At 44.3% G+C, this 138,535-nt stretch overlaps 4 protein-coding genes across 10 annotated transcripts; 2 read left to right on the top strand and 2 right to left on the bottom strand.

Annotated features, from left to right (window-relative positions):
• The first annotated feature begins 16,962 nt into the window (after positions 1-16,962).
• On the top strand, positions 16,963-44,506 carry CD80 (CD80 molecule). Of its 4 annotated transcripts, none has more exons than XM_043509899.1 (7): positions 16,963-17,494; positions 18,456-18,562; positions 31,850-32,197; positions 35,661-35,939; positions 37,903-38,031; positions 39,503-39,647; positions 42,042-44,506. In XM_043509899.1, the coding sequence occupies exons 2-6, from the start codon at positions 18,466-18,468 to the stop codon at positions 39,628-39,630; spliced, it is 981 nt and encodes a 326-aa protein (XP_043365834.1). In that variant the 5' UTR covers positions 16,963-17,494; positions 18,456-18,465; the 3' UTR covers positions 39,631-39,647; positions 42,042-44,506. The 4 variants fall into 4 exon arrangements, with proteins under 4 accessions (XP_043365834.1, XP_038243982.1, XP_043365836.1 ...); XM_038388054.2 differs by having other exon boundaries at positions 16,990-17,494; positions 18,453-18,562; XM_043509901.1 differs by having other exon boundaries at positions 17,118-17,494; positions 31,865-32,197.
• Positions 44,507-50,624: 6,118 nt separating this feature from the next.
• Positions 50,625-70,163, bottom strand: TIMMDC1 (translocase of inner mitochondrial membrane domain containing 1). The gene is given in 8 exon segments (XM_038386825.2): positions 50,625-51,557; positions 51,560-51,629; positions 56,151-56,261; positions 57,162-57,240; positions 63,792-63,859; positions 65,662-65,750; positions 67,716-67,881; positions 69,992-70,163. Coding segments are annotated over 8 exon segments (768 nt in total). The 5' UTR covers positions 70,090-70,163; the 3' UTR covers positions 50,625-51,470.
• A 2,964-nt stretch (positions 70,164-73,127) lies between these two features.
• Positions 73,128-92,384, bottom strand: POGLUT1 (protein O-glucosyltransferase 1). 4 transcript variants are annotated; one of them, XM_038368646.2, is made up of 11 exons: positions 92,164-92,384; positions 89,301-89,391; positions 88,419-88,562; positions 86,054-86,189; positions 83,923-84,044; positions 81,457-81,516; positions 79,649-79,748; positions 77,485-77,543; positions 76,584-76,751; positions 75,746-75,802; positions 73,128-75,122 (listed from the first exon to the last, which is right to left on the bottom strand). In XM_038368646.2, exons 1-11 carry the CDS (start codon positions 92,240-92,242, stop codon positions 74,966-74,968), a joined length of 1,173 nt encoding a protein of 390 aa, XP_038224574.1. In that variant the 5' UTR covers positions 92,243-92,384; the 3' UTR covers positions 73,128-74,965. The 4 variants fall into 4 exon arrangements, 3 of the variants coding, with proteins under 3 accessions (XP_038224574.1, XP_038224567.1, XP_038224580.1); XM_038368639.2 differs by having other exon boundaries at positions 77,485-77,561; positions 92,164-92,361; XR_005288501.2 differs by having other exon boundaries at positions 74,998-75,122; positions 76,570-76,751; positions 77,485-77,561; positions 92,164-92,372.
• A 25,009-nt stretch (positions 92,385-117,393) lies between these two features.
• On the top strand, positions 117,394-118,359 carry LOC119853154 (olfactory receptor 2G3-like). Its single transcript, XM_038395841.1, has one exon. The coding sequence runs from the start codon at positions 117,394-117,396 to the stop codon at positions 118,357-118,359; it is 966 nt and encodes a 321-aa protein (XP_038251769.1).
• The last annotated feature ends 20,176 nt before the right edge of the window (positions 118,360-138,535 follow it).

Here is a 138,535-nt window from a genome sequence, read left to right as displayed (position 1 = left end):
CTAAATGGACCTTCCTTTCATACACCAGTTTCTAAACACTTGAGTCAAGAATAATAATGCAATTCCAGGAGGTTACCAGCTTCAAGATACATATCTTACAGATGTCTACAACACTGAGAGAAATAAATTTAAGAACAAAGTGAAAGATAACTACGTCAGTTATATTTGATTAAATGACTGTTGTACTTAACAATTTACTCGCACCACTGGTGAAAGACCTTACTGGGAAGGTCCTCCTATTTTGCTGACACGCAGTTCATGCAGAAAACAAATCACAGCACCGTATCTCAGTCATTCAGACTGTGCAAAGTTATGAAACTGCTTACAACAACATGGTTGTCTTTGACATGGATAATACCGCCTACATGAAAAACACTTTCAAAACTGGACTGTCTGGACTGTTTCCTGATAGCATCCATGCCTTGCTCACATAATCAATCTGGTGGGGAAAAGTTTTCATAAACCATTAGAGGATGTCACTTCATTGGTAAAAGCTTTCTTCCAAATGTTCCACATGGCAGGGGGGTAGGAAGATACGGTACTTAAACTACCTTGGGCAAAAAGTTCCCAGTACAATGATAGCACCAGAACCAGTAGCAACTAGACAGAACAGCTGTTTTGCTGCTGTTCAGTATCATGAAAAGTATTTTAAATATTACCACGGCTTTGTTGAAGAAGAGATGGGTGTGCATGGCTGCTTGGCACTACATTCGTTGCAGGAACTTGCAAGAGTGCTGTCCGATGAAACTCAGAGTTTAACGCTAAAGATTGTGTTGTGTTTTATCAATTAAATGTGCAAGCCAATCATTGACATAATGGCTACATTTGAAAGCCAGAGACTGTGCACTCTCTTTGCTGGTGAGAAAATGGAAGAACTGCTGTTTTCCCTTGGGACATGCTTTCAGTTTTTGGAGCGACCCACTGTAAGGTTTCTCAGGGCTGAAGATGTCAACAATGTAACAACTGATGAGAGTAGCAAGCTGGTGCACCCCTTTTGTCCAGCAGTTGAAAATTCAGCTGAGAAAGTACATCAGTGATACTGAGAGTGGTCAGCCCGCAATTAAGTTCCTGAAATGCATAAGGATTTCCAACCCCAGAAGAGTTCCTGTAATGTCTCATATCAAGGCGGATTACGCTTCAATTCCTGGCTTCAGTGACTTTTCGGCAGAGGAATCGGCGTTGTATACCGGGAAGGTGACACACGAAGTGATCAAGAGCACTCTACAGTCAGGGGAAATTGACATCGCCATGTTTTGGTCATCAACAACCGACCTTCTTCTAAATTTGAAAATATTGGCTTTCAGATATATAAATGCTGTAACAAACACAGCTGATGCTGAGTGCAGCAACTCATTGTATAATCTTGTCCTCTCCAACCAGAGGCATTCTCTTTTGGAAGACAAACTGAAAGAGCTTGTGTTCCTGTATTTCAATCTTGGAATGTAAAAAGACTTTTTGTTAACCAAAAATCCACTGGTTTAATCTGACTGGTGCTTTATTTTATTTTATTTTATTTTATTTTTTACTTACTGTTCTAGTATTTTGGTAAGCAGTATGAAAGAAGAACCCAGTGTAACTGCACAATAAATCTGTTCTATTGCACAGTTCTTGAGATACCGCAAAGGCTCAAAGCAGTCTTTTCTTTAATTGTTCTTTATTTTGCAGTTGGACTTTGAAAAGACATTAGCATCTAGTCTACTGCAGAAAGAGGGTAATTTTGCTGAAAATTAGAAAAACTAACCTCAGTTGAACAAGTCCTTATTTAACAATTGTATTTAGTTTTAAAAATCACACCTACTGGGTTGCTTTTTTTGTTCAAGGAATGATAAAGCACTATAGTAGATTCTGTGATAAAATGTGCTGTATGTGCTATATAAAAACAAAATGCCTGCATATATTTCTAAAGAAGGTTCAAATAGTGTTATATTTCATTTAATATGTAAAAAAAATAAAAATAATTTTGCATAATTTAGATTTTTTTTCTGTGTTGTAACCTGTGTCAAGGGAATGGTTTTTCTGCTGATGTAGTTAATCCACCTCTTGGAGAGGAAGTAGCTAGGTCAATTAAAGAATTCTTTCATCGACCTAGATGCAGCTCCAGTGGGGGTTAAATTGACCGATGTCACACGGTGTGAAATTTTTCACAATCCCGAGCAATGTGGCTAGGTCAGTGTAATTTTTAAGTGTAGACTAGGCGTAAGTCTCTTTTGAAAATGGGATTTGGCGTGAATGGACAGGGGAGGTGGAGCCTTCCCAAAAGTGGGAGGGGCAGGGTCCCCCACCCCCTCTGTAGCCCCACCCCTTCCCTGCCTCTTCCCCCTGAGGCCCCGTCTCCAGCCAAGCAGGGGCCAAGGAGTCCAGGCATCTCCACCTGCCTGGGATGAGGGGGGGCCTGAAAGCAGCCCCTGGCCCATGTTCCAGCCCCCAGAGCCCTAGCCCAGGGCAGGTGGAGGGTCCATGGCTCCCCACAATTGCCCATCCTGCTCTTACCTTGACCTGGCTCCTGTCAGGGGGTGGGGCCCCGTAGCCACAGCCTGGCCATGGTAAGAGCCACCCAGGCAACTGTGGGGAGCCACGGACCATCCATCTGCCCTGGCTGGGGATTTTGGGGGACAAGGACAAGGGCTGGGGGCTGCTCTCAGGCCCCCCCACCCTGGGCAGGTGGAGGGTATGTGGCTCCCCACAGCTGCCCAGGGCCAGGCCCATCCACTTTCAAAAGGTGGGAGGGCTAGGATCCCTTGGTGCGCTCTGTTCCGGCATCACCGACCTAGGAGCCTTTTGAAAATATTACCCAAAGTCAACCAAACAACTTGCATAAATAGTGAGTTGTGGTGTCGTAAAAATTGGGGCAAATAGCATTCAGACAATCCGTAGGCTGAATTAACAGAAAATATGTAAAAACCTGAATCTTATTCACAGATTCTATTCTTACTTAGATTGTAAATTCCTTGGGATAGGGACTGTCTTTTTTGCCAGTGTTTGTACAGCATCTAGCCCAGTGGGGTCCTGGTCAATAATTAGGGCTTGTAGGTACTACAAGGATACAAAGAATAACAGAACAAAAAAGCTAAATGAATCTAATATGTTATGTACTGTGACTAGATCACCCAGTTCTAGGAGTTTTGTTCCAGATTATTGACACGGTGTGTTATATTTACAAGATTTAATAAGCTACATAGAACGGTACATTCTGAAATGCTGTCAGAGAATTCGAACTAAACTACATTTGTCCAAATGAGTGAAGAGAGTGCATTCTGTCTTTCATTATGTTCTATCATTTACTCCCTAATCTGATACATTCAGTAATTCACTATGGCCCTGGTCTTGCTGCCAGCAACATCAAAACTCCCATGGATATCAGCAAGATCAGGATCAAAGGCAGTGGGTCTCACAATGGTTAGTGTGAATTAGCAGGGTGCTAAAGGCCAAAGTCCATTCTCAGCTACCTAAGGGGAAAAAATATTCCCCAAATCCAGTTTTACCACTACAAATAAGCATAGCAGGAATGTATGCATAATATATTCCAAAAGCGTGGCAACGTCTAGAGCCAATGAAAAAACAAAACAGTTTTTGTGAATTTTATTTTCAACAATTTGTCCCTTTTTATTGAAAAGTGTCAAAATAAATTTCTGACCAGCTCTAAAGATGTGTGAAACATCACCAACATTCCCCCTTCTCGGCCTCTGTCCCAACAAACCCTCTCTTCCTCTCCTGCCCCACTGCCACACCCTCTTCCTCTGCCCCCAGCTAGGAGCTTTTTGCCCCTCTCTGCTTCTAAATTACCATAGATGTTAGATCTAGTTTTTGTTCATTTCTCTTGCTGTATACAATGCAGACTTCAGCACACTTAATACTGCTGATTAGTAATTTAAAGTGTTATCAAGTGTGCTGTAAGTTTGCGCACAGATCAGTATATGCAACGGAACACTATTCAGTGGGAGTTGCACCAGCTGTGTATAACATACATTGACTTTGAAAGATTTTGAACTTACTGATACATCCACAGACATGGCTCCCTTTGAAATCAACACGAGTCAAATGTACACATAAGAAAGCAGAATTTGGCCCTTTGCCTTAAGTAACCCTTAGTTATTCAAAGTTGGAGTTTAACTTGAGAAATACCTTGAGCATTATAATAGATCACTGCACCGATGCACAAGGAAATAATTTGTGGGATTCTGCAGACACCACAGAGTGTAGGAGAACCCCAGGGATTTAAGGATTTCATCACAACTAACTGAGTAGTAAAAGGATTGAGTTAAAATAAACTTGCACTTCCCCCTCTCTTGATACTTTGCACCAGACTTGAACCCAACTCCAAACTTTTTGAGGTTGGCCATTTGCTAATCAGAAACCCGAGATTAAATTAATTCCAAGAGTTGGAGGGAGAGTGGACTAGAGAAAGAGAGTCTGTACTTGGGAACCTAACATGGAGATGGGGGGAAAATTCCAACTTTCTCTGGTAAATGATGTGGTGGGCCAAAGTGCGGGAAAGGCTGTAGAAGTAATTAGCACAAGTGAAAAATGTCTTTGTTTTCTGAAACTCCTCTGTTGTCTGGACACACACCAGAATGCAATTCTGCTCTCAGAAACCTGAAACATCAGGAAAATCTGCCAAGTTCCTATTTTGAAGGGGGAGGGTGAATTAGGGGAGGAAAATGAAAGAACTGAAACTGAAAACATTTTAACCTGAACCAGCTAAGTTGCAATGCTGAGCTTTGGTTGTTTTGATCCTTTAAACCTGGGACTTTCCCCTTTCCTTTCATGCCTGTGCTTTGATCTTGGAAACCTTCAAGAGTCATCTCTGATTTGTCTGCCTAAAGTTTATGAAGTCGTCTAACTTCCAAGCAATAGGAACATCTTTACTTGGGCTGTTTCCCTATGCACACTTTGGGAGGCATCACTTACTTTCCAGGAGGGACAGATGAGTCTGTGCTTTTGTATTCAGTTCAGACACCAACACATCTTTTATTCCACAAACAGCATTTGGAGCTGTCAGAGACTGAAAATAGGCCCTGTGAAAATATTACCTTATATCTTATGGGATTGCTTCTGCTTTCCGATTTGGCTAATTTCTATATCAACATGGAGCTTTCAAGCTGATTACACTGGCGAGAATAAATATTTCCTCAAGTATTCATGACACTTTCCCTTTGCCTGAATGGTATTGTGAACAAAATGTTGCTTGTTCTCATAAAACAAATAAAAAAGATCAAAATGAACTAAATACAGTTCCAAGGCTTCACTAATACCTTTTGCAGCATTCACCCAGCTCTGCTCCCTGTAGGCTTTGTCCGCTATTAAGAATTTGCTGAGAAATGAAAAGAGAAGTCATTAAATCCGTGTTTGCAAATTTGTAAGATTTAACCCTGTTTTAAACTGTGTTTGTGCATTGGTTAGCCTGTGGTCTGGAGAAGCTAATGATGTATATATAACAGAATTCTGTTAGAGGTGTATATGAGCAACCATTCTTTGGGCCGCAAAGAATTTCTAATGCTCAGCACAAGTGCTGATCAGTAAAATCTAATTCCTCTGCAAAGTTCATGAGTTTGCCCAAATTGACATGGCTTTTCCATTCTTTTTATTGTTTTATGTAAAAGAAAATAAAGAGGAAAAACTGTGATAAATTTGATGCTTCAGCATCTTCCTCTTTTTATAGGACAATTGGTTTTAATACAATTCCATGTACCCTTTCTTGTTAAATTATAAACTTTCCTTTTCAGATTACAATATTCCTTCTACCCATTTAATCCCTGATTCAGGAATGCACTTAAACTAATGAGATTTTTGCATGTGCTTATAGTTGGGCCTGCACTTAAGTACTTTTTTGAATTTGGGTTTTAATATGTGCACTATAACTTAGTGTATGTCAGGCTTCCTGTGAAGAGCTAAATCACTAGGCTCCAAAGTCATGGTTGTGTGTGTGTTTTTAGGGTATGGCTACACTATGAAATTAGGTCGAATTTATAGAAGTCGGTTTTGTAGAAAGCCTTTTTATAGTCAAGTGTGTGTGTCCCCACACAAATGCTCTAAGTGCATGTAGTCGGCGGACTGTGTCCACAGTACCAAGGCAGCAGTCGACTTCCGGAGCTTTGCACTGTGGGTAGCTATCCCACAGTTCCCGCAGTCTCCACCGCCCATTTGAATTCTGGGTAGAAATCCCACTGCCTGATGGGGCTAAAACATTGTCGCGGGTGGTTCTGGGTACATATCGTCAGGCCCCCGTTCCCTCCCTCCCTCCGTAAAAGCAAGGGCAGACAATCGTTTTGCGCCTTTTTTCTTGAGTTACCTGTGCAGACGCCATACCATGGCAAGCATGGAGCCCGCTCAGCTAACCGTCACCGTATGTCTCCTGGGTGCTGGCAGACATGGTCCTGCATTGCTACACAGCAGCAGTTTATTGCCTTTTGGCAGCAGACAGTGCAGTATGACTGGTAGCTGTCGTTGACGTAGTCCTGTGTGCTCTTTTAACTGGGCACTTGGGCAAACATGGGAGTGACTCAGCCAGGTCATTTCCCTCGTTTCGTCTCATGGTGATTGAGTCCTACCGGCAGTGCACTGTCTTTTAATTTGCAGCCAGTGGAAGACGATGGCCAGTAGTCATACTGCACCATCTTCTGCCAAGCACACAGGAGGTGATGATGGCTAGCGGTCGTACTGCACAGTGTGCTGCCAGCATGATGTATAAAGATAGATAAAGTGGCTCAAAACAAGAAATAGACCAGATTTGTTTTGTATTCATTTTCTCCTCCCTCCCTCTGTGAAATCGATGGCCTGCTAAACCCAGTTTTGAGTTCTATCCTTGAGGTGTTGAGTTCTATCCTTGAGGCGGCCATTCAGTTTCTCGCAAAGCCACCCCCTTTGTTGATTTTAATTCCCTGTAAGCCAACCCTGTAAGCCACGTCGTCAGTCGCCCCTTCCTCCATCAGGGCAAGAGCAGACAATCATTCTGCGCCTTTTTTCTGTTCAGACGCCATACCACAGCAAGCATGGAGCCCGCTCAGATCACTTTGGCAATTAGGAGCACATTAAACACCACACGCATTATCCAGCAGTATATGCAGCACCAGAACCTGGCAAAGCGAAACCGGGCGAGTAGGCGACATCAGCATGGTGACAAGAATGATGAGTACATGGACACAGACTTCTCTCAAAGCACGGGCCCTGCCAATGTGGGCATCGTGGTGCTAATGGGGCAGGTTCATGTGGTGGAACGCCTATTCTGGGCTTGGGAAACAAGCACAGACTGGTGGGATCGCATAGTGTGGCAGGTCTGGGACGATTCCCAGTGGCTGTGAAACTTTTGCATGCGTAAGGGCACTTTCATGGAACTTTGTGACTTGCTTTCCCCTGCCCTGAGGCGCAAGAATACCAAGATGAGCGCAGCCCTCACAGTTGAGAAGCGAGTGGCAATAACCCTGTGGAAGCTTGCAACGTCCGACAGCTACCGGTCAGTCGGGAATCAATTTGGAGTGGGCAAATCTACTGTGGGGGCTGCTGTGATGCAAGTAGCCAACGCAATCAAAGATCTGCTGATATCAAGGGTAGTGACCCTGGGAAATGTGCAGGTCATAGTAGATGGCTTTGCTGCAATGGGATTCCCTAACTGTGGTGGGGCCATAGACGGAACCCATATCTCTATCTTGGCACTGGAGCACCAAGCCAGCGAGTACATAAACCACAAGGGGTACTTTTCAATAGTGCTGGAAGCACTGGTGGATCACAAGGGACGTTTCACCAACATCAATGTGGGATGGCCGGGACAGGTATATGACGCTCGCATCTTCAGGAACTCTGGTCTGTTTCAAAAGCTGCAGGAAGGGACTTTCTTCCCAGACCAGAAAATAAACATTGGGGATGTTGAAATGCCTATAGTTATCCTTGGGGACCCAGCCTACCCCTTAATGCCATGGCTCATGAAGCCATACATAGGCAGCCTGGAGAGTAGTCAGAAGCTGTTCAACTACAGGCTGAGCAAGTGCAGAATGGTGGTAGAATGTGCATTTGGATGTTTAAAAGCACGCTGGTGCAGTTTACTGACTTGGTTAGACCTCAGCGAAACCAATATTCCTACTGTTATTACTGCTTGCTGTGCGCTCCACAATACCTGTGAGAGTAAGGGGGAGACATTTATGGTGGGCTGGGAGGTTGAGGCAAATTGTCTGGCTGCTGGTTACGCACAGCCAGACACCAGGGCAGTTAGAAGAGCACAGGAGGGTGCGGTGCGCATCGGAGAAGCTTTGAAAACCAGTTTCATGACTGGCCAGGCTACGGTGTGAACGTTTTGTTTGTTTCTCCTTGATGAAATCCCCCGCCCCTTGGTTCACTCTACTTCCCTGTAAGCTAACCACCCTCCTCACCTCCCTTCGATCACTGCTTGCAGAGGCAATAAAGTCATTGTTGCTTCACATTCATGCATTCTTTATTAATTCATCACACAAATAGGGGATAATTACCAAGCTAGCCCAGGAGGAGTGGTGGAAGAGGGAAGGACAAGGCCACACAGCACTTTAAAAGTTTAAAACTTATTGAATGCCAGCCTTCTGTTACTTGGGCAATCCTCTGGGGTGGAGTGGCTGGATGGCCGGAGGCCCCCCCACCACGATCTTGGGCGTCTGGGTGAGGAGGCTATGGAACTTGGGGAGGAGGGTGGTTGGTTACACAGGGGCTGTAGCGGCGGTCTGTGCTCCTGCTGCCTTTCCTGCAGCTCAACCATACACTGGAGCATATTAGTTTGATCCTCCAGCAGCCTCAGCATTGCATCCTGCCTCCTCTCATCATGCTGCTGCCACCTTTCAGCTTCAGCCCTCTCTTCAGCCCGCCACCTCTCCTCCCGGTCATTTTGTGCTTTCCTGCACTCTGACATTGTCTGCCTCCATGCATTCGTCTGTGCTCTGTCAGTGTGGGATGACAGCATGAGCTCAGAGAACATTTCATTGCGAGTGCATTTTTTCCGCCTTCTAATCTTCGCTAGCCTCTGGGAAGGAGAAGATCTGGTATTGGGACTGTGCCTTTAAGGGCTGAGCTTCCCAGACAGAGTCTAGACAGGACACTGTGAAACTTATAGCTTATAAGTGAATTAGAATTATGACTCTTGCCTCTAGTTGAAGTGATACACTTGGTGTGCTTTTTCTTTTAAATGCAAGCTCCTTGTGAGCTGCCATTCCAGTATTCTGTAAAAAGGGGCCAAGGCTTAAGGAACTTGCATAGATGTGCTCTATTCTGAGTCTGGTTCCAGTTGACTGTGCAGAACAGGAGTTTCACAGTGTCCTGTCTAGACTCTGTCTGGGAAGCTCAGCCCTTAAAGGCACAGTCCCAATACCATATCTTCCCTTCCCAGCCAAAATGTAATTAAACACTGAAAACCCATTAGTGCCACACATTTACACTTACATCTAAACCAATCATGAAGCTTACTGCCAATGTTCATTTAGTCTTGGAGGTGTGCTATGCTGTCATTTGGCCTGCAGGGCTCCCCTGGAACCTCAGCGCTACTGCTGTCAGGAGGTGAGCAAGTCCACTTGTTCTGGTGGTTTCATATCCTGGCTCTGTTGTCTCAACTTGCTGTGGTTGTTGCCTGTTTGAGTCCTCCAGGCAAAACAGCAGATTCAGTGCCCCTAATTTCCTTCCCTTCTGGGATTTGGAAAAGGTATCACCTATTACTCCATAGTATACGTCTGTCTGGTGTGACAACTTCATATGGCCGCAGAGCTACCTCTTGTGACACCGGTCCTGTTTGTAGTCATTGTTTCCCATCACACAGTGTCATTTCCATTAAGCGGTGGCAGCTCCTGTGACCCCAAGTCCCATTGATTTGTTTTGTTTTGCCTTTTTGTCTCTTTAGCCATTGCAAGCACCCAGGAGCTCCCTCTAACTGAGCAGACATGCTTGTGTTGAGTTTTCAGTTTTACAGAATGCCAGCTGGGGACAACTCATGCTTCATTGATGCATTCTGTAATTTAACAATGCTAAATACAGAACAGAGTCTGACTCCGCAACCTTTTTCAGTAAGTCACTTTGTTGTTTTCATTCTGCTTAAACTCATGCCCACTAAACTCTGGCACATTGTCTGGTATACTACATCCAGCAAAGTAGATGCACTCTGCATAATCTCCTCTTTAGCTGTAGTATCTTATAATAAAGCTGTCTCAGGGAAGTAAAAATACTAAGTCTAGATGTTAATAAATAAATGCCTATTTTGCTTAGGGGGCAGGGGAGAGGGGCAATTTTTCCTATGCAACAAGCATCAGTTCTTTTACTTGACTTGGCCTGAGTTTTTGACATGTACAACATGCACTGATAGCTTCCTTAATGCCACTGTTCATTTGGGACCAGTATAAAATGTCTTTAGTCCGTCTCTTAGATTTTTTTTCAATGCCTAGATGATCTTCATTATCCTTTTAACATACTTTTCTGTAATACCTTAAGACTCACCATCCTGGTGCCTTTAAACAAAATCCCATCTAGTATTTAGAGCTCCCCCTTAAACTGATCATAGGAGCTGGGAATATGCTGTCCCAGACACCCTATGCTAATAGACATAATCACTTTCGGCAAGGTCTCATCCACAGCAGTAACTCTGGCCATCACTGTCCATAGTTCATCTGAGACTGGACAGATATTCTTAATTGTCAGATTGACATGTACAAAATCCAGCTCTGGACTTTGCTTCAGTCCACTTTTGTCAAATGCTCTAGACCACCATGTCTGAGACCACCAAGTGTCTCCCAAGTTTGTATTCAATTTGCAAATCATATAGTAGTATCTGAAAAAAAAATCTCTGTATTCTTGCGGGGCAGGGCTGCCTGGCCCCTTTCAGCAATGGCAATAAACGGCTTCTGGTCAGTTTCAGCTGACACAACCCCTTTCTCCCCCCCCCCATAAAGACATGAAACTGTTTACACAATGGACTAATACCAAAGCCTCCTTCTCTATTTGAGCATATTGACACTCAGTATTCATGATGAATACGCCACAGGTCTCCAGTTGTGTAAGAGGACTGAGCCAATGCCCTCATTAGAGGAGTCAGTGGACAACCTAGTTTTGTACTTACTGTCATAGTACCTCAGGACTGGGGCCTCTTTAACTGTCTCCTTCTGTTTCCCAAACTCTCTATTAAGATGTGCATCACATGTCCACTGCATGTCTTTGCACAGTAGCACTCGCAGGTGGCTGGTTCAGGCAGCTAGATGAGTCACAAATTTCCCAATGTAGCTCACCATTTTAAGGAAACTTTGTAACCCTTCCTTGTCTGGTGGGGCAGGCATGTCAGTGATGGCCTCAGCCTTACTGTAATCTACCTGTACATCTTGCTGTGTTAACTTCTCCCCAGCTATGTTATTTCTGTTACATGGAATTTACATTTGTTTGTTTAGCTTTAGCCCAGTAGCTGGGGATCTTTCCAAAGCAGCTCAGAGCCTCTGATGATGCTTCTCTGCTGTTTTTCCCCAGATCATAATGTAATTTATGCAAACCTTGAGTTAGTACCCTCTATATCAACCACATTTTGTGGTATTTTCAGGTGAAACACCTGGGGGACCAGACCAAAGCCCAAATGGCAGTCTGCAAAAACAAGGTCTCCCAAAGGGGGTGTTGAATGGGCACAAGCATGTGCTCTGTTTTTCTAAGGGCACCTGCCAGAACCCTGCTGATGCATCAGGCCTACTCCCGAGTAATTACTCCGTGTATAGAACATGGAAAATGTTCCCTTTTGACATATTGAATTCTTTGGGTCTATGCACAAATGAAGGGTTCTGTCTGTTTTTCTACAATGACCAAATGCATCCGATGAAGCGAGCTGTAGCTCACGAAAGCTTATGCTCTAATAAATTTGTTACTCTCTAAGGTGCCACAAGTATTCCTTTCCTCTTGGTTGGTTCTTCTGTTCGCTGGATGAGTCCCAGAGTAATGAGCCCATCCAGCTCCTCTTTTAGCCTCTGGCTTAGGGCTAGGGAAACTTTCTTTGGGGCATGAATTGTGGGACAGTTGGGCTCTTTCAGCTCTCTTCTGTGTGCTGTTGTGAGCTTCCCTATCCTGTGGAAGATGTCCTCAAATTGTTCCTTAATTGTTTGGGTCCTTTACACCTCCAAAGAATGCACTCCCTTGATGAGACCAGGGCGTGACATGTTTTTAACCCAATAATGGGTGCTCTTGTCCCTGGCACTATTACAAATTGTATCTTAATTCCAGTTTATTTACCCATATGTTTAGTTCACAACCACCTTTAGTGGGGATAAGCTCACAACTGTAAGCCTGAGTTTTACCCATTGATAGCCAGTGCCTGTGGCTTTTCTTTTAGTATTAATAACATTGTTTGCTTGTGCACTACTGTCCACCTCAAAATTAATGAAAATTAATGCTTTTGGGCTGATAGTCCAATCATCTTCTACTGCAATGTTGTCAGCTGTTCCTAGGAAGAATTCATCTGAGCCAGCTGTCAGCTCTTTGTCCAAACTCTGCCCCCTCTGCTGCTCTTGCATACTCTTCCAAAGGGATGTTATCCATTAAGCTCTTGCATCTTTTTCCCTATGTTGGGCCTTGTCCTGGCTTGTGTTGGTTGCCACAGCATGTGCAGCTCCACGTGCTATTTTTGGTGGACCCCGAGTTTGAGTTCCATATGTCTGTCGGCCTCTCATCTCATTTTCTTATGTTATTTTGGATTCTCAATCTTGTGTACAGTGTCAGTGCACTGTCCACTCTCCGTGAGCTTCATTCTGGACTGGGTGACATCCTGTGCTTGGCAGATTCTAATTGCCTTAGTGAGGGATAATTCTGGCTCTCCCAATAATGTCTCTAACATTTTTGTTCCAGACTCCAGTTACGAGCTGATCTCTTATGAGGGACTCAGCTCTAAAATCTCTGCTATGGTTTCATCTTCTTGTTGTATTCTGAAACAGCTGAGAGATGTTTTAAGCATTTTTAGGTGGAGTGCAGTTACTCCTCAAATGTCTGCAATAGTTTCATAGTTAACCTACTCTGCCTGAGTTAACTAAAAACTTCTAAACACATCAAGTGCTTCAGAACCTGCTATTGGCAAAAATAGGGCTACCTTCCACCCGGGTCTATATTTTCTAGCATTCATTGCTTGTAGATACAGGTAGAAGCCCTGTTTAAATCTTTTCCAGCTGTCTTCCACATTTTTAAAGTTTCATCTCTGATGGATGGGGCTTTTAACTGCTTCATTCTTCCACTCAGGATCTTTTCTCAGTTATTTTTACTCCCGGGATTATGCAGTGTTCAGTGATCACTCAGTGCTCAAGGAAGTTGCAAGTGTCTGGTTCCAGTTGGCTTCACAGTGCCCCACCCAGATTTTCTGTTTGGGAAGCTCAGCCCTTACAGGCACAGCCCCTAATACCACACCTGTTCACTGGGTGAAACTGTCAGGGCTACACTTTTATTGTGACTATATCTCCTATGCACCTAACAATCCTGCCCTCCAGCATACCTGCAGACTGTGACGAGAGGGACATGGCTTCACAAGTACAGTCAGCCTCTCTGGAGCCTGGTGGAGACTGGCCCTGCATTTCTCAGGGTACCCTTGAGTCCTTAATAACTACCGCAGCATCTGCATTCATTGACTGGAATTTCTTCTTAGTTTTAATATAGTAAAAGCAAAACTGTTTTTTAATCATTTAAATATAAAATGAAAGTGAGAAAATATTCTTTACAGCTCAAAAAGGTTTGCCAGTACTATATTACCATACAGGGGGATGTGCTTAGTCTCAGAATCAAATTTTCAAGTGCCTAAGTGATTTAGAGCTTAGGTCTCCCTGAAAATCAATGAGACTTAGGCTTCTATATGTGGTGTATTGAAAACTGTACTAAAATTGTAAACTATCACTTTAAATGGTCAGGTTTCAGAGTAGCAGCCGTGTTAGTCTGTATTCTCAAAAAGAAAAGGAGTACTTGTGGCACCTTAGAGACTAACAAATTTATTAGAGCATAAGCTTTCGTGAGCTACAGCTCACTTCATCGGATGCATTTGGTGGAAAAAACAGAGTAGAGATTTATGAAGTGAGCTGTAGCTCACGAAAGCTTATGCTCTAATAAATTTGTTAGTCTCTAAGGTGCCACAAGTACTCCTTTTCTTTTTTTAAATGGTCAGCGTTTTTTCCTGGCCCTGTTTGCAGGCTAGGGAACTCCCTAGGAAAGGATGTGATCTGGCCTAACACTCTAGCAGCAGTCAGTCTGCAGAGTAAAGTGAGATAATATGTGTGACTCTGTTTCAGGGAGTAGCCTGCTTTGTCTCTCTCTGGTTTTGGATTCTTGTGTGTTATCGTTCTGAATTCCAAGTAGTAAAGTAGTGTTATGTTGCAACCTTCCAGCAAGAGTATTTTATCTTCCTATCTGACTGAGGTTGCCAATTTTGGTTGGATATATTCCTGGAGGTTTTAATCACATGACATAATCTTTAATTAAAGATTAATCTTTAATTCCTAGAGACACCAAGACAATACTGGAAGGTTGGCAACCCTACATCTGTGTATTGTAACAAAGTTCTTCCTCTACCTTGGTGGGTCTTGTGCTTATTGGCAGATTTGCTCGCCTCGGAGATTCACAGCAGCCCTCAGTTTGGCCATTTTCATGAACCCACAGTCCAACTCCTCCTGTGTCTGATCAGGAGTTGAGAGGATTTGGGGGGGAACCCAGGCCCACCCTCTACTCCGGGTTCCAGCCCGGGCCCTGTGGAAAGCAGCTGTCTAGAGTGCCTCCTGGAACAGCTGTGCAACAGCTACAACTCCCTGGGCTACTTCCCCATGGCCTCCTCCCAACACCTTCTTTATCCTCACCATAGGACCATCCTCCTGGTGTCTGATAATGTTTGTACTCCTCAGTCCTCCAACAATACACCTTCTCACTCTCAGCTCCTAGGGCCTCTTGCTCCCAGTTCCTCACACGTGCACCACAAACTGAAGTGAGCTCTTTTTTAAACCCAGGTGCCCTGATTAGCCTGCTTTAATTGATTCTAGCAGCTTCTTGATTGGCTGCAGGTGTTCTAATCAGCCTGTCTGCCTTAATTGTTTCCAGAAAGGTCTTGATTGTTCTGGAACCTTCCCTGTTACCTTACCCAGGGGAAAGGGACCTACTTAACCTGGGGCTAATATATCTGCCTTCTATCACTCTCCTGTACGGCATTCTCTGCTCGGTGTCTCCGTCAGGTTCCCTTCGTTTGACCCTTTGACCACACTCCTATTTCATTAGTTGTCCCCTGTATTTATTTGGTGTCCAGGTCCTGTGGATCCCCCTCTTAGGCTGGGGTGGATCCTTTAGCAGTGGGCGGGCAAAGCCCGCCCACTTCCCAGATCCCAGTAGGATTACTCTCCTGTAGCCATCTGGCCCGACCCTGTCACAGTATGCTGTGACCATAATACTAAGTCACTTTTCAAAATGATACTCTCTCCTGAGCAGCTTAGGCACTTCTGAAAACTGTACCCGAGATGCCTTCAAGCCTTGAGGGCAATAAAACATGAAATGGTGTGTGGTTTTACTGGAGGGCTATAATAGACATTATGATCATACTGGGTACACAAAGGGAAAGAGGGTAGTTTTGTGGTTAGGGCAATAGACTGGGACTCAGAATAGCCAAGCTTTTGGTGATTCTATATTTTTATTTTTTTCCTCTGAAGTGCCATGAATGAATTTCTGTTCTTTAAATCTATTGTTACTAGTAGTCTCTGTATTTATGTACTATGCTGATGATCCATAGATAGAATGTAAATTTACGGGGAAAAAAGAAAAGGAAACTAATCGATGAAACACACGTGCTAGAAATCCACCAACAGTCAGATAAATAGTCCTAATTAATTCTTAGTTTGTGGTTGTTTGCTCTGATGCCAAGCTCCTCCATACCATTTCAGCTACTTGAATCCTTAACAGAATAGTTGTATGTTGTGCCCAGTCGAACGTCTGACTTCCTTATAGAGTTAGCATGTGGCCAGCTATGAGCTACTAAAATAGAACTTTGATTTGTTTACAGTACAGTGGGTCCAGTTCACCGCATCTTACTCCAGTTCTATGGTGCTGTAAGCCCATTGACATCAAAGTGTTACACAGAGTTAAAACTGGAGCAACACAGTGGTGAATCAGGCCTGATGTTCATACTTAATTCATTTGTGTTATAACTATTGTTATTGCAGGTTAATAGATAGGGCATTATTTCCACTGGGATGTAAAGATACAAGCCACTTAATAAAACAAATAAGGAGGGAAGATCCATGCCTTGAAGAAGATCTGATCTTGTGAGGCTCTGAGCATCTCTGCGTGGTGCCCTGAACTGTCACTGGAGCCAACGGCCGTTATCTAGAGCTGGGTGAAAAAATAATGTTGTGGTTTGATGGCAATTCTGGAAAATGAAAAAAAAATCAGTTTCAAGTCAAAACAAAAACAATATTTTTCAAAAATGTTGGCACATTGAAAAGTAAAAAAGTAATAATTTGGGATTGAATGTTTCATTTTGACCAAATCAGAATGTTTTGTTTCAATTTTTTCACTTAATTTTGACCATTACATTTTTTTTAATATATGGAAAGGAAATTTTGAAATGAAAACTCATTTTTAACCAAAAAAATTAAAACATTTCATTAAAAAAAAAAAGTCAAAACAAAACTTTTTTCTGACTTTCCCCCCGCCCCACCCCCGGCTGAAACAATTTGGCAAAATCAACAGGCATTTGCTTGATGTTACTGAATTTGGGCTTTTTTTGCTGAAAAAAGGTTCATACAAAAATCTGCCCAGCCCTAGAGTTGTGTGCTCAGCACCTCACAGGATGGGTCTCTAAAACAGGCAAAATGCAGGGCAGTGTTTCAGGCACGGGAGGCTCATTGATGGGAGACCAGTGTACCAAGCATTCATGGAAGGGCATTGGGAGAGGCAGTGAAAGAATGTTTCAAAAGCAGGAGGAAGCAAAATGGCTGGTGCAAAGCGGAGGGGCAGATAAAAAGGAAGAGAACAGTAGGGTGGGAGGTCTGGGTGGTGCCAGTGGGTGGGAGAGGGAAGAGGGTTTGGGATTGGAGGTGGTGGGATGAGATTAAGCAGGGCCACTGATTACGAGGCAGTGTGAGCATTAACAATGTTTTGGTCCGATTGTAGACCATTATGAACTAATGTTTCCTCTCCTTTGTGGCTGCAGAGAAATGGACGCATGTGGCTGTATCGGGCTGTCGCTCTGTTGGAACCCTCAACGCAGCATGTCGAGTTGTCCCTGGGCCTCTGTAACAACCGTTTTCAAGCAGCGTGGGGACGTCAGGGTGGGGCGGGGTGGAGCATGCAGGGTCAGAAAGGTTTTGATTCTTAATCAGTACAAAAGGGGAAGTTGTGGGGGTGGCAACCCTTTTTGCTCGTATAAAGTTAAGCTCCACACACACACAGTCTGCTCTTTTGTTGTGCATGGCTGACTGAGAATGAGCTGCTTTGAGCTCTGTTACACAGAGGACGTGGCCAGCTAAGGACTACCCAGATCCCACAGCAAGAGGGAGAAGGAGCCCCTGGAATACAAGTGAGTGCTCTTGGTTTTTGCCTTGCTGCGGGTGACTCTGGGGGCCTCTACTGGAGTGGTTTGGCCCTTTGCTTTCCTCTGCTAGCAGTTCACTACTGTCGTTGAATGGCATGTTCTTGGTAATGTTGGGCTCTATGGGGTGCTGACAAGCAAGAATGTGTCATCTTTAAATTGGTCAGAAATCTGCCAGGCTGGAAAGCAAACCTCTGAATACCTTGAGTGGATGATTTTAAAAAGGAGGCTCTTATGAGTTGAGGCAGAATGGGACTTTGAGGACATTGACCCCCTCTTGCTGGGGCCGTGCCTCTTTAATAAACAGCTTTCTCTTGAGCTGCAAATCCAGCAGCTCTCCAGCACTGAATTTACTTCCCAAATGCTGAAAGGCCAAGGCAGCTGGGTGCAGTTTGGGGAAGTCCTGAGGCTATTCTAGGTTCCTGGCCAACTCCAGAACAACAGGGGGAGGTACAAAGGTCGTGTAAAGCCAGCCTCCTGATTTTATGCCAACCAGAGCCTTGGGGCACTGAGAATGGGGCTCAATGTGTTTTGTGTATAGAGCAAAGAATTTAGGAACTGGGACTTCTGGGCTGTATTGCCAAATCTGTCAGTGATGAGTGGCCAGGACCTTGGAAAAGTCACTTAACCGCACCTTCAGAATAACCCCCATAGCACCCAGAACTAACCCTTGAAAAGGCCATTAGACTTTCCCAAGCAAAGCAGATCACCCAGTCCAGAATGAAACTCATGGAGGGTGGACAGCGTGCTGACACTCAGGCTTCATTAACCAATGTTTGTAAAGTGCTATGGGATCCTGCTGGATGATCAACACTATAGACGTGCTACATGGTGTACCACTCGTCCAAAGAGTTAAGATTTCTGGTCAGTGCAAGGGTTCAGCTACTAACTCATCAATTCCTTCTTGTTTCACTCCTTTTCTTTTCTCTGTCTTTTTTTATCCGAGGAGTTCTGAGAAAATGGTGTGTGCGATTGGGGCTGAACTGATGTGGTCTGGACTGGCGCTAAAGAATTGGTTCTGGCAGGGGCTCTTTGTGCTTCACTTCACTAGTCTAGGTAAGTGGACAAGTTCAGTTCCATTTTGTATCCCAGGAGCTTTGTCTCCCTCGTTCCCCACACTAGGCCGATGAGGAGCATTGGGGCAGAAATTTGGGGGGCTGGAACTTCTGCTGCATGTTGTGGGGACAGAGAGAAGACTGCAGCCTCCAAGGTAGTGCCTTTCACTGTTGCTAAAATTTAGTAGAAATATCAGGGTGCTGGGGAGAGCCCGGGTGGCCTGTGGGGGTTAATACTCTACGCAAGAACTGGATTTCTGATCCTGGTCCCACTCCTCTGAACAGAGCCAACTATAACTTGTGTGACCTATGTGCCTATGTTGGACCCTACACTCCCCACACCCATGAGGTGCTGTCTAGAAGGGCATCCTCAATTCCATAGCCACGGCCCCATCGGAGTGGTGCCTGCAGGCCATAGCAGAGAGAGAATTCCCAAGACACCCTTGTCCGCTCTCTGTTTGGAAAGTGGCAGTTCTCCTCCTTCTTGGCTTCCTAGGCCAAGTGGGTCACTAAAGATTGCTGAGTCTCAATAGTGTGAGGGGTGAGGGTTCCCCACGGGCAGAGTGAGCACCAGAGACAGGCAGGAAGGGATGTGGGAAAGTGTCTGGTCTGAGGCTGGGGGCAGTCCATGCAAGTGCTACTTTTCATAGGGCCACACAAAGCTAAGAGCCAGCTGTGCTCCCAAGGATAGGCAGGGTGTTTGTGGGTGGATGGGTGTTCTCTCACTGCTCAGCAGTACCCTTTCCAGTCATTGAAGCACCAGCATTGACAGGCCCTAAAGGGAGCCCTGCTCTGTCTAGACTTCCCTTGACTGCAAGGATAGGGGCTGATTCAGAGCTTCTGTGACAGAAGAGCTTCTAAGCTCCCAAGAGATGCAGAAATGGAAAGAGGTCATTTCTCCTCTGGGAAATTTACAATAAACTGGTCATTGCAAAATCACACAATCAACAATTCCCCTAATGCAGGCTTAGATTACTGGTTTTGGGACTGAGTCATATATCCTGTCCCCTCGCCCTCTCCAAGAGTCTGCTGCAAGGCCCATTACATTCAATAGGCTTTTGAGATTAGTCCTCACAGCTGTGTGAAATGTTAACACCGGAACCTTAAAGCACATACAGTTCTCCTGAGCTTGGATCCCTTACAGATTCGAAGCATTAAGCTTGTTGACAGTTTCCATGTAGTTCATGACACTTTAGAGCAAACTGTGCTGAACTGTGGCTTTGCATAAAAGTTGTTCAAAATTCTGAGTTTTTCCTGGTAGTATTATGAAATGGGGGAAAACTTTGTCATTTTCACAGAGTTTTACTTTAAGATTGAGTTTGTTCAAACCTGAAACTCAAAGCAAAACTTAGGGAATTTCACATGGAATTAAACATGCAGTCCCCTGTAAAGCAAACCTCCACATTTTCAGGGCTCTTTTCTCTCTCCCAGTCTCCTAACCACATATATAAATATGTGTCATAAGCATAATACATGTATTTGTGAGTAATGCATCCATCCACACTCATGCTGTAATGCTATGCCACACTAAACCATCGTGTGTATGTGTATAAGTGTGTGTGTGTACGAGAAGGCCATATTACTGATGAGTAACGTGACATCTTCCCCCAAAATTATACTAAGCCCAGGATAGACAATACGCAGGTCTTCACCGCTGACAGGTTTAAGGTCTAATCAATAGAAACAGGAGCTTTATCCCATTAGAAAGCCAGGAACTGTCCTTTCCAAAGGAACAGTCCTTTTGTTTCTAATCCTGGTAGACTGCAAGATGCTCAATTTGAACACTATGACATTAACAAGCAGAGAAAAGCTTTGGAGATTTCTAAAATGTACTGTTTATAATTTTTTCTCCTCTCTGAGCCGTGGGACTCAGATAGTATCCAGGCACCTTGAAGTGTCTCAAGTTGGATACCCAAAATCAGTGACTATTTTTGAGCCTTAAACGCCTTTGCAAAATAGAAGTTTTGATACATACCCTACTTTGTGATGTATGGACTAAGGGCTAAATGACAGCAGGTAGATACCATAGAAGAACCTGCGGTAGTCATTATTTTACTATGACATGGAACAAAATTGTTTTAAGCCTGTGATGTAAAATTCAGGACCCTTTTAGAGGTTAACTAAAGCTGCATCATGTTTAGGAAACAGAACATTGTATAATAAAACCTAAACCAGCATCACCCCCTGAATACATATGTTTATTGCCCCTTGAGGTGAATAAAATGACCTTCAGTGGACAATAATTCCTGAAGCTATTTTCTTCAACCTGTGGCACAATATTTACTGTATCAACTATAGCCCTTAGTTTGTGTGTGTGTATGTATTATATATACATACACACACACACACACACACACACACACACACACACACACAAGGGCTATAGTGGATACAATGTGTGTGTGTGTATATATATATATATGACATATATATATATGCACACACACAGACACAGTCACTGTTAGTGATTGCTATAGATAGCGTAACCTCAGGGCTTTCGTTCTAACTCTATCTTTCCAAATGCTCATAACTTTCTGAACATTTCTCCTTTGCGGCTGGTGTTTTTCATGCGTGGGTCCCAGTTCTCAGGTCCCAACATGCTGCACTCAGCACAGGACCTGGGATAGGGCAGAGAAGGGATGCAAAGGTGGCTTCAAGCCATCTTTGTGCTTCCCCAATTCCCCAGGGCTTCTGAGATCACTTCAAGTCCTAGTGTAACATAGAGTAGCCTTAGAGCTATTCTAAGTTATGCTGGCTCGTAGCAGCCCCTTAGGATGGGTCTACACTGCAGCTGGGCACTAGCCACCCAAGCCTCCACTGGTGCAGCAACATCCACACTGCTATTTTTAGCACACTAACTCGAGCCAAGGTAGCCTGAGTCTGTCAGTTCAGGCTGGGAGGCTCGCTTTGTGCTGCAGTGTGGACGTACCCTTAGGAACTCTTATACTGGCCAACGGTTGCCGGATCTCATTGTGCTCTTGGCCTACCCCAGGAGTTGGTGAAGACCAGAAGGAGGTGACGTAGACTGAATGGAGCCATCCTTAGGCCAGGTGGCTATTCTCACTTGCTGGGAGAAGCTCCTCCTACCCCTTTAATATGGTTATGCAGCCTCTTTGCCTGCCCGGAGTGGTGCCAAGGATCAGGATCCAGTTCCTGGGCTCTGGCCAGAGGTGAATTTTTTTGGAAAGTTTTGAGGAAAATCCCTGCAACATTTTTGAGTTATTGGAAGGTGGGGAAATACACTTCCTTCAGCAATGAAAGAAAATGTTTGCTCACCAACAACTCAAAAGAGCTGGGAATCCCCTAACGCATGTGACAATAGCCAGCGCAGGGAGGAGATGGTTTCTGTTGGGCGTGGCAGGAGAGATTAAAAATCAAAAAGAGTAGCATGCTTAGTGGCATCAGCAAAGTTTTCATCAGCTGCTAATAACTCTCTGTCCATTTGTGGCCAGTTTCTGTGCAATTCCCAATAGGACTAGGGGCTGTACCAGGGGCAGACTGCAATGAGGAAATTGAAGCAGCCACAGCCCAAGAGGTCAAGCCATGCAAATTCAGTTTCTTTCTTTTTGCTGCTGCTGCCCCTGTCTCTTTTGCTTTTTTGGATGACCTGCTGCCTCCTCAGAACCCAAAGATGGAGAAACAATTTATTCAGCCAAAAATATCTGCAGCAAAAGTTAGAATTGACTCCTTCCAACCTTGCACCCCAAGCTGCCCAGAAATGTAAAGGGCGAGCTAGAAAGTCTAGTAGGGACCATAGTTTATGGATGCTTTCTTTCCTTTCCCCTCTCTTTGTTCTATTTTCTTTCCATAAAAGTAAAAACCCCCAAAGAAATGTACTACATTCAAACTTTGTATTAAGTTGCATATTCAAATGTTCACATCAGGCGCTGTCAGAGTTACTCTGAAGACCTTAGCTCACCTACATTTACCCAGTTAGACTCCTCTATATAAATCCAAACAGATCCAGTGTGCACATGTGTGAATTCATATTACTCTGAGGCCACTAACTTTTGCTGACTCCTCAGCATTTACATTTGTTGTGTTATTGTTGTATTGAATTTATGTAGAGGTGTTTTGCATTTAATGACATGCGGTCTTTGTCTGAGCTGTGCATTCAGTAGGTGTATTTTTATATGTGCTGTGCCTTTAGCCAGGTGAGTGACATTGGTAAACGCCCTCAGGAAGGCTGAAGGCTCTAAAATTCAGTGTTGTACGAAAGAGGCCAGTTGCTGTTTTTAAATGGATCAGAGCTCTAATCTAGCTGTAACAACTCGATTCCCTCCAAGGACTGGATCACTGGGAGATTCAGAAGGTCATTCGAGAATATGCAAATGGTTCCAAATGCGGAACTGCCATGGACTGTGCTTCTGCTTTTCTCTCTTACCTTTTCAAATATCACTTCAGTTCATTGGTCCCAGGGGACTCCCTGACTGAAAATGAAAGTGCTGACTGACTGCTGGCTGGGCAGTGACTAATGATGACATCTTCCTACATACAGGACACAGTACATTTCACTTTCATCTGATTCTGCAGTATTATAACATTGGATAATAGAAATTAAAGGTGGGAAAGATAATCTAGTCAAACCCTGCCACTGCAACTTGCAAACTTGTTCTATGTAGAGCATGTGACCGCCTGTCTACCTTTGACTGTTCTAAGACGTGTTCATCACTTTCGTTGGGAAACTATTCCAGTCTAAAGAGATCTTGCTGTTAGAAAGTGCTTGCAATTGAACATAGATGTTCCTCTCATGGACTCATACTTTTAGCTTTTTTCCCCTTGGGACTGCCCTCTACAATTTCTCTCCATCCTTGATCTTTATACCTTTCAGATAGTTATAGAATGCAATTGTATTCTCCTTTAATTATCACTTAGCCAGTTAGATTAAATATATATATTTTATAAAATATTTCCTCAACCTCACATTTTGGATTATTGCCAAGATTCCCACCTCAGTGCCCTAGTGGATACATGCCCATTAGAGCAGAGGGCTTCGAGTAAGGACTCTGGGTTTCTATTCCCTGCCCTATCACCAATTTGTGCATTTTCAGGAAAGTCACTTAAACCAAAAGTGTTCACTAATTTGGGGTACCCAATCTGAGGCATGTAGTGCTTGATTTTCACAGGTGTTGGGCACTTACAGTATCTATTCACATCAGATGTGGGATGGGTATCTGAAAACTTGAGGCACCCAAAATTAGTAGACACTTTTGAAAATTTGGGCCTTAACCTTTGTGCCTCAGTTTCTCTCGTTATAAAGTGGGGATAATACTCACTGGGGGGGTTTTGTGACGGACGAGCTTTGAGAACCTCCTCAGTTGGAAGGTGCTACAGAATGGCAAAGTATTCTACTAGAAAGTACTATTCAGAACTGGGTTCCAACCAGGGATAGATGAATCTTGAAAAAGCTTAACAAATTCATCCCAATCTCTGTGCTCTACACATCCCCCGAGAATGGTCTTGCACAACTTCTACTTCTGGTCCTGCCCCAAACCAGCAAGCGCAAGAATGCTGAGGAAATGTCGGCGGGGGGGGGAGGAAGAGGGAGTTGTGTTAAAGGAACCGCCATTTTTCTAACTTCAGAGAAGATCCAGGTTTGGATTTGAATTCTGAGTGAATGTTCAACTCAGTCCTTTCTTATCCTAACTTGGTTTGTCTGCTCCTAAGGCTGGAAGAGGGTTTCAATGGGGCTTTCACTTCCTCTCCCCTTGCTTCCCACAACAAAAACCCCTCTCCTTCCATCCTATACCCCAGCTCTGCTGATATGCATTACAGAAAACCACCCTCCCCCCTGCCCAGCACACATATTCCATTTGTCTCAGAATAACCCGAGGGGGAGGGGGCACAATAAAAGTCAAGGCAAATAGACCTTTAAAAAAATCATTCATCCAGTCTGAATGTCTTCACTTGGATCCCAGCAGCTAAGAAAGCGGAATCCATCAGAGTTTTGTCCCTCACAGCTCCTTGTTTGGATGTAACATATTGGCTAGTGGCAATACAATCTTGCTACCATGAGTTGTGATCTTTCTTATCTTGTAAACTAGGTAGAGTTGGGACTTGAATTACCCCAATGGGTGGCTTGCACAGGGAAGTGGAGTTCAGAAGACAGTGTTCATGTGCCCCCATTATGGTAATGCTGATGTGGGGGATGTCACTGTGTTGCTAGAGATGGTGCCAAGGTGACACCCTCTTGACTACGTGGTTATTAAAGCTTCCCTGGCACATCTTAGGAGTTACTAATTAAAGATCAAGGCACTTCTAATGCTGAATTGTTTTTCTTATCAGCAAAGTTACTGTCACATCAGCGACTCAGTAAAAATGCCCCCTTCTTACTCAGTGTATCTGCTCCCTGGCTGCAAGTCTTTGGGCTGTGTCTGCTCACTGTAGTGACACAAACAAGTTTAGGCAAAATGGGGATGACTGTAGTCCAATTCTTGCTGAGTAAGAATTACAACAATGGACAGCATGCTGATTAGCACCCCATGTGCTCTGCTTTGAACTGCCTGCGACAGGCTTGGGTTAAATTGGGTGGGAGGGAAGTTGTGGTGCTGGATATGCTTTGATCATCAGTAACGTAGTTAACAATGTTGATATTGAGGTTGATATTACCATCATTAGGCTTCAGAGCTAACTTGCCACTGAGATGAATAGGGGTAATACACACTTCCCAGATCTATGACTTCATGCTGTTTTGCAGGCTCAGCATTGGTGTATCGCTTTACACATGGTTCATGTTTTCCAGGCTTTCTTCATAATCATAAGGGCTAGAGGCCTCTTTTAAACCAAAAAAAAAATAAAATAAAAACAAAAATGTTAAAATGGTGTTAAGATTGAGAGTATGTATCAGTACCTTAAGGATAAAAGAAATTGTAGAGATGTTGTAATTGTCTTCAGACAATTAAATCCAGGCAACTGAGGGTCAAGGTTATGCTTAAAAGAAATACAAACATAAGGCATAACACACAGTTTGCGGCTTCTAACCCACCTTAACTCTGCCTTATAGAGATGACATGACACAGCTATGTGATTACGTTAAAGGCATTAAGGAGATGTTCAAGTATTTTAGGGACAAAAAGAATCCTAACAATGATATGGTCCTTTACTAGATGGAAGTGGTAGAATTGTCAGTGACAATTCAGAAAAGGCAGAAGTGTTCAATGAAAAAGCTAGACGATGTAGTGATGTGATGGTGGTGTTGATGATGAAATATTTTCCATTCCACTAGTATCTCTGGAGATGTTAAACAGGAGCTACTAAAGTTAGACATTTTAAAATCAGCAGGTCCAAATATTTTCATTCAAGAGTTTTAAAAGAGTTGCAGAGGAGCACTCTAGACTGTTATTGCTGATTGTCAATAAGTCTTGGAACAGTGGTGAACTTCTAGAGGATTTAAAGAAAGCTAATTAGTGCCACTATTTAAAAAGAATAAATGGAATGGCCTGGGTAATCACAGGCCTGTCAGCCTGACATCAGTCCTGGGAAAAATAGTGGAATGTCTGATATGGGACGTGATTAGTAAAGAATTAAAGTAGGGTAATATAATTAATGCTAATCAACATAGTTTTTGGAAAATAGATCTTGTCAAACACAATGGATAATTTTTTTAATGAGACTAGAAGTTTGGTTGATAAAGGTAATAGTGTTGATGTACTATACTTACAGTTCTGTAAGGTATTTGTCTTGATACCACATGGCATTAAGAAACTAGAACCAAACAAAATCAACATTGGCACGCTTTAAATGGATTAAAACTGGCTAACCAATTGATCTAAAAATGTAACTGTACACAGGAAATCATCATCAAGTGGATGAGTTTTTAGTGGGGTTCCATAGGGATCTGTTCTTGTCCCTGTACTATTTAACATTTTTATCAATGACCTGGAAGAAAGCATAAAACATCAATGATAAAATTTGCAGATGACACAAGGATTGTGGAAGTGGTAAATAATGAAGAGGACAGGTTACTGATACAGATTAGTCTGGGTCACTTGGTAAACTGGGTGAAAGTAAACTATGTGTTTTAATATGGTCAAGTGTACAGTTATACCTCTAGGAACAAAGAATATAGGCCATACTTACAGGCTGGAGCCCTCTATTCTGGGAAGCAGTGACTCTGAAAAGGATTTGGGGGTCATGGTTGATAATCAGCTGAACATGAGCTACCAGTGCAATGCTGTGGCCAAAAGGGCTAATGAAAGCCTTGGAATTCCAGGGGAATATTGAGAAGGAGTAGAGAGGTCATTTTAGCTCTATATTTGGAATTGGTGAGACTGCTACTCGAATACCGCATCCAGTTCTGGTGCCCACAATTCAGGAAGGACGTTGAGATCAATTGGAGAAAGTTTGGAGATGAGCCCCGAGAATGATTAGATTGGAAAACATGTCCTACAGTGATATTCAGTTACCTCAATCTGTTTATCTGAACAAAGAGACGGTTAAGGTGACTTGATCATAGTCTACAAACATCTGTGTCCGGTATGGAAATTTGATAATAAAGGACACTTCTAGTAGACAAAAGTTGTAAGAAGATTCAGTGGCTGGAAGTAGACAAATTCAGACTAGAAACAAAGCGTGCATTTTTTTTTTTATAACAGTGAGAGTAATTAACCATTGGAACAATTTACCAAGGGTCAAGGTGGATTCCCCACCATCGCCAATTTTTAAATCAAGATTGTATATTTTTCTAAAGATGTGCTTTCATTCAAACAGGAATTAAATCAGGGAAGTTCTGTGTCCTGTGCTATACAGGAGGTCAGACTAGATGATCATGGTCCCTTCTGGCCTTAGAATCCATGAATTTGCATGTACAGTCCCAGCCTAGAGGAAATTCAGTTTTAAAAACAAATTTGATTTCTTTCATACCTTTCCCTCCTCCTCATAGAATCAGTACAGAGTAGAATTAAGGTTGCTTTGGGCACAGTTGACACACACTGAAAACCTATAAGGAAATGGGACTGAATACAACTCCTGGTGAAATAAAAACCTATCTATTTTTTAAAAAGCTACTCTATTTCTGTCTTCCTTCTCCCCACCACATCTGTGGTAAGAAGATATCCTGGCCCACCAAGGAGTACCTGGTCACTAAGAGCTGGATTTACAGCGGCTTTGCATTGTCAGAGCGTGCAGCACAAAGCTGCTGAAGCATACTGGTGAACCGGACCCTTAATTTGCAATTGACTCATTGGTGTGCAGGGCTCTGTTACTGATTCCAGCACTTGGGAAGGGGTTCAGGGAGAGCCCATTGCTGAGTCCAGTATCTCTGTGCTCCTGCCTCATTTTCCCAGTACAGCACTGCCTCTGTGCACAGTAGAACCGAAATAGAAGTGCCATAGGAATCCTGTCAAGTACTCATGCCCAAGCTAATGTGCAGCCACCTACTATACAGCTACATAATCTTTAAAGCGTACTACCAGTTGGGCCAAATCTACCGAAGACTACTCTCAGCACATGTGCCCAGGCTTCCTCATACCACTGAGGCATTACAACCAACAGAATTGTTGCATGCAAATTAGCTTCAGAGGAAGGATGATGATTTGTTGAGCTACCTCTGATGTCATACCAGCCCCACTTATGAGTTACCTGAGCTGTTGACAGGAGCCTGTCCTTAGCAAATATACTCATAACAATTAGAGACAACAGTAATTCATCTTAAATACAACCACATTGCCTGAAATATAGCCTATGCCCAATATGAACTATATGGAAATTTTAAAATATCTGTTATCCCATTGCTAAGATCATTTGGGACAGGAAAATAATGAAGCAGGTGCAAATTTCTTTAAAGACCTACTTAATTCATTTTAATTTATAACCCAATTATTGAAATTATTTGTAAATTCTTGGAAAAATCACTTTGTATTTAAGGAGTAAGTACTAGAATTTTGGGGAGAATGTGCCATAGTTTTCCTACAAAATGAAGAGGTTGAATCCCTGCTTTAAGTTAAAAACAAAGCTTAACCTTAACAGTGGAGTAGCAACCAGCAGATGCATAATGCAAATTGAAATTCTGGAATCAAGATGCAGAAACCAGGGGAAAGCAATGGTTCATTGAGACATCTTTAGCTAGCCCAATCTGATCCCTGATTACTAAATTTGGAAGGATTAGATTTTGTTTTGTATATGTCGTAAATGTCTATTTCGCCATACACACTTAAACCGCTGAAAAAATATTCCAAAGATGATAACTGAAATTTACAGATAGGCAAAAGTAAGAAAAATGGTACTTGAGAAATCCAGTGATTTAGATTTTGAGTTAGACTCATTACAAATGCATTAGCAAATGAAAAGTAAAAAACAGGGTATGACTTGTTGATTTAAGGATATATGTATTGTGTATTTTGATATCTGATGTTGACAGTTTGTGTTTTAATGGTTATAAAGCTTTAATTTTTTGAACCTCAGTATCTGCTGTCATTAAATAATTTCCTGACCCCGCAACTGTTAAAAAAATACATAAAAAGAAAAAATAAATGCTTAAAACCCATAATTTTGCACAATGGAGAAACTTTAAATTGAAAAAAAAATTAAAATGCTTAAAAATAACCATTGATATTATCCACTGAAATTATATATATAAATTCTGCCACCCTTATTGCTAACGCTTCCTTATTGCCTTGTTATGCTCAGAGCACCTTTCCTGATCAGCACTCTACTCCTTCTGCCTGACCCATGCAGAGATCTAATCATAACAGTGTCTCTGATCAAGTAGGTAGTAGAGTGGGAATCACCAAGCAAATGGAGCTGGAGTTCCTGTGTCCTTTGTAGGAAGCAAATAAAGAAATGCATGCGTCTTGCTTTTTTCTGTGGGAGGAGTGAGAGCACTGAAATTCCTTCCTCTATCCCTGACTCCTTCATCCATGGGGTCACAATGAAGTATCCATTCTGGGAACAGAGAGCAAGAACCAAGAGGATTTCATTGGCGGGTTGGGAAGAGAGGGGAATTTTTGTCTAGATGATTCATTAAAATATTTTTTCCATAGTGGATGCCTTCTACAGACTGTGGTTATGGGGAACATTAGGTACATAAATCTGGACTGGCTTCAGTTTTCATGTTTGCTTTGCAATTCACCTTTAAAGTAAACTCATATGAACTGGGGACTTTTGTGGAGCTGCATGACTCTCCCTGGACTGTGGTTGCTTCAGGCTTAAAGTGTTCGGGTTGCAGTTTCATGGGTGCAGTGCCTTTTAAGGGTGGATGTGACATCAGCAGGAGTTTCCAGCCTCTGCATATGTACTGCCAAGGAGGTTTTTGTTCTCCTTTTGGTTGCAGAGGAGACTCTTGGTGGCAAATGTGGAGAACCTCATGCGACTCATGATGCGATGTCTCATTGACATTTACAGGTACGCCCACTCTTCTCTATAATAAAAAAAAGCAAAAAACCCAGCTCCATTGGGTGGTGATATCAGGCCAAAATCCCAAAGTTTCAATTGCTGTTATCGGAAGTCTAGCAATGATAGTAACTGAGCTGGAAGAAGAAACAAGCAGGAAGAAGACAGACACACTCAAAGAGGAGGAGCAACAAGACATGCAGCTTAAGGTGGGCTGCGTTACACAGAGTAGCACACCTGATTGATAAAAATGAGCTCTCCTTGGGATCTGTCACTAGTGAGGGGGCAATGAAGTGCCTGAGTCAAAGAAGAGCTCCCCAATTAAATGAAAAACACAATTTTGTATTTGCTGGATCTGGCATTTTTCTGTACATTTCCTACTGATTTACCATAAGGCAGGTGGGTGGAGCAGGGGCATATGCTCTGGCAATGGATTCCCTGTGCATTTCATGCTGGAATCATGAAATCTCATGTTTTTGGTTTGGTTTGGTGTCTGAATTCTGAACTCTAGTTAATTGCAGGCACGCCTCCTGCAAATCAGGGAGCACCAGGGCAGGCTAAGATTTTTTTCTTTATCTAGCACCTTCCAGGGAGGATCTCAGAGAGCTTTACAAGCAATGAGTTAACCCTTTAGGGTTGGTAAGTATCGTTATCCCCACTTTGGGAAACTTGGCCACAGAGAGGTTAAGTGACTTGCCCAAAGCTACTCGGCAACTTATGGCAGAGGTCCGAATAGAACTGCCCACATTTTGATTGAACCACAAGATCATTCTTTCTCTCCAGACACTGCTCTGTCATCACTCTGGGCCAATCAGTCCTCAGCTAGCCTCTGCTCTGCTATCACGGGTCCTCTCAAGCCTTCCAGCTTGCCATCGCCTCTGATGTCCTACCTCCACTGTGTGGTCAGATGGAGTGGGGGGAAGCTACTGTAGTGCTGCATTTCAGGACTAAGCATGGGAGCAGAGTGCAAAGGGGATACTGCAAAGCAGGGGAACCACTGCAGGACAGGGCTGGGTTGTTTCCATACTGATCTTTTCTTTTTCCCCCTTCATAAGTGTGCTGGCCTATTGTCACAAGGATGCTCATGAGCACCAAGCTGTGACATTGGTTTGTTATCATAGGGGATGCTCATGAGCAGTGAGCTGCCAGTTTTGGTTTAGTGAGGCTCCTCATAAGCACCAGGGTATGTATCCAGATTTGTTGTAGGGATGCTGATGAACTATAGGCTGTGTGTCTTGGTTTGTTATTGTAGAGATGCTTGTGAATGTTGGGCTATGATGCTGGCTTGTTGTTGTAGGGTTGCTCATGCTTGCTGGCATGTTGGGTTGGTTCTCCCTCCCTTCCCTTTACAAAAAAGATGCATTGCTGCATTTGCTTGGGGTTGGGGAAACACACAGGAAAATGACAGGGATTTTGCAAACAAACAGCTCTAGGAAGAGAGAGAAGAGGAGATGTTTTGGTCCCTAACAGCTTTGACAACATACATCATCCCTTTAATGACAATAGTGATGATTACTTACTCTGAGTTTTGAAAGTTGTGACCTATCCTGCTTTCCATGCAGATGCTGCTGCTCTATTCATTTTTGCTAATTTACAGGTTTAGCAACCATTTTTTATTACTTAGATCTAGGGTGACCAGATAGCAACTGTGAAAAAACGGGACAGGGGGTGGGGGGTAATAGGCACCTATATAAGAAAAAGTCCCTAAAAATGGGACTGACCCTTTAAAAACGGGACATCTGGTCACCCTACTTAAATCCATACATGAGATTGGAGCATCACAAGAATACATCACCGAGACAGATTCCTTCCAGGAGAATATTTCAGAGTAAACTGGACAATGGAAAGCTGGGGCATGTCAGTGGGAGTAGACTGAGTTGTGATCAAGGGTGATGAAGTTGTATGCAGAATGGGCATTACGGATATATGACTGTCTCATGACATATGTTGTTATTTCCAGTTTGTTTCCCTGCAGTCTTTGCACAGGAAAAGATGCACAAAGCCAAAGTGGGAGACAGCATCCTCCTGCCCTGCTGCCATGAACTACCCAACTCAAACTACCTGATTAATTATCGCGTTTACTGGCAAACAAAAAGCTCAGACGTAGTGATGGCTTACTCAGAAGGGAAGCTGGTCATGACCAATGCGATGTATATGAACCGGACCAAGATGGACCCAAAGACCCTCACAATGTCAATCTTCCCAGTGAAACTATCAGACGACAACAAATATGAATGCATAGTTCAAGAGCTAGAGAATGGAGCTTACAAGCGCGCATGTGATGTGACTGTGGTTTTGGTGGTTGTAGGTAAGTGGTGTGACCCAAATCATCAGAAGCCTTTAATTAATACACAAAGACCAAGGGGTTAAGATGGATGACTAGATGCATCATTGACTGTGGCAACAGAACAGATAGGCCATAGCATACTTGAGAAGTGTAAGCATGGCTAGACTCACCATTAGGATTCTAATTCCAATAGGATTACCTGCCGTCCCCCTTCTTTAGCTCTGTCCTCCTACATGGCAGTCCACTCTCAGGCCAGATTTACACTTTATGCACCCCTAGGCACAGCATCTTCAGTGCCCCCCCACCTACTGACTCCCCACTGCCCAGCGCCCCCTGCACACACCCCCTCCACAACTGCCCAGTGCCCCACATAGACCCCCCACTGCCCAGCGCCCCAACACACATAGACTTCCTGCACCCGCCATGACCTAGCACTCCTCACCTCCCCACCGCCCAGAGCCCCCCCACAAACCCTCCTACAGATCCACTCTCCTGTGCCCTGGCCACACTCACTGGTCCCGCTGGGAGGTGACTGTGTCCACCAGGCTGAGCTGGCAGCACAACCAGGGCCAGTCGGGGATTGCTCTGGCCCCTCAGGAGAGCTGTGATCAGCCAGGCTGGAGCAGGAGTGGGGCCTGCCCACTTGGGCCCTCTGCATTGCATTCCTGAAGCCTTCCCCTGCCACCAGGGGATGCTTTGCCTTCCCCGCTGGTAGGAACTCTCCAGCACGGCTGCTTGGCGCCATCTCCCCCTCTGCCGGTCCCCCCCCCCCCCGCCAGGACTGGAGTGGCAAACTGAATTTTTTTTAGCACACAACTGGGCCATCCGCAGATGTGTGCTAATTGGGCTGTATGCAGCCCACGGGCTGCCAGTTGAGAATCACTGGCATACGTTTTAACTTTTAACTCATTTTTAACTTTTAGGCACCCCTAGAATGCCGATGTCCCCTAGGCATGTGCCTACCATGCCTAATTGGAAATCTGGTCCTGTCCATACTACTTCAAGCATTGAAAGCAGGTCTCCCCTCCCTCCCTGCGTTCCCTTGCCTGCTAGTAGTCTCTTTGGCATGGAGTTTATTCTGGGAGCTACTCCAGAAAGTGCCATCAATGGTCTGTGTTCTGAGCTATTTGGCCCCATGCTGCTTTCTAGAGTGAGGCACAGAGAAGTCAGGTCTCTCTAGTAGGGCAGGAGGAAGTGTTCCCTGCAAGGGAAGGCATGGTATGGTGGGAACACTGCTTTCTGGCCAGGCCCCACCTCTCAGTAGCCATAGACCCTTCCTGGTTTTGCCCCATCACTCTTGGAGAGCCCCACAGCATTCTAGGGGACTGGCCAGTGCTCTAGGGATGAGACGCTTCCGTGCCCTAAGGGTTAAATGAGCCTTAGCTCAGCTCTGTGCTTAAATGGCACCTGGTTGAAAGGGGTTCCAGACCCAGCCAATAAAAGTTCTACAATTCGAGCTGTCGTTGAGGTGTGCGCATGTCAGCCCCACATGGGGGGGGAACCCCCTCTGGTTGGCTACTTTGCCACCCGCTGGGGTATAAGCAGCCAATCAGAGCTAATGCAGGGACCAAGCAAAGCTCTTCCTCTGCCCCGCCTTCCCCCCATCCCAGGACTCTATTCTTCCAGGAGGGGAGTGGGGAGCGGGGAGCAGGAAGAGCCCAGCAGCTCAGGATGGCCCTGCTCCTTCTCCCCATCCCTCCTGTGAGCAATGGGGACAGGCTGGTGCCTGTGGTATATCCTTTGCCCGCAACACCAGCATGGGAAGGGGGACAGGGGATGCCACTGCAGCCACTCTTGGCCTGGGGAGTGAAGAGGGGAGTGAAGAACCCCAGGAGCTGTAGGAAGAGCAGACATGAAGCTGGGAAAAGGCAGAATTGATGGGGAACTGGGGGGGGGGGGTTAGAACAGATGTGGGAGCAGAATTAATGGGGCGGGTGGGGGACACAGGCAGATGTTGATGATGTCACTTTCATTTCTGTAGAAAATGATCTTTCCCCTCGTGCACACTTTTTCAGACCAATGTAAGCACTGCCCCAGAGAAATGGTTTAGTGGAGGAACAGGAGTGCTGTTGCTCAAAACGAATCTGAACCTTTGGTGGAAGTTAGAAGAAATTCTATTCGCATCATCATTTTCCATTTGCACGGCTGCCTCTGCGGTAGTTGGTTTCAACTGAGAGTAGAGACAATGATTTCTTTTTGACCCGTATGACAGCAGAAAGTCCCAGAGATCTTGCAGGGAAGCCTCTATCTAGGCCCATGAATAAGCATTGGAATCTTCCACATTTTGAATGTGCATCTCTCCTGAGGTTTTCCCATCACTAGTCCTCAGCCTGCCTTGCAGCAGCATGTATATAACGCCCCCTGGTGTGCAGGAACCCCTGAAGGAACTGTTTCCCTATCAGCAAGTGAGAACTGAGGTGAAAAAAGAGATTTGTGCAGTTTCTTGTCTCCTATATTTCCAGAACACTCCACTCCCCCTCTTGTGGGGTGCATCTCCTGTGGAGAAGAATATTCCTAGGGCTGACAAATCACTAGGACAACAGTGACTGAAAGTTGTTACCATGTGATGACTGTTCAATGCTCCTGTGTGAAATGAACTAGTGGTTTCAGTCCAGTTTCTGGTTTAGAAGTGACTGTCTCTAAAACAATCCTTTGTGCTAACTAAGGCAGTGGGGCCCAGTGGATGGGGTGCTGGGATAGAACTGAGAAGGCCTGGGATCTTTCTCTTTCTGCCACTGATCTGCTGTGTGACCTTTGGAAAATCACTTCATCCCTCCGTGCCTCAGTTTCCTCTTCCATGCTTTGATTCTTGTCTACTTAGGTTGCAAGCTCTTTGGGACAAGGACTGTCTCTTACTATGCATCTGTACAGTGCCCAGCATGATTTCAGTTGGTGGGTGGGGGATCCCTAGACATGACCGTAATACAAATCATTAATTAATTGGCTCCCTTGCTGGATGACTCAGAAGAGAGGCCAATGTATGAATATTCCATAGAGATTCAACTCCCTTTGCACAATCTAGAGATGGAGCCTCTTATGCAGGGTTGAAGTACATTGGTGGGGAAAATGGGGACATTTGCACTCCAATGCAAGAAATATTTTTATTTTGCCCTTCTCACACCGTGTGTTATCTTTTCTACACATTTGTGCAATAGACTATTAATAACCACAAACCCTATATTTCTATAGCACTTTTAGTTAAGAAGGACACCTTACAAATGACCGTATGTCTAGAGAGACCGCACGCCACCACTGAATGTGGCAGCTGGTGAAACAGTGCACTGCAATACTAGAAAATAGTTTAGGACAAGAAGTGAAGGTGAATACCAGAATTCCCTATCCACCTGGAACTTTAGAAGGAATTTGAAGGCACTAGAATGCAAAGTGCCATGGGCTCTTTAATGACAAGGGGTCAGGAAGCCTGCAATTTTGTGCCTCATCTGACAAAATGGTAATTAAATCTCTCTCACTACCTTTGCTCCAGCTGACTTCAGCAAGCCGGTCATATCAGCGGATGTACCCAAAGATGCTTGTGGCTCAACTGAGGTGATGGTGAACTGTTCTTCTCATGGGGGCTTTCCAGAGCCCAGAGTCTCCGGGATCCTCAATAATATGTCTGTGGATTGGCAAACCAAGCCACCTGGCTCAGAAAACAGTCTCTATAATGTCACCGCCAAATTGCAGCTCAATCTGACTGAAGACATTTTCCTCACGTGTACCATTGAGTATGATGACTTCAAAGTGTCCTCTAACTACTCTCTGAGTAAGTTTCTGCCAATTGTACGCAGTGTGTAATGAACTTGTGGAACTCGCTGAGGTACATAGCTCAGAAAGAAGGGTGCATTTACTCATGTCAGAATAGTGTCCACAGTTACACTAACATAAAACTTGCAAGCCCTCTCATTCCTGTCTCAAGGTCTGTTACTGGCTGCAATAATCAGGAAGAAATTCCATCTTCCCACACTCAGTAGTATTCCTAACGTATGTATGTAGTAATGTGCCATGACTGTATACAGTGCAGTGCAAAATAGAGAATCATACAATAAATAGGCCTGTGCCAGGAAAGGGGCAAGTGATAACAGACAGGGAGGGTGATGAAAGGCAGTACACTGAATGTGAGGTAACTGTTACAGTCTAAATGCTTCACAGTACAAAGGAGCTTGCAAGAAGATGCTTAAAGCCAGAGATTTAAAATAATGTTCTTTTATTAAAAACAACATTTAAAACATGTTTCTATGCCCAATGTTCTGACTGCATGGATCCAGGCATTTCCAAGGGAAGCTAAGGAGAGATACTGCTGCCCTTACCCATGGTAAATAGTGCCTTTTTCATCTTAGTCCTGCTGAACTCTGTGGGACCTGTGAAGGTACCATTCAGCTTGAGCGAGGAGCTCAGAACCTGGCCCTCAGAGAATATTGCTAATAGCCGGACATAATGTCTAAATTCCCAGGAGGAAACAAGTATGAAGAAAAGGGCTCAACAGTATACTGCGTGGAATAGAAGAGAAGGAAGAAAAATCCCAGCAAAATAATGATAATAAAAAAATAGCTTGAGGTAATGACTGATTCTTTGAAGGCAGGGAGGGGAAACAACAGTGACAACAACAAAAAACACCTTTTGATTTTTAAAGTCGGTGGCCACTTTCACTTCAGTTTGTTGGGAACAGTCCTTAAAGCAACAAATGCTTGGGAGTCCCAGCTCCGGGCTAGCAGGGCTCACACGTGCAGCTGACAAGATTATGGGGAAAATAAAGCCAATGTCCAGGAAACTGAATTCTGCTTAATTTAGCCCAATCTTAGAATCATAGTCATTAGCGAGAGTAAAGCCCTATGAGATGAAGCATACATTTAGACCATCTTCCTGCCAATGCAGGAAAGCTCCTTACTGTAGAAGTGGTAGTATGTGTCTAGTCTTTTAAATGTTCTAAATGACAGGTCTTCCACCATCTGATGAGAATGGCAAGAGCATCTGAATCCATTGAAATAAAATTCCAGACCTTGACTTTCTTTGCCCCCTATCATAGATCAAATATGCCTTTTGCATTCATAAGTCTCTTTTATGTATCAACTTGGAGGTATACATACTGCCCTGGCTTAGATGTAAATGTACCTGAAACAAGAGAACCTGAGTAGTGCCTCTATGACTGGAAGTTTAATGCAGACTGTTCCTTAAAGGGAAAGAGCTTTGTTACTTCCCCACATAAACACCCATGGCCAACAGAGGCTTCTCAGGGCAGGCAGTGTCTGCTCTGTTAATCAGATAGGTTATGATCCTTAGTTCCTACTGTGTATTACCTCTGAGTGCACCTTTTTATGTCAAATTTGCCTATCTGCTTTTAGATATTCCCAGCCTTGCAGAACTCATGTAAAACACAGTTCATCCATGCCCAATTCTGGAAGAAAATCCAGCACTTAAAACTACACAGATATCATAAAAACCTTAAACCCAGAAAAATACTCTTGGGGAATGGGAGGCTTCCTCACAGCTTGAGTTCTAGCTTTGTCACTTTTGTGTACCAGGGAGCATACCCTGCCTGGAACTCCATACAGTTCAGAGACTATAAGGAGTGGCTGGATAATATATTGCAAATAAGCATGTTACTGGCAAAAATAGCATTACTTGGCATTAGAATTTGGACAGAACAGGATTCTCATACCCACTCTTGTATGAAAGTGGCACTATGGTGAAAGGCCCTTCAGTTATATTTATCAATCCTTTCTTCTCAGAAAAACTAAAGGAATGTTCTCCTTCTCCAAGACTTCTGCCCCAGGGGGTCATTATTGCCTCAAGTTTGGTTCTCATCTGCATCTTCCTTGTGGCCATTGCCTTGCTTTTAAAATATTTCTGGTGTCATGGTAAGTACAGTTCCTTTAATGAGAGTCACATTCATGGGCTGCTTTCTGATGCCTCATAGGAAACTTGGTAAAATGTACTATTTGGAAACATTTCTGTTGATAGACTTGGGAGGGAAGTGCAGAATATCCAATGCTTTATTTGTACTAATTGTAACTGCCAATGTCACAGAGTATAGATTCATTTCAGGGCTTTCCTAAAGGTTGGCAGCTATGTGGGTCCAGGGTTTTGGTTTGATCCATTATAGGCAGGGAGCAACTGAGCCACTAGGGTTGGGATCAGAAATTGTGCAAAGTTGAATGATGTTTAGATCTAGGCCAATTTGGTTCAGACCTGTTTTTATGTACTGAAGCATATAAAGGGAGAAGGGAGATGCGAAGTGCTTCAGGCCAGGGCTCCTCCAGGGAAAAAATGCTGCTTCCCCCTGCAGCTGGCCCTCAGAGCTCAGCAAATGCTTCAGAAGTGCAATGTTATGGTGGAAACCTGGACCGGGAGCTGGTTCAGTTTCTTAGCTTAAAAGCTTTGCTTCAAGGAGCTTAAGCGAGAGCTAGGGTGGAAATAAGCAGCAAAAGGAAGGAGAGGGGAGGATTGGGCTGGACTGGGTGGTTGAGGATTTTAGTTGTGTGTTTGTGGTAGTGTTCACAATTTGCCAGGCACTCTCCAGACATCTGAGAAGAGACCTCCCTGCCCTGAGGAGCTCACGATCCTACCCAGCCTGGGCAACCTTTGCACCTAGCTATATGTTAACAGTGCATGATCTCTAACCCTGTTCTGGAAAATGGGCTTAGGAAAAAAAGGATGTGGGGAAAGATAGCAAAATATTTTTCCTCCACTTTCTTTAATCCACTTAACAGAATGGGCCAAATTCAGAGGTAACTTAAATGACAGCATCAGATTTATGCTGAGACGTTGGTGTGATCCTGATTTAGTGTGACATGCCAAGGGGACACTGATTGGACTCTAGGAGGAAAACCAACTAATAGGGTGTAAAACTATGGGGAATCTTGCTCCTGCTACACTCTTAAAAGAAGCTGTGTTACTAAGACCCCACCTTTCTGCCTACTTGCTGTGTAACTGAGGCTCATTTATGGGCCTGTAACTTACAATAAATGGTGTGTATGTCCTCTGAATTTGTCTCAGGGTATGTAGGGTTTTTGGGGTTTTTTTGCATGTCCTGAAGTCCTAGTTCTGCACCAATGGGATTTGGTGTATATCTGTGACATCACCTAAAAGGCCCAAACCAGCCAATGAGAATATGGTTATAGACAATCACTCTAACATGCTGAAGGGAACAATCCTGCCAAGTGAATGATGGCACTAGAATGAAGAACTCTTCTCCATCTGATTTCCTTGATTATACTCTGATATTCCACTTGAAGGGATCAAAATGTGGCTGAAGGAAGCATTTGGATCCAGTACTGTTGAGTGCACTGGAATTCTGAGCACTTAAGAGGGATTGTCTTCTTTCCATAGGCTGCGAACAACTGCGGTGCTCTCACTCCCCTGTCCCTCAAGATCCAGGAGTGGGAACTGAAATAAAAGGGGTTGTAAGAGATGACATTCCCTCCCCTGAAGCAACCTTGGAAGAAGTAACTTTCTGATTAGACCATATTTACAGGTAACTTTCTCCCCCGTTGGTTGATGGCAAAATAGATGCTCATATGCTATGCGCTGGTAACGTTATCACACAAATTGTTCTGTTGTTTTCTGGGGTCAAGGCTGTAGGGCTTTGTGGCTACTCACATTTGGATAGATGACATGATCTTCTGGAGCAAAAGTGTCTCCCAGCTGGATAACTGCTGAGATTTTGTTTATATTTAAAGTGAACGTAGTAATGGTGAAAGATGCCAGGAGTCTTCAGTTTCTCTAGGTCTCTTGATCCTTCTCGCAATATAATGGGCACTGCATTAGTGTAAGTTCCCCTCCTGCCACCCCTCCAATTTGCCCCAGCTCCATAGTTTACACCAGCAAGGGAGAAAGAGGAGCTCTTGAGAAATCCAGCTCTTGGTTGCTCTGCAGACCAGGAGGCTGGTTATTGTCTTAGATGTGGGTTTGTTCATTTCATAAACAGGCCAACAAACAACTCTCAAGGCCAATGTCTTTCAGTCGCTACTAAATTGAATCCAATTTGACCTGTTCACCAGCCATCAACCTCTCACCAGTCTGATGTGCTACCCTGGCCCCTTTGCAACTATTTCTGGTGAACTGCACATCGACCATGTGCCTCTCCTGCTATGTATAATAGCCACAAGGATGATGAGGGGAAGGCTGAAGGAGCAGTGGCCAGAGGTGTTGAGAGAGGGCACAACTGTGAGTGAATAACTCAATTTTTCATAATCTGCTCCTAAGGTCTATCTACACAGCCGCCAGCAGTGAGCTTCCCAGCCCAGGTCAACAGACTCAGGCTCCAGGGGTTCACACAACCACGCTGGAACTAGCTGTGCAGACTGCCCACTGTCCCACCCCAGACTTCAGACCCCGAGCTGCAACATCTACCTGGCTATTTTTAGCATGGTTGCATGAACCCTGCAAGCCTGAGTCTGTTGACCTAAATGCTCGTCCATCTCTGAGGCACTTCCCTCCAAACCCTCCTCTTCAGCAGCTTGAGGAGAGTTTTCTCCCTCTCAGGATTCCCAATGTGAGCAGTGAGGTGGGCGGCAGGGTGTGAGGTATCAAACAGCTTCATTGGGAGCCCCAGAAGGAGGAGATGGCTTGAAAATGCTGTTTATTTTTGATAGATCAAGTGAAAGATGCTGGGGAGGTTTCTGGGGAATGGTCAACATGGAAATGGGGGTGTTAGAAAAGGGAAGCACAAGTGGGTCACTGTCCTGTAATTACAGAGTGAGGAAAAACTCTGGTTACACTTCTACAATGACTTTGGCAGGGGGGAACCCCTTTCCTTACTTCTGATACATGACTTGATTTACAGCTGACTCTTCCTCTTGAGGACCCAGGCTGATAAACAGGAATCAAAGCAAAGGAAAAAAGAAATGCTATTGAGTAAGGCCCAGAATTAAAGATCTTTGAGATGATGCTTCCGAATGCCTGAGGGTTGGGGTTGGAATTGGAACTGCTCAACTGTGTCTTAAGCCCTGTTCTCCTAACAAAGGTTTTCCTTTAGGTGAGGGGAAGGAACGGGAGGAGAGTGGATCTGAGCAATAAGAGCTAATAATTATTAATAAATAATTATTTGGGGGGAAATGTCCTGGGTTCTCTCTCTGCTGTCCCAGTGGCCAGTGTGTGCAGCAGGTGACAGGTGTGAAGTCCTAGGGGGTCATGCTTGTTTGTTTTTCTGTTCTGAGAATGGATGGGCTCAGAACTTGACATGCTGTGAGAATGAAGGAAGGGGAAATCATCATAGTTAGTTTTTCTCATTTCCAAACCCAGCCACCCACTCTCACTGTCCTACGGGGAAGGCCCCATCTGGAACAGATACTAAATCTTGGTTTGCAAGTAGTCGGAGGGAGTTTATCAGCACAGATTCTATGGTAGGAGTTTCCCTACTGAATAAATTCATTCCACTGCATTCCTCTTTCTCAAAACCTCCTGGCTTTTCTGTAAATGTTTGGTTGTTCCCAGTCCTGATGCTTGAAATAGCTGCTGTCTAGTGGGCAGACCTGGAGATCAGGTGTCAGAACTGCTGAGATCTGTTGCTGATCTTGGGACAGTCCCTTACACTAAAATGCAGAGTTTATCTAAGTACCAACCATAGCCCATTGTAAGTCAGATAGTCTGGTTTGCTGCTGATTCATTCTTACTGCCCAAAGTAAACCCTATCCCCAGACAACCTGCAGACTTTCACAAGGACCAAAGACTGGCCCAGATTCCAAAGTGTGGTGCCCTAGTGATGCATGGCTTGCAGTGCCTGTCCTCACCCGGGCAAAGCACCCCATCTGCTACTGCTTTTTAGATTAGATGCTGTCATGAAGTCTGCAGATGGTTCTGTTGTCTCTGACAGTCATTTTCGTGGATGTTTTAGGATTAAAAAAATCTAACCTTTCTGTCCCCTCAGATCTTGTATCCTGTGTGCCCTGCACTGCAGTCCCTATTGTCCTCCATGGCCAAGGCTTATTCCATAGACTGTTTGGCTCTTCCAGAAGAGGATGACGGAGCAGGCAGGAAATCTGCTCAAGCGGACTGGGAAGATGGTGTTTTGTGAATAAACACCATCACCACAGAAGCGTTCGGACAGTAACACACCAGAGCCCTGTGTCTGCAATGCCACCTCAAAGGAAGCTCCATTTTCCTGATTAGCTGCAAGAAGAAATATTGCCAGCATCCTGATGCTCCAGGACACCACCTGCCTCCTCAGAGTTTGGGATGTTTGGCTTTGACACTGCCACTAAGGCAAGGGTGGCCTGTGGTGCTTTACAAGGTAGCCCATCTTTAGTAAGGAGGGGCTGGCCCTTGGGAGATGACAGGTCCCAATGTGCAGTCTTGAGCCAAGCACAGACTGCACCACCTTTTTAGAGCTGAGGGCAGCTGTAATCTGTTCCATTCTGTGTATGGTCCTTGGGCTTGGACATGTTGCCAGTACAGTTCTCGGAGTAGAGTTTGGATTAAGAATGTATTTGAGGACCTGACAATCACAGATGTCTCCTGTCTTGGGCCCCTTCTCCAGTAAGGATGCAAGGTTCAGCCACTCCTTAAGGAAGAACTGAACAGAGACGGGGAAATACGTCTTATGCTTATTTCAGCAGCCATAACATTTAGTGTAGTCTGGCATGACATTAATATACTGACACCCTGGCCATTTGCTAACTAATGTGTGTACAGCTATCTGCCTCATTTGCAGCCCTAATGCTAGTACTCGTGACCTGTTGTCCCAAAAACCTCTCCACCTAGTGAATCAAAGATACAGCTCTGCTAGTTCACCCCAGAGAGGAAGCTGATGTGCCAAAGCTCATCTGCACATTCCAGCCAACTAACAGCATGCAGACACCCCACTGGTACTTTTTATATGTATTTCCCCTGGTCAACCTTCATATGTGGTCAGATTGCTCAGCAGCTTACTTACATGAATGTAACATGAAATAGAAAATTTGTGTCTAGCTCCAAAAACACAGGTCTTCTCCTCTCAAGGGTGTGTGGGGATGTGTGACGACAACACCCTTGTTACCACTGCTTCTCCACAAGGCTTGAGAGGGGCTGAGTCTTTAGTTTCTTGCAGGAAACTTGGCAGTATGGGACTACCCTGGCCAAGGATGCTGCTGTTCAGTCTATGGCTGCTGTTCTCAGAGTCTGTCCCCTGTATCCATTCAGAAGCTGAAGCATGGAAGAGCCCAGCTTGGGCTCTAGCATTGGATAGGACCTATCCAGATCTTGCCTGAATGGTTTTATTGCCTACTGTGTAGGAAAGAGTGATTTCTCATTTTGAGGGGAAAACCAAAACCCAACAGGCTGCTTGCACAATGGGATTTACTAACATAACTCCGCCCCAGTTTGCTTATCATATTCTATTCTACCCCTTCTGCTTTGTCTTTAAAGCTAACTGGTTATAGGCTCTGTGAGTTACAGCTTCATCCAGCCTGTTCTGCAGCCATTGTTCGGGGGGAAACCAGTAACCGCATAGCAGCAGTACAGAGTGGATATTCACTGTGGAGACTGGTTGTGCATCACAGCGTTCTCATTGGTCACTTTTCTGACGTTGCTGCAACCATGCTCTGACCCCCACCAATGAGTGCCCGGCTGGGAGGCAGCACTGGGACACCCCAATCCTACACTTGGGAAACCAAGCCAATAAAGGCAGCTTAGGGAAGCTCAGGCTCTGGGTGAGACGCCTGTGCAAGTTAGGATGGTGGTGGGAATGGTGTCACATTTTTCTTTTCTTTTCATTCCTACTACCCAGCAACCAGTCTGTACCCTTGCTACTGCCAGCTTTAACTACTGCATTCTCCTACTGGGCCACGGTCCACTATGCCACTCTGTACTTACTTGCCCATTCTCAGCTTTGTGCCTTCTTTCATACTGCTCTGTAACTTCCCCCTCTCCTCCGAAGACTCCTAGAAATGCATCTGTACCACAATGCTTTCCTGTTCAAAATAAAAACAAAACCAAAAAGCACCAGGCTTACTCCCAACCCTCTTCCTCCAGCTGTTCCATACTTAATATGCGATCCTGACTGAAGCCTGTAAGCTCTCTGGGGCAGGTTTTTTCTTTTGAGCATATGCTTTTGTAAATCACCAGATACCCTTACGACATTGTAAATAATTCCTTCTAGCTGAGCTAAGGGATTTCACACTGACAGAAATACAGGAAATGTAGGGTTTGATTTTTCCCACACCATAAAACATGTTTTATGTTTTCTACTGTCTCACAGTGTTTTCAGTGAAATGCACATGGTTTCCATGAGACCTTTCAGCTTATTTAATGTCTGAACCAATGTAACAGGTGAACTGCTTTCAGTTTAACATCTTCATTTTGGCTAAGATATTCTATGGGGTTCCCCCCCTTAATTGTATTAAAAGGTAAACTCTGCATTTCGTTTCCTTTTCTTAATAATAAACATATCCACTCTATGTGCTGAGAAACTACAGGAGCTCATTAGCTTCTACACTGGCTAAAAGCTATATAGTCACAGAGTAAGCAGCAGGATGTAGCTCTACAATGGGGAATCAGGGTCAACCGTGCACCACCTAACATTTAAAGAATAGGAGTACTTGTGGCACCTTAGAGACTAACAAATATATTAGAGCATAAGCTTTCATGGGCTACAGCCCACTTCATCGAGTGCATAGAATGGAATGAACGAACGAACACACACACACACACACACACACACGTACGTTGGAAGTTACCATACAAACTGTGAGAGGCTAATTAATTAAGATGAGCTATTATCAGTAAGAGAAAAAAACTTCTGTACTGATAATCAAGATGGCCCATTTAGACAGCTGACAAGAAGGTGTGAGGATACTTAAGGAAATAGATTCAATATGTGTAATGACCCAGCCACTCCCAGTCTCTATTCAAACCCAAGTTAATGGTATCTAGTTTGCATATTAATTCAAACTCAGCTGTTTCTCGTTGGAATCTGTTTTTGAAGCTTTTCTATTGCAAAATTGCCACCCTTAAATCTTTTACGAGTGGCCAAAGAGGTTGAAGTGTTCTCTTACCAGTTTTTGAATGTTATGATTCCTGATGTCAGATTTGTGTCCATTTATTCTTTTGCATAGAGACTGTCCGGTTTGGCCAATGCACATGGTAGAGGGGCATTTCTGGCACATGATTGCATATATCACATTGGTAGATGTGCAGGTGAATGAGCCCCTGATGGCGTGGCTAATGTGATTAGGTCCTATGATGGTGGCACGTGAATAAATATGTGGACAGAGTTGGCATCCGGCTTTGTTGCAAGGATAGGTTTCTGGGTTAGTGTTTTTGTTGTGTGGTTGCTGGTGAGTATTTGCTTTAGGATGGGGGGGCTGTCTGTAAGCCAGGACTGGTCTGTCTCCCAAGATCTGTGAGAGTGAGGGATCATTTTTCAGGATAGGTTGAACATCCTTGATGATGCGTTGGAGAGGTTTTAGTTGGCGGCTGAAGGTGATGGCTAGTGGCGTTCTGTTATTTTCTTTGTTGGGCCTGTCCTGTAGTAGGTGACTTCTGGGTACTCTTCTGGCGCTGTCAATCCGTTTCTTTACTTCAGCAGAAGGGCACTGTAGTTGTAAGAATGCATGATAGAGATCTTGTAGATGTTTGTCTCTGTCTGAGGGATTGGAGCAAATGCGGTTGTATCTTTGAGCTTGGCTGTAGACAATGGATCGTGTGGTGTGTCCTGGATGGAAGCTGGAAGCATGTAGGTAAGTATAGTCGTCAGTAGGTTTCCAGTATAGGGTAGTGTTTATGTGACCATCGCTTATTAGCACCATAGTGTCCAGGAAGTGGATCTCTTGTGTGGACTGGTCTAGGCTGAGGTTGATGGTGGGATGGAAATTGTTGAAATCAAGGTGGAATTCCTTAAGGGCTTCTTTTCCATGGGTCCAGATGATGATGTCATCAATGTAGTGCAAGTAGAGTAGGGGTGTTAGGGGACGAGAGCTAAGGAAGCGTTGTTCTAAGTCAGCCATAAAAATGTTAGCACATTGTGGAGCCATGAGGGTACCCATAGCAGTGCCACTGACTTGAAGGTATATATTGTCCCCAAATGTGAAATAGTTGTGGGTGAGGACAAAATCACAAAGGTCAGCCACAAGGTTTGCCGTGACATTATCAGGGATACTGTTCCTGAGGGCTTGTAGCCCATCTTTGTGTGGAATGTTGATATAGAGGGCTTCTACATCCATAGTGCCCAGGAGGGTGTTTTCTGGAAGATCACTGATGGATTGTAAAAAGAAAAGGAGTACTTGTGGCACCTTAGAGACTAACAAATTTATTAGAGCATAAGCTTTCGTGAGCTACAGCTCACTTAGTTTCCTCAGAAAGTCAGTGGTGTCTCAAAGATAGCTGGGACTGCCAGTAGTGTAGGGCCTGAGGAGAGAGTCCACATAGCCAGACAATCCTGCTGTCAAGGTGCCAATGCCTGAGATGATGGGGCGTCCAAGATTTCCAGGTTTATGGATCTTGGGAAGCAGACAGAATATCCCTGGTCGGGGTTCTAGGCATGGGTCTGCACAGATCTGTTCCTGTGCTTTTTCACGGAGTTTCTTGAGCAGATGGTGTAGTGTCTTTTGGTAATCCTCAGTGGGATCACAGGATATATATATTGCATCTATTTCCTTAAGTTAAGTATCCTCACACCTTCTTGTCAGCTGTCTAAATGGGCCATCTTGATTATCACTACAAAAGTTTTTTTCTCCTGCTGATAATAGCTCATCTTAACTAATTAGCCTCTCACAGTTTGTATGGTAACTTCCAACTTATCTGAGATATATACATACATACTGACAGGTTTCAGAGTAGCAGCCGTGTTAGTCTGTATTCGCAAAAAGAAAAGGAGTACTTGTGGCACCTTAGAGACTAACAAATTTATTTGAGCATAAGCTTTCGTGAGCTACAGCTCACTTCATCGGATGCATTTGGTGGAAAAAACAGAGGAGAGATTTATATACACACACAGAGAACATGAAACAATGGGTTTATCATACACACTGTAAGGAGAGTGATCACTTAAGATAAGCCATCACCAGCAGCAGGGGGGGGAAAGGAGGAAAACCTTTCATGGTGACAAGCAAGGTAGGCTAATTCCAGCAGTTAACAAGAATATCAGAGGAACAGTGGGGGGTGGGGAGGGGGGGAGAAATACCATGGGGAAATAGTTTTACTTTGTGTAATGACTCATCCATTCCCAGTCTCTATTCAAGCCTAAATTAATTGTATCCAGTTTGCAAATTAATTCCAATTCAGCAGTCTCTCGTTGGAGTCTGTTTTTGAGGCTTTTTTGTTGAAGGATAGCCACTCTTAGGTCTGTAATCGAGTGACCAGAGAGATTGAAGTGTTCTCAATCTCTCCTCTGTTTTTGCCACCAAATGCATCCGATGAAGTGAGCTGTAGCTCACGAAAGCTTATGCTCTAATAAATTTGTTAGTCTCTAAGGTGCCACAAGTACTCCTTTTTCTTTTTGCGAATACATACATACTATATGTTCCATTCTATGCATCCGATGAAGTGGGCTGTAGCCCATGAAAGCATATGCTCTAATAAATGTGTTAGTCTCTAAGGTGCCACAAGTACTCCTGTTCTTTTTGCGGATACAGACTAACACGGCTGCTACTCTGAAACCTAACATTTAGGTGCCTTGCTGCCTAGTAAAATCCACAGCTCTGTGTTAGGTACCCAGGCTCCCTATACACTGCATGGGGAGAAAGAAAAGGAGTACCCGTGGCACCTTAGAGACTAACAAATTTATTAGAGCATAAGCTTTCGTGAGCTACAGCTCACTTCATCGGATGCTCACGAAAGCTTATGCTCTAATAAATTTGTTAGTCTCTAAGGTGCCACGGGTACTCCTTTTCTTTTTGCGAATACAGACTAACACGGCTGCTACTCTGAAACCTGCATGGGGAGAGTTAGGCACCTAAGAATGGGCTCCACAAAATCCAGCCTGCTGAGCAGAGGAAGTTATTTATGCTAGTAAATAAGAAATAATTGCAAGAGGTGAGGCCTGAGCCACCTGGGTGAGAGGTAGGTGCTGCCTTACACCTGGGATTCACAGCTGTGAACAGTGTCCCAAACCTAGAGTTAGGCAATTATACCAAGTTAAACCTTTCCTGCAAAACATGGTTGTGGTGGTGCCATTACCCTTACCCTCCTCCCCCTGTTATTCCCACTAGCCCAGTGGTTAGAGCTAGTGTGAGGAGCTTGCCAGGGCTTAGGCACCAAGCCATGTGGTGGCATCAAGACTGGCAGAAACATTGGTGCCCATGAAATTTAGGCACCAAGTGGCAGCTGAGTGAGCATTCTGAGGCTCTAACAGTTGGACTTGATTTAAAGTGGCAGTTAGGTGCTGTAGCCTTCAGTGGCGCTAGCCCAAGGGTGACCAACCTGAGCCTGAGAAGGAGCCAGAATTTACCAATGTACATTGCCAAAGAACCACAGTAATAGTCAGCAGCACCTCAGCCCCCAGCAGCCCTGCTGATCAGCAACTCTCCCTCCCTCCACCCGCCTGCCACGTTCAGCTGTTTTGCAGTGTACAAGAGGCTCTGGGATGGAGGGGGGAGGAGCAAAGATGCTGCAGGCTCAGAGAAGGGGTGGGGATTTGGGGGTAAGGAGTGCAGTGGGGACAGGGCCTGGGGCCGAGTAGTGGAAAGTCAGCACCTATGCAAAGAGCCGCATATTAAGTTCTGAAGAGCCACATGCAGCTCTGCAGTCTCAGGTTGGCCACCCCTGCTCTAGCCAGTTGGCTGCCACAGTACAGAGTATGTGCAAGGTTGGTGAATTACACCAATGCAATCCTCAACCAAAGGGGCCTGAGGTAGAAAGGGGGCCTGCACCTTAAAGTCCAGTCCTGCAAGGTGTGTAGTGCTAATGCCAGTGAGAGCCCAGGGTACTTGGCACGTGCACAGGTCAGCACCCACTGTCACCAGGCAAGAGCCAGCGTGCATGTGTTAACCCCCATTTTGTCAGTATTCCAGGCCGTAAAGGAGCAGGAGGGTCACGCTGTTAGGCACAGACTCCATCAGCAGTAATTGATACCTCTTTGCGCAGTCTCGGCAGCAGCCTAAAGGGCTCATCCCCAATCCCCCTTCAACTCCAAGCCCAGGAGCCCTCCACTATAGCATTGACACAACATAGGTATGCTCAGCACACACACCTCCACCATGAACCTAGCTCATAACTAAAGGCTTGCAGTCTTTGTGCAACATGCCACTTCTTACCACTAGTAAAAATGCTTTTTAAAAGATACGGTTCAGAACCAACGCCTCATTCCCCATTCTGAGCCGTGACTGGGATTATACAAAATAAGGAAGTACAGGGAAACACAGACTGGGCAGGAAACGCATCAAGGAGGGTATTTCAATTCTGACTTTTGAAAGAGCAAGTGAATCAACTTCTAATGCTAAGGCACAGCATTTGACCCTCACTGAGTGAAAAAGCTCTATAAAACTAGCTTTGCTCTGATGTTTTTTCTAGCACGCATTCCACTGTGCACAAGAAATTGTCTCGTTAATCATCGCTCCCAGAACAGCCATTAAAAGAGGAAGAGAGAGCAATGAGCCATATCAGCATATAGGTCATAATTAAAGTTGTGAAGGTGTGGGGTGCTTACAAGGAATGGGGAAGCAAGAAAGTATGAGAGCATGAAAATTAGGCAACTGGGCAAGGCTGAAAAGCAATGGAGCATAACTAGAGTGGCAAAAACATGTGTTTGTTGGGGGCGGTGGAGGTCGTGGCAGCATTGTTGATGACATGTACATAGGTGTGGAGGAAAGGTGAGGCCAACAATGAAGCAGAGCCATGGCTATACACATTCCTCCCCTTGAAGGAACAAGACAAGCCCACCCCAAAAATGCATTTTTTTCCTTCTATGGAAAAACTAGAGTATAGCTAATACAGAATATGCTCATTTCTGAAAACCAGAGCCTTATTTAAACAAGTTGTGTGAGGAACCGGGTTTGGGTGGGTGGGAGGGACATGCTCTGCTGACTGAGCTGTGCAGATGTTAACAGCAACCTGGAAGTGGAGGGATAAACACATTTAGGCAGAATTTAATTACATGGACCTGGCTGAACCCTGGGGAGGGAAGCTACATACTAGTTCCTGATCCTATTATGGCTTGTCAACAGGTTCCCATCTTTACCTTGTTGGGAGCTTTCTTCCATTATACGGAGCAGGGACATGCAGCTATGACCTCACAGTTACAGGGAGTAAAACTACTAGCATTTCTAAAAACTGGCTTCAGCCGAGCATGAAGTGGTGAAGGGACACAGAGCCATTTCAACCACAGGCTGTTATAATTCAAAGCCAGCCCTAGACTTTCATGACAAAGTTGTTTGCTCTTGCTATGAGAACTGCAGTTGTCAGTCTCAAGAGCCTGAATGGGGTTACGAGACTTAACTCACCTCATTCCTGGCAGCAGTCTTGCTGGTGAGCTCAATTACAATATTGTATGACCAGAGTAAGAGGAGCTTCTAGCAGACAAAACAGTCTAGAAACCTTAAGTGGTTATGTCTGTTAAATAGCATTTCCAATAGTTTTCCTCCAAGAGGATCCTGTGATTTGTAACTTAACACAATCACATTTTTTTGTTAAAATGTGTCCGTAACGCTAAGCTCTCCTGCCAACGCGCAGTCATCCTTGTTGTAGCCCCCTTCCCCGTCAAGGGAGGGCACCCTGCTTTAGAGGAAACCAAGGTATGTCCTTGTCAGGCACTTTCTTTGTGATCCTGACACTATCGCAAGCCTCATTTGTAAAACTGAGAACCATTTATTTCCACAAAATGCCTAAAGCCTGAGTAGGCCACAGTCACCAAACTCTTCCAACCCGTAGCACTGTTCCTACCAGAGCACCGTTGAGGTACGCTGAAGAAATAGAGTGGAGGGAACTAGCATGGGCATTGCCCATGCTGCACCTGAGCAGTGGATAGGCAGGACTGCAGCACTGTCAGTGCACCCAGTTTCACCAAAACTGAATTGTTTTCGAATAAGGACAAAAATGTTATTACAGGCTTCTTTGGGAGAGTGGCAGCTCCTAGACTCAGCTATCATGCCACTCACTACAGTGGCATAAGGATATGCATTCTTGCAGCACTAATGAACCCCCATTTCTGTGTATATTGCATTAAGATGTGGCCCTGGGGCATTCAAGTGTGAAGTAGCCACTAAGAGTTCTGTTGCTGCCCTCACACAAAACACATCTCACTGGTCATTACTACAGTTGAAGATCTCAAATCCTCCCTCCGTCTTGATGCATATCCATAACAACATTGTCCTCAAACTGCTGCTGCCAAAAACAATGGATACAGAAACAGATTTCATGCCAGTCTTCCAAGATGCCTTGACTGAAGTCAGAGCTCAGTCTCGTTCCTATCTTCCGATGGCAGAGGGTTCTTGGGAAGATTTAACAACTCTTGGATCTTCTCGATCTCTCTCTCTCCATGGTTCCTTCCTGAGTGCTACTGATAATTTCTTCCAAGTCAGTCTCAGTAACATTAAGCCTAGCTTTCCTAAAAGGGGAGAGGGAAGATTGAAATTATTTCAGTTTCTGAACTCTAAGCGTATAATTTGCCACCCTGGAGTCTAGTTATCTCCTCCTGCTCATTGGTAAAACAAACACCAGCAACCTGAAAGCCCAAATCTTTAGGCTCTGTCTAGTTTTGTCACTATTTGTAAGTTTTTACGAGTCACACAAACAGTGTCATTGACAAGAACCAGACTTATCCCTTTGAACACACTTGTTTCCCAAGCTGCCAGTCAAATGAATGCTCAAACTGAAAATGAACAAAGAATGGTTACTTACCTTAGAGTAACCGTCATTCTTCGAGATGTTCCACACATGTGGATCCCACTGATGGTGTCCATTGGGCTCCAGCACGGGAGTGTAGAATATTTTCCCTACCAGGGTCAGACATGCGCTGTTCATGGCCTCAATCCCCCATCCTCCCCAAAGCAGATAAAGGGCAGAGTGACCTCAACTACCACTAACTTCCTTTGCAGCCTAGTAACCTTATTTATAAGCTTCTGAGCTGCAGGAACAGAGGACAGGTCATGGGGTCCAGATGTGCAGAACATCTCAACGAACCATAGTTTCTTATAAGGTAAGTAACCATCTTTCTTCTTTGAGTTACTGCGCATGTTGATCCCATTTGTGATGATCAGCTGGCAGTCATCTTTCTAGATGGTGAGCTCTAGGAGTTATCTGAAAAGAGACTGCAAAACTGCTCTTCCAAAATTGGCATCAGATCTTGAAGCAGTGAGTAATGAATAATGTTTTGTAAGCGTATGAGCTGAAGACAGAGTAGGAGCTCTATGTCCAGTGTTGGAACCTGACTTGGGCATGTTATGATGCAACTTGTTTGCCAGTACCTATATGGCAAACAAATATTTACTGATGGGCTCTTCAATCTAGCAGAGAAAGATATAACATGATCCAATGGCTGGATTGACAAATTCAGACTAGAAATAAGGTGTAAATTTTTGATGGTTAGAGTAATTAAAAATTGGAACAATTTACCAAGGGTTGTGATGGATTGTCCATCACTGATCGTTTTAAAATCAAGATTAGATATTTTTCTAAAAGCTCTAGGAATTATTTTGGGGCAGCCTGGGCTATACAGGAGTCCGATCAGATGATCACAATGTCCTTTCTGGCCTTAGAATCTATGAATTTATTAACTATCAAAATTTCAGACACAATTTAGAAGTGCAAATGGAATTCCCAAACATACATTTCCATCTTTCATCCTCCATTACATCAAGGATAAAATCTGATCTGGAATCAGCACCTTCAGTGACATATTGTGGATTGCTGATCTGTAAACGGACTTAATCCATGCTTCAAATGGTCTGAAATGTAATCTGGCGAATGGGGTTACAAATGACCATGAAGCCATATAGCCTAGACATTTGAGGCACATTCTTATGGTTGTTCGAGGGTAAAGCTGGAAGTGGATAATCAGATTTATTATCTAAAAACTGTCCAATGAGAGGAATGCTCTTGTTGTTATTGAGTCTAAGAGAACTCTGTAGACTGGGACAGAATCAGATTTGACTTTTTCAACTTGATCCTCAAACTCAGAGATGAAAATAAATGAATCTATTTCTTTGCTGCCATCATGACCAGTACTTATGACTTCCCCCTACAAGCCAGTCATCTATGTAAGGGTAAATGTTCAATCCTTGTTTGCGCAGATGGGCTGCTACTATTGAGAGGCACTTTGTAAAAACCCTGATGGCTGCTGAAATTCTGAAAGAGAGTACTCTGAATTAGTAATGACTCTTCGGAGCCATAAAGGTATAGGGCAGTAGTATTCAAATGCATTTTCTGGTGGACTGGATAAGGCAATGTCCAAAACTTGGCAGGCCAAAAAGTGCCACTACTTCACCTGGACAGCAGGGATTGGCAACCTATGGCATTTGTGCCAAAGATGGCACACTGGCTGATTCTGAATGGCATGCAGACTGCTAGTCCAATCAGCATTCTGCGATGCACATTAGTTTATTTTCCCCTCTGTTTACTGTTATGCCATGTACAGGTGAAGTCCGTTTAGCCAAATTTGAACTCACCAAAAATCCTGAATGTCCAAATGAGCAATGCGTCTGACGAGCTCATTTTGGGTAATCCTTGCAGATTAGTCCAAGATCTTTGACAATTGCATCAAATCTGATGTCTCTGTGCCTGACCCACTGATTAATTATAGAAGATGATACTGGAACTGACTTTTTTTTTTCTGATATTTGAATCTCTTTCTGAATGGTTTGGAAGGCCTCAGGTGGTGAGAATATGGAGACAACGACTAGGTATCTAAAGAATGATGACTGGGGGTGAAATTGCTGTTTTTTTAAACACTTGAGTGTATAAACACAATGATCTGAGCATGGAACTCAAATCTTTTAATGCATGCAGAGACTCGTCAATCTTTGTACTAAATAGAGTCTTGCCTTCAAATGGTAAATCTTCAACTGTTGCTTGTAACTCTCTTGGTAAACCTGAAGATAACCAAGAGGAATGCCCCATCACAATACCTGTAGTCAACAAACATCAGAATCAGCAGCATGTAATGCAGCTTGAAGAGAGGCTTTAGCAATCAGTTAACCCTTTTCACAAATAGCCTTGAATTAGTCTCTAAACTCTGTCCTTTAAATCTGGCCATCTAGCCCATTACAGGTAATCATATCTGGATAGCATGGCTTGACAATTTGCTATGCTGACCTGTATGGCGGCTGAAGAGTAGACTTTCTTCCCAAAGAGATCCAGTCTCCTTCTCCTCAGGAGTAATCTTTCCTGATTGTTAAATCCCTTACTGGCAGCAGCAATAACCAATGTGATTGAGTTGGATGAATATAAGTATACCCAAAACCCTTGGATGGTACCTGGTATCTAAGACCAGTGCATTCTGAAGTAGCTGAAATCGAAGCAGGGGTAGCATAAAGATCTTTTGCCACATCCAGCATCTTTTCAGGGGATAGGGAGACAGGGCTCAGTGCCAGAAAACTAATTTACAGTCAGAGCCACTCAGCCTTCAAGACCGTAGGATCCCCAACTGCTCCAATAGATAATTTCTGAGTTCCTTTTGTCTTCTTAACTGCTCCTGTATTAGGTGTTGTATCTCTGGTGACAGGAGCGCTGGAGGGATGAGTTATGAAAGAAGCCGCCTCTGTACCAGATCCGTGATTGAGTCCAATATGGTTCTTATGGACCTTTCCATAAGAAAAAGCATCAGTCTGCTTGCCTCTCCCGTGTTTGTTTCTTGAAGAACTTGCAAATTGCACACTTAGCAACAGTATGTTCCTCGCCCAGGCAGTAAAAGGGTCTGTTGTGGGTGTCAGTCAGAGGAATAATCCCTCACAGGAGGGCATAGCTTGAAACGAGGAGATCTGGGCTCTGCCATAAACTACAGTGTTTACTCTCTCCCCCGCCGCATCAAAGCTAAATGAAACAGTAACAAGAACACTAACTACTAATTATAAACAAATTAAGCAGATGGTTAATTACTAAGTAACAGGATCACTACAGAGGGACCCTATACTGTTCTGACTCACTACCCGAGGCCGTTGGAAAGAGCTGAGTGGAAGTTGTGGTCACACTGCTCTTTACGCCCGCTGGAATGCAGAGGGGAGGGCAGCGCGGGCATGCGAGACTCCTGTGGGACACTGCAAGGGATAACGTTCCAAACTCCTGTGCTGAGGCATGATGGGACACTGTAAGTGGGATTTGCATGTGCTGTGATTCTAAGAAGAAAGGACAATGTAGGAAATAGAGTGAGACAGCTACTGTTTTCCAGCTACTCGAGGAATGGAGTGGTGAAAGCACATTGGCTTCAAGCATTTAAAATGGATAAGGACAAAGCAGTGGAAAATGTATTATAGGGAACAATCCTGCACAAGTTACTGGAGGCAGATGGAATACAAGACCTAATAGCTCTCTTCCATCTTTAGGGGTATTTTTTAATATAATAAATATATACACTGTTCAGTTTTCAAGAGATTAATAGTTTTAGGGGAGGCCTTCCTTCCCAAAGACTTCTGGCATCCCTTTTCCAGTAAAGGGAAATGTAAAGCTACATGAGAATAATTTTGACCCTGTTTGACTCCCCTCGACCCCAGTCTGCAAATTGTAATAAAATACTCAGTAAAGTCCAAACATTCTTTAAAATACATTAAAATCTGCTGTTTATTTTCCCAGCCACATAAGAAGTGAAAATGTTGAGAGAGTTTTGAGGGGAGGCAAGCTACAAATTCAAACTACTGTACTACAAAATAAGCAAATTGTAGCGTTGACTGGAATGACTTCCACTGGACAATAAATGGTGCAATCTGAGGCTAGGAAGACCAGATCAGTGGTTCTTAGACTGATCCCTGAAACAACCTGAGAATCAAACAGTGAGGAACTGGGGCTGGAAGCAGAAATGGACCATCCAATGATCTCTTTTACAAATTGGTTTGCCAAATGAAAAAGTTGAAACTACACCCATCTCTGATCAATGATACAGATTCACTAATTTAGATAGTGCAACACTGTTTCTTACCACTCTGCTAACTTCTGTTCATGCAGCAATCTTCTCTCACGTGTTCTTTTCTCCTGTATGGTCTCACCAGCGAGCTTCTGCACTGCCATCAATAGCCCTCCTGCAGGGATGCTAAGAGGTGGAGGAGGAAGTTACAGATAAGCCACTAGAAGACACAAATAGTGATAGTTTACTGGCAATAAGGAAGGAGTATGTGGGAGGGAGGGCAACCACGTGGTCAGTGATGCATAACCTCCTCCAATATTCAGACCCGCCTTTTCACTAAGCTGGGACAATCACTGCATGAAGCTCAACACCTCATACAGCTATTCAGGAAATACAATATCCCTGCTACAACTGTCTGATGTGCTTTGTAAGCACTCATTCAGCCTCTTATCAGACAAGGTGGGTCAGTATTATTAAAATTTTACAGCTGGGAAAACAGGAACAGAGAAGCTAAGTGATTTGCCCAAGGGCATACAGGAAGTCAGTGGTGAAGCTGGGAAGGAAATCCAGGAGTCCTTCCTCCTAGTCTCCTGCTCTCACCAGTATACAACACAGCTCCTCAAGAGGATGCTTCATCCTCTTTACTTTTGGCTAATTGTTCTGAGAAGTCAACTGAATAGCTGGTTAGTACATACATTAAACATGGGGAGAAGATGCAGGAGAAGAGAGGATCATAACACTATTGTTACTTTTCTGTTTTAATGGTAATCAGCATCTTCAATGGCCATATAAGGAGCGGGCACTGATCAACTCTAAGGAGAGAGGGAAATCTCCATGTATCCAGCCATCACTGGAAGAACAATGAAGTGCAAAGTACGGAAAAACTGGATGGGGACTTTTGGAGAGAGAAATCATCATGGACCACAAAGGGATGCAGAAAATCCAGCAGGATGCTGAGGGTATGGGAAGTCTGTTGTAGCCCCTCCTCAGATTCAAGGCTTGACTTGGGAGGTCCTTATCCAACATACACTAGCTAAAGAATGTAATTGTGACCCTGGTTATTGATTTGGTATGTGTGCAGCTTACCCAAATGCTGCTCCAAAGACACTGCCAGCTGCCATTCTGCTCAGGCCCAAATGCACTCTGAACAGGCCTCCTGTAAAGGCTAAAACAACAAGCCACAGACATGAGCCTCTAAAGCAGAGGTGGGCAAACTACGGCCCACGGGATCATCCTGCCCAGCCCCTGAGCTCTTGGCTGGGGCGGCTAGCCCCCGGCCCCTCCCCCACATCCTCAGCACACCGCCAGCGCTCTGGCCCATCGCTCCTGCCGGGCAGCTGGATGGCCTGGCTGGCTCTGGCCAGGCGGTGGGGCTGCGAGCTCCTGCCGCTCTGAGCGGCTTGGTAAGGGGGCGGGGGGGTTGGATCAGGGGCAGGGGGTTCCGGGGATCAGTCAGGAACAGGGGAGGTTGGATAGGCATGGGAGACCCGGGGGGCCTATCAGGGGGCGGGGGTATAGATAGGGGTTGGAGCAGTCAGGGGTCAGAGAGAGGTTGGATGGGGTAGAGGTTCTGGGGGGGAAGGTTGGATAGGCATGGGAGTCCCAGGGGGGCCTGTCTGGGGGCAGGGGTGTGGATAGGGGGCAGGGCAGTCAGGGGACAGGGAGCAAGGGGGGTTGGATAGGGGGTGGGGTTCTGGGGGGCAGTCAGGGGACAAGGAATGGAGGGGTTAGATGGGTTGGGGGTTCTGAGGGGGGAAGAAGTGGGAGGGGGCGGATGGGGGCAGGAGGACAAGCCATTTGGGGAGGCACAGCCTTCCCTACCCAGCCCTCCATAGCGTTTCACAACCCCGATGTGGCCCTCAGGCTATAAACTTTGCCTACCCCTGCTCTAAGGAATCCTAGCACCACACACAGACTGAGGGAATTGCTCTGTCATTTCCACCTCCGACCCCCTGAATGACAAAAGCCAGTCTCAAGAGAGCAGAAATCAAATACTGAGCCAGCAGTGGTTCAGCCAATCTCTGAGGGGCCTGAACATGTGCGAAAGTCTGTACCCTATGTTCACCACTTTTAGGACAATGTCACAATATGGTGTCACATGACTCAGTAAAGCTGCTTCACTCCCAACAATCACATTTTGGCCCCGGTTGCCATATTTCCGATTCAGATTGGAAGGGAAGATGGGAGTGGCAACCTAATAGGTCTTTTTTTTAATCTGTATCTTCTCTGGCACTAAACACAGCACAAAATTTCTTCCAAAAGATTCCCAAAGAGCTGTAAGGACTAAATGTTTGGGGAGGACTACCAGCCCACCCACTACTGAAATGGAGCTACCTCTGACTGACGGAGCAAAGCAGTTGTTCAACAACAACCAGTAATACTACCTAACAGTTTAAAACAGGAAGTGAGGGAAAATATATCCAATTGGAACCACACTATATGCCTGGATAAAGATAACATAGAGAAAAGACCCTGTTTTGTATCTAGAGCAAACTTAAAAATGATCTTTCCCATGGACACATTTGGAAGCAGCAGCATTAAGCTGTTATGAAGAGAAAGAAGAAATATGCATACCCCCTCACTGATGGATTTCTAATGCTCATTTCTCATTTTTTGAGAATGAGATGATATACACTGTTCGGCTGCACTTATACTACCCAAGCACCTTTCACTCAAGAAGGGCAACAAACTTTCAAACATTAACTAAGCCTTGCAACTCTCTGGTGTATTAGGAAAGTTTTATCACCCCTGTATTAGGAATGGGAAACAGGCACACATGGTTAAATAATTAACCAAGGTCATAAAGTGAGTCAGTGGCAGCAGAGGAAATACAAGCCAGGAGTCCTGACTCCCACTGACTCAAATCAAAGACAGTATCTCCTCATTCATAGATTCATAGATACTAAGGTCAGAAGGGACCACTCTGATCATCTAGTCCGACCTCCTGCACAGCGCAGGCCACAGAATGTCACCCACCACTCCTATGAAAAACCTCACCCATGTCTGAGCTATTGAAGTCCTCAAATCATGGTTCAAAACTTCAAGGAGCAGAGAAGCCTCCCTCCAGTCAACCATGCCCCATGCTACAGAGGAAGGCAAAAAAACCTCCAGGGCCCCTCCAATCCGCCCTGGAGGAAAACTCCCCCCCGACCCCAAACATGGCAATCAGCCAAACCCTGAGCACATGGGCAAGATTCACCAGCCAGATACCCAGGAAAGAATTTTCTATAGTAAATCAGATCCCATCCATCTAATATCCCATCTCAGGGGATTTGGCCTATTTACCCTGAATATTTAAAGATCAATTACTTACCAAAATCCCATTATCCCATCATACCATCTCCTCCATAAACTTATCGAGTAGAATCTTAAAACTAGATAGATCTTTTGCCCCCACTGCTTCCCTTGGAAGGTTATTCCAAAACTTCACTCCTCTGATGGTTAAAAACCTTCGTCTGATTTCAAGTCTAAACTTCCTGGTGGCCAGTTTATACCCATTTGTTCTTGTGTCCACATTGGTGCTGAGCTTAAATAATTCCTCTCCCTCTCCTATATTTATCCCTCTGATATATTTATAGAGAGCAATCATATCTCCCCTCAACCTTCTTTTAGTTAGGCTAAACAAGCCAAGCTCCTTAAGTCTCCTTTCATAAGACAAGTTTTCCATTCCTCGGATCATCCTAGTAGCCCTTCTCTGTACCTGCTCCAGTTTGAATTCATCCTTTTTAAACATGGGAGACCAGAACTGCACACAGTATTCTAGGTGAGGTCTCACCAGTGCCTTGTATAACGGTACTAAAACCTCCTTATCCCTACTGGAAATGCCTCTCCTGATGCATCCCAAAACCGCATTAGCTTTTTTCACAGCCATATCACATTGGCAGCTCATAGTCATCCTATGATCAACCAATACTCCAAGGTCCTTCTCCTCTTCCGTTACTTCTAATTGATGCGTCCCCAACTTATAACTAAAATTCTTGTTATTAATCCCTAAATGCATAACCTTACACTTCTCACTATTAAATTTCATCCTATTACTATTACTCCAGTTTACAAGGTCATCCAGATCCTCCTGTATAATATCCCGATCCTTCTCCGAATTGGCAATACCTCCCAGCTTTGTATCATCTGCAAACTTTATTAGCACACTCCCACTTTTTGTGCCAAGGTCAGTAACAAAAAGATTAAATAAGATTGGTCCCAAAACCGATCCCTGAGGAACTCCACTGGTAACCTCCCTCCAACCTGACAGTTCGCCTTTCAGTAGGACCCGTTGCAGTCTCCCCTTTAACCAATTCCTTATCCACCTTCTGATGTTCATATTGATCCCCATCTTCTCCAATTTAATTAATAATTCCCCATGTGGCACGGTATCAAATGCCTTACTGAAATCTAGGTAAATTAGATCCACTGCATTTCCTTTATCTAAAAAATCTGTTACTTTTTCAAAAAAGGAGATTAGGTTGGTTTGGCACGATCTACCTTTTGTAAAACCATGTTGTATTTTGTCCCATTTACCATTGACTTCAATGTCCTTAACTAATTTCTCCTTCAAAATTTTTTCCAGGACCTTGCATACTACAGATGTCAAACTAACTGGCCTGTAGTTACCTGGATCACTTTTTTTTCCTTTCTTAAAAATAGGAACTATATTAGCAATTCTCCAATCATTCGGTACTATTCCTGAGTTTACAGATTCATTAAAAATTCTTGCTAATGGGCTTGCAATTTCAGGTGCCAATTCCTTTAATATTCTTGGATGAAGATTATCTGGGCCCCCCGATTTAGTCCCATTAACCTGTTTCAGTTTCGCTTCTACCTCTGATATGGTAATATCTACCTCCATATCCTCCTTCCCATTTGTCATGCTACCATTATCCCCAAGATCCTCTTTAGCCTTATTAAAGACTGAGGCAAAGTATTTGTTTAGATATTGGGCCATGCCTAGATTATCTTTAACCTCCGCTCCATCCTCAGTGTTAAGCGGCCCCACTTCTTCCTTCTTAGTTTTCTTCTTATTTATATGGCTATAGAACCTTTTACTATTGGTTTTAATTCCCTTTGCAAGGTCCAACTCTACTCGACTTTTAGCCTCTCTGACTTTATCCCTACATCTTCTGACCTCAATTAGGTAGCTTTCCTTGCTGATCCCTCCCTTCTTCCACTCCCTGTATGCTTTCTGCTTCTTCATAATCACCTCTCTAAGATGCTTGCTCATCCAGCTTGGTCTACAACTCCTTCCTATGAATTTTTTCCCCTTTCTTGGGATACAGGCTTCCGATAGCTTCTGCAGTTTTGATTTAAAGTAATCCCAGGCCTCAACTGCCTTTAGATCCATAAGTTCTTCAGTCCAATCCACTTCCCTAACTAATTGCCTTAATTTTTGAAAGTCAGCCCTTTTGAAATCAAAAACCCTAGCTGCAGATTTATTTTTGTTAATCCTTCCATTTAGTTTGAACTGAATTAGCTCATGATCACTTGAGCCAAGATTGTCCCCTACAACCATTTCTTCTATGAGGTCCTCGCTACTCACCAAAATTAAATCTAAAATGGCATCCCCTCTAGTCGGTTCAGCAACTACTTGATGAAGGAATCCATCAGCTATCGCATCTAGGAAAATCTGAGCCCTATTATTATTACTAGCACTGGTCCTCCAGTCTATATCTGGGAAGTTAAAGTCTCCCATGATCACGCAGTTTCCATTAGTATTTACTTTATTAAAGACATTAAAAAGGGCTCTATCCATAACCAAATTAGATCCCGGAGGTCTATAGCACACCCCAAGCACTATCGCAGGAGAGGCTTTACTAGTTTTCTTCCCCAATGTAATTTTTGCCCAGACAGACTCTGTCTTATCCATTGCATCGCTTCTTATTTCTTTACATTCTAACTCATCGTTGATATACAATGCTACTCCACCCCCTTTACCTTTGTTTCTGTCTTTCCTAAACAGCACATACCCTTCAATACCTGTAGTCCAGTCATGACTACTATTCCACCATGTTTCTGTTATCCCTATAATATCTGGTTTCACTTCCTGCACCAGTAGCTCTAGTTCCTCCATTTTGTTACCTAGACTCCTCGCATTGGTGTATAAACATCTTAATTTTTGCTGTTTGGCCTCGCTCACATTTTGTACCCTATTAGGCACAGTCATTCTACAGCCAGTATAACCTATTAGACTAGTATCCACACCGCCCTCGCTCCTTATATACATTCTCCTACCCATGGCTGTATCCTTTCTTACTTCATCTTCTTCCCTCTCAATGCTAAAATCTGGCGTGGAGATTTTCTGGACATCTCCCATCCATCTCCCCCCAATTCCTAGTTTAAAGCTCTCTTTATCAGTTGTGCCAGCCTCGATCCTAGAAGTCTATTTCCTTCCCTACTCAGATGAAGTCCATCCCGAGAGAACTGACCTCTGTCCGTGAATGCCTCCCAGTGGCCATACATCCCAAAGTCCTCCTTATAGCACCACTGCCTAAGCCATCTGTTGACAGTCATAATCTTGTCACACCTTTGTTGCCCTTCTCTAGGAACAGGAAGGATCCCGCTAAAGATCACCTGAGCCTCAATTTCCTTGAGCGTCTTCCCCAGCCTAGCATAGTCTCCCTTGATACTTTCCAGCGAGAATCTGGCTGTATCATTTGTTCCCACATGAAGGATAATTAGGGGATTCTTTCCCGCTCCCTTTAGGATCCTTTTCAACCTCAGGTCTACATCCCGTATCTTAGCACCCGGAAGACAGCACACCCTTCTATTCTCAGGATCAGCTCTAGTTACAGGCCTGTCTATTCTTCTCAATAAAGAGTCCCCAATCACATAGACCTGCCTTTTCCTGGTGACAGTGCTATTCTCCAGTCTCTCCCCTGTTCCCTCTGGCTGCAAGTTCTTTCCATTCCTATTTTCCCTTACAATTCTCTTCAACCCATCCTGTATCCTCCTAGGGCTCATATTTGGTGTAGTCTCCCTTGACTCTTCCCCTTTTTCTATAGGGCTAGCCTCTCTTCTCTTCTTCCTTACCCTTCCACCTTCAGCGACTACCTGCTGAGCCCCTTCATTTTCCAACTCTGCAAACCTGTTCCTAAGCTCTATTTCTCCTTCACTAGCCCGTCTTTTTCTCTGCCTGGTTCTACGAGTCACATGTTTCCACTGACCACTTTCCTCATCCAGGCTCTCCTCAAAATTCCCCAGCCCTGGTTCCATCTGTGAGTCTGAGCTTTTCCCTTCAGATACCTCATATCTTTGCTCCATCATCTGCTCAAACCCCTTCCTAAACTCAACCAGACTTTCCACCTGCATCTCCAAACCTCGGATCTTTTCCTCCATCAGCTCTATCAGACGGCATTTCATGCAGACAAAACTCTTACCGGTTCCCCCCTCCAGGATCATGTACATACCACAGCTTCCACATCCAGTCATCCTCAATGTGTCTTTCACTGCAGGAGTCACTCCCACAGCTGCCTCTGTATCTGTCATCTCCTTCCCACCTAAATCCTGCTAATCTGGGAAACACAAGCCACACCAAAAAGACCACCCCCCCCAGCAAAAGCAAACCCCAAACAAGCACCACAATCCAAACTCCCTTTACAAACTCCCACTCAAACTCCCCTGTTTAGAGCTCTGTTTGATAGCTCCTTTGATAGGTAGGGTGTGCTACCTAGCTACCTCCTAGGTAATTCAAATAGAGCAGAATATAAAATAAAGTAGTCTCACCTCCTGCGGCAGCAAAGTGACTGAAGGCGGTTTTATTGCGGTACACGGACAGACCAGTGCTCACTGTGCTGCAAGCGTGGGGCACAAAAAGAGTCAGAAGGCAGACATGAACAAAGAGCACACTTGACAATACAGCCGTATGGAACCCAAATCAGAGAAGATTTCACTAAAAAATGGGGAGCTAAGCAGTCAGCCCACACGATCCTCCCTACAGCCCATCTGTCTGGGACACACCCAGCTGCCACTAATGCATTGACTTCAATCACCTGATCTCTTGCTGCAGTGCAGCAGGATGTGGGGGAGCAAGAACTCCCAGGTTTTTTATGTAATTTTTTTAAAGCAACATTTCCAAGCATAAATTAAAACCATATGAAGTCTGCAAGCAGGTTAGACCCAAAAGTGAACCTACCAATCATGACAGCATACCATGAACATTTTGTGGGAACCACAAGTGTGGCTGGTCAACTCCTAAAGCACAGCCTATGTCTCAAACTATTGAGTGAGGATAAAACCATCAACTGTAGGTTGTTGGTTTCTTGTTTGTTTGGGGTTTTTTTGGGGGGGGGTGGGGGGAGGTTAGGGAATTGCTGGTCAAGCTTAAGATTAGTGGGAAGGAGGAATGCAGCAGAAATTCTGTATTTGGATTTTAGGAAGGCATTTGATTATCTCAAAAACTTACTCCCAAAATGTCTATAAAATGGTTTACACATGGACACTGTCATATAGGTTGAATACTGACTATAGAATAAAAATCCAAGGGGGTAATGAAAAAGAGCAATGTCTCAAGCTGTGCAGAAGATGTCTGGAGACAGCTGTGGGGAAACCACAAGGTTGCGTGCTAGGCCCAGTATAGTTTAACATAATTAAAGTTCCAGAAGAAGGCGTAAACAGTACACCAATTAAATCTGAAAAGGGTACTAAACTGTGAGGAATTGCAAACACCAGTGAGTTGGGTCTTTCAATCTTTCCTGATGAAACTGTTCCACTTTGTATAAAATAATTAAATATTCACAGGACTGAAGAATGACTCTATAGGCCAATGGTTAGGGCACTCACCTGGGATGGGGGACAGTCAAGTTCAAGTTCCTGCTCCAATGAATATTGCAGTATTTCATGCTAAATGGAATAGCTTCATCAGAAACAAGGTTCAAATCCCCCCTCTGCCTGCGAGGAGCAGGAACTTACTGCAGATCTCCCACCTCCCAGGTGAGTGCCCTAAGCATGAGGCTTCAGGGCTAAAGGGAATGACAACACCACCACTACCACCTCCTCCATTTTTTGAGACAAAGCATTGACCTGGCTGAAGCACCTAAATCCAGGAAAGGGTCTACAGTTGTGAACCCCGAGTAGAGAAAGACCTCTTCCTCCAGTCCAAAGTCAGATGCCTCAGCCCCTGAGAGGGGTGGGACTTAGGCCACACCTCTCTCCTCAGCATTTCCTATTGGCTAGCTTAGGCAACAACCCATTCAGCTTGCTGGCTTTTGTGGTTATCTTTTTTAGGCACCTAACTCTCCCCATGCATTGGGCAAAGAGCTTGGGGGCCTAACTTGAAGTTGTGGATTCCACTAGGTGGCAGAACATCTAAATTTAGGCACTGCAATCCTGAACCCATGTCTCCTTTGTGGATTTAGCCCCAAAAGTGAAACCAACCACTCTGTTTTTATCTTCCACGCTCAGTGAAAAGTCAAAAGAAAACTAAGAGTATTAATGTTGAAAAATAAATTACATTTGTTTTAAAAAGCTTTTTTAAAATATGCTTTTCAACCTGACAAAGTCCTTTTAATACTTATAGCTATTATTTTCACCTAAACAGATCTCTGCAGGTTCTTATCCTGATGTTTCCCTATAAACACAGGTATGAAAAACTTACTTGAATATTGCCACAAAAGTAGCAATTCTCCAGCTCCAGCGCCAGCCGTAACGGATGAATCCCCTGATTGCAGCACGATGTGCAGATTGCTATGGGGAGAATGAGAGACAGTCACAGGTCTTAAACTCACCGTCATTTCACTGCACACTTGCGGTAGTTTCAGACAATGATACTTGAGACGCTGGCTATTCCATTAAGATTACCCATCTTGATAGTATTCAAACTGATGGAATTGATACACTGGTTCCATCTTAAAGGGAAACAGCCCTCATTTATCTCAGCCATTCAACAGGAAAACTGAGAATTAATGTAAATGTGTAATTCCAATTGGTATTTCCAATCCTAGAACTGAAGGCAGCCATCTTTCAGAAAAGTAATGTTTTTTTATGACACTGGCAGTGCAGAAACCTATTGGGACAGAAACTTTAAACTAGTTTCTAACTGATTTTAACTATGGGTAAATAGTCATTAAATAACTAAATAATAACCATTTGGTTTAAACATTAAGAAGGACCATTAAGCACTGTAGTTTAGGCCTAACATTTAAGCTTTGAAAATAAATAAGGTTTTACAAGATGTAATATTAATAGAAATCTCATGAAATATTAAAACATTTCAATTAAGACTGCTTAAATCCAACACCTTCTTTTGCAGTGCTTCCAACCCAAATGCCGTAGCACTGGTGCAAACATGTAACAGCCTGAAACAGACTAGAAAGAGAGAGAAACTGGATGCTCTAGTTTTTTTGTGGAAGCTCAGCAAAATGCCAAAACTAAATAAATACTATAAATGATTAAAAGTATGTTTAAAGTCATTTCTATTTTAATATCCAAGTTACTAACATAGGTAAGATTTTTTAAAAAAAGACTCCTTTTAAAGACATGATTCAGTGAAATATAAAATATTCTTTTTTGTAGCTGGATGTAATAACAGAATAAAATTACAATTATTCAAGTTTTAAATAAAACAAAAAATGCTGACAAGCAAAGAAGAAGCTACCAATCTGACCGCCTCATGATGCAGATTCGGAGAGAACATGGTTGCCATTAAAACACACTGGAAATTAGAGACTCAACATTTTTGAAAGCCATTTTTTGAAATAATAGATTTTGCCTAATTTAATAGCTTAAATATAACTTTGAGTACATTAGTATGCAGAATATGAGCATAACTCAGCACTTAATTGAGGTACATAATTATCACAGATGGTTACACAAATTATATATTTATGAATATAAATCAAAGAGTTTGGTAGTTTTCAAATGCAATCACAGTAACTGTGCATGAAAATTACACAGGTAATTACACTCACATTTTGCGCACTTACCTGTAATAAAAATATCTTGCCCTTTAAGTTTGACTGCCAATGGGAACTGAATTCTCTGTTGTACACTAGACCTCCAAATGAGAAGGTATAACTCTACAGTGGCAGCAACCAGTAAGTGACAGAGCAGCCCAATTTGTTATATTTGCAACCATAAGCAGTGCCAATCTAAAAATTCGTATTTAAGTAAGGATATTTTTCTTTAAAGTCTTAACATTTTGGTCGAGCATAATAGGTCAACCTGTCTCCTAAAAAAGTTGGCCTGATTAACAGCCAGCATCTACAGCAGGGGTGGGCAAACTACGGCCCACGGGCCACATCTGGCCCCTCAGGGTTTTGGATCTGGCTCATGGGATTGCCACCCCCATGGTGCTGCTGGGCTAAGGCAGGCTTCCTGCCTGCCCTGCCGCCTTGCCACTCCTGGAAGCGGACGGCACCACGTCCTTGCAGCCCGGGGGGGGGGGGGGGGGGGGAAGGTGGGAAGAGGGCTCTGTGTGCTGCCCTCACCTGCAGGCACCGACCCCGCAGCTCCGATATTTAAAGTAAGTCTCAACCAGCTCCACCTTAAAGTTCATTAACCTTAGATGTAAGTTCTGCACATAAGCCTCTCTTGACTCAACCATTGGCCAGATATGGGAGATGCAGTTCATTACAGGCTCTTTGCTGCAGAAAACAGGCTCTACAAAAAGGGAGCAGTTTTGGTGCCAATATGCATGATTTTGGTCCATACCACAGCATCCAGACGGTTCTGAAAAATCTCTGCTTGGCTCCGCTCAATATATTGCTTCTTCGCATGGTGAAAAGCTGGCAAACCTCCATACACCCAGCCAATGACAGCCCCTGAAAACGTAGCTTTGATAATGTTGAGAGTTTCTTCTGGGTACTGCTGTAGTTCACTAGCACAAAGAAACAATGTTACTGGGAGATTTAGCATTTGGGAGCACTGCTAACCTAACAAGAGTCATTCCTTCTAAATCGTATCACACATAGGATTATTTCAGACACTACTCTTCAAATTATTGCATTTACAGATTAAACTCATTATCTGTCATCAATATTAAGCAAGCAGGTAACATTATATTTTTTTAAATCCTTCTTGGACAGGGCTGAACAGCTAAAGTGAATGGGACACAGAGTCTTTCACCTTTTGTTCACAGGTTCTGATGTAGTCAAGATCAGTAGTGCCCAAAAATGGCTGTTTGGAGGTCTATGTAAAATGAATTGGTGGGTCTTAGGGTATTTAAAAAACCCACACCCCTAACAAACATCACTCAAGGGAAGTCTCAGCAAAAAGGCCAAGGACTGAATGAACCCTGGAGACTGTGCTTTCTCACACCTAGAAGTGATCCCTTCTAGGCAGGGTTTAGACATTTTGGCAGGACTGAGTGGAATGAATTTATTTGTCATTTTTCAGTTGGGGGAGCAAAAAAATAAACAAATCTGGCATTTAAAAAAATTACTCCCCAATATTCTTGCATGCTCAACCAAACAATAACCAAAGAAACTTTGCTTAAACTTAAGAAAGCCCCAAACCCAAATCTTTGGGCTGAGACCAAGACTGGATGGATTTATCCTAAATGAAAATGTGTTACATTATGTGAATCTGAAAACATGATATCACCTTTACAACCATTTTGCAGCCTTCTCTCTGGTGGCCACCTATCTGAATACTTCCATAATACATTAATTCATTAATTTTGGGAAACGTTTTGAGATAGTTGAGTGAAATGTATTATAAACTACAATTATATTATAATCACAAACAAAGGTCTCAGTTCTGTAAAACTGCTCCATGTGGGCAAATCTGTGCACTTGCTAGAACTCCACTGAAATGAACAAGACCTGGGGTAGGGTCTTGCCTGCACAGACCTATTTGCAGGACAAACAAAACGGCAACACAGAATATCACAAAGGTAGTGTTGCCAGCTATCACGATTTTATTGTGAGTCTTGTGATATTGGGTGTTATTCTTAAAGCCCCAGTTCCTGGAATCAGGTGACCACAGGAGAATCTCAGTTTTTGTTTTTAAAAGGCATGTTTCTAATCCTCCAGGTTGTGGAGAAAAGGTCAAAAACATGACTCAAATGCTCCCCAAGAGCTCAGAATCCAGAGCAAATTAAATGGTTTTTAAATCAGTCTCATGACTTTCCAGTGCTTGCGGTTGGCATAGCAGTATAGGCCATGCTCACCCCAGAGAGGAACATAATCAGTACTAACAGGTTGCTAGTGTTGTTTCCCCGCCTGATGGAAACAGTGCTATTTTCCCTTATAACTGTGTTACATTATGTACTAGGTGTGAATTTCTGTGTGTGCAGGTCAGCCTGGGTGCACATCCACGTGGCTGTGAATGATTCACCAACGGGTGTTGCACCAGGAAAAGGTGTGAATGACTGTACAGGACGAGCGCTGGGATGAGGAGGCCACATAACCATGTGATGGATAGATTGATAGATAATCACAGCAAAATACAGGTGTGTGTGTGGGGGGGGGGGGAATAAAGAGAGAGAACAGACAGATGAATAGAACAGATAATCTGATGGGACTGTGTAGGTGTCAAGGGGGGGAAAATGGACAGACACGTGCAGGATGGAGAGATAGGAGGGGCGCATGTACGAATAGACAGACGTGCGTGTGTGGTGGGGGACGGGTGGAATGAATGGAAAACCATAGCTGTGGGGGGCAGGGGGGGCATGTAGGGATGGATAGACGGATGTGGATGGGAGGGAATGGACGGAAGAATGGACAGATAACCACAGCGGCGTGCGCATGTGTGTGGGAGGGACAGACAGACACAGACAATCTCAGCAAGGTGTGTGTGTGTGTGTGTGTGTGTGTGTTAGGGGGACGCAGACAACCACAGCAGTGTGTGGGTGCAGAGCGACAAGAGGAGGGGACAGATAACCACAGTGTGGGGCGGGGACACACACACACACACACACACACACAAGCACAGCGAGGCGGGCTGCCCTGGCCGTGTCCTTGCAGGCCCAGCCCGGCGTTACTCACTCGCAGTGCCAGAGCTCCTGCAGCCGCTCCCAGCCCGTGCCCGGGGGCTGCGCGGTGCCCACGTGCCGGGGCGCCGGGCCGCTCTCGGGGGCCCCCATCGGTCCGGCTGCTGCCGCGGGAACCAGCCTCCGCTCCCGGACGCCTGGGTCCCCCCTCCCGGCCCCGCCTCCCCGGCGGCAAGAGCGGCCCCGGGCTCGGCCTCGTCCCCGTCCCGCCCCCTGCCGCCCGGGAGGGGCAGCGCAAGCCTCGGCCCTCAGCGCCCTGGCCCGGCCCCGCCGGGCTTCAGGGACAGCCCGCCCCGCACCTCTGCCGCCCCCCAGGGCGCCGCCCTGTCTGCCCGCTCATGGGCGCTGCGGGGCCGTGGGGCGGGAGCGGGGCTTTGCCGCCAACGCGCCGCACCGGAGTCCCCCCCCCCCCGGGGCTTTCCAAAGTCACGGGCCGCGCCCTGGCCAGGAGAGGGGCAATCTACGCCCCAGGCAGCGATCTGCTGAATTGTAATTTGGGGTGGTTTTCAAATGGGCCCAGGCCAGACAGATTTCTACGGGTCTGTTCATTATTCAAAAAGCATTGAACAGGTTAGGCCACAGTATGTCCCCTTATAGGCTAACTGTGAACGGTTCACTTCTGCAGTTCATGGTGTCTGACTGCTCACCTCACTTGTACCGTCTTGTCTCAGCTTTTTGAGTGCCCGACTGTGAATTTTATAAGGGAGGAAGAAAAACAAAAATATTTCACGGAAACACATTAGGGTGACCAGATAGGAAGTGTGAAAAATCAGGGGGGGGGGGGAGAAGAGGCACCTATGTAAGGAAAAGTCCCAAATATCGGGATTGTCCCTCTAAAATCAGGACAGTCCCTATAAAATCAGGACATCTGGTCACCCTAAAACACATGCACAAGTGTTCCTAGGACTTACACTTTCTGCCAACATTCATGTACAAATATTTGTGGAAAACTAATAAAAAGGGTCACCAAGAACATTGGAGCAGAGTTGTAGCTTTTATTTGAACAAACATTTGTGAAGAAATTTTGGCAATACTGGCCCACTTCTATTACATATGTAACACCACTGAAATACAAGCACCTCCAAAGTGGAATATAGCAGCCAGCACCCAGTACAACAGCCCAGAAATGGGATATTCCAACCCTCACTTTATGAAAAATGACTAGGGAATCTTTAATGTCCACACAAAGTACAAAAAGGATCTTGGTTCGTAAGATTTCATTGACCTCCCTTTCCCAGTAAAGGGCAAGGAGCTTCATTTATCTACTTCCAAAAGAGATCAGACAGATTTAGCCCTATTGTGATTTGAATGTATGGTTGGAGGAAGTTGCGTTTCAATCGTGATGCTTAGTGCCTCTGCTTATGGTTCCTTACATTAGTTTTCTGTATGGTTCAGTAGGATAAAAAGATATTTAAAAAAATACAAGAAATGAAACCAAAGCTATATTCCTTTTTGAAAATGCAAAAGTATAGTCCAGGGAAACCTTAACCATACTGTACCCAGAATTGAAGAAATACAAGAGCGAGTAGTACTTCCCCTCATACCTCACGATCTACAATCCTGAGCTGGTCCTTGTGTACTTTAGAGTTCATACTTTTTTTGTCTTTTTAAATTCTGACTGGAAAATTAGTGCTGATGCTCTAGAGACTGATGTCTTGCTGCTTATACCCATTCAAAATGCAGCTGGAAAAGATAATTTGCCTGGCTCATTGCTTTGACTGCATCATCCTTTTCTGTCCCTCCATTGGCTCACTCTTCTCCATCTCACCGAGCACAAACTACATACCTTAACTTTCAGAGCCCTTCCCAGCCTATCCTCACCCTACCTATCATATATGCTGTTGAGTTGCTCTTGCCTCTGCATTGCTAATGATGGCCGCCTTCATCACCCACTTGTTGGTTTTAAAAAAATGCACCTTCATGTTCTCTCCCATGCTGTCCCTCAAGCTTGGGAGGAGCTCCCCTTAAACACCTGTAAAGTTATCTCCTTGTTCTCCTTCAAATCCCTCCTAAAGCTCCCCTTTGCCATGATGCCCACAACCACCTTGACAAGTTAGCCAGCTGGTGTGTTGAGACCTCTGCCTATCATACTTACCAGTATTGGCTGTTTCCTTGGGCTCCCCCGTCTCTGTCTTATTCACCGGTTGTCTCGTCTTAGGTTGTAAGCTCTCTGGGGAAGACATTGTCTTTTTGTTGCATTTGTACACCGCCAATCACAGTAAGATCCTGGTCCTTAACTAGGGCTCCTAAACTACAGCTGCATTACAAATGATATACTCACAGAACAGGGCAGTTTTAACACACTGCCCCAAGAACATGTTACTCTGGAGGGAGAAACCACCCCTAGAGTGGAGACGGGACTCCAGTCACCTGTCAATGCAATCTTTGGCTTTTCTGCTGAGATGGGCAGCAAGGGGGCCAATTAGTCACACCTGGTTTAGTGATACGTCTGCCAGCCTACAAGGAAATTAACTCAGTTCCCTAAATTATTTCACATGGGCCACTGAACAGCTAGCGGGTGGCAACAATTCTTAATCTCTACCTATTTTGGACAAGATTTGAATTAGTGATGCAAGGTACATCCACACTTATGGTGATGTGTAGAATACAGACACTGTACGCCCAACTTACACGGGTATAAATAGCAGTGCAGACGGTGAGACATGGCTTAGATGAGCAGAGTGCCCTCCATGCCTGAACTCCCAGGGTATATACCCTACACGGTTCTCTACACACCCAAACAGTGCCTTCCATGTCCACACCATTTTTACCAATGTAATGCCCTGCTGCCTTCCTGCTCTCTGAGCCTTTTCCAGTCATGGATAGCTACACACCACAATGACAAACGTGGACACAGCCTGTCTTTCACTGTAGCATTCAGCAACCCATGTAGTGAGTGTACTCTACATGCTCCCTTAAGTATAGATATAGCTTTAGATGTGAAAGGCTCCACTTCTCAATCCCATTCCCATGAGCTATCCAATTCCTCTAAAAAGTCTCCCTAAAGAGAACAAATGGTAAGGAATGTATATATTGCTACATCCTGTTGGGTAGAACAGCTGTTGACTGTCCAGTTCTTTTATTATGAAAGAATCATTCTTTTGAAAAAATAATTCAGCCAATAAAAAGGGTTGTTGACTTTGTTTTTAATCCAAAAGCACTTCATTAAAAACAAAAAGGGTTTAAAGATACAGTAGGTAAATCTGTTTTATCATTTCAGATAATTCCATCTCCTCATTAAAACCTGTCACTCGAGCTTTTATTAAAAAGTCTTCCAATATTACACAGTTCTGACTCTAAGTTATTCATTTCCTAATTTAACTCTTTTACATACTGGGTCGCCCAGCCAGTGGTCCTGTAATTGGTGCTCTGCACTAGAAATTGATGTTTGCCTGTCATGTCTAGTCCTTCTTGCTCTGTATTGGGGCCTGATGTTGGGGTGTGTTTGTGTGTGAGAACTCTGCAGCACCCTAATCTGCCAGAAGTCAGAAAAATCAGGTCATGGCTTTTTCTACTCCTCTGATTCAGTTGACAAAGGAGGAATGGGGGTAAGTAGTTGCCTCCATCTCCCCTCTGTTCCCTCTCCCCACCCCACCAGTTATCTAAGTAGCACATGGCCAGCTGAGTTGCAGTACTTACATAAGATGCAAGAACCTCAAAAAAGAGTGAGACTCCAAGCAGATGCTTACGCTGTTGTGCTTTCAGACAGTCTTAGCACTTTACTTCATTCTGCAGTGAGCCCACCACACAACTAAGGAGCCATGTTGAAAGGCTGCAAAAAGAAGTGCTCCAGTGACATCCAACCTTTCATATTCAAAGCCAACGTGCTGAGAATCAGGCAAGCTGGTACTGTTAACACAGCCACATGGTCTAGAAGACAGAGTCTCAACTCACAGAGACGGACAGTTCACAGCTTACATGGAGAAGACATCCAATTTTTAAAACATAAGGTAAAAGTGCCAAAGGAATGCACAGACTAAAACCTCCATCCAGCTATCCTTGGTCAAAAGACAGGTGGTTATGCAAGGCCTTGAGATTATTTAGGGCAAATGCAAGGGATGGGAAGCGTACCCCTTCGGGTGGCACAGGCAGAGAACACTGTGCATTATGATTACACCTCTCATCTCAGGATCACAGAGCACTTTAAAAACATTCATTCATCATCAAAACCCCTCTGTGAGGTAGGTAGTTTCGCTGTTCAAAGATATTTTTTAGTGTCCAACATGGTGTTAACATCTGGGTGCTTTACAGACTTAAAAAAACAACAACCCTAAGCTACCCATAAAGGTAACCTAAAACCCCAACCACGGCTGCTGACAGGAAACACCTGTACCTAAACAGCCATCACACAATCACAATAACATTGCCAATTTGCCCCAAATAGGAGTATACCTACATGGAGGGAGGCACAGAGGGTTTAAATGACTTGTCTGAGGTCACATAGGGCCAGGGGCATGATCCAAAGGCCACTGACAACTCCCAATTACCGCAATGGACTTTGGATCAGGCTCATAGTGAGTTAGAGATTGGGGTGGTAACAGAACCCAGGAGTCTTGATTGGCAGTTCCCTGCTCTAAGCACTAGACTCAACTGCCTCATTGATTATATACGTTCTCCAAAAGTTTTGGGTCTAGCTAATGTGATTCAGTCTCATTGCACAGGAACTGTTTTAAAGTAACAATAATGCTGCTTGCTGTTTTCAACCTTTTTTGGAAATTTCGAATGGAGGTGTGGACCCCTTTGGAAATATATTGTCTGTATATATAGTTGAATTCTGTTCTGTCAGTTTTCAGTCTAAGTCTTTCACGAACCCTTTAGACATAGTCCACGGACCCTGGTTGAGAACCACTGCTTTAGAGTGTGAGATAATAAATCTAAGGGACAAAGAGTAACAGAAGATACTGAAAATCCAAAGACTGGTGTGACCACCAGTCCCAAGCCTTGAATTGGAAAGAGAACCACATTGGTTTTAAAGTTCTGTTTTCAAGTGTTTGGAGACAATCTCATCATAGTTTTTCCTCCTCTTAACTTTGTAAGTCAGGGCTTTAGAGTATTCAGTCAGCAAAGTCTCCCAGTAACAAGAGACATCCTTCATCTGCAAGTGGTCCATGATGAACTGGTGCCCCCTGGAGGCAAACAAAAATAAAGTGACAGCCCAAAGTCAGACTTTGTTCTTGTAAAATGAAAAATCCTTGGATTTAGTTTTTTTTATATCAATTTTCCAAGATTTTTTTTAAAATGGGGAAATATGAGAATTTGGATGTACAGTGAAATATACTGTTTATTATTAATGTTAATGTGATACCTTTCATTACCACTAGCAGCTCTGATAACTAATTATTCACAAGACAGGTACAGCCTAGGGAGTGGCACTGCACGCTTCCCCTGCATTGCCTCACCAATCAGCTCTGTTTGACATTTACTCCCAGTGGTGGTGGCAGCATTTTTGTGAAATGGACATTTGTTCACTGGGGCTAACTCATTTCGTACCATGAACAAAAGTTAGTACCTCTCTGGGAGACTACTGACATGGATCAGATTTGAACTAGAGGCCTAGAGGTGAAGAGTTCTGTTATCCGGGTATGACTACCCTGAGCTTGCCACTCTCCCTGCTTTAACTGCTGAAGATAGAGACATTGTGCGCTGTTATCACCAGGCTGTCCTTGATAGGTCTCTCTTTTGAATGCTGTACAGTACAAAGAATATTGAAGGACGGGTGTTTGACAATCAGGAAGAATACACAATTTACCTCTCTGAAATTTCTTGTGCTACATCATCATTTTCCTTCACAAACTGCAACAGCTCCCTAAAAGGAAAAAGAAAAATTGCAACTAAGAATTGGCTCAGTGTAGAATACCACACACCCAGCTAGTGTGTGTGGCAGAACTAGATTTGGGGATTCTAAAGCCAAACATGTGATTGGTGCTGCTACTTTCATAACCAAACTTTCATATCAGTCTTGAGGGAGAGTGGGCGGGGGGAAGTCCTGAATTCCGGCAGCTGACAAACATTTGGAACCATTAACGACTAAGATGACTGCTCTCCTTTTTACTCTGTAGGTCAGAAATGCTGAGGGCTTGTCTCAATTTTCACTTCTAACCTTTTGGTTCAAGGTGTGCTGAACATCGGACACACCAGATCTGGCCCAGATCTCAGAATAGATATTATTACTAAAAAAGTAAGACATAATCAAAAATACCTTCAATAATCAAACTTGCGTTAGAAAAATGTCAACATTTATTGTGTGTCTCTAATGAGCCTAATAATATATTCTCCCTCTACATGTCTATGGCTCTAAACTATTTCCTGTATGACTAATATGCACTGAGAATTTTGTATGTTTCTTTTACAAAAAAAGGAGAATGAAATGTATACATCCTCTCTCTCTATGGGGCAAATGTCACATGATGTTTTTTCTACCTTTGGTGCACTGAATACGAGACAGAGCGTAGATATTTGTCAGTATAACCCAAGCCTGATCATACGTTGCATAGCATGGGTAGCATACAGCCCACTGCATGAAATACTCTACATAACACACTTGGGATCATTGAGTCATTCCAAAAAAATCACCTGTAGTCTCCTACCTGACATCAGAGAGGTCTGGTTTGACTGGGATGTAATGTACCCAAGGCTTCAGCTGTGGGTAGAAGAACTCCAGCCACTCTTCCCCTACGTGAAAGACTAATGAGCCACACAAGAAGAGGTGTTTGAAACGGAAACTGGCTGCTACCCCCCGGAAATTAAACAGGTATCTGTAAAAAGAGAAGCAAAGACATTTGATTTTGTATTGGTATTCCCCATCCACTAACTCAGGATTTTTTTTAAATCAATTTTTTGAAACTTTGACTGCTTTTTAAAATCTGAAATGCTAAGTGCCCTCACCTCAAATGAAAAATGTGTGTGGAGAGACTAGGCTCTGGCTAACAAGTCTGCATATTGCATCCCCCCCGCCTCTGATGTAAAAACTAGTGAGAAAGCGAGAACAGAGACACTTCACCTGCCAAGGTCAGATTTCAAGTTCCTTATTTCCCTGTTTACATTTTATAGCATCACTGAGTCCCATACCAGACCAAGAGCTACATTTCTTATGCCATGGTGGTTAGCGATATAAACAACTGTAGAGAACCCTGAACTCAGGGTTTGGTAGGGAAGTAAAAAGGGCACGCTTAATTTTAAGCGTTTTGGTTTAAGGGAGGCTTTTGTAGTTAGTTTCCACAGAGCCCTTCAGTTCTCCTTTACATTCCAGACTTGGTAGTCTCCTGACACTGGCATTTAAAGAGGTCAAACTAAGCTCTCCCAAACCTTCAACTGACTCCATGTAGGTGCAGAGATCTGACTGCCTCCATGGATTCAGTTCCAGGACTGGGTCCTTAAAAAAAAAAAAAATAAAAATAAATAATGCATTAAAACAAACAAGCCTAGCAACACTAACAATCAAATAAGATTTCAGCAGCTCCTAAACATATTTATTGAGCAAAACCTCACTTGTATTTGCAGTGATCGACCAGAGGAATTTCCTTCGCAGGTGGTTTCCCAAGAGTGTCCTTCAAGAAAAAAAGAGACTTAAAAAAATTAATTAAATACAGTTTATTTTCTGATCTCATTTTGTATGAGGCTTCTTTTTCAACAAACCACAAATAAGGCTGAAGTCTCAAAAGTTTCCCTGCTCATAGGAAAACCCACCCAGTCTGGCTTCTAACTGTATTAGCATCTTTGGGGGCCTCTCTCGTCTTTACCCAAGATATATTCTCCATAAGGTTACAAACATTCTAAGAACAAGTCTCTTACTTAATGACTATAAAGAGGATTAGGCTTTAGCAATTCATCTTCCTCATCTCTGTGTGCACTGGAACTTTCAAGTTAACAGTGCTGGGGAAAGCGTTGTTGGTTAATGCCAGGAACTGTCAAAAAGCCTCCAACTTGTCCACAGAAGAGTTAACAGTCGGCCGCAGTGAGAGCTTCCCCCATCACAGAGGAAGGGTTGAAACCTCCTGAGCAGATGCAGATAGCACAAAGCTATGTTGGTCACTGACACCCAGACCCTCATCCTCAGCAGACTGGCAGCAGACACAAACCCTCAATCACGAAGGCCAAAATAATCTTTGCTACTGTCTCTGGTTGCTTCTCCCACAGGTCTAAAACTTCAATGAACAACAATGGCTTAAACCGTCCCCTAAAGAGTCTGCTCTGCTACCACAGTCTGAATCTAAGTGACTGTCTTTGCAAATTGACAAGAATTTTCCTCACTGATAATGAAATACCTCAGTCCAGCTTCCTAGAAGCTGCAGGGGCAAAATGCCCTTAGTGGGTCAGATCTTTCTTCTCAGAACCGCAGAAGGTTGTTATGGGCAACAGTTCCTCCACAGCCCTCATGTGTGGAGTCCCACGAGGCTCTATCCCCCCTCCCAACTATTGTTCCCCCCTCCCAACATATATGAAGCCTTTTGGGGAACAGGTCAGGCAACCTGGGCTGAAGTGCCAGCCATTTCCAGATGACAGCACCCAACTCTGTATCAAACGTGAGCAGCACAGTCTTCCAGATTTCTCAATGCCTAGCCAAAAGCAGCACCTGAAAAAGGATAGCTGGCTAAAGCCAAACCCAGGGAAGAATGAGCTAATGCTGGTAGAAGAAGGAAGCACTTCAAAGAACTTGCTTCCCCATTACTGAGGGCATTTGCCCTCAGTTTGTTCAGTCAGTCTCTAGCTTTGGGGTCCACTTGGACAGGTTAAGGTTACTAGATGCTCAAATAACCACAAGGGCAAAAGATAAAAAGAAGATTGTGCTCTAGTCCATCAAACACAGACTGGGCTACAGCAATCCATGAATTCATGACTTCCTGGCTTGGTTATTGCAACTCTAGGACTGAAGCCACCCACCCTGGGAAAGCTCTAACTGGGATAAAATACTGTAGCATCACAGGTCACCCCAACCACATCTCTCCAGTGCTCCACTCTCTATATTCAGTAGGGAGTTCATGCAGAATTCATTCAAGGTCCTTTCCTGGCTATTCAAAGTCCTCTGTTGGATTGACCATAGCTACCTGTGAGAGCCTCTCTCCCTCTTTGACTCTGAGCTCCCACAACAACTTCGATCCATCACAACAATGAAACTATCGACCAGCAGGGGGAGGTTCATAAGTGCTGGAAACAGAACTTCATAGGACTTGTGTTACACTATGGGAGTCACACCTGAAAGAGATAGGAATGACCCTGGCTCTCATTGCATTCAGCTCTACATGGAAAACTCATCTCTGTGATGCCACTTTCCCTTAAGAACCTCTCTCTCTCTCTCTCACACACACACACACACACACACACACACACACACACAGAAACTCCTTGAGTTACTTATCCTGGGGGGAGAAGGAGGGGCTTGCTACTTATTTTTAAATACTTGTGAGCTGCTCAGAGACTGCAGTGATGGGGCCATGCAAGTACCAGTACCTACATTAGACAGATACAGCCATCAGATGGCAATAATTTGAACGCCTGACTTAGAAGTGGCTTAACTAGTGACACAGCCTCCCCCACCCCCACCATTATTATCACCAGTCTCATAAGAAGCAACATTTACATAAAGCACTTGAAATTGCCCTTTTTAAACTATTGCTTCCTAAGCTGCTTATGCGGTTGGCTCGTAAGTGGTTACTTTTTCAGATTTCCAGGCCTGGTTTTTAGTGTACTCAGCATCGAAGAGTTCTGGGTTCTCTCGAGACAGAACAATGAGGGGATCCCTCTCAGGACTTGTTCTGCAACAGAAACAACATTCAAATCAGTCAGTGCCATTCTGCAGGTCTCCAAAGCTACGTCTGCATGACAACCAACAAACAATGGGATTCAAGACAGAAATGCCTCCTGGACTCTATCAGACTGGTTCTTATGTGGCCTGAAGGCAATATTGATAAATGCTGCTCACAATATCTGTAGGAGGACATAACTGGGGGAAAGGGGACAAGGGGTTCATGCAATGGAATAACTAAGTGATATTCCCGTATCCCATTTAGTTTTAAGTGGTATATTCTTTAGACATTATTCAGAACACACCAGCAAAAGAGCTATATTCTCTTTGTGCCTGATCCTGAGAGGTGCTACTTACTCTCAATTTATATCTAAATCATGAAGTTAAGAGATGATTAGCATCTTTTAGGATTAGGCCCTTTGTTAGGAGAAAAATTAACATGGGTGTGACAATAATGAAATCTTCAGTCTCTTTGCCTCCAGAATACACTATTGATAGTCGCACATTTTAAAAGTCTGTTTTCTTAAATGCACAACCTATAAACAATAAGAAAAAAAAATAAATAGTCTTCTCCTTCCTTACTCCCCACATCCAGGTATCATTGCTGTAAGGATACCCGATGATTCACTGAAATGCACTGCTGCAGAGAATTACAAAATAAAGCATTTAGATGCCCACAAAGGAGCTATGATGATACCAGACAAACCTCCCAATGCATATCAAAGTAGCTGAAGGTCCCATTGCAAGGGAAGCGAAATACAGAACAAAAAGAGTCCCTATTCAAACCATTTATTAATTAAGAACTAAAACAGCTGAACTCTTCATAGCACACCCATCGCCGCTATTGTTATAAGTATATCTTATTACACTAAATTAGTTGCAAATGGCAGCTAATGCTTAGCAAATGAGCCGAGAGGATGTTGTACAAAGGGGTGCACCCTATTTGCTTTTTAGAAACATATTTTGGTTACATTTTGTGGTTAGTACTTAGAGAGAGAAAATTTCCCAAGTCCAAACAGCTGACACCGTAAGGCACTGCAGCTGGGAGCAAGCCACCCAGCCCAGGTCGACGGATGCAGGCTAGCGGGGTTTGTGCCAGCACTCTAAAAAGTAGCTGTGTGGATGCTGCGGCAATGGTTGAGGCTCACACTCGCCACCCGAACTTGGATCCAGGGAGTAGGGTGGGTCTGAGCTTGGGTGGCTAGCCCAAGCCTCCACTAGGGCCACAATGTCCACCACTGCTATTTTTTAGCATGCTAGGGCAAATCGCTTCTAGCTGCAGTGCTGACCTACCCCTAAATGCACCCCCATGCAGCTCCACCACTGCTCCTCAAGCCAAACTTATTGTGCTTTCTTGCTGACTGAAACAGAAACTAGTGATTGGACCAAACTCTGTCAGGTACTTTTCTGCACGAAGTGGACAGAAATAGCCACGGCCACGTGGTGGGGTGAGGGTGGAACAAAGCATTAGTGCTGCACAGCAAATATTTCCCTTTGGCATGGTCTTTGCAATATCGCCTACATTTAGCACAGGAAATGTCATAGCACTGCACATACTGCTTTTTAAATGGCAACTGCTGTGTCAAGTAGTACTTAAAGATCCTCAGAAATAAAAAGCTAGTGCATATTTTCCTCAGCCTTATTTTGTACTTCATTAAACTAGCACCTGTTGGCAGCCTATATTGCCAGAATATCCTGGAGTTGGAAAATGCACTCACCTGGATCCTCGAAAATATCCTTTGGAGATTTTTTTCTTCCATGGCCATTTTTCTGCAGATCTAAAAACATTTTTAATATGTGGTAATAAATAATTTAACACAAGCAGGAAAAAGTGTCGTCAGTTTCTGCAGTATAGTCACATTTCATTATTCTTGAGGTTTGATGGGAACCAATTATTTCATTAGAGCAGAAAACATCTCAGCTAAGTCCAACAAGATAAGCCTTTCCCACAGATGGTAGCTCTTTAGCCAAGATATCAATCTATACACACAAAAACAAACTCTTTCCTGTGTTATCAGTAACACTGTGAATTATTGAAATTTAAATCATTTAAAAACTCCAGTTCACATTTCACTACTTATGCTGCTGCTTTACTTTTTTTGCATTTCACTGAGCATAGATCATGCATATCAAATGGGCAGTTTCTAGGCAATTTCACTTTCTACTTCTCTTGTACATGCAGAACACTGTTAAGTGCCTAACTTTGCAGGCTAATGTTTGCACAAACAACTTTCACTTTAAATATAAACAAATAATTGAACCATTAGAAAACAAAATAAAAAGAAAGTTTAAATACAATGTGTGTATCTCTTATGTGTACGTTCACACATCCACCAACACACGTGTATGTCAGAATTGTTATCCCACAGGATTAGTTTTTGTAACCCTTATCCTTTCTTCCCCAATCCTTTCTACACTGTTTGTTACTCTCACTTGTGTCTTGTCTAAAACACAGGTCCCACTCCTGCAATCAGCTCTGTGCAGGTAGACCTTTGCACGTGCATGGAGCCCCAGTGAAGTCACTGGAGCTCCATATGGGTCAGAGGATCTGCCTGCATGGATCTGATTGTATATTTTTTTAAGGTGGAGAGTTATTTTTAAGAAATCATACAATTTGGTGCCTGGTGTAGTTCTGTGCTCAAGAAAGAATGATTTTTTTTTTTTTTAATGCTCCTCCACAATTTTTTTTATACCTGTATTTTGGGCCTCAATTATTGCCTTAGGAATTCAAGCAGGAAAACATTTAACCTTGGGGTCTGTTGCTAGCAGATCTTTGCTTCAAAATGCTTTGCTTTCCATAGCATTCCTATATTTGCTCACCTTCCTCTATATTTGCTTCACCTACACTACAAAATTAAGTTGATCTAGGTTATGTCTACATACAGCCACTGCAGCACTTTTGCAGGTCCACATTGCGCTCCTTGCGTCATTGGTATGTGTCCTCACCAGGAGTGCTTGCACCAATGTAACTGCCAGTGTGGGGCATTGTGGGATAGCTTCTGAAAGGCAGCAACAGTTGATGTAAACAACACAGCGTCTACACTGACACTGAGTCGACCTGACTACATCGACCTAAGCATTACACCTCTTGCAGAGGTGCAGTTAAGTCGGTGTAGTGGGCAAGTTACATCGGTGGGACTGACATTTTAGTGTGGATGTTTACAGAGTTAGGTCGATGTAAGCTGTCTTACGTTGACCTAACTCTGTACTGTAAACCAGTCTTAACAGCTGCTCTCTGAGGGAGACCAACCCTTAGACTGACAAAAGAATATACTGGCCAAATGAAAAATACTCTCTCACAAACTTCTCCTGTCTTACTAGTCAGTGATTCTGGTCCCCTAGGGTATGTCTACACTACAATCAAACACCCACAGCTGGCCCATGCCAGCTGACTCAGGCTCACGGGGCTGGCGCCGTGGGGCTGTTTAACTGTGGTGTACATATTCTGGCTCAGGCTGCAGTCTGAATGCTGGGAACCTCACAGGGATGTCTACTTTGCAATTAAACTGCAAGCCTGGACATCTACACTGCAATTAAACAGCCCTACAACCCGAGTCCCACAAGCCCGAGTCAGCTAGCACAGGCCAGCCATGGGTTTTTAATTGCAGTTCAGACATACCCTTAGATCAGTGGTTCTCAATTAGGGGTACATGTACCCTTGGGGGTATACAGAGGTCTTTCAGGGGGGTACATCAACTCATCTAGATATTTTCCTAGTTTTACAACAGGCTACATAAAAAGCATTAGCAAAGTCAGTACAAGCTAAAATTTCATACAGACTATTTATTTATACTGCTCTATATACCGTACACTGAAATGTAAGTACAATATTTATATTCCAATTGATTTATTTTATAATTATATGGTAAAAATGAGAAAGTAAACAATTTATAAGCAAACAGTTTTTAAGAGAGGTGAAACTTGGGGGTATTCAAGACAAATCAGACTCCTGAAGGGGTACAGTAATCTGGAAAGTTTGAGAGCTACTGCCTTAGAGAAGTCCTGTCTCTTCTCCTGTGTAAAAACAGTCCTCTGAGCACAAGGTGATTTGGCTTCAGGAATATAGACCTAAGAGGCTTAGAAGTTATTGTCACCATGTTGCATCAATGCTAGGAGGTTCTCTTGCATAGTTATGCTGAGTTGTTTCTTTTCTACGTAAAAAACTCCTCTCTCCTGAAACATACCTTCGGAGGTCCTCTCTCATTAAGTCCCAGCGCCCAAGACCTGTCGGGTAAATTGGCCAAACAGCTGGCCCCCCTTCCCAAAACGTCCAGGCAGGATACATGATATCATGGTACTCAGAAGTCTTAAAAACAAGAAAATCAGCAGGTACACAAGTGGCCATGCATTTAACCAAGTTTCACCCTCACTGTTAAGAAGAGGAGCAGTTGAGTTTTGTTTAAGAAAACAAAATAAACACACAAAAGGTATTTAGCCAGTACACATGACAAGGACGATTCTTCGTGACTAGCCTGAACATAAGCTTCCTGCCCAGCTGGTGTTAAACAAGCCATTCTTGTGACTTGCCTGGCCTTCTTCTGGTTTCCAACAATCTGTAACATTTTACTTGGGGAAAATGTTTCAATCAGTCAATCAAATGCCCTCACAGATGTGGAGCATGGATTGCAGGTTTATCCAGGGGAGCAGAACCAAGCTTAGATTCTGTTTCTCAGTGTATTGCCCTCACCTACCGCCCACCCTACTGGCAACATAGCAATGCCGTCCTTGTAGTACTGGGAGGCCACATGCCCAACAAAAAAAAAAAAAAAAAAAAAAAAAAGAGGCTGGTTTTGTGTGTGTATATGTATGTGAAGGGGAAAGAGGTGCTATGATTTGCTGGACTATCAAACCCAGTATCCTGCCTCTTGCCATGTCTAAAACCAGATGCTACAGAGGAAGGGGAAGAGAAACCCATAATGCACCAGATTAGTTGTGCAATGTTCTACATGGAGAAAAAATATTCTTTCTGACCACTAGCATGATCAGCGAATACCCTGAAGCATGGCTTTGATTACCTTTTTAAAAAGATATGTATTATGTATAGCTACAAATGTTATTATTGGTCATAAAATAGGCAGTACTGTTATGATCATTTCCTGCACCACTTTGCCATCTAGGCTGCTCACGGCTTCTCTTTAATCCACTTCAGACTTCCTAGGGATCATCCTACGCATAGACACCGATTCGGTCGGTGCTCCGGGGCTGGAGCACCCAGGGGGAAAAATTGGTGGGTGCTCTGCACCCATCAGCAGCTCCCTGCCCTGCCCCCTCACCCAGCTCACCTCCGCCTCCTCCCCTGAGCACACCGCCACGTCCTGCTTCTCCCCCCTCCCTCCCACCACTTGCGCCGCGTAACAGCTGTTTCGCGCAGCAAGCACTGGAAGGGAGGGGGGAGGAGGAACAGGGCGTGCTTGGGGAAGAGGCGGGGCTGAAGCACAAGCACCCATCAGCGCCAAGGAAAGTTGGTGCCTGTGACTATAAGTCACCATTAGGACATAATCCCTTAAGTGATGCCACTTAATTTCACTGGTCAAATGGCCTTTATCGGAATTGAGCATCCAACAGTTTATCAGCACTTCCCCAATGGCTCTGTAGAGGCATTTGTACTGCACCCCCAAATGGTATCTGAGCAGCTGGTTCCATTGGCCACATTCCGCTTGAAATAAAGAAGGAACTTCAATAAACTCCCATAATTTTTCACAGCTGTGATGTAATCCTGAGGCTACAGTTCACTGGTGTCACCTCGTAGCTATGAGAAAAAGCTACCATTACTTTTCTGGACCATTAACCAAGAGGATTATAATATGCAAATTAACTCAAAGCAACTGAATTTTTGGTGAGGCCACAAGCCCACTCCTTTAACAGTGATCTTAAAATCAAATTATAACTTTATCAAAGATCTAAAGAGAATAATGAACCATAGGGATAATGGCACTAAATCCAGTGGTGGTATGCATCACCCCATTGTTTGACAGATGAGACACTTATCTAGAGCATGAGCTTGTTTGGGAGTCATTCCCTTCAACAAATTTCTAATTCTTTGCACTGGAGAGCTAGAAAGAGAAAGTGTATAAATATAAAGAGCAAACAACTCTGGGTTTTGTATCTGAAAGAAAAGGGTAATTTTAACTCAGAGCCTTTGGGCACTGGAAAAAGAAAATACATTGTGGCAGAACCCTCAACTCCCTTAAAAATTCCTGTGTCCCATTAGGCAAGGAATGCATAGCTTCTTACTCTTGTGGCTGCAATGAACTAGAGGATGAAATGCAGGTCACAGTGTCCCCCACTACCACAAAGGTGCCTGCAGTCTCTCACCTTGCTGAAAGAGAATACTGGAATGACTGGCTTCATCCACTTGGGGACCTGGGGGTAATCTCGCACATTGATCACCATCTCCATGTCTGGGAGGCGGCCAATGATCTCCAGAATGAAATGTTCGACCCCATTACATCTGCAGAGAATTGACAAACAAAAAGCCATGAGCAAAAGGCTTAGTGTCACCAGGCCTTCGCTTCCCCCACCAGTTATTGTTCTGAAGGGGCAGAGCTGAAGAAGGTGGAAAAAAAAAAAAAAAGCTAAAAGGGAGAACAAAGCTGGAGGACACAAACGCTGAAGTATGAGATGGCCAGGTTTGGGGCTAGTTAGAAACAAAGACAGTGTCAAAAAATTGCAGCTGAGTTGTGGACAAGCCATGGAAAATTGCAGAAAAGTAAAATTATTTTTCTGCAATTTTCCACTGTCAGCCACCTGGGGCTGAGAGCAGGGGCTCCCACTGTCAGCCCCACATACGGTGTAGCTCCCACTGTCAAAACTGTGGTGGAAGCGTACTACTGTAGAATTTGCAATTTCCGCAATATCGCAAGTTAAGTAGGGCCTTAATAACAAACATTTACATAGTATCTTTCATCCAAAATCCCCAGAAGCACTCAACAAAACATACAATCTGTAGACAATAGACACCGCAATCACTCCACCCACCATTGAAACTCAGGGAGGCAACAAATAACGGTTTCAGAGTGCACACCAGTACTCAGCTGCTTAGGACAGGAAATCAAGACTACCGCATCCAAATGAAACTGACTGGGGAATGTAGAGAGGCAGAATGTAATTATAATCACGCAAGGTAAACATTCGTACCCTGGCAGAAAAAACTGCCCTGGGATTGTTTATGATAAGTGGTCAAAATCTTAGTTTTATGTCTCATTTGAAAGAGTCCATTTCAAGCAAGACATCAGGCTGGAGCTGGTTCTATGGTGACTCAAAAGTGGCATGGCACCAACCAAATCATCAATACCACTTGCTGAAGAACCTGGGTGTTTACTAGAATCTCCCATCCACGGACTGACCTAACCCAACCATAGGAAATGTAATGGGATAGCCCTTATTTAGCATTTGCATCCATCACAGAAGAGTTTTTCACCTAACAAGTGACTGAGGAAGCCACAAACATAATGCAACAGATCAGAAGAGAAAAAGATAACTCTGTTAAAGTGATTTCTTCCCAAGTGGGAAGATTCGGTCAGTAGGCTGTGCACTACCAGAAGACACTGCAGTTCAATTCCTAAGTCAATCCTTTACTCTCAAGCACATAAGCAGGGAAGGACCCCTCATCTGTTGCTTTCTAGGTTGGCAAGGGCCAAGAGCAGGCATCTCAGGTCACTTTGTAGCAGGGTGAAGTGATTTAAATTAAGACAATGTAATTAACTGATTTAAATCATATGCATTTTATTTTTTAAAACAAACTTTCTTTAAATCACGTCAAGATTCTGTAAAACTAATTTGAAAATTTGTGCTATTGAAACTTTATATTAATACGTACAATGAACTAGATAATAAATGCTGGGTTTTAAAAAATGTTGTTGCTGCTAGGGGATTTTCATTGTACAAAATTGCTATATAGAAAAAACCTCAAAATATTGAAAATGAAGGCTCTTCGCCTGCAAAAACTTGGGCACAGAACTTTAGAAACTTTAGTCACACAAATAGTCCCACTGACTTCCATTACTCATATGCTTGAAGTTAAGCACATGCATAGAAGTCTGCAGTCTCAGAAGCTAAAACTATTTCCATTAAAAACTTTTCTCTTAGAAAATTTTTTTAAAAAAAATCATGATTTAAAACAAAAAATACATTTATGAATTTTTTTAACCAAGATTTTCACCCACCCTGCTTTGCAGTGAACCCTCCTGGTTAACTGAGAGCAGCACTGATGGACCGTGAAGGCATCTGCATCCAACTCTTTCCACTAAAGGAGCACCACTATGATAGAGGGTACAAATGCAGGGGAAATGGATGAGAATCTTTCCTCTGGATCCTCTCACTCCATTGAACAAAAGAGCACTAAATTATCCTCCCACACTATAAAGGTAGCTTGGGTACAGTCACTAGCCCTCTCTGACCCTCAACCCAACCTTGATCCAGGCAACAATGAAATTTATCCCCTTCAGCCAGCAAAATTTAAGCCAGCCTTCTCTGGGACTCTAACCTCTTCTAACCCCTGTTCCAACTAATCGCAGTGTGGAGATTTCAATCCAGTGTCTGCTTCATCAAGATCTTTCCTCACACAGTGGGATGGAGACCTGTCAAACACACTTCCACTCAGTAAGTGGTCACATGGCTCGTTCTGAAGTAATTTTTTATTTTCCTGTGGAATGGATGAGATTTTCTGCACTGCTCTCACCTAGCAGGGAACATGCAGTCATGCTCACGATATAACTTGTTCTTGATGATCTGGTAGTGTGTCCCAAGCTTCCGGCTAACCACATCGGACAGTAGTTCCTTGGAGATGCCTCCCTGAAAGGGAGCCAAGTCCTGCTCCCTAATACTGAGAAAGAAGAAACACCACCTTTCATTAGACACATTAGGGAAGATATTACATTCCCAGTTCTCATGTTTCCTAACTTTACTCTAATGGCTTTCTTGTCTTCCAAGTACTCCACAGTGTAGGCTGCACATTTTGACTCTTCCTGCTCTTCTCACCGCTGTCTTCATTTAAACACGTGGTGCTGTTTTGAGGTATCAGATAAACATGGGCAGAGACTAAAGCCCTTTTCCACAGGATTGTTAAAGCACAGAAAGCCAGTGATGCAATCCTGCTCTGGAGGGGCCATCAGCTGGAGGGCAAACGGAGAGTTTAGAGAAGACTATGGTCCAGTTAGTCACCTGCTTTACTGCTGATGCTGCCAGCAAGGAGAACAATTAGGAGGGTAGCTTTTGTGTGTGGACATCCCTCCTCTAGGAAACAGCATGAACAGCATAATTTTTTGGAAAAAGAAAAGAAGTACTTGTGGCACCTTAGGAGACTAACAAATTTAAATGTGCCACAAGTACTCTTTTTCTTTTTACGGATACAGACTAACATGGCTGCTTCTTTGAAACCTAATTTTTTGGGAAGGACATCAATAGTGTTTCCTTTAAAACTAGTTTTCCCTCCTTGGTTGAAGGTCTAATAGCTTAACCTTCAGCCATTTCACAGCTACACTCCACCTATCTATGCATGGCAAGAGTATTTTCCCTCTAGTGCCAGAGGGCTCCTCAAGCAACCAGGAAAGCATGCCCTCACCTTTGGTAGCAGCTGCAATTCTCCCTTATACATGGTCTGTAGCCCTCCACTGCTCTGTCAGTCTGGTCGATGAAATGTTTCCATTTTGCACCTGAAAGGAAGAAAGAAGAAAAAGACTTAATATAATACATCCATTATATTATCACAGCAGCTACCAGGAGACGAATGAGTCTTCCAGTCCATGAAAGCCAGCTGGTCTGATGACAGCAATGGTGTATGTCAAACACCACAGACCACTTCTGTACTACTCTTATCCATGTGTCTAACACATTATATGGTAGTGCCGCCTCCAGGTGTGAGAGGGAGTTGAATGTCCATGTCCATTCAATTCATGACTTCTCCATTGAAACTGTCAGCAAGGGGGTGCAAGAGGTGACAGTGGTTCTTTTAATGTGGATTCCTCAATCCACCCTGAAAGAACAGACTCAATTAACATAAGCCACTGAACAGGCATTAGGTAGCAATGACTCTGGTCACTGCTAGAGAGAGCTGGATTTGAACCTGTGGCTTAAAGGAAAGTATTTTTACTTGCACATGCTACTTAGTTATAACATGATCCAATGGCTAGAAATTGAAGATAGACAAATTCAGACTGGAAATAAGACATCAATTTTTAAGGGTCAGAGAAAATAACCACTGGAACAATTTACCAAGGGTTATGGTGGATTCTCCATCACTGACAATTTTTAAATCAAAATTGGATGTTGTTCTAAAAGATCTGCTCTAGGAATTATTTTGGGGAAGTTCTATAGCCTGTGCTGTATAGGAGGTCAGACTAGATGATCACAATGGTCCCTTCTGGCCTTGGAATCTATGAATCACTCTCCTTTGATTTTTACCTTCTTCTGAGAGGGGGCAGAGAGAAAGCTCAGTAACGTCTGCCCCTTATTCTTCTAGGTACCAGAGACCAAATCTTGGATTCTTGTCAAGGCATTGTCCTTACTCAACCAAACATCTAGATAAAGGGACATGTGTGATGTAGGTGCTGTACATTACTAGTACTACTTCTAAGTAACTGGTAAACATGCACAGAGCCATCTCAAGAAGCAGCACTCTGCCCTAGCTGGGCTACTCTCCTTTTATAACTGTAAAATACCTCTGCCACAAGGTGGACTAGCCTTTTAAGGGGAGTGAGGCTCATCCCGACCCTTGCCTAGTTTTCCACCTCCCAGGTGATGGGTATGGATTTGGCTGGTGGTTGGGTCATGTGGTCATGCATCACAGGATGGTAGCCTGGGGTGAGGCTTCATATAAGAGGGAACCTGCTTTCTCAGGAATGAGACATCAGGAGTCAGGGTAGGTCTTTCCAGAGATGCCTAAAGTGGGTTGGCTGGCAGACGTACCCTGCTTAGAGAAGTCTGGGGAGCTAAGGCCTGATATAAGGGTAAAGAGTAGACACAGACCTACCAGGAGGCTCCTGTGGGGGGATCCAGAGTAAACCCATGGTCAGAGAAGAAGCTCTTCACACCAGCTGGTTGGAGCTACTTGCAATATAGGACACCAGCAAAACTTTTAAGAGGGAAATAGGAGTCCAGGAGAGGCATCATGAAGTGGTGAGCCTGGAAAAATCTCTGGCTTTGAGTTAAACTACTTGATACTAATAAATCAGACCCCAGAGTGGAGAGTAGCTTCATTTGGATATAGTAGCATTCACTTCCTGTCCTTAATGCTCCTTTAGTGGTATTGCATGCTGCTGAACAACTGCCATATTCCACTTCAGATGAGCAGTGAGTGAAGTGATTGATTTCTATATAGTTTGCAAAAGTATTCTGGGAGACTTCTGGTGCTGTGCAGAGGCTCTATACATAATACTTTTTTGTATTATAGAAAGACCCAGAGACAGATTCATGATGGGTGCCATACATAACACAGGTTTCAGAGTAGCAGCCGTGTTAGTCTGTATTCGCAAAAAGAGAAGGAGTACTTGTGACACCTTAGAGACTAACACATTTATTAGAGCATAAGCTTTCGTGAGCTACCGCTCACTTCATCGGATGCATTTGCATCCGATGAAGTGAGCGGTAGCTCACGAAAGCTTATGCTCTAATAAATTTGTTAATACATAACACAGTAAACGACAGTCCATGTCCCAAAGGCCATTACATTCTAATTAAGTAACGCAGGCAACCAGACCCCTCTTTCCACCAGCAAAAGAACCGCTTCTAGAAACCCTGGTTTGAACTCTTCTTTTGTGACAAGCTGGTTTAAGAGCAACAAGATTGTGATTTTACATGATCAGGAAGTACTTAACAGGATCTCTGAAAAAGCCCAGAGAGGTGCAAGAAAACTAGGGATGCGGCGCCTGACTATCAGCGAGCGTACAGAAACAAGGCTGTCTTTGGGGTACCCCTTCCACTGCCTCATGGGCGCCTCTGTTCTGAAACGTATCTTGAGACTAGCTAAGTGGCACCCTTGGGACACGGGCCCCCTCTCGCAGCCCTCTGCCTGCCGGTGCTGTACACACCGCATACACCAACCTATCCTCACCCAACCCACGGCCCCATCTCGGGACAGGCAAGACCTGGCCCACGGGGGGTAATCGGTACAGCCCGAGCCAGGGACACACGCTACAAGAAGCAGGAGTTGGCAGCACGTTTCCTACCCCAGAAGGAAGTTCCCCGTGCTAGGGGCAGGGCCGGGGCGCCGAGCAGGGTCGGGGGGGGGGCACGGCGGGCTGCGAGGAGACGGAGGGAGCGGGCACAGTGACCAGCCGGAGCCTGATCCAAACGGAAGGGGCAGCCTCAAAGGCGGCAGCTAGGCGGGACCCGCCTGCAGGAGGGGACCGGGGGCAGAGAAGCCGAGGCGGGGGGGGGGGGGGGTTGGTGCTGCTGGGAGGGACCCCGCCCCGATCGCAGCCTCTCACCTGCGGCGCCGCTGCCCGGGCTGAGGACGAACTGGGACACGGCAGCCGCCCGCAGCGCCCACGCCACCAGCGGCCCCATGGTGCAGCCCGGCGGGCAGTCGCCGCCCGCTCACTGCGCCTGCGCGCCCCCAGCCGGCCCCAGGTTCCATCGGGCCGCCGGCTTCTTCAGGGGGGGGAAAAAAAGAGGTCGCGGGAGCGGAGGGCGGAAAGCGCCCCGCACAAAGATGGCCGCCGCCGCCGCAGCGGGGGGGGGGCGCGCCCCGCACAAAGATGGCCGCGCTCGTCAAGTCCACAGCGGGCCCTATCGCGGCTGCGCATCCGGGACGCGCTCGCTTTGCCTGCTGGGAGTTGTAGTGCCGGACGTTTGGCCGTGAACTCTCCGAGAGAGGGCTTTGCGTGCCGCTCTCAGCCCTGGGCAGGGGGCGCAGCCAGACCTCAGCCCCTCCCTGCCCAGGGGTGACTGCGCTGTGGTCGCAGCCCTGGAGCCCCTCACCAACTCTGCGGGGTTGGGTGTGTGCAGGGAGCATGTGAACGCCGCCTGTGGGGTGGGTGGGAATTGCCCGGCCCCAGGGGTACGGTTTGCCTAGTGGGGGTGCTGAGAGCCATCAAACCAAACTGTAAACCCTGTGCACGATGGGAACCACTTCAAGCCGGGGCTGTGGCAGCACCCCTCGATCCAGCACCTATGCCTTATCCCCCCATTAGGGTGACCAAATATCCCAATTTTATAGGGACAATCCCAATATTTGGGACTTTATCTTATATAGGTGCTATTCTTCCCCACCCCCCGTTGTATTGGGATCCAGGAAGTGGGCGGGCAAAGCCCGTCCACTGCTAAAGGATTCCCCCCACCAGCCTAAGAGGGGGGTCCAAAGGACCTGGAAAGCCAAATAATTACGGGGGACAACTAATGAATAACAGGGACAGGGGTGCCGTCAAAGGGTCAAACGAAGGGAACCGGACGGGGATACCGAGCAGAGAACCCCGGACAGAGCCCACTGCTCCTCGAAGGTGTCAAGGGAGTCAGAGGACGCCGCCCAGAGGAACTCTGCCCGGATACGTGAACGGACCGAGGATCGGAAATAGGCCCTACCGTCACAGGAGACTCCGTCAGCCAACCTCCTCACCCTGGTTTTATAGATGGCCACTTTAGCCAGGGCCAGGAGGAGGTTGACCAGGAGGTCCCGTGGCTTGGTGGGGCCACGGACAGGGAGTGCATAGATAAGAAGGTGAGGGGAAAAGTGCAACCAAAATCTTAACAAAATATTCGTGAGGAGCCGGAATAGGGGCTGCAGCCTGGCGCACTCCAGGTAGACATGCGCCAGGGTTTCCCTCGCCGCAAAAGGGGCAGGTGTCCGGGATTGGGGTGAACCGCGCCACGTACACACCTATGCTCACGGCCCCGTGAAAGAGCCGCCAACTGATATCCCCGGTGGGCCTCGGAACCAAGGTGGAATAGGGTGGCAGGAGGTCCCACCACTTTGTGTCAGGGCAGGACACGAGGGTGAGGACGTAAAGGGTGTGGAGCACGAGCGTGGTATAGATGTTTCCTTGGCGTGGTCTGGAAACGGACCGGCTGCAGCTCATGTAGCCGGCTCACGGTGAAGGGGTGGGGGAGCGGTCGGGTCCACGGAGCAGGGGCGAGTAAACCCGAGCAGCGGGCGGCAAAGCGGCCCTCACCTCCTGAAGTACGTGCAGTGGAGTACGAGGTCTGGAGAGCCCCATGTGCTGAGCGAGCATCAGGGGATCCAGCCAGTCTCCCCGATCGTAGTCCAGGAGGTCTCCGACTCTTGTGACTTCTGCCAGGACCAACCTCCGGCGCACCACTGGGGACTCCGCCACCTGCACACGGAGCTGGGGGTTGTATAGCAGGGGCTCCACGAGGAGATCTTCCCCCACAGAGGCCGCCATGGACCTGGTCACTGTGAACAGTTTCCAGGTCTGGAGGAGGTCCTGGTAGAAGACCGGCAGTTCGCGGAAGACCTCTCGGATGGAGATAAAGGAGCTGCTGGTTATATCGGAGCCCCCGCAGGCGGCGCAAGAAGGCGCGTGCCAATACGCTCCACGCCGGACTACCTGCACAAAAAAGGAGCCTCTGCAGGGCCTGGAGGCCGAAGACACGGACCTGAGTGCGGAGACACTTTAGGTCCTGCCCTCCCTCCTCCAGGGGTAGATGGAGGGCCCCTGCAGAGACCCAGTGCAGTCCTGACCAGAAGAACTCCAGAATCAACGTCCGGAGGTTGGCCAGGAAATCCGGGGCCGGGACCAGGGTGTTGAGCCGGTACCAGAGCATGGACAGGAATAGTTGATTAAGCACCAGTGCCCTCCCTCGAAGGGAGAGACCCCCGTCCCAATTTTTCACACTTGCTATTTGGTCACTCTACCCCCCATAGGTCAGTGCACAGGGGAACCAAAGGGGGTGAGAGCCAGGATTAAGGGATTCATTTGCTTGAAGCTAGGTCACAGCAGTGCCTGGACAGTCTGCTGGAAGTCTGTGTCAATTTCTGGTGTCAGCCAAGAAGGAAATTGATAAATTGGAAAGAGTTCAGAGAAGAGCATCAAGAATGAGTAAAGGATTAGCAAACATGTCTTACAGTGAGAGACTCCAGAAGCTCAATCCATTTACCTTAACAAAGAGAAGGTAAATAAGTGACTTGATCAGTCTATAAGTACCTACATGAGGAACGCAAACTTGATAATGGGCTCTTCAATCTAGCAAACAAACGTTTAACAAAATCCAGTGGCCAGAAGCTGAAGCTGACAAATTAAGACTTGAATTAAGGCACACATTTATAATAGTGAGGGTAATTAATTATTGGAAAAACTTAACAAGAGTCGCAGTGGATTCCCCATCACAGGCTGTTTTTTAAATCAAGATTTGATCTTTTTCTAGGTCAAACAGGAATAAATTCAGGGATGTTCTCTTGCTTGTGTTATGCAGGAGGTCAGACTAGATGATCACAGTGATTCCTTCTGGTCTTGGGGCTTGTCTTCATGTACAGTGCTGCAGTGGCACAGCTGCAGCGCTTTACTGACGATGCTACTATGTTAACAGGAACGCTTCTCCCCTTGATGTAGTTAATCCACCTACCTGAGAGGCAGTAGCTATGGCCACAGGAGAAGCTTTCCCATCAACATAGTGTTGTTTGTATTCAGGGTTAGGTCAGTATAACTATGTCACACAAGTTCTATGGATTTTTCACACCCTGAGCAACGTAGTTATAGCAATAAAAGTCTGTTGTGTAGAGCTGGCTTTATAACCTATGTATCTGTGAACTTGCTACCTATTTTTAAAAGTGCCAACCAATTTGAGAAGGCTGCATTACTGTTTTGAAAGCCACTTTTTTTATTGGAAACCATTACAGATAAAAATATTTTGAGAATGATGCCTTGTCCACAGTGTCTAGCACTGGCCTATGTAACTATGTTATCTGAAACCATTTTGAAGTATTCTGTTAATTATGGTGCAACTTGAATACATAAGGAAAGCAATGCATCTTCCTCGAAGGATGTTACAATCTGGATAAAAAGTTTCAGAAAATAGTCAATTTCTGAGAGTAACACTGGCCACTCCCTCTCCTTTTTTTCCTCCCCCAACCATCCCTTATGTGTGCTTCTGACCCTGTATGTAAAAAAATATGGGAAACTCGAGATAGACAAGTCAGTCTCAAAGCAGCTAGGGACTACCTTCTTTTTTGAGATTCGAGAGAGTGGGATTGCTGGAAAATGTAGTGATGTTGTAGTCCTAGCTTGGGGCAAAACAAGCTAGGAGGTCAGGGAAGTATATGAATCCTGTCCTCTCCTAAGAGCACGTCTACATTGCAGGTGCTACTGCGGTGCAGCACCATCGTATAAATGCTTCCTACAGTGACAGAAGGGTTTTTCTATCGGTGTAGTTAATCCACCTCTCTGAGCTGCAGAAACTTATGTTGACAGAAGAATTCTGCCATCAATCTAGCTGTGTTTATACTGGGGGTTAAATAAGCTTCACTAGGTGCTCAGGGGTGTGAATTTTTCACACTTCTGAGCACTGTAGCTATGTTGCCCTAACTTTTAGGACCAAACAAGTCCGAAGTACAGAAACCTGGAAGGAGGTAAGTTGTACTGAGGGACTTGCCTGAAAATTATAAGGAAGTACAACAAGGTTTTTCATTGTTTTTCCTTTTGCTTTGGAATTTTTTTTCTTAAATGCAGGTATCTCTGACACTGGTCTCATCTGATTTCTAAGAAACTACAGACGAGCTGAGAGAGAAGGCAGCAAGGAAGCATCAGGAGTGGTCCTGAACAAGTACTTAGTGTGTGGTCCTGGAAAAGCATAGAGAGAGAGATTTTGGGCCAGTTGCTGGCTAACGGAAGTATGGGACTGTCAGGTTTGTGTCTGTGAGCAAGGAAACGATCTCCAGTTGTTTAGCTCCTCCCATGTTCAGGGAAACAGAACATTGTACTTTCTCTCTACATGAACAAGATTGCATTAAAGGTATTTGAACCCATCATAGATTTCTCCTCCTAACTGGAACAACCTGCAGGGCCCCAAACTGTGACTAGCCACTTAGGTCAAAAGTGGTAACACTAACTACAGTAAAAAGAAAAGGAGTACTTGTGGCACCTTAGAGACTAACAAATTTATTTGAGCATAAGCTTTCGTGAGCTACAGCTCACTTCATCGGATGCAAATAAATTTGTTAGTCTCTAAGGTGCATCAAGTACTCCTTTTCTTTTTGCGAATACAGACTAACACGGTTGCTACTCTGAAAACTAACTACAGTGAGAAACTGGAAAATCTAAGGCATTCCTCATATGCTGATCCCAAACTCTTCTTGGCATATAAGCCTCTCCCCAGAAATCCATCAGATCAGGAAAATAATCAACTCCTCTCAAATGTTGTCAAGAGCAATCTTCTTGCTTTCTGCTTAAACAGAATCAATCTTTCAGTTCCTCTTCTAAGGTGTTATTGTTGTCTCTTATCACCTACTTGTGACATCCATGTTCTGTGTCAATGTTCTCATTGTGGTTGCCTCTCATAGGTTGCGTGCCAACCTGTCACATAGCCAGTAGGACCATAGTAAATGGCTCTGAAGGAGAAGGTTGTCATTTGCAGTGCTCTCTTTTAGGCAGACAGCAGAAGCTGTAGCTAGCAGAGATAGTCAATAGCCACTAAGTCTTTCCAGGGCTCAACTCATTTGAGGTAATCTACCTTCATGGGCAAGTTTAAGACGAAACTCCTGTGAAGCTACAGATACACACTTCCCCCGACCCTCCAGCTTTATGTAATGAAAGTGCCTCAGGCCATTGGTGTTTGCTTTTGGAATATGCAGCTTTTCTTAAGCTTGGAGCCTTCCCAAAGTGACTTGGCTGTGAGCTTAATTGGAAACCCTTAATTCTCATTTCAAATACCTTGCCTCACCTTCCCTCCTCTCCCCAATTTCCCTCTAAGCCTGGAGCTTTGTGGAAGGAACATCTGGCTGTGATCCTCAATGCCTTGTTTCGAACATCATTAGTCCCTCAATTTTTCTGCCAGGACAAGTACCAGCAGAAACCCATTTTCATTATGCTCCATCTGCTTGGAGCAGAAAAGCTGTTGGCTGTAAACCTGCAGTGTGCAATGTCCTTGCCCAGATAGTCATTATGGAACAAAAATGGGTGCTTGCAGAAGAATTCTGAGACCTCAGGACCCAATAGAGGAAAAAACTATAGATAGTGCCCTGCTGCCAAATCCAGATCTTCAGTCTCTTCCAAATTCTGGGATCCTGGATTCACTCCTCATTCCTGGCATCTGCTGTGCAACGAAGATTCCCTCTCTCTTTGTCCCTTAACATGTCAGGCTATATTGAATAGCAAGTCCTAGGTATGTTGTTTGGTTCCTCAAAGAGTGGACAGGCTTTTTCTTCAGCCCTTGACCTTCACTTATTGTCATGGCCTTTTGGTGTTACCCAGTACTGCCACCCCCAAAGTTCAAAACTCATGATTCAAATGCCCCCCAAAATGAGATTTTTTTAAAAAAGAAAACCACTGTGATTCTTGGTTAGCTTTCAGACTCTTGTATGTATGTGGGGGCGGGGGGGTGGAGGAGGGTGACACCTACTGTTGTCATCTCTCAGTATACCGTAAGTAAAGTGACTTATTTTGGGGGGTGGGAAGGAGGCCACTGCAGGATCTCTGGATAGAAGATGCAATTGAGATAAAATTATAAACTTGCCTCAGATACTGCCCGATAGTGTAGAGGGCTTCAAACCCCAAATTTCCAATTCTCTGCACTCCCAGCCCTAGATCTGCCCCTTGGTCTCTGTGCACCTTGTCTCCTCCTGTAGCTATGGAGGCTCTTAACCTCCCTACCTCATCCTGAGGTGGCATGAGGGGTATCTCCAGAAATTCTTCACCCCTCACTCCTAAGCCTGGAGTTGTCTAGCTAGAGAAGAGCTGCCTGCCTCCCTTTTTTTCCTTTTTTCCATAAGGGAGGAGGAAGCAAGCTTCCCTGAACTGCTGGGTTCTCTCAGCTTCCTCCCCTCTTGGGACAATGGTATTGGCTGCTCCTTCCCCTACCCAGAAACTTCTGTGGGTCTTGGGGAGAGAGCTCTGCCTGCCAAAGGCAGCAGCTATGATTAGCTGTGCTTCGCCAGGAGCCAGGGAAGTAAGGAAGGCACCCAATAGGAGGCCCTTCCATCTTGGTAGATCTGAAAAGTCTACATGAGCAAAGAACTTCTTTCTCTTTCTCTCACCGAGACTGTCTGCAGCAATGGCCAAAATCCTGGCAACAAACTGTGAAAGTTGATAACACCTGTTGTACCTAACCTTTGAGGACATTAACAAGTGACCTTCATCTGTTACTGGCACTGTTTGTTGGCCTGAATGATGCCCTGTTTGGAACGTCCAGTTGTCCACTGGGTTTTCCTGAATTACCAGCATTTGTCTATGACTGGTTCTTCTTGTAGCTTCAGATGGCTGCCAGTGCCTGATTATCTGTCTCTGGCCAGCTGACAACACGTTCCTAGGAAATCTTCTGAAACATCGTTGATGAGAAAGGAGTTGTTAGCAGACAATGCTGAAGAAGAAGCTGATACCATTTAAAAGAGCAGGCAAATGAGCTCTCTGATGCATGCAGTGCTATTTCCACTTGTAAACATCTTCTGGCAAACTTGATCTTTGGTCAACAGACCAGTGGTCCAGTTGGACTATTAACATACAGAGGTAAAGGTTTATCATCACAAATATCTGTGCCATGGTAAGGATTCTAAACTATGTGTGATCCCATTAACTAGTTAGACTAGGCAAGATGTCATCATACAATCACCCACGTGGTAAATTATTTGATATGTTTTATCTGCTTGATAAATGGCATATCTGTATGGTCTGATTTGTCTTGACAGTCACTTCTATTTCAGCATTTTAAAAGTGTTTTTGTATGTTTTATCTGTATAATGTATAGGATGTGATGGGATCCCTGGGCTACAACCTTGAACTGAGGTACCATTATGGCCCCTTAACTCTCAAGCCTGGACTGTCTTTCACAAGGGTTTTCTAGTGACAACAGCAAACCCCTCCAGGCGCTGTTATCACTCAGTACAATAGCATGTGGAGCCCGACACCCAGCTAAATTGCATGAATGCTCCCTGAGATGCTCACAAATCACACAGAGAAAAGCACCAGCAAATCTCCCAAGCCCCCAGGCTTGCACCCCAGGACTGTATTGTCTTGCCCTGGTCAGAAGGCTGACCAGTGTAAGTTCATTACTGAGTCTGTCCCTCCCTCAGTGTGGTGAGGACACTCACTGGCCTTTGTAAACTGAGCTGAGATTTCCCAAGCACTTCAACCAAATCACACACTGTTTTAGGTAAAACACATAAGACAGATTTATTAACTACAGAAGGCAAAATATTTGAAGTCATTATAAGTCATAGGCACAAGAGGTCAGACATAGTTACCAAAGAAAATAAAATGTAAGAGTAAGCTTGCAGTCTAAATCCTGAACCTTATTAGACTATCAGTATTTGGATTAAGCAGTTTTTCTCACCCCACTGGCTGTTACAGGAAGGTTACTATCCTTAATATACAGGTTTCCCCTTTAAACCTGGGACCAGTCTCCTCAGTCCAAGTCATTGTCTTCCCCAATATTCTTGTTGCTTCCAGCGAAGGTGGGGGAGGAGAAAGGTAAAAGCATGATGCCACCATCCTCTATTTTATATCCTTAGTCCATGTGCCTGAAAAACACTAGCCCAGACACATCCTGGTGGGCTTTGCTGAGTCACATTTACTGAGCAATCCCCCATCATGTGCTACTTGAGCAGCTGTCTTACCGCATTGTAAATCCCTTGTTTACAACTCCCATGCTGATTAATGATCATTTAACACCCTCTTGGGAGTGAATCACCTTGGTGGACGCCCCTCAAATATACAACATATTTCAGTAACAATCATACAACAAAATCTCAAAATATGTATGTCAAGGCTGATTCCCCACTCTGGCACTTCAAGTGCAGAAGGTGGGGGCCTGCAAGGATTTTAAAAAATAATACTGGCCACTCCAGGCTGGTATTAAACTCCGAAGGTCACACCTTCTCTCTGACCTTGGATGGGTAGATGCTACCACCACCCAAGTGCAGTCCCCGTCCCCATTTTGATAATCCAGGAAGGAACACTTGGGAATTCCTTCCTGTGGGGTACCATCAAGCCCTTTCACGCCCCTTCCTGGGAAGAGCTGAGGGGAAAAAAAGGAAATCAGCTGTTGCCACCAGCTAATTAAACAATATATGCACAAATCTCTTAGGACACAAAAACCCAATCCTGTTCTTAAAAAACGTAAATTTTATTAAAACTAGAAAGAAAGAAAATACATCTGGAACTTAGGCTTTTGCCAGATTTAAAAAACCTCACTTACAAAATTTAAACATCAAGAATAACCTTCTTGAGATCCAATTTAAAGGTTATAAGGAAAACAAAAAGCATTTGGGGTTAGCACAGAGGATCCACAAGCCTTACAGAAAATAAAAGAAATAAACCTAATCACATCTTTCTAGACATTTCCTAATCTGCTTACATATTTGGGTAGTTCTAGGTATAATCTGATGATTTCCATACCTGGCAAAAGCTTTTTACAGCATAGTCATAGCCCTGACTTTGCTCTGTTCCCTCTCTCCAGAAAACAACCACAAAACACAAAGGGAAAGCTTTTTTCCCAATTTTAAAAAGTTCTAGCCCTCCCATTAGCTCTTTTGGTCAGATGCCCACTCCTTTGCTTTTAGCTGTGGGCTTGTTAACCCTTTACAGGTAAAGCAAGTACAGAACAAACACCAAAAGGAATTCCATAGCCAACTGGGTGGCTGGATGTCCACAAAAGGGAGCTATCCCCACTCTCATTTATCAAAATGTATATCGTTAGTGTGTACGAAATTAACAGAACAATGCGTTCCAGCAGATCATGACCTTTCATATGATATCTTACATGGCATGCTTTGTATGAAATATATCATATTTATGTGATGGGGTAAATATGGGGGTTCCAGGGTGCTGCTTTGAGGTACAGAGTGCCACATGGGTACCTTTTCAAATTTCTGGAAAAGGACAAGAAGGTTATAATGCTGGATTGTTCCAAAGATCTCTTAATTTCCCTGTAGTTTCTAAACTTTATTATTTTATTGTAATTTGAAACTTCACTGACCCAACCTTGGAGCACCAGTGGGTTTGGGGTATTCTATAATCCTGTATTGCAAATCTTCAGGCCAGAGATCACCTGCGGCTCACTTCTCAATTGCAATCAGGGAGTCAGCCCTGCAGCACAATTCTAACTAGTACAAGTGCAGTGTGAACTTGTTCACTTTCTGTTATGGAGATGATAATCCTAATTATGGCCTCATATTGGTATGAACAACTGCACGGCCAATATCTCTTTCCCTATGTGCCATCTGCATTTATTTGATTTTCTTTCACTCTTACAGATGTAAGACCACAATGTATCCATGGGACATTTTGTACATGGTATTAATTTTTTATGTTGAAACACCTGCCTCCATTCAGTACTCTTCAAGGAAGGCACCCTAATATCTCTGATAGGATGGCAGACTCTTGGCCTCTGCTCAGGCATGCAGGGCTCTTCTGCTGAGACTTCCTGATACTCGGGGATTAAACTCTGCATAGAGTATGCAGAGGTATTTTTTTGTTGAGTCAGTCTGGAGTTCCAAGCAGGTGTATCCATCTAGCTCCATTCTAGACATGTAAGAGGGGTTGAGGTTTCACTCTAAAGTTGTGGTCTCTCAAGGAAACTATGGGAACATCTGAATGTGGGGCAAAAGCTTAACACAACATTTATGGGGTTTTTTAAAGTTAAGTTTGGGCCATGCCCTGTGTGTATATAGCCTCTATTCAGAACTAGGAGCAACTCCAACTGTTCAGTCAGACTTCTACTATAGGAAGTGCTGTTTTTGCTGTGTAGCATGTGTGCTAATAAAATTATCAGTTTCTTAAAAACTGTGCATACTTTCTCATTAGTAGAAATCTGTTCTGAAGTTTGAGACACAGAAGATAGTACAGCAAAAGTTGTGTTATCTGGCACTTTACCACCCAGAAAGCTCTATAAATTGGCATTTCTGATCTTCATTGAAAGTCTGGTTTATCGTCCAGTTGGTGCGGGGCCAGCAGGCTCCCTACCTGGCTCCGCGTGGCTCTCTGGAAGTGGCAAAATGTCCCTGCTGCTCCTAGGTGGAGGAACAGCCATGAAGGGTTTGGAGTACGAGCTGTTCCTAGGCAGAGGCATGGCAGGCATCTCCACCCACAGGCGCTGCCCCCGCAGCGCCCATTGACCAGGAACCAGCCAATGGGAGCTGCAGAGCCAGCGCTTGGGGCGGGGCAGCGGCAGCACGCAGAGCTGCCTAGATACGCCTCTGCCTAGGAGTAGCAGGGACATGTCGCTGCTTGTGGGGAGCTGCCCAAGGTGAGTGCCGGCCAGATCTGGCACCCTGCACCCCCGCAACCCAACCCCCTGTCCCATGCTCCGTCCTGCACCCAAACTCCCTCCCCGAGCCTGCGCCCCGCACCCCCTCATGCGCCCTGGCGTGAGTCCCCTCTCACACCCAAACTCCCTCCCTCTTAGTTAACTGGAATTTTTTACTTATCGGCACCTCCCATTCCCACAACATGCCGGATACCAAAGCTTTTACTGCACAAAGAAAAGTTTCAGACTTGTTCCTGAAATCTGTGTGCATATTCTCGGACTCCACTCTCTCCCATTGCACATCAGTTGCAATGCTCCAGTGCTAGGCTTCAGTCTGAAGAAATGTCATCTTGCATAGCACACTTAGCATGCTTATGGAAGTAGGAAGTAACACAATTAAATGGGCTGTTTGTTATAACCTAAACATCTCTATTAGCCAACTCTGCCAGTAAAATGGAAGCACTGTAATCCTTAATATGAATCATTCTTTATGTGGCAGAGCGCTGACTTCATTCAGAGACTGATCTGAGATGTCAAGTTACAGAAACACATCATTTACTTTATTTGAAGCGCTCACTTTCCTTACAACCAAGCTGACAACATACACAGACACATAGTACAATTTTCCAGCCAGCTTACAGTATCAGTCTCTGAAATAAACATGCCAGTTCAGTGTTGCATTTTCCAGTTTTTCAGGCTGAAACCATTATCATTTAAAACTTAAAACTACAATACCCACCTGGTGAAATGAAGAAACACATTGACAGAGCCAGAAGGGTACCCAGAAGTCGCCTACTACAAGACAGGCCCAACAAAGAAAGTAACAGAACGCCACTAACCTACTGCCCCCAACTAAAACCTCTCCAGAGCATCATCAAGTATCTACAACCTATCCTGAAGGACGATCCCTCACTCTCACAGACCTTGTGAGACAGGCCAGTCCTCGCTTACAGACAGTCCCCCAACCAGAAGCAAATACTCACCAGCAACTGCACACAACACAACAAAAACACCAACCCAAGAACCAAACCCTGCAACAAACCCCGGTGCCAACTCTGTCCACATACCTATTCAAGGGACACCATCATAGGATCTAACCACATCAGCCACCCCATCAGGGGCTCATTCACCTGCACATCTACCAGTGTGATACATGCCATGTACATGTATATGGCATGTATCACATTGGTAGATGTGCAGGTGAACATGTACATTAGCCAAACCGGACAGTCTCTACGCAAAAGAATAAATGGACACAAATCTGACATCAGGAATTATAACATTCAATAACCAGTAGAGAACACTTCAGTCTCCCTGGTGACTCAATAACACACCTAAAAGTCGCAATTCTTCAACAAAAAATCTTCAGAAACTGACTCCAACGTGAAACTGCAAAACTGGAATTAATTTGCAAACTGGACACCATCAAATTAGGCCTGAATAAAGATTGGGAGTGGTTGGGTCATTACAAAACCTAATTTCCCCTATATTAATTTCCCCTCTACTGTTACTCACACCTTCTTGTCAACTGTTTGAAACGGGCCACTCTCATTACCACTACAAAAGTGATTTTTCCTCTCTGGGTATCCTACTGTTAATTGAATTGTCTCATTAGCAGTGACTTCCCATTTGGTGAGGCAACTTCCATCTTTTCATGTGCTGTGTATGTATACCTGCTACTGTATTTTCCACTCCATGCATCTGATGAAGTGGGTTCTAGCCAACAAAAGCTTATGCCCAAATACATTTGTTAGTCTCTAAGGTGCCACAAGGACTCCTCGGTTTTTTTGCTGATCCAGACTAACATGGCTACCACTCTGAAACCATTATCATTTAGTTGTTCAGTACTAGAACTCTCCTTGCTTTCTGAAATCATGGAACTCTTTAAACCAAGAGAAATAGCTAAAATGTGGGGAATGCCTGGACATTGATAGGCAGGTGGGAAGCTTTAAATTTGGAGTAAGTGCTGAATTTTAGTCACAAATAAGGCATTCTACTACTGTGTGGAATCCATGGTGAAAGTGTCAACATGGAAACAGAATGTAGAGAACACAGTCCTCCAGGAGTCACTGTATTGATTCCTGAGACGTATTTGTTATCTCACTTGAGTAAATCTCAAGACTTAGCTATTTTACTTGGCATACACTCCCGACCCAGGTGGGAGCACTATAGAGTCTGCCTATGCATGACATGGAAGCAGCATAGCTCAGGGAATAGTACACTGGACTGCGCTCCTGGAGATATGTGTTCTATTTCTAGCCCTCTCTCTAGCCTGTTGTGTGATCTCGGGAGAGTTGCTTCACCTCTGTTAACTTCTACCCTTACTCTTATCTATTCAGAATGAAACTTGTCAGGGCAGGGCCTGTCACTTGTGCACAATGGGGCCCAATCTCAGTTGGGCCCTCTATGTGGTACTGTAATACAAGTGACTTTTTAGAACTCCATTAATACTAGCAGGTTGACTTCTATCACCTCCAGCAACAATTTTGCCCAAAGCGTCTGCTGCTGGATCCTGTATGTAAATAATTACCTCAGCTCCTTAGTTCACTATCCCATAGACTAACAAATGTCTCTGAAAGCCGTTCTCCTCTGAATTCTCGAGCTTCCTTACTCCAGTTTAGAGATTTTAAACAGGCTTCCTGTCAAAAGAAAAATGACAGGGAAACTATTTAGTCCAGCAATTTTATTTTGCCCACAGACTCACGGGACTGTCTTTCATCTGCCTCATTTAATAAAACACTTTAGTCCCCAAAAGGACTGTTAGTATGTTGAGGATGAAGAATAAATGGTTGCCTCATCAACAGGAAATACTCAACACATGGCTTTGCTTACCCTGTGACTTTGTTTCCCACTTTCACAGCACCAGTGCCAATGTGGTGCCAGCTCCAGCTATTTTGATATGATACAAAGGGTCTGGGCAGTGTGGGGCAGATGCCTCAGCACAATTCCTCTCTGTTGGAATGAGGAATTCTCTGCTGGAGCCTGCTCCTACCACAGCCATCTCAGCACTGGGTTTGGGGCAGAGCACAACTCCACTCAACCAGTCTACAACTGATATGTGCTCACCTAAAGAGGAAGAATGGTTCAGTGCTCTAGGGCACTAGCCTGGACTAACTGGTTTAATTCTCTTCTCTGCCATAGACTCCCTGTATGACCTTGGGCAAGTCCCTTTGCCTTTGTATATCATTTCTCCATCTGAGAAATGAGGATAATAGCACTGCCTTACCTCACAGGGGTATTGTAAAAATTGTGAGATGCTCAGATACTATAGCAATGGAAACCCTGTGAGTACCAGGGATAGATAGCCTTGTGTTAGAGCTGAGGGTGGGGAAGCCATCTTGTTTTGTGCAGATCTCATTGACCCAGATTTTCTCCTGACTATCTTCAAGTAACTAAGCAGGTTTACCAACGTTAAAATATCATCCTTTTTATTTTTCAAAAACTTCAAAGCAGTGCTTACTTTCCCTAAGTCCTACCAAATAAACTGCTTTTCAGGAAGCATTCTATTTGAAAAACTTGTCATAACTCTGATTGTTAGGCTGAAATATCACAAAAGGGTTGGGGCTCCATTTAGCTCCGCTAAAAAATTCTTAGTTTCTGAGCATGCTTCATGGACTTTTCAATTGCTGTACTTTTGATTTCTCCTTTCCTCAAACTAATGGTTAATTACACCTCAAAGACTGTCCAAGCTGTATTACAAGTTTCAAACATCAGTCACCTTCATTGAAGCACTGTTCAAAAAATGGGGATAAACTTTTTAGTCTTTTATTATATAATAAAAGTGTCTGTCTTTTATTTTCCCATAGCTCTGAAGTGCCTGAAAAAGATTCTGCTCAAATCAAACATAAAAACAAGTTGCACCTTCAACCAGCTAAAATTTCAGCCACAAGGATGAATGTTACAGAAAGTTATAAAAACAGGGGGATATAATAGAAGCTGTTTTACAACCTTAATAATAGCAAGTACCACCTACCCCATGGCTATCTGGGAAAACTACTGTATATATAGAGAGTTACATGATTCTGTTATATTGAAAGTGCAAAAAATAAAAAGATTTGTTATTTAAAACTGCAAGAGATAGTGTATCTCACCAAAAGGTTCTTATTACGGAGATGACAAACAAGATGTTTGTGACTTCATGGCACTTCCCATTAAATTTATCCAATCAGAAGTTACAACGTAATTCCAAAGGTATTATGTTCCAACTTTTTCTTGTATATAAGAGTTGAAAAGCAGTTCGGCTTTCCTGTTTTTAACTAGCTTGTATATGGTACAATTTCCTTTTTTAATGAAGCCTCAGGACTCCTAGTTTCTAATTTAGGGATGGAACACAATGAGTTATGCTGTGACTTTCAGTCATTGGAGAGCTCTTCTAATGTGTACTCACACCTACTGTTTGTCTTAGGAACACACTGGTTCCTTAACAATGCCCATCGCAACTAATTTGCAACTACAAAGTGTAAACATTGACTTCTAAAGTTTTTTAATAGAGCCCCATGCAACTTAATTATCCATTATTGGCACTTGTTTTCTAAGGTGATGAATCTGAGGAAATTAAACTTTGCAGGAGCAAGGTCTCTGGTGGCAACAAGATGGACAATTTCTTATTTCAAAGTAGAATGAAAGGGACTTCCGTGGGTCATGCAGCTCATCCCTCCTTTCCTTTCCATTAAAACGTCTCTTATTTAAACATCTTCTAGAATGTTCTCTCTAGTTCAGTTCAAACTTAAACTTCAAGTTTACCTTAGTAATGGATGAACCACTCAGAAACCCTGAACTGGATCAGAACTTCTTCAGAGTTTGAAAAAGTTCCCCCACTGCTTCTCTCCAGTGGGTCGCATGCTTTCACTGAAATCCATCTGGTAGCTTAGCAAGTCTTCTGATCTTTGAGCTAGCCGGTGTCCTCAGGTTCTTGAGTCCCAAGGTCTCCATGTGGTTTGAGGATAATGCAACCTGGATTCTGAGACTAATTTACCCTGGCCCAAGTGAAAGTACTTGAGCTCGATAAATCCCTACCACAACTCCATTGAGTTCAATGGGGTCACACCAAGGATGAATTTGGTAGATCTAGATTCTCCTCTAAATGTTTCCACCCACTTTGCACAGATGTAAATGACTACTTGTGACACATGGCCAGAAAGGGTTAAGCAACTTGTAGGTTAATTGACCCAGATTCAACCTTTAGGGATATATTGGTAGATAATATTTGTGTTTTTGTGTGTTTGTTAGAGGTTAATGTAATGTCTATGCTGTATTCTGTTAATTCAGAGATCAAAAGGATATCTTAACATTTAAATGCACTGTAAAATAGTGATATCACTGTATTCATCCCTCTTTGAAATGTACAGCAAATCACCAGCGGATGGTGGAAAACAGGCAATTGCCTTATGTTATTTCCTTTAGCTAATAACTAGTGATGCTTAGGAAATAGGCCTACTTCAAAGTCTCTATGATTGCCTATTGTTTGCCTATGGACTCTGAGCAGTCAAGAGAAGGCCTGGAACTGTTTAAAAACCCTTAGGTCCTGATCCCTTTTTATCTCAGATCTGCTTGATGCTTCATGCAGGGGAAGCTTAAGTTGTAAGACTGAGATCTCCAGTCCTATCTGGATCACCCTGAATATTGACATTGGAATATAACCTATGGACTAATTCTGAAAGAACTCTTTGCAACTGCAAAGCTCACCATCTCTACTATGAATCTGATCTCAGAACTGTACTCATGTCTGTCTGTATATTGATCTTTTAACCAATACTCTCTCTCTCTTTTCCTTTTAAATATATTTTAGTTTAGTTAATAAGAATTGGCTGTAAGCATGTATTTGAATAAGATCTAAAATAGTCATTAACCTGGGAGACAATGTGTCTGATCCTTTGGGATTGGTAGAAATTTCTTATATGATGAATACGATTTTCTGTAATTCCTCATCATATTTGACTTGGGTGTCTGGGTGGAAGCCTAAGTCCTAAGTGTTGCTTTAAGGGAACTGTACTGTTTTCTTCTGGGTAACCAGTAAAATATTATAGAAGGTGGTTTGGTAAATCTAATTATTGGAATATCCACCAGCTTTGAGGATTGTCTGCCCCATTCTTTGCAGCTCACCCTAATTGAGTAACTACAGTGTGGCTCCCTGGGACCCTGGTCACATTACTTCAAGGACTCTCATACACCAAGGACCTGATCAGATCACAGCAGAGAGCAGAACACGTGGGAAAGGGTAATGGTCCTCAGTGAAATACTGAAAGGGAGAAAGTATGTGGGGATAAGTGGTGGGGAGTGTCATGGAAGTGTTTTGATATTTGGAAGAGTAAGCAGTGAGGTAACCAGAAAAGGGAAGGACTAGGAAAGAGAAGGGCAAGGTGAATAACGTGAAGTGAAAAAGGGAGAGCATAAGAATGGCCATACTGGGTCAGACCAAAGGTACTTCTAGCTCAGTATCCTGTTTTCCGACAGTGGCCAATGCCAGGTGCCCCAGAGGGAATGAACAGAACAGGTAAAGATCAAGTGATCCATCTATGCCCTGTCGCCATTCCCAGCTTCTGGCAAACATAGGCTAAGGACACCATCCCTGCCCATCCTAGCTAATAGCCATTGATGGACCTATCCTCCATAAATTTAACTAGTTCTTTTTTGGATCCTGTTGTAGTCTTGGCCTTCACAATATCCTCTGGCAAAGAGTTCCACAAGTTGACTGTGTGTTGTGTGAAGACACAAAAAAGTTGGTGTTTGTTCAAACCTAAGGCGGGAAGCTCAACATCACTCAGTTGTATTGAAGACAATATACCCTTATTGGTTTTTATTGGTAAAGTTTTGCACAATAGTTTATCACAGGTGTGCATTCCCTGTGGATATCAAAAGCCACATATCCAGAGCCTTCATCCTAACTCATAAATGTCAGGATGGGGAGTAGAGCTAGAATATTGGAGGCAACCTATTGCTCCTTTGGGGCCTAATCCAAATCTCTTTGAAGCAAATGGGGGTGTTTCCATTAACTTTAATTAACTGTGTATCAGGCCCTTAGCTGGCAACATAGTGTACTCATGCTGATAAAACTTCTACTGCACCCCCACTTGCTATACAAAACTGACGCAGGTACTCTTATAGTTTATAAAGGGTTTATACATGATAGAAATGTTAATAAATGATATAAGGAGTAGGTGTTAGAGATTATTATTAACACATCCATAAAAAGTGTTTGATAATCAACCTATCTAGAGTCCACCTGGCTGCTTACCATCTATAAAAGTTACCGTGATCCATATAACATGATCATAACACCTATTAATCACTTATTAATGCTTCAAAAATGTATCCTTAATGTACAGTGTGATTAAAAACTCTTAAATGCTCAAGATTTTAATACTTCACGGGGACTATTATCCTCTGTCTGTGAAACCAGCTGCCTTAGTTCCAAGGAGTCCAGCTGTACAAAGCACGGAGAGGAAAATTTAGAAAAAATTCAAATGATCTAAAGTCTTTCTTTTAGACATAAAAAAACTCGCAGCATCAAGCTGTGATATTGGGACCTTCCAGGGCTGGAAGCAAGTCTTGGACCCCAGTGATACTGGATTTCCCCACTAAGAAATCTCCCAGTTTTAGACATGATGGGTCATGGATATCTGACCTTCAATTTGTCACGGGTTCAATACTAATAGTATCTGTCCTGGGTCTCAGGCCAGGGTAATTCTGAGGGGAAATTTACCCCTGAGGAGAATGTGGAAAACATTCCTCAGGCATACTGCTGAGGCATACTGCTGGTTTGACTTTGTCAAGTTTGAAACTGCTCTGGGTTCCAGAAAGTTTGAAGGTTCTTGAGAGGATGGAGATAGCTCGGTAGGCAGAATGCAGATGAGGTGCATGATAAATGCAATTGCTCATATTGTTCCACTGTCAGGTTTTGGAGTGCAATCCAGACCAGTGAGAGGTCGTGTCACTGTCTGCCCTGTAACCATAGGGGCCAACTTCTCATGGTGCCGGTGGGTACTCGCGCCCCGGCCCCGCCTCAACTCCACCCCTGCCCCGCCCCCATCCAAACCCCTTCCCCAAAGTCCCCACCCCAACTCTGCCCCCTCCATGTCCCTATTGGGCCCCTTCCCCAAATTCCTGCCCCAGCCCCACCTCTTCCCCACCTCCTCCCCTGAGTGTGCTGCATTCCTGCTCTTCCCCACTCCCTCCCACAGCGCAGGGAACTAGGGGGAGAAGCAGGGAAGGCATGCTCAGAAGAGGAGGCAGAGGCAGAGGTGAACTTGGATGGTGGGGCGAGGCGGGGAACTGCCAGTGGATGCAGGGCACCCACCCATTTTTCCCTGTGGGTGCTCCAGCCCCGGAGCATCCACAGAGTTGGCGCCTATGCCTGTAACCCTATGTGCCTTAAAATGTGCTGCTGCTGCTGTAGCTCCCTGGCCTGGATGCTCCCAGCCAGCAGACAAGCATGCATTGAGTATCTGTGTGATAAACAGCCTGGATCAGCAACTCTGACTCCAACAGCCTGCTTGTTACACCACAGCCACACTCTGGTCTCCACCAACCTTGGTTATTACTAGCCAAGTGACCCCAATGCATGCCTACTCCCGAATTTCCCCAAAACCATCTGCCCTGAAATATCCAGCCCTCTCCTGGATCACTCAGAGCAAAAATGAAGTTCTTTTGCTCCTCTAAAGAAGGGATACCGAGCAGCTTGCCACTTTAACTGGAGTTAACAATCACTTCCATTCAAATACAGTACTGGACTGGTTTAGACTAAAATAAAACAAGATTATTAACAAAAGGGCATAGGTTAAGTGATGCCAAGTAAAAGAAATAAAAGTAGAGATGGTTAAAACAAACACAAGTGAAAAGCATGCATCTAAAAGTCTAAAACTTAATCTAGCAAGACACAGTCTTTGTGTAAGATGGCTTCTCTCACCAATCATTGTCCAGCATGGCTGACTGTCTTTGGACCTGTCACAGAAGTACAGGGTGCTAGTTCCCCTCATCTTCCTGGGTGAAAGATAACTTGGGGTTCTTTGCTCCTCTTTCTTATAGTTCTGTGAACCTTTGAAATGGATTCTTCTGAAGGCTCCCCCTCCAAAAAAAGTTCACTCAAGCTGTGAGGAAGGAGACATTGAATCTGGTGGTGAAGGAAGCTCCATACTGGTTTCTTTCCCTGCTGGTGTTTGTTGTAATGCAAATTGGTCTGTTCCTGTCCTCTCCAATGCAAATGAATGGCCACTTGGCATATAATTGCCAATTGATTCTGATGATACCTGGCTGGAGACATTGGCTTGTCCTTTGTCTGGGAGAAACCTGTTTACCCCCTATCCAGACTTGTCTAATAAACACATTTTAGTTCCACATTTTCTTCACATTTGTATGGTCCCTTGGGTGTTTAGCATACACTTCCCACACAGGAATATTAATAATCAGTGTATTATTAGTTTTTCAGTGATACCTTACATGATACATATCAGATATGACATTAATGAACTGGGCTTCACTGAACTGATCAGGCCAGCTGAAACTCACTACCAGATACCAGTGAGCCCCTTGCCCTCTTGCATTGGGATGCTGATAGGGACTCATCCACTGTCTACATCACATACTTGGAGATGTCAATTCCATAGTTGCATGATACTTATTTGTCATGTACCTTTCACTGCATCACCTGCCCACTAATCCACCTGCCCCACTTCACATCCATGGATGTGATAAATTGCAGAAACATATGACAAGCTGGATTTAAGATGCGGATGAAACTAATTTGAAAATGAATATCTGTGGATAACTCTTGTGAGTAAAGGGCTTTAATCCTTAGTGATGAACATGCTGAATATGTCCAACCTGAAATTTCAGCTTTTTGAGCCTTGAATAACAAAGCATTTTAACTATTTTTAAAATTCAGTATGTCTTTTCTTCACCCTCACTGTAGCTTAAATATTAGTAATGGGATCTTGTTCAAATTTTCACCAGTGTGCAGAATTTGAGGGGGTCAGAGAAGTTGAGACTGATTAGGGGCACTGAAAAATTCCTGTGGAGATACTGAAATGACTGGGATTGTTTATCTTGAAAAGGAGACCCACATAGGGAACATGCTGATAAAAGTATATTAAAAATGAATGGTCTAGAGAGTGTAGATCAGGAAGGTCTGTTCTCTTTCTCCTGTAACCCAGGAACAATGGAAAATTCAGTGATGCCAAAAGGTTGTAAGTTCAAAACTGACAAAAGAATCTTTCTTCCCCACTCACTGTGTCATTAGATTGCAGAACTCACAGCCACAGGTTCAAAGAGGGATTGGATTTATATATGGATAACAAGAATATCTAGAGCAATAGGCAATGATAAAAGTTTTGGAATCTGTACAAAGTCTCATGCTTCAGGTCTCCCAATTAGTAGGGATTAGAATAATAACTTCATTTGAGGGTGGGCAGCTTATTCCAACTCTTCCCACTATGGAGTTTCTTCTTGCACCTTCCTCTGAAGCATCTGGTGCTGGCCAGTGTCAGAGCCAGGATACTTGGCTAGAAGGACCACTAGCCTGTTCCAGAGTGACAATTCCTGTGGCAGTCCAAAAGGGAAATTTCTGTCATGACTTGAGAAACTGAAAGCAGGGGACTGACTTCACAGCTTCCTTGCACTTTGTAGAGTCAGTTATACCTGAGTAAAATGGTACCAACCCAGGGTAATAGTATTTTACACCCACTTCACCCTTTGTGGAGATGACTACACAAAAGCGCAAGTTGTGAAGCTGGCCCCAAATGCTTTAAGGAGAGTCCCGTATATGGGCATAGATCTGACCCAGGTGTCCTGGAAGAATAGTTATGGACCTCCACCCAAAGACAAATCTTCAGACATAGATCCAGGGACATAAGCCATCATATACTTTGCTTCTCTTATGGCATGCACAGATTTGCTAAAAGTTTCCTGGTAGGTGCTTTTTCTCTAAATGAATAGAACTTTTCATTTTATATATTCCTCACTGTTTATCACAACATGAAAAATAATACTAAAATTGTCTAGTCACTGCATACATCCCTGAGATATTTCTGTGAACAGAATATGTCCCAGAGGTCCCAGACACATGGTTAAATACTTCTTTCGGAGGGAAACCATAGGAGTTCAAGAAGAAAGGATTCTTTTGTTCACTGGTAAGTCATGCAGCGTTAGATGTTGGTAAAAGCTAGAATTTCTCTCATTTACTGTATGGTGTGCAAATGATAGTATTTTGGGTTGTGCTCTTGTTTGGTCCTGGACTTGTTCTTTGCCAGAGCTGCTTATATTACCATAGAATACTCCTTATTTGGGGGACAGGAGAACGGCAATGCAAGGCAAACATCAGAAATGGTGGTTTGATCTGTAAGTGAAGCCTGGTAAGTATTTCCATGCTACTTTTCTTTCTAGTGTCTCTCTATACAAAACAGTGTACAAGCTGGCCTCTGCCACCATTACTCACATCTAATAACAGAATCCTTGACTAGCCTGATTGGAAATCAATGTGAACACACGAGGAGCAAATTGTCACTCCATGTGAATAAGGGTAGCAGAATCTGGCATTCTGTCAGTAAATGTGAAGCCAGTTTAAACTGAATTGATGTCAAATGCTGACCTGGATAATAAGAGAATACTAATCCTGACTATCGGCTACTCCCATCTCATTCCTGTGCAAAATGAGTCCCTAGTTTCAGTCCAGTTCTGTGTGGAGAAATGTCCACAGCACAAACGCCATCACACTTGGTACTAACCGGCTGTTCCCTGGCACTTCAAGCACCAAGATAGTGCGTTGTTGACTCCTGGTGGCACCCAGCATGGGTTATGCACTTGACAAATAGTCCAGGCTTGCAATGCTTCCTGATCTCTCAACCCTAGATCTGGCAAAACCCACACGAAACAGTTAAAACAAAGTCTTTTGAGATCTGTGGTCAGGCACACTGCTAATGGGATGCTAATGTGATTCCTGCTATACCAGATCGGAGACTGAATTGAGGAGTTCTGTTTCCAAGGATGTCAGTCTGGCTCTTTGCACCAGCCCTAATTGCAAGCAAATTTTTCTCAAGTTTCTTTAACCTAACAAGAGTACCTTGGAATATATCCTTCTTTCAGAGGACAGTTATGTATGTTAGGCCTTCATGCACTGACAGAAGAGACTTCTATAGCTACAGGTTAACTCAGGGCAGGTCGACACTTAAAACACTTCAGCTGTGGTGCTTCAGTGAAAACGCTACTGCACCGACAGGACAGCGGAGTTAATCCATCTCCCCGAAAAGCAGTAGCTATGTCAATGGAAGAAGCCCTGCCGTTAACGTAGGGCTGTCTGTACCTAGGTTAGGTTGGTATAACTGCGTCACTCAGGGATGGGGATTTTTCATGTAAGTTTATAATGTAGACCTGGCCTATTTTTGCTTCCAGGTATTGTAATATAACACAGAACAAAACATGCCAGATCTCCTTTTATAAGCCGAAGGAGCAGGTATTTCCCATTTATTCCCTGCTCTCCCACTTTAAAACTGTAAAGTGCAGCAGGATTGCAATGTTGAAGCAGTAGGCTTGTGCAAGGCTTGTACTTCTATTGCCTGCTTTCCCCTATCCTCCACCTCTCATTCTCTTCCTCACAAGAGAAGCTATCCTTCCCTTACTCATCCTGCACCTGTTCAAGTCAATGCAGGGTTTTTTTGCCATTGACTTCAATGGAAGTAGAATTAAGCCCATAATGCTAAAGTATCCCCAACTCCGTCTCTGATTAGATGATTCTCCCTTTATGCAAAAAGAAAAGAAGTACTTGTGGCACCTTAGAGACTAACAAATTTATTAGAGCATAAGCTTTCATGAGCTACAGCTCACTTCATCGGATGCATTTGGTGGAACAAAAAAACCCTTTATGGAAGTGTAAATCTCTGCTAGCTATTTTAATTGCCCTTCTCACTGTACTTGAAAACCACTTTTTTTCTATAGTCAGGCTGATATGTGAAAGCATTGGAGGGTGAAAATAGTACACTAACTGCTGCCTAATGTAATATTTCCATAGTAATTCCTCTAAAAAATCTTACTCACTTGATTGCTATTGTTGTGAATTGGATAATGTATCACTTACTGCTGACTAAAACTCATAAAGCTTCAGTTCTTATTTACAGTAACTTTGCAATCAAACTGAAATGTCAGATCCTGAATGTTGTTTATGTGTATACAAACTCTCAGAAAAGGAAGAAGGAAAGAAAGATAGGTAGGGATATCCTACAGAATAGAGCTAATTTGCATGGTTTAACTTTAACTGAAATTCTCTCTCATGGAAATGTCCAAAGGGATCTTATTAGGACAGGTTGGGACCAATAAAATGTAGATATGACTTAGCAGAAGTCACATTATATGAAAAATACCCCTTAAAGGACATACACACAAAAATGAAATAAAGGAACAATTTCTTAACTATATAAGTGAAGACTGAAACAATAACAAACAGTGGGAACACATTGTGGTAGATAGAAGTAGCCTATTTATAGAGTAAAAAAGGAAATTTAAAAAAATTTGAGTTAAGGTTTAACTTAAAGAAACCCAACCATGTACAAGTCTGGAAACACAGTTAGGGCACCTTAATACCCTTAACTCTGCCCTGTAGGATCATCATGGCAGGGGAGGATAAAACCTAGATGTATTTTTTTAAAATGTTCATTTAGCATTGGACTTCAAACACTAAAAGACATTGATCACATGGTTATTGCATGATGTCACTACAGGGCAGAGTTAAAGTTGTTTGGGTGCCCTAACTGCATCTCTAGACCTATGCATGTCTGGATTTAAGTTTAATCTTAATTCTGAATTTTGTGGGTTTATAATGGCTGCTTTTGGGATAAGTACACATCTCTCTAATATACCTTACCCGAAATTTACTGATATGGGCTGTCAACTATAACTCCTTCTTCTTGTAGTTTTCTCTTTTGCCTGGGAAATAAGAAGCAAGTATTACTAACCATGGCAACCACACTTCTCTTCCCCTCGCTCTCCTATTGTCTGTCTTAATTTGTTATATTTTGCCCATGCTTAGACTGTAAGCTCTAGGGCACTGGGATCACGTCTCTTATACATTCTATACACTCTAGTTAACGTATTAATAAAATAACAATAGCTCAATGGGGCCAGATCCTCAGCTGATGTAAATTTATGTAGCTTCATTGATTTTAACAGAGCAAATGCTAGTTTGCACCAGCAGATGCTCTGGCCTCCTATCTGGAAGGTTCTTTAGAAAGGCAAAGTGGTATTCGTTGACTATTCTCATTGTTTGCACACTGACTATTTTCCCACATCCTTTTCCTTGACAGATTTTTTAAAAAGCTACTGTGTAAATGGGAAATCAAACACACATAATGGAATTCATTTTCCTGGGCTTTTCAAACCACCCCAACCTTCAGATTTTATTCTTCTTGGTGTTCTTAGTCATCTACACTGTAACCCTCCTGGGGAACATGCTGATCTTAACCCTGACCAGGGCTGATCCAACCCTTCACACACCCATGTATTTTTTTCTTAGTAATCTGTCCTTCTTAGATATCTGCTACACATCTGCCACAGTGCCAGTCATTCTGATCAACTTCTTCCGGTACAGGAAAACCATTTCATATGCCGGGTGCATGGCCCAACTGTTTTTCCTCATTACCTGCGCTGGCACAGAGTGTATCCTGTTGGCTGTCATGGCTTATGACCGATGTGTGGCTATCTGCAAGCCCTTGAGATACCCAAGCATTATGAGCAAGAGGCTTTGTGTGCAACTGGCGGGGTTTTCGTGGCTGTGTGGCTTGGTGAATTCCCTAGTGCACACTCTCCTCACATCAGCCGTAGTTATATGCAAGTCCGATCAACTCAGCCACTTCTTTTGTGATGTCCCGTTGCTGCTGAAGCTCTCTTGCTCAGAGACCTCTGTCAATGAAGCTGTGCTTCATTTGGCTAGTGCCTTGATTGGACTGAGCCCTTGTCTGTTCACCGTGGTCTCCTATGGCCACATCATCAGCACCATCCTGAAGATTCGTTCAGCCAAGGGCCGATTCAAAGCTTTCTCCACCTGCACCTCCCATCTGATTGTGGTCGTCATCTTCTACGGCACCTCCAACTTCAATTATAATCGGCCCAGCTCAGGCTACTCTCTGGACATAGACACCATGGTTTCGTCATTATATTGCATTGTGACCCCCATGTTAAACCCGGTTATCTATAGTTTCAGGAATAAAGAGGTGAAGGGTGCATTGAAAAAAATGGGCAGAAAATATTTCACGGCAGTGGCCAGGCCCAGAGGAAGGAAGGGGGCACGTCAATGACATGAACTTTGCTTTAGCACAGTAGAAAAGGAGCCCCTGTCTAAAACAAGTAGCAGGGCATCTTAATCCAGGTTTGCTGACCTCCGTGGAACTCAAGGGTTTGGTGACTCTTCAACCACTTTGTGGGGCCTGGGTCAACAATCAGACAGATTTGAGTTTACTACTAATTCTTATTACCCCTGGAGCCCTTGACTGAGATCAGAGCCCCAGGGTGCTTGCACAGTGGATAGCAGGGAGTGAGATACAGTCTCCGTCTCAAAGAGTTTACAATCTAAGGCCACAGTCCTACAAATTACTCCATCTGGAGACCTGTGCACTTGCAGGGGAGCTACATGTGTGCAAAGAGGCATGACTCTGCAAAATAACTTGTGGGATTGGGGCATCAGATCAGACAAAGGGAAGAGAAGGAAGGAAGTATTATCCCCATTTCACAGGTGGGGAACTGAGACACAGAGATCAATTGATTTGCCCAAAGTCACCCACGAAACGTGTGGCAGAACCTGATCTCCTGAGTCCCAGTCCCCTGTCCTATCCTTCTCTTCAATGTCTTCCTTAATCTTGTTGGAAGCTACTGTATAGAGGCAGGTCTCTTTGAGGAGCCCAGTCCTTTGTGAAAAACAAACAGGGATAACCTCCGAAAGCCAGCAGTGTCTGCTGCAAAGGCATCAAAGAGCATATGGTGCAGTTAAAAGGACTATCCAAACTGCATTGGTTATGGGCCAAACAGTATGCTAAAGATCTGAGCATATCTTCAAACCAGAGTAAATGCCTTTAGCCATCCATGCCTTCCATATAAGCTTCCACTCTATATTAAAGCTGGGTTTCCTCAAAGGACAGCATCTGTTTGTAGCTTTGAATCCAGAATGGTGATGAGCTCCTTCATCTCCTACTGAAGTTTGTGAGAGTTTCAAAGGCTCCTCCAGTCTTCTGGATTTGGCCCAAAGTGAGGGAATTAAGCTTGTGAACTTGGTCCAGATCTGCCCAGATGCACCTGGTGCGGAGAGAAGAGGAGGTGTGAGTAGCAGGTTCAGGGCTGGGGAATCTGAATGCTCTCCTGGAGGCTGGACGACTCAGTTTGAGAAGGGCAATGTGATTCTCCTCCTCTCCCACCAGACGGGTGCCCACTAGCCTACTGCTTGTACAATGAACTGAGTGTAGGTGGACAAGATGTGCCCATAAAGCAGATGGGAGAAGATGTTTCTCTGAGGAGAGAGAGTAAGAGCTTGCCATGTCCTTAAATCATAGGCTGTAGTAGTAAATATGGATTCTGTCTCGCAGTCGTGAGAGCTGGCTGGATACAGCTAACTCATTTCAGGGAGACTAGAGCCCAGTGGAAATTCCACAGCCCAGATTTTGCATTGTGGGACAGCTGCTTGGGCTGTGCTGCCTAGTGCACAGAAGCTCTGAAGCTGGTGTCAGCAGCTGTGTGAGTATTTCCACAAAGTAGAGGGATCCTTGGGCAGTGTGGAGCCAGGATAGTGGTTCCTGTGCCACCTTCCCTCCCTGCAGCCAGCACAAGAGATGGTTTTTGCCTCATTGATTCCACGCTGCCATACTGGCCCCTTGGATCAGCTGGCATCGGCCTGCTCTACCATGCTGGGATATTGACCCAGTGCCCCAACACTTGCAAAAAAGGCCTCTCTTATCTGAGTACTGCCTTGCCCTGATATCTGCTTATACTCTGATCTAGGGGAACAGAAGCTAAGGGAATATTGATGTAGTCCAGGACTGGACTCAGGGGTCACAAGAGGACTTTCTCCCCTCCACCTTAAAACAATCTCTTCCTGGTATTCAAGGACCAGATTTTTGGATTCCCAGCCAGCCAGGGGTGGACAATGTGAGGAAAATGCTCAGATTGGCAGTGCATCTTCCAATGCAAGTAAAATGGCCCCTCATTTCTCAAACAACATTAATGCAATTAATTGCTTCCACCAAAATTTGTAACAAGCTTACCCTATCTTTCTGACCCCCGGTCTCACCCTACTCCTTAGTTTGTGTCTCCGTCTTCTTCCACTTTATTCTCACTACCGCAACTTTCTGCAGGCCTAGATATTTCCTTGGGTAGTGTGCAGGGGTGGGAAGGAAGGCTCCCCAGTGCTCAGATTGGGTACACAGAGCCAGCTAAGCAGCAATCTGGTGATTCTCTAGCATAGAAGGCACTAGGATCCAAACCAGTGGCTCAGCTACAGATATCAGGGAGCTGCCTAGAAAAAAAGGGGAATCCAGGAATTCCGAGGATTTTCCAAGCAGAGTCTTGTCAAGAGCTTTTCCTCAGGCGTGTCTGCCACCTCTCGTCACATGATGTGCCACGCTCAGAGGAACTGAATGTAAGCACATGGGGCCAGGTTTGTGTTTACACTGTGGCCTCTCTTACACTGTCAGAGTGGCGTAAAGGGGCCTGCATAAGTACTGGCCTCTTATAATGGTATGATGTGCATGTGGAGAGCTTGTAGTTTACATCCAGGACATGCTGCTCATGGTTTGGGGAAAGGGGGCAGCTCTTTTCCCTCTGTATTGATCTTTTGTTCTGCATTTTAGGGTTCCTGGCAGCTTCTGGCTTGGGTGTAGCCTCAACAGTCCCGAGTGAATGGTTGCAATTGCCAGCTTTAAATTCTCATGCAGTAGAGTAGAGCTGAGTGATGTAATTTTACTTTTGGTAGTGAATTTCGTGCTAGTGAAAGGTCCCAGCCTGACAGTCCTGGAGATTAAATAGTGTTGAAGCCCCAAGCTGTGGGGAAAGCAAAGGGTTCAAGCCACAAGCTGTGTTCCCCATTCAGTTTTCATGAATATAGCTCCCCACCCACCACCAAGAGGCACCTTGCTCTGCTTGTGTTGAAAGCTGAGTCTGCTCTGCAGCTCCTGCTGTATGGAAGAGTCTTCCGGACATCTCTCCTGCTCAGTGACTTCCTATCTACTCTCTGATCTCATCAAGAAATCTGGCTTTTAGCTCTTACCCATGCCATTACGCGCCCCACCCCCCTTTCTCTCTCTCTCTGCTATATGGAGTACACAAGGCCTACATATAATGTCATTATTCAACCATGTATATGGACACAGATCTTTTTGTTTGCTACAAATTGTGCTCCAAAATCTGTTTTCATAACAAAATAAAAACATCAGGTGTCATCACGCAAGATGCTGCAGTCTAGAAAATAAAGTGATTTTAAACAGTTGTGTTAATATGTTTAGAGGTCACTAGAGCTGGAGGTGGAATACTAGAACTGAACCAATCTACACATGAGCCATCATCCAGTCAAATGAGTAATGTCGGACTGTTCTTACTCTTTGTCACAGCTGTGGTTGATGTTCCCCTGCTGGACACTCACCAGCCTGCTGTGTTATGGCTGATGCATCTCTGCCCACAGTCTGAACCGCATCCTGGCACTGTTTCTGGCCACTCAAGCTCACGCTCAGGGAGTAGACTCCATGTCTGGTACCTCTTCTCGGAAGTGGGAGCTTGCAGTCCAGCTGCCCTCGGTCCCAAGGGCAGTGCTGACCTCCTGAAATATTCCCAGTAGCTCAACCACACCCTTTCCGAGTGCCACCTTCAGAGTATTCTGGTTTTCACTTTGTCCATTTGGAGATGCATGATAGAGCAATGAACTGACTGTAAGACTTTACAAAATAACTTAACCAAACACACCTTATTCCTAGAAACAGCATAGGGACTTACAGATGTATGCCAAAATCACAAAACCTGCACACAGAAGCCCTGCCTGCAGGGTCCACAAGATTCTGAAGGCCTTCAGGTTTTTGGACAATCCTTCACTGTCCCCAGACTCTCCACTCCTTTGGCTCAGCCTTCAGACTCTCTCTCCCTGCCCCCGCAACAAACTCTCCTTGGTTTGCTCAGGTTTGACATCAACAGGTTCCGCTTGCGCAGAGAGCATGTCCCTTTTGGACAGCAGTTTCTAATGCCACTTCGGCTACAGAGCAAAGGGGACATTCCATTTTCCACAGCATCACCCTTGGGAGAGTGTAAGTTTTGTGAAGAGTTCAACCAGTTTCTATTATCATTTAGATAATGGCATACAGAGTACACTTATAAAGTTTGCGGATGATACCAAGATTCGAGGTGTTGCAAGTGCTTTGGAGGACAGGATTAACATTCAAACTGTTCTCCTTTGATGAGGAATTTCCATTGCTCCAACTCCTCTCCCTGCAATCAACTTGGGGGGGGGGGGACCAGTTTCCTCTAGCATATTCACTGTTCTGTCAGCTCAGGGTCAATATCCATGTGAACCATTCTTTTGATTGTCCTGTAGCTGCTTCCAGACAGGGAGTGTGATACAGGAATCAGCCATTTTCTGACAGGGACTATGCCAATTCACAGTGAAGATTAGCATTATACACAGCCTTCATAATGTCAGTCAGAACTCATAAGCTGTATGTAGACCATTTCCCCAGACTGTCACAGTCTTCATCCCTCACCAGTAATACATTACAACCAGTTATGTTCCTGGTGAGGTCTTCCCTATTTGAGCAGCAGGGGAGTTAGTGGAGCTGCTTTCCTAGAAGACTAATTTGTGCACTGATCCTGCAAACACTTAGACAAATGCTTAACTTTACACACACACACACGTGATTGCACTGACGTTAACTGGGCTACATTTGAGTGGAGATTTAAACATGTGCATAAGTGTTCACAGGATTGGGGACAGGATTGGAGGAAAGTTAAATTCTTGCCCAGGGATTCTCTGGATCCCAAAAGTGAAAGGACCTCTTGGATCACCTACACTGTCTGGTGGAGAAGATGTTCTTAGCATGGACAGGCACATTTTTTGGTGGCTTGGGGATTAAAGTATTTGAACAGGAGTTGGGAGATCCAGGTACTCTTCCTGGCTCTGCTGCAGTCTTGTAATGTGACCTTGGCACAAGTCACCTAAACTCATTTGACTTCATCAATTTCCCCACCTGAGATATAGGGAGAATACTTAATTGGAGATGTTGCATGGAAAACACTTAAATATTCTTAGATGGCAGCACTAGAGAACAGCAGAATTTCTACTCCATCCACAATCTGGATTCCTCTATGTTCAATAAGCCATTTCAGAAAGGATCCCTCCAGTTTCCATCACCTGCAGAGCAGAAGAGAAGCCCATAAATTTTCTCCCATTCCCTTAATGATTCAAGAGATTGCTCAGTCTTCCTTCATCACCCCAACAATTGAAAGGATCCCCCCCCCCCACCACCACCACCACAGTACGGAAGTGTATTTCTAAGCTTTATCTAGATATGTATGGCCCTCATCACTGTAGTATCTCAGCACCTTGCAATCATTCATGGACTTTATCCTAAAGTTGGGAGGTATTATCCCCATCTCCCGGAAGGGGGAACTGAGAGACATGGGGTAGATCAAGTGACTTGCCCAAGGTCATGCAGAAAATCCATCACCAAATTTGGATTTGAATTCAGGTCTCCCAAGTCCCATTCCAGTGCCCTACCCATAAGATCATTCTTCCTCCCTATCTCACTCCATGCTATTTGCATCCTCAACTACATAGCAAAGGGGACTTTCCAGTTTCTACAGCACCACCTTGGGAGACTGTAAGTTTTGTGAAGAGTTCATACAGTTTCCATTATCATTTAAATAGCAGCATACAGAGTACACTTATAAAGTTTGCAGACAATACCAAGCTGGGAGGGGTTGCAAGTGCTTTGGAGGATAGGATTAAAATTCAGAATGATCTGGAGAAACTGGGAAAATGGTCTGAAGTAAATAGGATGAAATTCAAGAAGGACAAATGCAAAGCACTTCACTGAGGAAGTGAACAATCAGTTGCACACATACAAAATGGTAAATGACTGCCTAGGAAGGAGTACTGTGGAAAGGGATCTGGGGATCATAGTGGACCACAAGCTAAATATGAGTGAACGGTGTAACACTGTTGCAAAAAAAGCGAACATCATTCTGGGATGTATTAGCAAGAGTATTGTAAGCAAGACACAAGAAGTAATTCTTCCGCTCTGCTCTGCACTGATTAGGCCTCAACTGGAGTATTGTGTCCAGTTCTGGGCACCACATTTCAGGAAGGATGTGGACAAATTGGAGAAAGTCCAGAGAAGAGCAACAAAAATTATTAAAGGTCTAGAAAACATGACCTATGAAGGAAGATTGAAAAAAAATGGTTTGTTTAGTCTGGAGAAGAGAAGACTAAGAGGGGACATGATAACCATTTTCAAGTACATAAAAGGTTGTTACAAGGAGGAGGGACAAAAATTATTCTCCTTAACTTCTGAGGATAGGACAAGAAGCAATGGGCTAAAATTGCAGGAAGGGAGGTTTAGGTTGGACATTAGGAAAAACTTCCTAACTGTCAGGGTGGTTAAGCATTGGAATAAATTGCCTAGGGAGGTTGTGGAATCTCTGTCATTGGAGATTTTTAAGAGCAGGTTAGACAAATACCTGTCAGGGATGGTCTAGATAATACTTAGTCCTGCCATGAGTGCAGGGAACTAGACTAGAAGACCTCTCGCTGTCCCTTCCAATTCTATGCTTCTACAATTCTACCACCAGGGTTTCACAGATAATTTCTTAACCTGTCAGGAGCAGGGAACACCACTCACCATCTGCCTGGCCATGATCGTGCTGTTGTTCACTGTCTGTATCATGAAAGAGGTGAGTTTTGAGGAGGGACTCAGAGGATAAGGTGGTGGCTTTGCAAACTTTGACTGGGAACATTTCCCACTTGTAAGGGGTGGCACAGGAGAAAACACTTCCTGGAGAACTGGGCAATGAGGCTGTCATTGCAGTGTGGTTGGGTTATAATATTTAGCAATATACACATGTTTTTTGAAAACAGGCATTTCGATGGCACTCATCACCATAGGCATAGGGAACAAGATGCAATGTTACTAGCCCAGATGAAGTATGGCAGAGCTAGGAACTGGATTGGGTTGATATTAAAGAGAGGTGGGGTTTCTTTTAAGGGAAGCAATCCATCATAATATGAATTTCATTTTTGAAGTTCTTATTTTCACTAGAGGGCAGCACAGGCTAGTAATAAGGAAGCAGGTGGAAAAACATCTTCTGAGCTGAATACCTAAATGGCTATTTTTCTTAGTAACATTGTGGCTGGGCATGGGAGAATGAGGCTTAGTTGTATTTTGATCCCATATTCATATTCCTATATAAAAGACCCAGGATCTGGCCATATACAGCTGTGTTGTTGTTTTTCAAATGGTCTCCTCTCTATTTTCTAAGTTTCTTTCCTCTCTCATTTTTGTCTTTATTCTATTCTTGCTGTCCTCTCCCCGCCTGTCAGGTTCCTTCTGGCTCCCTCTGTCATATGTATGTAGCAGAGCATGTTTTTCTCACAGCCACATAGCCCTCCCTCTGTGCAGCTCTCTCCATGAAATGGAGCTGAACAATTCCACAAGAGCAGCCTTTTTCTTTTTTTTTTTTTTTAATGCCATATGCCGAGATATCACTTCTCTTATGGTATGTTGAATGCATTCATGCTGTAGATGCTCTGACAATGGCAGTATTGTGGTGTTTCTGCCAATTCATAAATGGATCAGAATGGGATTAAGGACTGAATATTAACAAGACCTAATATTTCGTTGCACAAATATTTTGTAAAACCGGAGTCAAATTTGGGCTGATCCTGCTTGGACCCAGCCAAGACACACTGTCCTGAAAGTAATACAATAATTTTTCGAGAAGGAAGGAGATCATCCATCCATGTGCTACCAGTAAGCCAGGGTGGAATTTGGCTGGGTCATACCAGGTCAATGACCTGCCCCCGGCCCCTTCTTCTCAGACTTCCATCTTCTATAGAATCTACCTTTTTTAAAAAAAAAATAAAAGCTAAATCTCTAGCCCTTAGAGATACTGATGTAAACCAGTGCAGTGAGTAATGCCTGCCAGCATTTGTAGAGAGCCTGAAATGACAGTAGCTCTGAGAGGCTGTGAGCTACTCCATTCCTCTCAAGGCTGTGTTCACCCAGCCAGCATGGGAATGCTCTAACTGTCAATGTTCTGAGCTATTCCACCTCTGTCAAAACGTGTCTTATTTTAGTGGCCACAAGTGGATGGTGCTTGGGAAATACCGCCACTTTTTCCCTAAACTGACCCATGGAGACAAAAGATTAGAGGGGTTAATCAGAGTGCTAGGAGTGAATTAGTTTCCATAAAAAGGAAGCTGATCCCACAGAGGACAGCAAGACATCCAATGGGCGACAGGGGATGGATCACTTGATGATTACCTGTTCTGTTCATTCCCTCTGGGGCACCTGGCATTGGCCACTGTTGGAAGACAGGATACTAGGCTAGAGGGACCTTTGGTCTGACCCAGTAGGGCCATTCTTATGTTCAAGCTCTGGAGCAATGTCTGGTGGTGAGTGTAGGGCAAGGCAGCTTCTTCCCTGGCTCTAGTGGCTGCTGCTCCTCCTCTGTAGGAGGCAGTTTGCAGACTCAGACAGACACCACTGTGACAGCTACACCAGGGTCACGTTTTCAAGACATAAGGGCGAGAAAAAAAAATATGACAGATGATTCCAGTGTCGTCTCACGACTCTTTCCAGGAGCTGGGACTATAGGCATGTGTCAGTTGGGCCTATGGCTTGATCTGGCCTAGCCATCTGTACCTCGAAACCTCAAGCTTGGCTCCTGCTAAGAGGGGAGTCCAGCACAGCCCTTGTGATCATATTTTGACTAGGTGCACAGTCTGCTGTGAATGGTTTCATTTTGCCATTTCAGATGGGTGGAGCTCGGTTTGCAGACAGAGCTGGGTGGTACACCACCGAACTCTCCCTCTCCCCTCGTCAAGTCAGAGGGATTGGATCTGGTTAAAAGCAGGGGCTCAAGTGCTGGGGCTCTTGGCGTCTATTCTGTATGGACTCACTGAGAGACTTGCTCAAAGTCACACAATCGCTGTGCCTCAGTTTCCAGACCTACAAATGGATAATCCCTATCTCACCAGGCTATTATGGGGCTTAAATAACTCTTATAATGTGTCTTGGGATATAGTATCCTATTCAGTAAAATCAAATGATTAATTCAGTGTTTTTTCTCTAAGTACAGCTATCGCTTTGCATATGTTCACAGATACAGGTTCTACTGCTGTCTTTAGTAGTGTTATGGACTGGGATGTAGGCAATCTGGCCTCGTGGTCAGAGCAGGAGTCAGGTCTAGTGGTCAGAGCATGCACCCAGATTGGGGAACAAAGCCAAGGGTCAGCACCAGAGTCAATTGCCGATTACCAGAGCCAGGGGTCAAGCCAGAGTCAGAGCCAGGAATCGAAGCTGAGGGTCAGAACTGGGATCAGATATCAGATGGCAGAGCCAAGGGTCAAGATGCCACAGGCTTGGGTCAGAACCAGGACTGGTAACTGATGATTGGAGGCAAGGTATAAGGGCAGGAACTGGATAAGAGGCAAGGATCAAGTTCAAAGCAGGAGCATGCTGGAAACAGGAGCAAAGGCAGGGGCAAGCCAGGAGCAGAGCAGGACTCAGGATCAGGGGTAGGTGTAGGAGGCAGGCACAAGCAGGGTTCAATGCAGCAATCACAAATCATCTTGTTGCTTGGACAAACTTCCTATGCTTCCTTCTGGCTTAAATAGCATGGTTGGACAAATCAGTGGTGCTGGGCAGTCCTCCCATCAGAGCTCTCCTGGGTGCTGCCTTCCTTGGCGGCTATAGTCCTGCTAGCTCCTTGGTCCACCAGGTTTCAGCAGACAGTGGGCAGAGGACAAGATGCAGCAGCTGTCTGGGGACTCTCAGGCCTTCAAGACCCAGGACATCACAGGAAGACCCATTCCACAAAGTTATTGAATTCAGTGTTTGCTGTTGTGTTCATATCTTTTACTCTCTTGAACAGATTTGAGCACGACCCTCTCCGTGCTCTTTGGAATGATATATTCCTGCTCAGTGTCTTGCCGTTTTTAACTATTTTGATCACAGTCTAGTGCAATTTGTCATTGAAACAAGATGATTCAGCTGAGACCAGGAAGAAAGCTAATCTTATACTTTTTTTTTTTTTAAGCTTTAGGAGTTATCCTGGGGATTATGGACCAGCAAGTCTCACTTTGGTTAAGTTTGGTTTGCTAGCAGCTAAATTGGCTGGAAACGATAAGCTAAAACACCATGGTGAACATGATATGAGAGGGACAAAACAGCACAGCCTCACCAGTCTATTGGAATTCCTTGAGGATCTCAACCAGTTATTGTTTATTCACTATTTTGAATAATACATATTTGGATTTTAAAGAAATCTTTCATAAAATAATTTATAAGAGGCTATTAAGGAAATGCTGTAGTCATAAGGAAAGACACAATGGTGTAGAAACTGATTATAGCACTGCAAACCCCAAGTAATCAAAATCATGAGGCAGACCCCCCCCCCATCACGAAAAATAACAGTTCTGAACTTTCAGTTCTGCTTATTTGCCTTCTAGTGTTTTTAACCTTTGGAGTTCATTTGTGTCACTATAAGCTTTTCTCCCCACCATGAGGGCTAGAAATGTTCACTAAAACAAAAATAGCGGAGTCCCACAAAATCCAGTGATTCCAACAGCTGGGGTTTTAAGATACTGCAGATACTATGGGACACCACAAGGAACTACAGACATATGAGGGGACTGGCAGCATGAGGACAGATTAAAGTAAATGTAAATAAAGGGCAAGTGATGCACATTAGAAGGAACAGTTTGAACTACTCAGACACACTGGTGCATTCTAAATTAATAAATCTCAGAAACAAGATCTGAGCGTCATTGAGGACAGCTTGATGGAAACATCTGCTCAATGTGCTGGTCAAAGCAAACAAGATGATAGTTTATAGTAAAGAAGGGATACAGAATAATACTCAGTATTATATTGCTACTATATAAAGTGATGGGACAGTTTTGAAAACTGGACTCAGTTCTGATCACCCCATCTTGGAAAGGATATAGCAGACACAGAGAGTTTAGAAAAGGGCTACAAAATTACATGCATTGGTAGAATATGCTATAAGGAGAGATTAAAAAGATTGGGACTGCATAGCTAGGGGAGTAGAAAAATAAGAGGTGACATGATTCAGAGAGAAAATGAACAGTGTAGAGAGGTTTCAGAGCAGCAGCCGTGTTAGTCTGTATTCGCAAAAAGAAAAGGAGTACTTGTGGCACTTAGAGACTAACAAATTTATTTGAGCATAAGCTTTTGTGAGCTACAGCTCACTTCATCGGATGCATTTGGTGGAAAATACAGTGAGGAGATTTATATACACACACAGAGAACATGAAACAATGGGTTTTATTATACACACTGTAAGGAGAGTGATCACTTAAGATGAGCTATTACCAGCAGGAAGGGAGGGGGGAGGAGGAAAACCTTTTATGGTGATAATCAAGGCGGGCCATTTCCAGCAGTTAACAAGAACGTCTGAGGAACAGTTGGGGGGGTTGGGAGGGGGGGAGAAATAACATGGGGAAATAGTTTTACTTTGTGTAATGACCCATCCACTCCCAGTCTCTATTCAAGCCTAAGTTAATTGTACCCAGTTTGCAAATTAATTCCAATTCAGCAGTCTCTCGTTGGAGTCTGTTTTTGAAGTTCTTTTGTTGAAGGATAGCCACTCTCAGGTCTGTAATCGAGTGACCGGAGAGACTGAAGTGTTCCTGGACACTACTGTGCTAATAAGCAATGGTCATATAAACACCACCCTATATCGGAAACCTACTGACCGCTATTCCTACCTACATGCCTCTAGCTTTCATCCAGATCACACCACACGATCCATTGTCTACAGCCAAGCTCTACGATATAACCGCATTTGCTCCAATCCCTCAGAAAGAGACAAACATCTACAAGATCTCTATCAAGCATTCTTACGCTACAATACCCACCTGCTGAAGTGAAGAAACAGATTGACAGAGCCAGAAGAATACCCAGAAGTCACCTACTACAGGACAGGCCCAACAAAGAAAATAACAGAATGCCACTAGCCATCACCTTCAGCCCCAACTAAAACCTCTCCAACGCATCATCAAGGATCTACAACCTATCCTGAAGGACGACCCATCACTCTCACAGATCTTGGGAGACAGGCCAGTCCTTGCTAACAGACAGCCCCCCAACCTGAAGCAAATACTCACCAGCAACCACACACCACAACAGAACCACTAATCCAGGAACCTATCCTTGCAACAAAGCCCGTTGCCAACTCTGTCCACATATCTATTCAGGGGACACTATCATAGGGCCTAATCACATCAGCCACACTATCAGAGGCTCGTTCACCTGCGCATCTACCAATGTGATATATGCCATCATGTACCAGCAATGCCCCTCTGCCATGTACATTGGTCAAACTGGACAGTCTCTACGTAAAAGAATTAATGGACACAAATCAGACGTCAAGAATTATAACATTCAAAAACCAGTTGGAGAACACTTCAATCTCTCCGGTCACTTAATTACAGACCTGAGAGTGGCAATACCTCAACAAAAAAACTTCAAAAACAGACTCCAATGAGAGACTGCTGAATTGGAATTAATTTGCAAACTGGATATAATTAACTTAGGCTTGAATAGAGACTGGGAGTGGATGGGTCATTACACAAAGTAAAACTATTTCCCCATGTTATTTCTCCCCCCCCACCTCACCTCCCACTGTTTCTCAGACGTTCTTGTTAACTGCTGGAAATGGCCCACCTTGATTATCACCATAAAAGGTTTTCCTCCTTCCTCCCCCCCCCCCCCCGCTGGTAGTAGCTCATCTTAAGTGATCACTCTCCTTACAGTGTGTATGATAAAACCCATTGTTTCATGTTCTCTGTGTGTGTGTGTATATAAATCTCCCCACTGTATTTTCCACCGAATGCATCCGATGAAGTGAGCTGTAGCTCACGAAAGCTTATGCTCAAATAAATTTGTTAGTCTCTAAGGTGCCACAAGTACTCCTTTTCTTTTAGTGTAGAGAGGGTAGATTGAGAGTTCCTATTTGATCTCTTGAGAAACAAGAATAATGAGATACCCAACAAAATTAAAAGGCAACATTTCTAACTGATAAAAAGACATTCTTTATTACATAAAGCACTTCTGAGATCTACTGATGAAGAGTGCTATATAAGAGCTGGGCATTATAATGCAATTAACCTGTGGAACTCATTGTGACATTGATACTCAGACACCTGCTGAACTCTTAAAAAGAATAGATATGGATAACAAGAACACCCACAGTTATTAGAAGGGATCGAAAGTTATAAAGGCTATATACTCTCCTGTGTAAGGAAGCCACCAACCACCGTAGGCTAGGAAGAAATTGCCCTTATGAGCAGGATATCTGTGCCCACCCCCACTCTACTAAAATGTGCCTATTACAGTATAGAGTTTCTTGGACTTCCCTGGAAGTATTTGGTACTAGCTATGGTTGAAGAGAGGATACTGAATTATATGGACTTTTGGTATGGCATTCCCTGTGTTCCTGTCCCGTGTTCCTCAATTTTAAGACTAGAAACTAGGAACTTCTGAAGGAGATTCCCTGCTCTGACTCTTAACTCCCTCTGTGTGTGACCTTGGGCAAGTCACTGAACCTCTGAGTGTAATTTTTTTTAAAACACCTTAGTCACTTATATGCTTTAAGTCATTGCTTTTCAATGAGACTCATGCTCCTAAGTCACATAAAGTAGGATTTTCAATAGTACCAATGTCTAAATTGTACAGATGGGAAAGAGAAACCATAAAACTCTCCCAGGATTAATCAGTACTCTGTATCTGCCAAACCCTTACCAAATATGAATGTTACTATTATCTCTTTGGCTGGTTTTCCAACCCTGTTCTTATTAGTTTACATTTCTGAATACAGGGTAGTCACTTGTATCTCTATAGTTTTCCAGGTAACTTTGGTTCATATCTTACTCCTTGCTGATACCCCCAGGAGTGCCAGCTGCTTGCTACATTCTCCATCCCTTGTGCCACCAATGGAAAGTAAAAGAGCTGGATACCCACTGTTGCTTCCTTCCTAAAATTTCCTGAGAAGGGATTGGTTATGACTGAGTGAGGGTTGGCAGATTGTTAATTAATACTGTACTAATTAATAGTCCTCATTAATAGTCCTTAGGGAGGGAGGCATTAATAGTCCTCATCAGCAAGAGTGCTGGGTACAGCCCAACCTTTTGCCAGCTATTAGATGTGGGGGTTCACTGGTACAGTGTTCTCTCTGGGGCCATCAGAATCTCTGACTGAGACTTGGACAGGGAGTGTAGTGCATTTGGTCTTTCCTGGTCTGCCATTGCTTTCTGGGTACCAGAGCAACATTCCTGAATCTGATCAATTTGGTCTGCAAAACAAGATGAGAGAAACATTCAGTCATGAAACTGGGAAACAATTCTTATTTATGCTAGGTGCTACTTCAATACAGTCATGGATCAGGGCCTCATTGTGCTAAGCACTGTACAAATGCATAACAGAAGCTACGTCTACACAGTAAAAGCTGTGCATGGCCTAGTCTACCTGAGCTAGCTTGAATACAGCTAGCAGGGCTAACAATAACAGCCAAGACCGCATAGCGTGGACTTCAACACAGGTAGTACAAGCCCGGCATGGACCCTACGTGTGTACTTGGCTCACTCTGAAGTCCATGCTATGCTGTCTTCTCTGCTATTATTACCCGCACTAGCTGGATTCAAGCTAGCTTGGGTTGGCTAGCCTGGGCTTTTGCTCTGTCAACATACCCAAAGAGGCATTCTCTGTCCATAGACTTTACAGTCTAAGTAAACCTAGGTTAATCATTTGGCCACCTAACAGGAACAATCCTGCTTATGCTGCAGTGGAGAAAAAGAGGCTTGCATCATGGCTGCTGCATAGACTTGTAAGATTCTAATTCTGCAAGCAATTATAGCCCTGTTACTGTTAAGGCTGAGTGTAACTTTTAAAAAGATGACTCTTCTAAGTACTCTAAAATCTATGTGCTCTCTCAGATTGTCTTGAAATTGTCTGTGCCTCATAGGGGCATGGGGTAGGGTTGGTAGTCCAAATGAGAGGTCATTTGAGCCAGGGGTTCCTGAGATAAAGCCCCCTCAAAAAATCTTGTGTTCCTGAGATAAAGCCTTGTTAAAAAAAATTATGCGTTTTACAAGCAGACTCTTACTTTACTTTAGAAGAATTGTTAAGGAAATTAGCATTAATTAAATAAAGGGAAGATGAAAGATGCTAGTAAGCAGTTATGGTGAATATAATAATGAGTTGTGCTCTTCACCCATTTCCTTAACAATGGGACTGAGTGTGAACAAAGGAAAGCAAGTCACTGGGTCATTTAGTCAAGCGGTTCCTGATACACTGCCCTCTAACATGAGCTGCTCATAAGATTTTCAGAGTCTTATAATATTTTGGGGGTGCAGAACTACGCCAACAGGGGAATCAGAGCAGTGCTGAGGAGCATTGGCACAGTGCACCAAGATGTTGAGGGTGCCAGGGTGTAAGGTGGACCCTGTCCTTTTGCCAACCTTACAGCTGTGCTCTGGCACAATTACTGAGGGGCCAGCACACCCCAGTTAGTGAAAGGAATTATTCCAACATGGTTTCTGAAAACCCAGTTCAATGACTAGGGCTTTGACAAAGAACAGGGTTTCCAAAACTGTCATTTTTCTATGATCCCTCAATGAACAAGGGATTGTCCTTGAAGGGACTTTTGCTCTCTGGGAGTGTAAAAGCATGAACAGAGCAGAACCATAGGGGAATAAAGTAGGGCACTTTCCCCGCCCATGACATACATTGGGTGGTGGGAGAGAGTAGAAACATCTGTGCCCTCCCCCATCCTACTAAAAATACCCTCCAGAGCTGCTCCACCAGGCCAAGAGAGGGATCCCAGAGACTCCCCTTGCCTTCACTGCCCCTGATCGGGGTCGGAACCCAGAATGTCTCTCTTTCCCATGCTGCTGCCAGCTGTGGGGAAAGGACACCAGGCTCACCCTTCCCCCTGCTGCTGCTGCTTCAAAGGGAAAAGGAGAGGTCAGTGTCTTGGTGGAGGCACTTCAGATCTGCCCCCCAACCCGCTGACATCCATACCCCCCTCATTTCTGTTCCACACCCACAGGTGCAGGCTTTTTCCTTTGCCTGGGGGTGCTCAACCCCCGCTCAACTCCAGGCCCGCCCACACTCCACACCTTCCCCCAGTGCTCCACCCCTGCTCTGCCTCTTCCCACCCAGTTCCACCTCCTCCCCCAAGTGCACCTTGTCCCCTACTCCTCCTGCACGCCATGGAACAGCTGATTGCGACAGCTGGAAGGCTCTGGGAGGGAGGAGGAGGAGTTGATAGGCAGGGCTGCCAGCGGGCAGGAGGTGCTGGGGACAAGGGAGAGCTGGCTGCCGGTGGGTGCTAAGCACTAGCTAATTTTTTTCTGTGGGTGTTCTAGCCCTGGAGCACCCACGGAGTCAGCGCCTATGCCCACACCTTCAAAATATACCCCATTGGCTCTGTGTGAGTACCCTGTTCTTGCATTCTTTTCCCAGCTCCCCAACCCAAGGGGACCTTACTGATGCCCACTCCTCCCTGGGAAGGAGGGAGGACCAGGCTGCCCTGGACAGGCAGAGAGATAGGAGCTGAGGAGCTGATGCAAGGGCAATGAAGGGACTAACTGCAGCCAAAGCAATCTGAGGCCAGTTTAACCATTGCCAAGGAGCAAGAGATAGTGGAGGGGGAAAACTGGGCTGTGGAACACAGGGGTGCTTAGAAATTATTTGTAAACAAACAAGAAAATTAACTACCCAAAAACTTCATTTAATGCAGAATTAAGGTGACTCATCCCCTTCCAGAAATGTTGAGTTCAGCTACACTCAAACCTCTGAAAACCAAGAGGTGAGATCATGCCACCCCTGTAATGCCACCTTAACTATGCCCTCCTTGCGCAATGCCTGAACATGTGCAGACTAGCTCTGTCCCCTTACAGATGCTACAGAACACTGTAGAAACAGAGCTCAGGATCTTGCAGGACAAAGTCTAACACCTTCTTGTCGCTAAGGCCAACGTCTGATTTAGGTCAGGCACAGTGAACAGGAGCTACTTACAGCTGGCCTACAATCAAACACTGAGCCTGCATACACAAATCACCCAAGACTTGCAAAATGTTAGCACCCCTTCTCCATTGCCCTGAAGAATCCTTCTGAGACATTGCCTTCACTTACCTATCACTAAGGCCTGGGGGCCACAATCATGCATGACAATCCCCATGACAAGCAGACCCCTGTGCACTGCTTCTTTCTGACACAAACTGAAGAACTCAGTGCTGAAATGCAGCATACTTGACCCTTCGGTCAAGTATTCCTCTCCTCGTGCCACAGCGACAGATCTTCCAATCTGCTCCAGCTGTCCCTCCACTCTTTAATACAGCTACACCGACACCCAGTGAATGTGACTGGAGATAAATGCTGCAATTCAAATCTGGAAGGCAGCACAAACAACCGCACCTTCTCATAGTCCTTCATGTCTCCCGCTTGTGGCACCACCCTTCTGTTCCTAGTTACTATTGGCAAGGGAGATGTTTTGACTACTCAGCCATCCCCTCTAGCTATGTGAACACTGAATATTGCACTAGGACTCTTTGCTTTTCTGTGGCAATCGTCACCATCATAGCTGAGGATTTGCAAACAATAATGAACTTAGTTCCACCCCACACATACACTCCTGTGAGCAAGGGCAGTGTTATCCCTGTTTTATAGATGGGTGAAACAGAGACATTTAGTGACTTGTCCAAGGTCACACAAGCATCCTGAGTCCAAATCAAAATGCATTCTTGCCACTACCCCACCCACACAGACTTAGGAGCTCCTGTCCTGACTAGTAATGAAACTCACCTGCCCTGCAGTAAGGAATCCAGCGCCTTATCTCTCAGCTTCACAGAGCTGAGGCGGAGCCCCTAGCCAGAGGGAACCACTAAACCTGTGCAAGACTGAAGATCTGGAAGCTTACCTTTTAAATCCATGGCTTCCCTAGATGAAACAGTTGGTTCATTAGTCCATTTCTTCTACTACGTAATTGTCAAACCAAGAGATTCTGAAAAGTATTTCAAATCCTATTGACCTAGTCCTGTGCTGTTTTATTTCATGGTGGTGTGTTTTTGAGGAACTAAAGTAGCTCAAATGGGACCTAGATATGTGTCAAGCAACAAATCTGGAAGACCTATGCGATTATTACTCACTATTCGTATTGTGGTCTCTCCTAGACACCACAACCTGGGATGAAGACCCCACCCCTAAGCACTACACACACATTAAAGAAAAAGATTTCCCCTGCCCTAGAGAGCTTACAATGTGAGTATAAGCCTAAAGCCAACAAGTGGAGCCAACGAACAGCCGGGGGAACACAGGGTAACAGTGAGGTGACTGTGACAAGCAATGATCAAGCAAACCAACAATTTAATATAATGCAAATGCCTGAGCATGCCCAAGGTGAACAAGATCTTTCCAGAAGCCTGAGCCATCTTGGTATAAGCTGGCTGCTGTTGGCTTTAATAGCAGTGCTGTGTTTAGCTCCTGAATGCTAATCAGACATTTCAGCCGCAGCCTCTTTCTCCTCAGACTGGACTGGACCCAGATCAGGCAGCAGAACCCCCTCCCCCATGAGCACCTGGAAAAGGAACTTTGTCTGTACCCCTCCAGTTCAAATGCCCCCATCCCTACACTGAGGGTGAGAGTGGACAAAAGACAAGTAGCCTGGGCAATATCTTTTGCACAAACCACAATTTAACATAACATCCTTCAGTTTCCTAGAGCTCTTTGTGTCTGTATCATGCACAATCATACATGTAAAGCAAGGGCAGCTGCTGATACTTACATATTCTGTATGTGGTTTTCAGTCACTGTGAAGTGACATGTTAGCATGCCAGAGTCTTGTTCGTTACTGGAATTAATCAGAAAAATCACTCCACCAACTAAGAACAGCCATGCACCACCACCCTAAGAATCGAGAAAGAGCTATCAATCTGTCAATCCTTTCTGTGTCCGGGCCGGGTGAGGTTTCCTGTGTTGAGTCAAATTAAGCCACAAACTCCACTGCTGGTGGTGTCCTTCTGTCAATTCCTTTAAGTTTCAGCTTTGCAACCATACTCTCCCCAGAACCCAAAGACTTTGGTTTCCCGTAAGCTGCCCAGCAGGTCATGGGAATAACGCAGCTGGATCGCTAGTTGCTATCGTTTATGGTCGGAACTACGACGGTATCTGATCGTCTTTGAACCTTGGACTTTTATTCTTGATTAATGAAAACATTCTTGGCAAATGCTTTCGCTTTGGTCCGTCTTGCGCCGGTCCAAGAATTTCACCTCTAGCGGCACAATACGAATGCCCCCGGCCGTCCTGCTTAATCATGGCTCCAGTTCTGAAAACCAACAAAATAGAACCGGAGTCCTATTCCATTATTCCTAGCCGGAGTATTCCGGTGACCAGCCTGCTTTGAACACTCTAATTTTTTTAAAGCAAACGCTTTGGACCCCCGGGACACTCAGGTAAGAGCATCAAGGGAGCGCAGAGGGGCAGGGGCTGGGACAGGCAGTAGCTCGCCTTGTGGCAGACTCCCAGCTCGATCCCAAGATCCAACTATGAACTTTTTAACTGTAGCAACTTTAATAAGTGCTATTGGAGCTGGAATTACCACAGCTGCTGGCACCAGACTTGCCCTCCAATGGATCTCTGTTAAAGGATTTAAAGTGTACTTATTCCAATTACAGGGCCTCAATAGAGTCCTGTATTGTTATTTTTCATCACTACTGAATACCAGTGAAAATGAGGTAGGACCAGAAGCCAATCTAGGAAAAGAACAAGTTAAAAATTACTTAGACAAATTAGATGTTTTCAAGTCACCAGGGCCTCATGAAATGCATCCTAGAATATGCAAGGAGCTGACTGAGGAGATATCTGAGCCATCAGCAATTATCCTTGAAAAGTCAAGGAAGACAGGAGAGATTCCAGAAGACTGGAAAAGGGCAAATATGGTGCCCATCTATAAAAAGGGAAATAAGGACAACATGGGGAATTACAGACCAGTCAGCTTAACTTCTCTACCCGGAAAGATAATGGAGCAAATAATGAAGCAATCAATTTGCAAACATCTAGAAGATAATAAGGTGATAAGTAATAGTCAGCATGAGTTTGTCAAGAACAAATTGTGTCACGCCAACCTAATATCTTTCTTTGACAGGGTAATAAGCCTTGTGGATAGGGAGGAAGTGGTAGATATGGTATATCTTGTCTTCAGTAAGGC

Source organism: Dermochelys coriacea, chromosome 1, assembly GCF_009764565.3.
Source record: "Dermochelys coriacea isolate rDerCor1 chromosome 1, rDerCor1.pri.v4, whole genome shotgun sequence".
NCBI classification, from domain to species: Eukaryota; Metazoa; Chordata; order Testudines; family Dermochelyidae; genus Dermochelys; species Dermochelys coriacea.
This window is presented reverse-complemented; position numbering and strand designations above follow the sequence as displayed.

Excerpts from the sequence above, each read along its gene's own strand:
- POGLUT1 (XM_038368639.2), bottom strand. The coding sequence starts at position 92,242 with ATGGGGCCGCTGGTGGCGTGGGCGCTGCGGGCGGCTGCCGTGTCCCAG. Across the intron at positions 81,517-83,922 it reads ATGAGAGAGGACCTCCGAAG|ATCTGCAGAAAAATGGCCAT; the intron begins GTATGTTTCAGG and ends AAATGTTTTTAG. Across the intron at positions 76,752-77,484 it reads GTCGATCACTGCAAATACAA|ATACCTGTTTAATTTCCGGG; the intron begins GTGAGGTTTTGC and ends CTCTTTTTACAG.
- LOC119853154 (XM_038395841.1), top strand. The coding sequence starts at position 117,394 with ATGGGAAATCAAACACACATAATGGAATTCATTTTCCTGGGCTTTTCA.
- CD80 (XM_043509899.1), top strand. The coding sequence starts at position 18,466 with ATGGTGTGTGCGATTGGGGCTGAACTGATGTGGTCTGGACTGGCGCTA. Across the intron at positions 18,563-31,849 it reads GCTTCACTTCACTAGTCTAG|TTTGTTTCCCTGCAGTCTTT; the intron begins GTAAGTGGACAA and ends TGTTATTTCCAG. Across the intron at positions 38,032-39,502 it reads AAAATATTTCTGGTGTCATG|GCTGCGAACAACTGCGGTGC; the intron begins GTAAGTACAGTT and ends TTCTTTCCATAG.